Raw genomic sequence first — 144,179 nt, forward strand, 5'->3', positions numbered from 1 at the left:
TACGTAGATGCAGTAGACGGATGCGCACTAAAGAATTCCGGTTGCTATTTTGGAATTGTTTTTCCAAAGATCTACCATGTAAAAAGAATCACTGGAAGCAATAAAAATGCTATTGAAATATTACATAGAAAGAGAGAGAGATTTTCAGAAATAATAGGTGACATATTCAGTGCATTGATACCTTCAGTGGGAGTCATACCAAATTCTCATAGAATCTGTCAATTGTCCACAGTAGTTTATCATCTATCGACTGATACTGCTGAAAGCTTCTTGATGATTAATACAGAAATGGTTGTGATTAGGTCTATGGTTTTGCTAAATCGACTTGTGCTTGATATACTACTAGCTAAAGAGGGCAGAGTCTGTAAAATGTTGAAAGCGCAACATTGCTGCACTTATATTCCAGATAAAAGTGCTAGAATTCAAGGATAATTCAAAAATGCAAGAAGAACTGAAACCACTGGAAGTTGATAATGTATGGGGAAGGCTAACAAAAAGTATATCCTCAGTAGGGAGTTGGTTCTCAAATATAGGGAAAAGTTTCTAAGGACAAGTAGTACTCCCTATAGTAAGTATAGCAATAATAGTGTTAGCAATAATTTTATGGTGTAAGTGTTGTACTAATAAACTAAGAAAGAGAAGATATGAAATAAATGGAAAGCAAATTAGAGAAATTATGAAGAAATCCAGTTGGAAGAAATGAAAGGAAAGTTATATAAGCAAATGAAAGGATTAAAGAACAAAGATGAGAACAGGAGTGGTAAAGGAAGAGAAATCGAAAAATGCTCAAGTTGGCATATGATGACGGATAGGAAATTTTGTGATGGCTTTAAAATGCCATCAGAGAGGTGATTGATGCAGCAAGGACTCATGAAAAAGAGAACTGCTGAATGCAATCCTCTCCGGTAACTGCTAAACCCGTATTAAAACGTGTGTTGTGGAAATAACATGCATTTTCACAACATTTAAGTATAACGTTGAAGCTAGCCTATCTGTCTTACTAAGTAGTAACTTGAGAGTGATGCTAAAACAGCCGCTAACCGGATAGTGAATAGTTTAATTTACTATTCCAACTCCAGTCCCCGTGGATAGTAGGGAAGGTGTTGGATAGTAAATAAAATTATTACCTATCCTAGAGCACCCCCCAGCGCAATTCGTTGTAATGACTTGCGTTAAAAAACCTGCGTTGTAAAGGCACTGCGTTGAGGAAAATGGAATTTTAATGGTCTATGTATCCCCTACGTGTACCCCAACGTGTAGTATATGTGCATGACATCCATGCATTTTCCCTCCATGGCCGAAAATGAAGACGCATTTGCATTTGCGTCCAACGTTAACATGTCAGTTATTCAGTCCTCCATGAAAGCAACGTTAATGTGGCTCTTAGGCCTATGTTGCCATCGTCTTTACATGGTGCACGTTTAAAGATGCACCCGTTTCGTGGCCCAGCCGAGCCTGGCCCTGAATTCAGGCTCCGAGCCTCTTCTGACTCTGAAAGCTGCAGTTTAGGTATGCATCCCCGACCTCTCCCCCACTTCTTTCCAGCCGAGAGGTGCCCGGCCTAGCCCGCCTGCCTGCCAAGACAGTATTTTGCCTACATGTTATCTGTTTAGCTCCACGGATCCACAATCCTAGCTAACGAACAGGATAAACATATCCTGCCTGCAGAAGATAGAGCCCAGTCTTTCTGTCTCCATGCAAGTGATTTACTGAACCAGCTTCCATAGAAGATCCATCGCCCCACGCAATACATAAAGAAATATATGAATACACCAGCCTTTAGTGATGAGCAGCCTTTGCCCTGGCGGCCTTTAAGTCAAGCAACATGTACTCCAAACATAAGATACCAGATACCAGATAATGCCAAAGGTACAGGTCGCTTTGACATCCTAGACTCTCCTACTAGTGCTAGAAGTCAGCGCCCCCCACCTCTCCTCGGTTACACGTCAATGTCACGTCATGACCAGTTTTGCACGCACAAGTAGGCTAAAGGTTCCAGCTGCCCATGCAGGCCCCCTCTATGCACCCACCCACTTATGACACACCTCTGACACATCTAGTGAACACCTCTTTTCACGCCCTGTTACGCCCATGTGCTCTTATCTCTCTCTTGCTCCGCCTGGAGCGATCCGCCTTTTCTTTGATTGAACTCAATGTATGGTTTGACTATATATATTGTACTCTGTGAATAAAACATTAGATATCCCTTCCTGAACCTTAGTGGTGATGGAACCCGATTCTCCCCTGGCTCGAGCCATTGAATTAAAGCCCTTTTGAACTCGGACATATTGATATTTAATGTATAGAAAAATGTTCTGGTAAATATTATTTACGACATTTCTGGCGCCCGAGTAGGGACTAGTCCCCTTCCCCACTCGCCGGTGATGTGGGTCGAGCCCCCTACCCCTTCTACAGTCGTGACGGAGCACAAGTGTACACGACGCGGGATTTCCTGCCTACTCCCTCAGGCCCACGGAGGAGACGGAGACTGCGACCAGGCATCCACACGAGGCGGTGAGGATTGCGGACCATCCCTACCAGAGCCCAAGCAGAGAGAGCAAGGTCCGAGGTATCCCGAGGCCCACCTGATCCAAGGCGCATGCGCAGCATCAGACGTCGTAGCAGTCCAGTCCAGTCGAGTTTCCGAGGCCTTCAGTTCTGCTTCCCGGTGAGTACCGTTATTGGGAACGCATAAAGACGGGTTCATCTATTTGAGCCCGGTAAAGACGGATCTGGGTACACAGTTCCGGTAAAGACGGGTTCACTTTTGTGGATGCGGTAAAGACGTGTCTCCTTACGAGACCGGTATGGCTGTGCTGTTTTTGCAGTGCATAAAGTAAATTAAGTTTTTTTCAAAAAACGTGTATTTCTATGTACTAGTCAGGATGTATCTGTTTTAAAGTTTTAATGTTGTAGTGTGAATGGTTGTTCTCAGTCTATTTTTTTTGTGTATATTGTGTTATCGTTAAAGCTAGTTCCAACATGCCACTGTTTTCGAAATTACATCAGATAGGGACCAGGAAAGGGATACTTGAAGAGGCCATTCCCGTCCCGCCCAGAGATACTCCTGGTCATTTTATGTATCAGAAATACGGGCTAGATGCCATTCTGTTTTTAGACTTGTGGGTGGACTACACTAAAGAGCTGGATGAAAAGTATAGATGGCCTGCCTCAGGAACATTGCATCCTGAATGTATTATGAGAATAGAGGAAGCCCTATGGAAAAAGAAATCAAGACAGTCCCAGAAAAATGCCATTGAATTATGGCGTAAAGAAGCGCATAGGAGAACCGAAAAAGAAATAAATAAAGCAGATAGGGCTAGACAAGCAGGGGAAAAAGCTAGAGAAAAAGAACTAAAAGAAGAAGGCGAACGAGTCAGGGCAGAACAAGTAGACCGAGAAAGAAACGCCCTTATCACAGGCATGTACCCCGTTCTCGCCGAGGGTCTACCTAAGGTGACCCCGGAAGGACCTAGTAATTTGCCACCACCCCTGATCCCGACAAAAGTACGCCAGCATAAACAGACAGAAGCTGAGGCATTTATTTCTTCCTATCTAGCAGAGCCTGCTCCGGATTACGCAGCATCCCCACCTCCTCGTCCCGTTAATAATCCGAACAATCCTTTTTTCCTCCCTCCGCCCGCATCACAAACTCAGCCCACACCGACTCAGCCTACCCAGACGTTGCCTCTTGTGGCACCGACGCTACCTCATCAGACCGTAGGGACAGTTAGAGATGACGCAGGACAAGGGGCAGTGGGAGGGGCAGCGGCACCCCAAACACCGCCACCAACACGATCAGTGCAGGACTTACGGACGCCCCCGCCAATGACATCACCCTATAGGACTATGTCTGTCCCAATATGACAGTGTATATACGATCCCGTACCAGGCACAGGTTCCCTGTTAGTGAACTCAATCCGACTAAGACGAGCTACGGATTATCTATTACCATTACCAGACATGAAAGAACACTTAGACAATATATACCGTTTCATTCGAACGGGGGAAGGACCAGAGAGTATAGAGAACGCCATGAAACATAGAAAGGTAGAGGTCAAAAACATGATTCTACGTTTTTTTATAAATTGTCTGATCAGGGAACAAGACCAGCCAGGAAAAGGAGTAACTAGAGGTATGATTGATTGGAGTGACAACATATCTGCCTGTAAACATGATACAATGGGAAAGACAGACTGCATGTATAGGAAAATACGAAAAGAGATTTTAAAAATCCACCAGAAAGAGGCCGAAGAGAAAGAAGATACAACCTCAGAGGAGGATGACACCAAGAATCCCGATAGAATAGCTTATGTAGGTAGAGCAAGACCATTCGACAGGCCCATATGTCTTGATTACCACAAAAAGGGACCCCTTATAAAAGAACGGTTTTCTCTCGAAAATCTGTTCCAAGCTACTGAGAACGCACTGAAAAAACGAGTAGAGTGTGACAGACCCCACACCACACATGAACAAGAATTGGCCCGGTCAGCAGTTCAATGGGTGTCTAACTCCAATATATATAATGGTGACGTAGTGGCTCAGACCTTTTTGAGTCTCTCTCCAAATGAACAGCGTTTAGCTGGTATTTACATGGTTCAACATCTGATCACGTTGTACAAAAGTCAATATGCTGATCCCGGTCCCTTGTACAAATTACTAGACGACATTCTGTTAGATAGATGGACAAGTGCAGGTACTGAATTAATTAATGTCATTCTGGACCAACAACATAAGTATGTGACTTTTCTGTCCACGAGTATGATTCCTGTCCCACACCACGACAGACAGGGTTTACACATAGACAGACAGAACCCCCTTCGAGAAGTGCATCCCGTAAAAGACAATGATGGTGCACTTCAACGAGTATTTGTTTACACACCCCTAACAAAAATGGAAATATTGGAAATGAAAAAGATGCTGCCCTGTCATGATAAAGACCCAGGGGGATTCCATCGTGAATTAAAGGACCTTCTCCGCATAGGGGATTACACGTACGCTGATATTATTAAGCTACTGAAAGTACTGTTACCTGCTGGTATTTATGAAAAACTTAAAGAAAAAGACTGGGAATTGGGAGAGAAAAAGATTACCTGGGCATTATTGGAAACAGAGGATAAAGGGAGGCTCCCTGGTACAGGTCTTGGGGATCTAGCTAAAGGATTACCTGAACTCCTGATACAGGTCCTGCCGAGATTATTGATTACTAAAAAGGAGGATTGGGATGCTATTTCAGCCTGTAAACAGAAACCAGATGAAGATACTAGTGATTTTTATTCCAGATTCGAGAAATGCTTTTCTATTAATAGTGGCCTTAAGCCAAGTAGTGAATCATACCCACATCTTTTTATAAGCAAATTAGTAGAGAACTCATCACCCCCGATCAAGAATAGAGTACTGAAGGTTGAGAGTACTTGGCAAGCAAACAGCCCTTCCCAAATGTTACAAATGTTACAGTACCACCAGAACAGAATTAGAGAAGAACAGGAACATGAAAAGAGACGTTTGAAAGACACGAAAATGAAAGTACTAGTGGCTCAATCAGTACCAGCAGATGGCCATAAAAAGGGCACGGCACCTGCTAAGGGAAATTGCAATTACTGCAAACAGCCAGGTCACTATGTGAATGAGTGTGCAGTCCTGAAGCATAACATAGCTACAGGCAAGACAAAACCGCGTCCTCCTAGACAGGATAACAACACGCAGAACACCCAACAGCCACAGAATTCGCAACAGACAGTAGCAGTGCCTCAACCGATAGCTGCCACACAACAGGTCACTCAGCAAATGTACCAGTACGCCCAGTCAGACTACCCAGAATACCAGTACTCATGAAATAGCCTAGAGAGGGAGGTTGGCTTGCCCCTTATTGAGATTCCTGTAGATCAAGAGGTTCCCTATGTACATAGTCGTGTATTGGGAAAAGACAGTAAATTTCTGATTGACACGGGGGCAAGCAGGACTACAATCAGTCATGACGAGGTTCCAGGGGCACCCCTCTCAGGCTCACAGAACGTTGCCCTTAGTTTTTCAGGACAGCCTATTGTTAACGAAGTGTCAAAGCCAGTTTCCCTAGAAGTTGGTCCATTGTCCCGTACTACAGACTTGTTACTTACTAAGTCATGCCCAGAGAACTTTCTTGGTATAAAGACATTGAAAGAACTAGGAGCAGTGATTTGTTGTTCTCCGGAAGGAGTGAGATTGTTTTTACGTGATTTTAAAGGACATTATGTGTTGAGAGATTTTGATCCCAGACTCCAGAATGTACCACAGCATTTATGGGCACAAGGTCCGACTGATGTAGGTTGCATGCACATCACGCCACACCGTGTCACTCTCAGACAAGGAGTTGTACTGCCACGAATCCGACAATACAAGTTACCACCTGATGCCGTAGTAGCATTACTGAAAATTGTTGACGAGCTTATTGCACAAGGAGTGGTTGTAGAAACTGACTCCAATGTATGTAATTCGCCTATTATCCCTATTCTTAAACAAACTGACCCAAATGCACCTCCAGTCTACAGATTAGTGATCGACCTTCGAGAATTAAATAAATGCATAATACCACAGTACCCAGTAGTCCCAGACATTTCCTCATTGTTGACCGCAATTGATTCTGAAGCGACGTTCTTCACTGTAATCGATCTCAAGAACGCCTTCTTTAGTGTCCCAATTCATCCGGAGAGCCAGTACTTATTCGGATTCAGTTTAAATGGACGAAGCTTCAAATTTACGAGGGCTCCTCAAGGGTTCACAGAAAGTCCTAGTATTTACAGCCAAGCGTTAAAGAGACAACTTGACAGTATTCACATGCCTACTGACACTGCCCTGCTCCAATACGTTGATGATCTTTTGATCACTGCACGAACAGAAAAAGATTGTGAACGTGCATCACTGACAGTCTTATACTTTCTGGCAGATAAGGGACATAAGGTATCGCCTTCAAAGTTACAATTCTGTGTCCAGCAAGTTGTTTACCTTGGTCACTTGCTGTCCAAGTGGGGGAGACAGCTTACACCAGACCGCATCAAATTAATTGCACACCTTCCACAGCCCAAGACACAAAAGGAGGTACGAGCCTTTATTGGCCTCACTTCTTACTGCAGACAATGGATTCCCCAGTATGAATATCTAGCCAAACCACTCATACAGTTGACAACACAGGAGGCAGCGACTTCGACTGTCCTCCCATGGACTCAGGAACATGCACTTGCATTTGACGAATTGAAAAAAGCTCTATGTCAAGCACCAGTTTTAGCGACTCCCTGTTACAGCAAGCCTATTACACTTTTTGTTACTGAACGTGATGGCACAGCATTATCTGTCCTTACACAAGATCAAGCAGGAAAACACAAGCCTTGTGCTTATTTTTCTAGTACATTGGATCCAGTGGCCCAGGCTCTGCCTGCGTGCCTGAAATCAGTTGCAGCGACAGCACTTGCAATCAGACAAAGCGACTCTATTGTGTTAGGCCATCCCTTGACAGTACAGGTCCCACACTCAGTGGAAGTTCTCTTGAACCGAACACAGACTCAACACCTGACTATAGCCAGACTGACAGGTTATGAACTGACATTATTCCAGCCACACATAGAGATCAGACGATGTAGTACCTTAAATCCTGCTACACTCTTGCCCTCGAGCACAACAGACCTTGTACCACACAACTGTGTGGAACTAGTTAATACCGTCACCAAGCCAAGACAAGACTTGACAGATATTGCACTACCAGACTCAGACCTGACACACTATGTAGACGGTTCAATTATGAGAACAAGCACAGGAGAGTTAGTGGCCGCATATGCAGTGACTAGTGATACTGAAGTCATAGAGACACATCGAATTGACACCCTGTCAGCCCAAGCAGCAGAGCTTATCGCTCTGACACGAGCCAAAAACATGAAAGTAAATATATACACAGATTCACAGTATGCATTCGGAGTCGTACACGACTTTGGAGTCCTCTGGCAAGAGAGAGGTTTTCTGACCTCTCACGGAGCCAAGATTCAGCATGGTCCCCTCATTCAAGCCCTTTAGATGCAATACATTTGCCTACAGCCATAGCCATCATGAAGTGCAAAGCACATACGAAAGTCACCGACATTATTTCCCAGGGTAACGACCTGGCAGATCGAACAGCAAAACTAACAGCTCAGATGCAAACAGATATTCCAACCGACATGACAAAGACTGAAGTACAGCCACTGACGAATTGCATGACAGTTAGGGATCCCTCACAAGATGTACTCGACATACAGACACATGCCACTTCAGACGAAATAAAGAAATGGACTGAACAAGGAGGGGTCCAGACAGACCAGGGTTGGATGACAAAAGGCAAAACTACATGGTTCCTACCAGATTCAATGGTTCCAGTTATCATAAATACAGCACATAGTCCGGCACATTTAGGAGAAAAAGCTATGCTAGACAGCATACAGAATATTTGGCTTAACAAGCATCTGCGTGCAGCAGCAAAACAGAAAGTACGTACCTGTATGATCTGTTGCCAGTTCAATCCAGGCAAAGGTATTCCCGTGGAACAAGGTGGATTTCATCCTCCTGACCACCCTTTCGAAGTCCTCCAGATGGATTATATTCAGATGGACAGATGTCGAGGATACAAGTACATCCTCGTAATTGTATGTGCACTATCCAGATGGACAGAAGCGTACCCAGTCCCAGATTACACTGCTGTAACCACTGCCAGGCAGTTGGTTCGTGAATTCTTCCCGCGATACGGCTTGCCCCATGTCGTATACTCCGACAACGGTCAGCCATTCTCTTCTGAGCTGATGAAGCAAGTATCACTTCTGTTAGGGTACCAATGGAAGTTCCATTGTGTACGACACCCCGAAGCAGCAGGTCTTGTCGAGAGACACAATCAGACTCTCAAGACCAGGTTAGCGAAGGTCTGTGCAGAAAAAGGCATGGATTGGATGGTAGCCTTGCCGGTTGCCCTCTTTTACATGCGAATGGTAGCTCATTCGAGAACAGGATTGTCTCCCTATGAGGTCATTTTTGGGAGACCGCCGAACATGTGGGGTACGCCCATGCCTAAACGTATAACTGATGTCGACAGTAATATGCTGACAGATTACCTGGCTTCCTTGATGTCTGCACTCCTATCTTGTCGTTCACAGGTTGCAGCTGCCTTCCCGGACAACACCCAGGTGAAAACTCATGCAATCGTTCCCGGAGACCTGGTGTTGGTCCGCTATTTCGATCGTTCAAGCCCTCTGGAGCCCCGCTGGCGTGCGCCCAAACTCGTGTTACTAACAACAAGGACGGCCGTGAAGATTGAGGGAAGGAAAGGGTGGCTCCATGCCCACCACGTGAAAAGATTCCATGGATTTGGTCCAATAAAAGACTCTGAGGACTCTGAGAACTGTTCCAAGAACAAGAACATTGACATTAAGCCCCCTTTGCTAGAGAAAACTCCGCAACAGGAGTATAAGTTAAAATTGCTGTCTAGTAAGTCAGACAGTTTAATTGTTTAAGTCCCCCTCGGGTGAAGCGGTTAGACAGGTTCCTGACATGTATAAGACAGTAGACCCAAATAGACAGAGAGATAGACAGAGAGCCAAACAAGTACAATACTGCAAATCCCTACGCAGCAGATGTGTAATAACTCTAATCATATTATTTTTCTTTAGTGTGTCGATTATATGTATAAGCATGACGCTACGTGTTTTCTTTCCTCCTCTTGGTTCACACATACATTCTTCCTTTAATGACACTGTAGAGCACACCTTCAGTGACCTGCTACCCCATGAATTGTCATATCGACTAGCACTGCGAAATAATACTTTTATTCGTATGTTACATCATTCTCACCAGGCCAGCAATGTAACGAACTGCTGGGTATGTGGCCGACTCCCCCCTTATCAGAAAACGAAGGGAGTTCTGCCTCTCTTTCCTTTCCCGTTTTCGCACAATGGTTCGTGCGGAGCATGGTTTGCTTTAATGACATCTCTAGATAGACATTCCGTAGTTAACAAGGATGAATGGATATATGGCAATTTGAATAAAGTAATGAATGAAGCATGTTATCCAGACATAGATGGTTTTCCCCAGAGGAAAGGAACAGATCTAGAAAATGAGGTGTACGAACAAGGAAATGCGTCCCTTAATTTTATGATTTTAAATGTCCAGTCCGAGAAAACAGCAGGTCCACCATTTATATCAGTTCTACCAGTAAAGGGTGAATTATGCGTTAGTAAGCAAGGATCAGTACCTTTAGGACACAGTGATTGTACTACTGTGATCGAGTTCAATGATAAAGGAAAGTCTACTTTCCAAGCTTCCCGTCATTCATATTTTATTTGTGGTCAGACAGCCTATGTACGTCTGCCCTTAGACTGGGGTGGAACGTGTTATATAGCATTTCTATTGCCACCTGTTTTCCTAGCTCCATCCCATTATCATCGAGATTCCAGACTAGTACATGTTAGACATAAGAGAAAAATCGAATCCCCAATTGTCGATCAGACTGAGACAGCTTGGGAGCAATTTACAGATTTCATTAAAGGATATTTCTGGTTCATAGGTCCTATCCAAAACAGTAAATTAATACGTAGATTAACTAGAACTTTGGAAGCAGTAGTGAATGAGACTACTTCTGCTCTAGGTAACCTGACCGAGGAACAGTCTGCTATCAGACTTGTTGTTCTTCAGAACCGCCTTGTTCTTGACGTCATCCTGGCAGATAGGGGTGGAGCTTGTAGAGTCATCGGATCCAGTTGTTGTGTGTTTATTCCTAATAACGCACCATACGTGTATGCAGCAATAACAAGACTCCATAAGATAGCTCACGAGATACACCAGAATCCAGGCACATGGACTTGGTCCGGTTGGCTCTGGAGTGTAATATCAGCATGGGGATGGAAAGTACTGTCATTCCTAGGAATAATACTATTGATCATATTCAGTTGCTGTCTCTGTTTACAATGTGGTCCAGCGATTTGCGGCTTATGCTCCACTGCCTGTATTCCCCGTCCACGTTCACGTCCACGAATGACAAAGGACGAACAAATGATGCTGCATGAGCAAATAGATGGTCTCATGAATATTGATGTTTCCTGAAGGGAACGTAGGGGACAAGGAGGGAATGAGGAAAATGGAATTTTAATGGTCTATGTGTCCCCTACGTGTACCCCAACGTGTAGTATATGTGCATGACATCCATGCATTTTCCCTCCATGGCCGAAAATGAAGACGCATTTGCATTTGCGTCCAACGTTAACATGTCAGTTATTCAGTCCTCCATGAAAGCAACGTTAATGTGGCTCTTAGGCCTATGTTGCCAACGTCTTTACATGGTGCACGATTAAAGATGCACCCGTTTCGTGGCCCAGCCGAGCCAGGCCCTGAATTCAGGCTCCGAGCCTCTTCTGACTCTGAAAGCTGCAGTTTAGGTATGCATCCCCGACCTCTCCCCCACTTCTTTCCAGCCGAGAGGTGCCCGGCCTAGCCCGCCTGCCTGCCAAGACAGTATTTTGCCTACATGTTATCTGTTCAGCTCCACGGATCCACATTCCTAGCTAACGAACAGGATAAACATATCCTGCCTGCAGAAGATAGAGCCCAGTCTTTCTGTCTCCATGCAAGTGATTTACTGAACCAGCTTCCATAGAAGATCCATCGCCCCACGCAATACATAAAGAAATATATGCATACACCAGCCTTTAGTGATGAGCAGGCTTTGCCCTGGCGGCCTTTAAGTCAAGCAACATGTACTCCAAACATAAGGTACCAGATACCAGATAATGCCAAAGGTACAGGTCGCTTTGACATCCTAGACTCTCCTACTAGTGCTAGAAGTCAGCGCCCCCCAGCTCTCCTCGGTTACATGTCAATGTCACGTCATGACCAGTTTTGCGCGCACAAGTAGGCTAAAGGTTCCAGCTGCCCATGCAGGCCCCCTCTATGCACCCACCCACTTATGACACACCTCTGACACATCTAGTGAACACCTCTTTTCACGCCTCTGTTACGCCCATGTGCTCTTATCTCTCTCTTGCTCCGCCTGGAGCGATCCGCCTTTTCTTTGATTGAACTCAATGTATGGTTTGACTATATATATTGTACTCTGTGAATAAAACGTTAGATATCCCTTCCTGAACCTTAGTGGTGATGGAACCCGATTCTCCCCTGGCTCGAGCCATTGAATTAAAGCCCTTTTGAACTCGGACACCACGGACTCTGCCTCTCATTTTATGAGCTATCCATATTGATATTTAATGTATAGAAAAATGTTCTTGTAAATATTATTTACGACAGCGTGGTAAAAGTTGCGTCGTAAAGGATGATTCCCGTTTTTAAATATATTTTAACCTTTTGACCCCACATGGCCAATTGTCACCTTCTGGCTTGAACTGCGCATTCACTTTCCTTCTTGGTCTATTTCATGAGCCCTTTTCTTTATTTTCGTTATGTTGTGGCACAACCTGATTTTCTTTGTTTTCTGAGTCCCTCTCTACCTTTCCTTGTTCAGGACTTGTCGGTGTGGCTTTTTCAGCCTGAACTTGTTCTTCTGTTCCTACGTTTTCCTGTTTGAGTATTCTGTCAAATTGTTCTTTTTCTTCTTCCCAAACTTTTTCTTCTATTCCTAACTGGTCCTGTTCAGGTCTTATTGCACCTTTGTCTTTTGCTGTCTGAACGTGTTCTTCTACACCTGTCTGTCCTTGCTCAGGTCATTCGATTTCTTTACTTGCCTGAGTATGTTCTTCTGTCCCTATCTGGTCCTGCTCAGAATTTTCAGTTTCTTTGTTCAATCCTTCCTAAGCATGGTCTTCTATACCTATCTTGTCCTCACTATTCTCCTGTCTTCTAATATTGCCCTAGTCTGTGTTTTAATGAAGACCTCAGGTATGACAACTATTGGTACCCAGTCCTCCTGACTTGTGCTTGGCTGTTTGTTGTCAAACTCTCTAGAGTCTCTTGCTCCTGGCTTTTCGACTGTACAACCTTCATTAGCTTCAACTGTTTGCGACAGTTGTGGTCTTTCCTCAGCAGGGGCTGGCACCCTTTTTGTATGACTAGCATACACCCAATTTGACAAACCTGTACACTTCACTGCTGTGGTAGTGACCAGTAAGACTTTTCGTGGCTAATCCCACCTCGGTGCTAGGCACATCTGTCTGGTGTGGTTAGTTATCACCACCCAATCTCCAGGACTCTAATCATGAGCTTGATCCAGCTGTCTGGCCACAGCGTCTTCTCCAACCTGGTGAGAGATAGAACGCACTAGGTCAGCCAATCCTTTGCAATAATCTAGTACCAGATCATCGGTTATACTCAACAATCTATGTCCTAGTATAAATGCCTGTCTCATTGCTCCTCCCATGATAATTTCATGGGGACTCAATCCTGTTTTCCTGTGAGGAATACTTCTGAGTCCCATCAGAACAAGAGGCAATCAATCTGGCCAACTCATTGAAGTGAATGTACACATCTTTGCCAATCTCGACTTTATTTTAGCTTGCTTAATCTCCACAACAGTCCCAACAGCACTGGGATGCCTAGCTTCACCTTGGGGGTTCCCAGGAGTGGGCATTTCACAGGGAAAAGCCAGGAAGGGTTCCACAGTGGTATGCGTACAGCGCCAAGACGCCTCAGGGTATAAGTGCTCTATACAAATACAAATTCATTTTATTTCATTGTGCCATTCAATTGTTCCATCACGCCAGATGCCTCTGGATGGTATGCACAGTGCAGTTTTTGTTCAATCTTAAATGCTTCACAGATTATTCAAATGATTTCATTGATAAAGTGAGCTCCTCTGTCTGATTCCAAAGTTACTGGAAAACCTAATCTAGGGATGAGTTCCCTCAGCAATAACTTAGCAACAGTTAATCTGTCATTTCTTCTTGTGGGGTATTACTCCACCCATCGTGAAAACAAACAAACAATAACAAGGACGTACCTCAACCTCCTGCACATTGGTAGTGCTATGCAATCGAACTGTAGCCTCACAAATGGTCCTTCTGCTTTTCCAATTTTTCCCTAACTGATCACTGTCTTTCTTCCTGGGTTTATCTGCTGAAAGGTTAAACATCGCTGGCAAAGACTTTCTGGGACTGCCCTAAATCTGGGATTATACAACAGCCGCAGCCGGTAGTAGGTGTACCTGCAGGGCGGTGACGTGGGGAAGGTGAGGGGCAGGGTGGGGGGTAGTAATGTATGGATTACGGACTTTAACAGGTAGTTAAACATATAAATAAATAAAACAAATTTTGTTGTGTGCACTGCATCACCAAATGCGATGCAGTGCGCGCAACAACATTTGTACACCTACTACCGGCTGTGGCTGTTGTACCAATCTTGTCTGAATAATCAACACATTGTGTCCCTGCCTATATGTGTATCTCCATGGTAAATTTTTGCCATTAGTGAGAGTAAACAATCTGGCATTGCTGGTCTGCCAATATGGTACACCCACATACCATCTGCTTCTCTTCGTTCACAACCCTGTTTTATCCAATTTTCCTTTTCACTTTCTTCAAACTGTTCCTGCAACTGTCTCACCTCCTCCCACATCTCAAAAACTGAAAGTGACATAAGTTGGCAGCTGATTCCACTAGTTTCCATTTCCCTGTATATGGACATATTGGGGCATATTATCAATGCTGGCGATATGCTATTTTCACCGATTTAGCTGCCGTTTTCGGCCGCTAAGCGGCGATAATACTATCGCCCAATTAGCAAGCTGTCGCTAACTGATGTTAGCGACAGCTTTGAGGCGATAGTGAGTAGTTTGGGGCCCGCTTTGTATGTTGGCGATAATTATCGCTAATGACATGCAAAGTGGGCGTTCCCAACCCGTTAGCGACTGAAAGCAGTCACTAACGTCGCTAACGCCTATTAGCAAGGAAGGCTTAGCGATGGCAATATTAGCGCTAAGCGCGAATATCGCCCGCCAAAAACTAACACCTACCCAGACCAGTTCTTAGCCATGTTATCCAATGGGAGGTGGACAACATGGCTAAGAGCATTTAGTCGCTAATGCGTGAATATTGCTGTATTCTCAGCAATATTCACGCTTTCGCCGGAAAAAATTACGCTTTGGAGATAAACTTAGCTAATAGCACGTTATTTCAGCGATAATTTCCGTCGATGCTTAGCGATAAAAAAATCGTTTCTAAGCCTAGTTAGCGATAAATATCGCTAATCGTTGGTAATATGCCCCATTGTTTCTAGCACAAAATTGAGCAACTTGGTCAGCATAACGATTACCAGCTGTCACTTTGTAATTTCTTGACTGGTGAGCAGCACACTTGACCACTGCTAGCTAATTTGGCGATTGTATTGCTTCTAGTAATTCTTTCACAAATGTTCCATTTCTAATAGGGGATCCTAAAGAAGTTATGTATCCCCTTTGTGACTACAATTGGGCAAAATAATGCACAACCCCGTAACCATATTGGCTATCTGTAAATATGGTTACTCTCCAATTTTTCCCAATTTTACATGCTTTAATTAAAGCAATCAATTCGGTTACTTGTGCAGATTTTACTCCAGGTAAATAAGATGATTCTACAACCCCAGTAAATTTGCATACAGTATAGGCTGCACTTAGTCTGCCTTCCTCAAGCCTAAGACAGGAAACAGCCACAAATAATTTGTGTTCTGGTTCTTTCAATGGTTCTTCTTGTATGTCAGGATGTGGTATGGTGCACATGTCTGCAACATCTAAGCAGTCATGTTCTACCTCATCTTTTACTTCTTCACATTTTGGATCTGGTAATAGAGTAGCTGGGTTCATCACCGTACATCTGATTACTGTCACATTTTCTGCTCCTAGAATGATTCTTTCATACTTAGTCATCTTACTAGGGGTAAGATGCTCTGTTCGAGTTCTTGTTAACAAAATCTCTACTGAATATGGAACATTCACCTTCACTGGATGTCCCATCACTATTTACTCACTCTGTTCTATGCTCATACAAGCAGCCGCAACTGCTTTTAAGCAGCCTGTTAATGCTGAAGCCGCAGGATCCAAAGTAGCTGAAAAATAGGCTACTGGACGTCGGCTTACTCCATTTCTTTGTGTTAAGACTGATAGTGCACAACCTTCTCTCTCACAACAGAACAGTGCAAACTCTTTTTAATATTCTGGAATTCCCAGGGCTGGGGCCTCACATAAACAGCTTCACAATTTCACAAAGGCTTCTGCACTTTCATCATCTCAAACTATTGGATCTTTCGCTCATTTCCGTGTCAATTAGATTAAAGGCTTCGCCAGTAAGGAGATCCCAACAATCCACTGTCAACAGTAACCTACCACAGCCATAAACATCCTGAGTCCTCTCTGTGTTTGCATCTGTCTGATGATTCTATTTCTCTCTGTGGTCACTTTCCTCACTCCTCTTTCTATTTGATGTCCCAAATATTTCACTCCTTGTTTGCAAAATTTGTATTTTTATGAAGATACCTTGTATCCTCCGTCAGCCATATGATTTATTAGTGCTATTGAATCGGTGACACAATCATCTCTGCAGTTTGATGCCACAAGCTGGTCTTCAATGACTGCACTAAGACTGAATTTCGGGGCATAACTAACTTTTCTAGACACTTTTTCAAAATCTGATTAAAAATAGATGGACTTTCAGTCTACCCTTGAGGAATACGATTCCATACTAAAATACGATCCTCAAATTTAAAGGCAAAAAGATTCTGACTATCAGGGTGTAAAGGAATCAAGAAAATAACTTGACACAAATCAATTACAGTGAACTAGCCAGCATTTCAAGGTATCTGATACAAAATCACTGCTGGAATTGGCACCACTGTACAACATGGTACTACAATTTTATTGATTTTCCTTAAATCTTGCACTATCCTGTACTTCCCACTAGGCTTTTTAAGACCTATTATAGGCAAGTTACAAGGACTACTTATCATTTCTTTTAGAATGCCTTGCTTAATCATTCGATCAATTTCAAAAGCTACTCCTGCTTTAACTTCTGGACTCATTTTGTATTGTTGGGTGTTCGGATACACTGCACCTTCTTTCACAGCCTCTTTTACTGGGTTTACATTTGTCATTAGATTTCTTTTCCAGTGAAATCCCATACTTCTAGATTTACTGTAGTCTTTAGCTCTTCTGGTAAGTCATTTTCTATCATTAATGAAAACATCTCGTCAACTTCAGTACCTTGCTTAGGTAGCATTAATTTATAGATCATGTCTTTGTTAGGGGTTTGGAAAGCAACACCATCCGGTGTGCAATAAATCGTACAATTCATTTTGCATAAAAGGTCCCTGCCTACAAATTCACTGGACTTGAATCGCATACTACAAACCTATGCATATCTATGAAGGTTCCAATTTGTACCTCAATGGGCTTTGTAATTGGGGTTCTGATCTGCTGATTGGTAACTCCAACCACTTGGATTGAGTCTCCCAAGAGGGGTAGGTTTGGGATGTTTGCTGTTCACACAGTAGAACTGGTAGCACCAGTGTCCAATAGAAAAGTGATGTCATTACCTTCTACTTTTCCATCTACAAATGGACCTGACTGATCTACCCGTAAGGATGCACCAAGTACGCATTCCTCTTCCTCCTCCCTCAGACATCATCATTGCATATAAACATCTTCCTGACGGAGTTGCCTTTTCAAGAGTAATGTTATTTAAAGGATTGCCCTTGTAGGAAAATTGTGCAGTAAAATGCCTGCTTGTCATTGGTAGTGTAATGTTAACACACCATTATGAGCATTTGATAGATAACCAGTTTGGGCCACTTGTATGTATTATGCATCCGTTTTGCAGTTTGGATTTTTAGGAGTTCCTCACGTTCTTATTACCATTAAAACTTGCATCTGTTGGCAAACATGCTTGTCTCCCGAATATTGTTTTCTTTGGAGCAAAGTCAAATATTATGAACGTGCACATCATCATAGAACAGTCGGGCACAGTTTCCGAAGAATTTGCTGCAATCAGGTAGTAATCTGTGAGAAGAAGGGGCAGTTTGCTGCTGTAACAAGTCTTGAGAGGAAACACCTGTGTATGTCTATGTATGGTAACTATGCTATGCTGTGTGGAATATCTTTTTTTTATCCACAGTAAAAGCCTCAATTACTAATGCCTTGGTTTCCAATGCGATAATTGCTGCACTCAATAAACTCTGAGAGTGATTCATCAGGTGTGGTAAATATCATGATTTTTATTGCTTAGAAAATAGGGTGTAAGACATGGATTTTGGTGGCCTCCGCACCAAAATCGGCAAGTCTCACTATTCATAAGACATTTTTTCCCAGTAAATATTTACAAATTTTAATAGCAGGTGAATATTTGCAGCATATTTTTCCATATCTAAGTATCCCTGCAATAGAATCCAGTTTGTCATTCAACTGTCAGCAATCGTGAAAATAACAATTGCTTGTAGCTTCAGCTATATTCTTAATGATGTTGGTACTGAAGTGATATGGCAAGTCACCAGTAATGTTGTTAGGGATTTCATTTCTTATATCATCTGTGTACATAAATGCTGTTGCAGTTAAAAAATGCTAGCATTATCCTTGCAGCCAATGCTTGAAGCAGGAAGGCTGCAATGCCTCTTTACAAAATAAACTTGTCCTTGTAATTGCTACACATAAAAAACAGACCGTAATTCTATTGTCAGAAAAAAAAATCAAAAAGACAAATGCAACCATGCATGAGTGATGATATTAAGTAACTGGTGCCCTCATTGACGACACCAGTGATGTCAACGTTGATGCCTCCTGTGAAGTGTGGGGTCCTGTGCAGTGCGTTAAAAGAGTTACAGTTGCCTTGGGCCCTTAAAATGATCAATTTGAGTGTGGCCGATCTGCCCCTTTTATAGAAGTGTCAACTGGAATTTTTTGTAAGCTTCTTAGCATACACCTGCACAGCGCTTGCACTGTTCTTGTGTCTTTTTGTATTAAATAGATCTTTAAAGGGGCTTACAACCAAAAAAACATATTAATATTCACATAGGTGAAATCTAATGTATTTACCAATGCTTGTCTAACTAGTAGTAACATTTGAAGAGTAGTGAAGAAAGGGGGCAGGGCTTCCGACCAGCTCTCATGAATCCCGCTGTGTCACACTTACTAGCGGTAACAGGAGGTCTTCTTGGCCCTTAAGGACCTGCAGCTTCCAAGAGGACTTCATCTTCCAACCGGTAGTGCACCAGGAGGCGTGTTTGCAGAGTGTAGGAGAAAGGGGGCTTGGCATCCGGAAACCTTTCAGTAATCCCACTGTGGGGTATTTACTGGAGGTAACAAGAGGGCTTGTTGGCCCCCACCAAACCTCAACAGCCAAGGAGACTTCGTCCCCCAACCAGTAGTGCACCAGGAGGATCATCTGAAGACTAATGAATAAAGGGGCAGGGCCGCTGACAGTCTCTCAGCAGTCCCACTGTTCGGGACTTACTGGAGGTAACAGGCAGGTTTCTTGGCCCCCAAGGACCCACAGCATTCAAGAGGACTTCATCCTCCAACAATCAATGCGTCAGGGGGTGCATTAGCAGAGTGGTGGAGAAAGGCGCTTCTGCATACCTCTCAGCAATCCACTGTGAAATATTTACTGGAGGTAACAGGATGTGTTGTTGGCACCCAAGGACCCTCTGGGGCCAAGGGGACTTCATTTCATCGCCAGCAGTGCGCCAGGAGGCATGTTTTCAGAGTAGTGGAGAAAGTGGGCATGACCTCCCAGTCCTCTCAGCAATCCCTCTGTTTGGGAATGACTGGAGGTGACAGAAGGAATTCCTAGACCCCACGGACCCTCAGCATTCAAAGGGACTGCACCCCCCACCAGTTCTCCACCAGGAGGTGTGTTTCCAGAGTCGTGGAGAAAGGGGGCAGGGCCTCCGATGACTTGCCAGTTCTGAATTTTTTTTTAAGGGAGGAGGGCCACAAGGCCGCACTTCCCTGGTCCAATTTGGGCCCTGGAGACCCGATTCCCCCAGGACATTGTCTTTTTTTAATGGGGAAGGGGGCTGGATGCCCCCCTCTTCAGGCCGATTTCAGCCCCGATTTTAGGCCCAGCCTTTTTTGTATTTATTTTGAAAATTATAAGGGGGGCCGGGTCTTTGCAATTCTTCTTTTTTTTTTAAATACTAATGGTGGGCGGCCACGCGGGCTGATTACAGCACCAGGAACCACATCCCCTGGGGTCCAGCCTGAAGTGTGGGTGCCCTGGTCCAACCCAGGGCACCCACAGCCAATGATGGGAACCGCATAGGTAGCCTCAAGGTCACTGCGGTCCCTGCCAGTTACCCACCTCCTGCAGGAGATAATGTTGCTTTTTTACATAGGGAGCTGCTCCTTTTTAGTTCAGCTGCTGTGTTTATTGTTTCGCTGTGATCTTTCAGGCGGGGCCCGAGAAAAAAAGGGGGTCCCAAGACATGTTTTCCCCATGTTATGTCTGTGGGGATTTTTACTTTTTTTAACACGACTACAGACCGATCCGCTGAAAGGAATTACACCAAATGTGGCGGTTGGTTCACAAAGCATGCTTTTTGTGATTTGGTGTAAATCTGTTCAGTAGTTTTAAGAGACAGTTAAGTTAGAAAATATATATACACACACATATATATCAAAAACAGAGAGTTGCTAAGCCAGGTTCCAGGTTTCTAAAAGTTGTTTATTTCACAATTAAATGTGGCAGCATGCATCTCCAATATTGACTCTTGACGCGTTTCGGCCCTGATTACCAATCCTTGATTACTGGTGTAAAGAGTTACCATATGACGTAACCCCTTCTTTAAATACAAAATGTAATGCCCTCAGTAGTCCTTGAATACTCCAATAACCAGTATAGACCATGAGTGAAATACTCAATACTTTGTGCATCTTGCAGTAAATACACACCTTGGTAAAATACCATTCAAACTGCAGTGGCAATGTTGAAACAGGTATAATTGTACCGGAATGTAGCTGCTTGTATTTAAAATGTCAATTGTTGATTTCTTAGCGCAGTTGCCACAATTATTTAACAAAGTTATCTGATCCCAAAAAGACACAGTACATACCCCTCTTCTCTCTCTTGTTCACCCTTTGTGTACAAATATAATGGGAAAATCCTGTTTGTCATACTGCACGCAATCGGGTCATGCTGCCAAGCCCCATAGAGCAACAGCAAGCAATTTCTCCATTCAAAGGGAGCCATGGACCCTGCAGTGCGGCTCAAAAATGACGGGAATGGAGCACCTGTAAAATAATCCAATACAGAGTGCTGTAAAGCCAAGTTCCAGGATTCCAAAAGATGTTTTTTGCCCAATTAAAAATAGCAGCATCCATCTCCAGCATTGAAAACTGATGAGTTTCGGCTCCCATTACCTTTGTATGTTCAGCAGTTATATTTATAGTTACCTGAGCTAACTATACCGTATGCCCTCACAATGCACTGCCTATGACCTCACATATTACATCACTCATGACATGGTCAATGACATCACTCGTGACATCACAAATGATATCACAGATGAATTCATCCACAGAACTATTCACACACCCATTCACAGCCCTACATAACCTCTCATACAGCAACTCATACATCCACACAACCACTCACATCCCATTCACTGACCCATACAAATACTCACACAACCACTCAATGTTTCTTGTTGAGTTATAATGTTTCTGAAATGAACAAGAGGTTCTGACTGAAAACACAATTTTTCAGGTAGAGTCTACAGTTTTGTGACAAATATGTACTCATCTGCATTACTTTGTACTGTGAAATTACTCACTATTCCGTCATTGTGTAAATGTCTGCTGCATAATATATACTACACCTGCATAATAGACCATCCATTTTAGTATTTCTCTGGGCCGCACCTTGTCATTTGTTTCAAAGCATTATTAACTGTGTTATTTTTTTTAAATGTTTTAATCTTCCAAATTTTTACGAATTATTGCGATATATTTGTTCCAGTTCTTCTTACTGAAAATGATGATTACATATGAGAAACTCTCGTAATTCCTGTGGAAAGGGACACACCAGCCAGGGACAGCCATAAGTTTAAGAATATATATAGTTGGGTTAAACATATAATTTCACAATATTGGTCCAGACTAACCTTGTTTTTTAAGAGGTATTTTAGGGTAGCTATATATCATTTCATACTGGATTCCCTCTATCTGCTAAGGATCGCTATTTCATTAAAGTCACTACTGCGACCTGTGAATTAGACATCCGCAATATCAGTATTACTAATCACCCTTCAACTCTTCGTTATTCAAGACAACTGTCAATTAAAAAAAATTGTTGTCAGTACAGACAGTATGCCCAGTCTCAAGCTCATCATCTAGCGTTTATAAGAGCAAAGCTATTCCTCATCTATTGTCATCTGACGGTCTTATTATTTTATTCATATCTCGGAATTTGGTAAAACTAAACAAAATAAATCGTTCCCAATACACCGTCACTATTACCAATCCCAGTCCACTAATCTTGTATAACAACCACACACTACTCATTAGTATGGGAGATAGTGGAGGAATCCCTGCCATAATCATGTACATATATATTTTTACATCGTCTACCTTTTATAACGATCAATATATTGGCAGTGTTGGGGCCAAGACGAATATATACTGTTCCTCTTTTCTTTCTTTATAAGCCCCTAAATTGTGGTTACCATCAAAAAAATATATATGAAGAAAAGCCCATAGTTTTTAAAGGGCAAGCCTTCCTCGTCAACAATCACCGAAATCCGGTGCATAAAGAATATGACAATCAGGTTTACCAGCCGGTTTGCTCTATCCAAGAAACCAAATATTATGTTGGAATCACATTGGCTTATCAAAGAGAGGTCAGCGTATTTTTACGAAGATTTAAAGAATGCCGTTACATAAAGGAGATGCTGAAGGGAACCCGAGTGGTCCCATATGATTTTAAACAATCCCATTGTTCACCTTGTAATTGTGCGTCTTCCTCATACGGCTGTCCTGCAAACTCGTGTTGCTGCATGGCAAAGGAAGGAGTGGAGAAAATACGGAGTTTTTAAACCAGAAAAAAGGCGCCAACGCCAATGTTGCCTACAGCTGGGATCATAGCAATACTTCCTATCCCTGCTGGTCTAGAGGTAGATGATGAACTAACTCTCCTATCTACACTGCGGGCGCCATCTTAGAGTTCTCGTAAATGCCAAAACTCCAAGGGTATCCAAGTTACATACTCTGATTTTCATACTCTATATTGTACAGAATTAGCGACATATCACCGCCAATCTAGTAGGCTAGTTCCTTAAATAAATTTGGACGTGTGAGATATAGATCGATACAAAAGAATACAGATAGTTGCATGTTTTTAGGACAACCTCTAATAAATCTTCTTAGAAAAAACCCACTCTGCACCTGAAGCTGTTGGATCCAAGCGCAATGAACACAACGTTTTAGGTCATGTAACAAAAATTACCCCTAGACTAGGTAACAAGATTATTTAATCTGCACCATTTAGAATAGCTAATTGTAAGTAGCGCTCTGGCTAAAAACCACTATGCGTGAATACAATTTCCTAAATAGTTTTATTAATACTATCACAGTCGATATATATACATACTATGTCTTTATTTTCAGAGAATCTTTAGGCTTGGTGTAAGATCAACGCGGTACAAAAGGGGGTGGTGATGGATGGTGTAAGATCAAAGCGCCATGAACACCGCGTTTTAGAACATGTCATAAAAATTACCTCCGGACTAGGTAACAAGATTATTTCATCTACATCATTTAGAATAGCTTTTTTTAAATAGCGCTCTGGCTAGAAACCACTGTGTGTAAATAAATTTCCTACATAGACTTGTTAATATGGTCACAGTCGATATATACACAAACTATGTCATTTTTTAGAAAAACTTTGGGCTGGATGTGAAGAACATATATTTGGAGTCAAATTGAGATTCATACATGTCCTAATTATTCATGGTTATAATGACAGGGTTTCTTATTTAGTCACATGATATGTCCTCATTTAACCCTTGTTTTCTACTGTCCAGATGGAAAATCCAGAATGTTTCTCGTTTTTTACGAGTTGTTTCATTCAGTTGACCCATTTTAGTTTGTATTTTTTCCAAGATACACCATTTGAGTTCTAGTTCATGATGTTGTTTTTCTAGGAAATGTTTGACCAATGGTGCAGAGATTTTTTTCGTTCTTATTGCAGACTTATGTTCACTAAAACGATGTCGAAACTCGCGACTGGTTTCCCCTATGTAAGCAAAGCCACAGGGGCAAAGGAGTATATATATTATGTTACTACTCCTGCAATTGGTAAGAGACCTGAGTTTTACATTGATATTGTTGTAGCAAAATGATTCTGTGACAACAGCTGCGTCACATGCAGAAGTGTGGCTCACTGGTTAGAGCAGCAGACTCTGAAGCAGAGATCAGGCCTGGGACCAGGGTTCAAGTCCCGACGCGGCAGGGTCTTGGGCTCAATGTTTGCGGACTCGATAATTCTCGCCTCAGCGCCTACTCTAATCATGGGTCCCACGCTTCAACTCTGGGCAATAGCTTGCTTAATCTCCACAACGGCCTCTACAACACTGGGATGCCTGGATTCACCTTGGGGTTGCCCAGGAGGGGCATCTCACAGGGAGAGCCAGGAAGGGTTCCACAGCGTTATACAGCGCCGGGACGCCCCGTTGGGGCAGCTGTGAGCTTTACAAAATACACTACAAAATACAAATACACTAAATGCGTGGCAAGAGCCACACTTATGGTTTCCCAAGATAATTGGAAGACCAGTTAAAGAGGTTGGAGTTTCAGCCAATCTTGGTTTATTCCTAGTGTGAACCAATCGATCCCTCAGATTTCGATTTCTACGATAGGCTTTTAGTGGTTGAGGGAGCTGAATTTCCTGTTCATCAGAGTTGAGAATTCTCCAATTTCTATTGATGATATTTTTAATCTTGAAATTAAGAGAGGAATGATTACTCACACAGGTAACTCTCCCATGGGGTTCTCGTTTGGTTCCCTTCAATAGTGCATCTCTGTTATAATATTTTGCTCTTTTGAAGGCTTGGCGTACCAGGCGATGGGGATACCCACGTTTAACAAGTCTCTTTTTCAAGGCTTCCCCATGAATATGAAAGCCACTCATGTTGGAGCAATTGCGTCGGATGCGAAGAAATTCCCCAAAGGGGATGGAGTCTTTTTTGACAATTGGGGTGAAAACTCCCATATTGTAAAATAGTATTCTTCACTGTCGGCTTCCTACATAGACTGGCCTGAAGGCTGCCACTGCCCCCCTCGATCAGAATATCTAGGAATTCGACCTGGCTGGTACTATAATTCACCGTGAATTTAAGGTTCTGATCACTCATGTTTAGCCAAAGTATGTACTCCTTTAGGTCAGTCTCATTCCCTTTCCAAACAAAAAAAATGTCATCGATAAATCGACGCCATAAAAAACATTTTCAAAAAATGGGGCATCTTCATTAAAAATATTCCTCAGTTCCCATTAACCGATGTACGTATTAGCCACACTGGGGGCACAATATGCCCCCATGCTAGTGCCCTTGATTTGCATAAACAACGAGCCATTGAAATCCAAGAAGTTGTTCAACAGAACAACCTCCAAACATTTCAATATGAATTTATATGGTCTGTTGCAAGGGTATCTTGGTAAAAGCGCTGCCACCCCCTGTAACCCCTGCCACTGAGGGATGTTGGTGTACAATGCCTCAATGTCAAGCGTTACTAAGATCTCTGTATTGGGGTTGAATTTTGTACTCTCTATCTTGGAAATAACGTCTCCAGTGTCTTTAATATATGACGCATACTTTTGGGTCAATGGACACAAAAATGAGTCCACATATTTGGAGAGAGGTTCTGTACTCGAGCCTATCGTGGAGATAATTGGTCGCATGGGGGGATGTTGCTCATTTTTATGGGTTTTAGGAAGCCCATATAATGCAGGTGTTACAGGACATGCTTTATTAAGAAAGATGTTTTCATCTTCACAAATATCACCATCGTTCAAGGCCCTATGTGTAATTTCACTGATAACTGTCTTTAATCTAGTGATCTCTCTTGTATTTGCAGGTCTATAGTGTTCAAGTATAGACAACATCTCCAACATATTTGTATCATGGTCTATTTTATTAAGAATCGTAATACCCCCACCCTTATCGCAGGGTTTAATCACAATATCCGTATTTGTTTCTATTCTTTTTAGAGCCATATTTTCAATTTTAGACAGATTAAATCTTGGTTTGTTAGGACTTTTTAACAAACGGGAAACATCCTTCAATACAGTTTAATCAAAGATGTGAACTTCAGGTCCCACCTTATCTAATGTAAGGGTAAAGGTAGATGCTGGTTTGCATTTAGATAGATTCTCATTTTCTGTTAACTCTAATCTGTCCACAAAATATTTTTTCAATCTAACCTTCCTGAAGAAGGCAAATAAGTCCTCATGTAATTTGAATTTATTCAGTACAGTGCACGGGACAAAAGATAAACCCCGGCTCAAACGGGACAGTTCCTCATCATTGAAAACAACTGATGACAGATTATAGATAGGTAAGACATCTTCTTTACTTACTGCAGTACAGTTAATCCCCTCCTCTACCACCAATATTGCTGGTTCCTGGTCTTGACATACTGCTGTTGAGGTTGAGTGCTCAACTGGTGGTGTCCCCCTCTGTCTTGTTGCCAGTGGACATTGCGTCCTCTGAATTGGCCCCTGGATAAAAAACAACGGCCATGACTATTTTGTGATTGTTGTCTGCCTCTGAAGGGCCTGGAAATATATTGTGTCCTGCCATCGCCATGGAAATTATCACTGTCTGATTCAGAGGAGCCTGTATCAGAAAAGGTAGTGTACTAGCGCCTGTAGCTATTGGCATACATTGAAGTGTGATTAGATTGAATCCCTCCTTGATAGTACAAAGGATTTAAATATGGATATATTTTTTCTCAGGTAAACCATCTGATATCTTTACGCAGCTTTTCTGATTTTTTGTTTGTCAGGTAGGTATCAAAATCTTTCATTTCTGCCTGGATTTTATCCAATTTAGTTTTAGCCTCATCTACCGCATTAGATGATTTAAATTATTCTTTCAAGTCCTGACTCTCTTTACTCAGACTTGTCATTAAATCCCTTGCGTTTTCGATGATTAACATCATCCAGTCCCTCGAGCAGCGGATGGATATGAGTACATTTTTCCGATAGTTTGCTCTTATATGTCCTAGGAACAAAAATTTCTTTACGCAAACCTGGACTGTTGAAAATTTCAGCACCTCTAACTGAATTTTAAGGAAGACAGCTGTCACACACATTGTGAATCAAAAGTAAGTTGTGTCGGTTGTTAACTTAGGAATAGGACTCTAGCATATCACATTGGTTGTTATGTTTGGAGATCCTTCTCTTCTGCCTTAATAGATCTTTAGTTAAGGATAGATATTTATAAAAATGCACCTTTGCAATCTAAGATGACTGTACCATCTATGCCTTTTTAAACTTTTCTTCTTCACGCTTTGTTTCCGACCTATCTGGTGATGGCTTTTGCTTCTGAATGTCTAAACTACTGTTATTATTAAATGAATCAGTTTGTTTACTAGCTAAATCTGGGGTGAAGACCTTTTCACAGTTGTGTGGCTATTGGCCGGCTCAAGTATAAACATGTGTAGTATTTGTTTAAAATGATGTTTTGTATATATGCACAACAATATATTTTTTTTTATTTCAGATCCCCTGGCTTTTGTTGTGTAAGGAATGTTTGTATCTGCATAGGTCCTGAGGAAGGTGGTGGACAACCCACCGAAGCACGGGTCGACCTTGCGTGGAACCAATTTTAACATCCAATGGTTTAAAGTTAGGCAGATTATTTCTGCCACATGAAATCAAGATTTGGCCAGATACTGCATTTGTATGGAGTGTGTGGATGGTTATAATTCAGAATGAATGATAGTGTATGTGTGGAATTGTGTTAATATTGCTGTGTTTTTATAGCCAAGGGGCTATTTACCATAAAATTGTTATTATATTTGTTGGAATATTTATTTTGCACAAAACTATATATTTAAAAAAGATAAAAATATTTTATAAGAAATGAAAAAGACAAACAAAGAATGATGAAATAAAATACCAAAGAAATGCGATACATTAGTTCTGAGGTTATTGTTGTGTGTGAACAAAGTGAAATTTACAAATCATGTTGGTAATTAAAAGTATATAGGTCTTGAGGGAACTTCTTTAGTATTCTGTGCTTTTCTTATTGCAATGTAACAGCTGGAGAGCAGTCCTTTGATGCCATCATTGAAGCTGCAAAGCAACATGTCTATTAAGAGGTGTGAATACACCACAGGATATTTGGTTGAAAGCCCCTATCACCCAATGTGGAATTGGGGGATAGGCGGGTATGCTTGATACAGAATGCCGACCTGCCAGAGGCCCAGAACCCTCAAAGTCCCCGCACCCTCCTCACACAGGGTCATTGAATGTGCAATGCAGACTTCACAATATGACAGTGCCCACCATACCACATTTGTAGGTTTAATCGACTCAGTGCAATTGCAGACATATGTATATTTCAGAATGGTGGTCATAGCATGAACCAACTGTGATTACAACTGACCATTGTCAACCTGCAAACATCTGCATATCATGTGTACATTCATTGAACCATTTGGGCTGTCTATGCTTGGATTGGCTTCTCCTAAGTCTATTGTCACTGGTGAAATATGAGCCTAATGCCATTTTATTCCAGGCTTTATACAAACTGCCTCATATCGGAAATGCTATGTATGCTGTTGTATGTCATGTATACATGATTTGAAATGCTGGTTTGCACTGAGTGGTCACATGGCCTTTTGCATGTGTCTAAGTGCATGTTACTGTGGACAATGTGACGTACCTCCTGATGTGAAGACAGCCTCCCATCTAGAAGCCCTTTCCAGACCTTCAAACCATGGAAGAGAGATGTGATCAGCAAATACAGTCTCAATAAGCAGACCATTAATGATTTGTACCAGCAGTTGGAACCTTTATTACGTCTGTATCAAAACTATCCAACATCTCTGACACCAATAATTAAGGTGATGGCAGTACTCCATTACCTGGCCCTGGATTCCTTCCAGTACACTGTTGCCACATCACGTGGAGTGTCACAACCTATGTTTAGCAAATGACTTTGTGATGTACTGTCAGCATTGATAAGACACATGGACAGCTACATTCAGTTTCCCAAGCGTGAAGAATTGGCCAATGTAAAATCTGACCTTTATGAATTTGGTGAAACCCCCATTTGATAGGAGCTATTGATGGCACACATATTGTCTTAATAACATCACAAACCAATGAACTGGTGTATAGGAACAGAAACCACTTCCACTCAATCAATGTGCAGGTGGTTTGTTTGTAAGATTTGTAGATCTCACATGTCTGTTCCATATTCCCAGGGTCAGCCCATGACTTCTACATACTACAGAACGGCATCATTTCCCATTTGATGACACAACGTCTTCCAGCGAGGGCATGGCTTGGTGATAAATATATATTTGAACTTTTAATTGTGTGTTTTTGTGTATAGATAATGCAAATGTTTGCCTGATCATTGCATGTCAATCTTCCATTTTGGAGACTCATGATATCCCAACTAGTCATGGCTATTGACACCACTGAGGAATCCAATAGCGCCACGGGAAGTCCGATTCAATGAGGTCTATGGGAGAACCATCAGTCAGTGGAGTAGGCTTTTGGCCTCTGGAGTCCATATTTCTCTGTCTGGACAAAAACGGTGGCGCACTCAAATACTCACCCGGGAATGTGTGTCAGATCACCATCGCCTGCTGCATGCACTACAACCTAGAAGTGGAGAAAAAAATCCCTCTCATCGCAGAAGATGGAGACCAGCTTGAGCCACAAATGGAGAATCCTGGAATCGCTAATGATGACAGTGATGAAGAGTAAGGCTGTGACATGCAACAGCAGCTTATCAACAACTTCTTTTCATAACTGTAAGTGTGCAGTGAGATGTCTTTCCTATGTTACAGTGATTGTTGTTGTGTAGCAGTGAGGACTATGTGTATGGATACATTTTAAGCCTGGACATGTGTGTTAATGTTTGTACAAGACTGTTTAAGAAAATAGGTAATATGCATACAGTATTGTTGTAGGTTTGCAAGAGTGACATTTAGCAGCCCTCTGTGTGAAGTAAAAGTGGACAGATACTTGTGAGAAATATGTTTTCCTAGCTAATCTATTTTTTGTCATTATTTTTAGTGAAATTCTCTGTATCCTCATCATTTGGAAAATTTATACTTGTGACATCAGCAGGTGTATGATGCTGTGTCTAAGTCCGAAGTGGACATGGATTGTTCCTGGGAGTGGCCGTCACAGACTTTGAGCCTTCAAATCTGTAACAAAGCCTTCTTGCACAGCAAAGTGATGGAAGTTGCTAGAACTCCTATGGACTTGTTTCCTATCTTGTGGCATTCCTTTTGCAATATGTGTACCATCATGTGCTCCAACACAATGTGGTTGTGGCGACAGGTCATGTTAGTTTTCTTTCAAATTGTCTGTATCCTCCATGTGTGAGAACTGGATGTAGCAGTAGATGTGTCTCATCATTTAATGACACATCCCTAGTGCCACATCACTGACATATGATTGCGACATCCCACTAGATGCCGCAAGACTGAATTGGAAGGGCCTGTACTTACTGAACAGTTGTGCTGCCCTGTTTAGTTTTCTTTTGTCTTGTGATGTTGGATACCTTTGGTGAGGTATTGGATCTGGCTCTAGCTAGTGAAGTGAACACATTTTCTGTTGCCTATTTCAGTTGGCATTGTTGTATGCTTCTCCTCCAACTATGTTAAAAAATATGCACATGACATATGTGGTAACTGACTCAGATATTTCAGTGGGATATCTACTTATGCTGATTGTTTGTAAACATGAACATCTGTTATTAGACCCTTTTGAATAAAGTTAGTGAGATGCAGTACATCTGTATGCCTTTCTTGTGGTGGCATGGTTGAGTGAATCTGTGGCACTTAAGTTACCATTAGCATGTACATGTTGACCTAAGTAGTATACACTTTCATCATTCGGATTACATGCTAATTAAGGCATATATTGCTAGATGTAAATTATACCACATGAGCTGGTATTGTTGAGTTAAGTACATTTATTGCAGTTGCCATGGTGAGAACAAGAAATGACAAATTATGACACATAAAGAGAAAAAAAAATAGAGTGAAGTTGTCAGTGTTGGTGGATGAATTAATTTAGATCAAAGCCATATTGACTCAAGACAAAAATCCAAAATGCTCATTCCATCAGTGGGGGAACATTGCTGATGAAGAGTAGAGCGCCTTGAGACCCTCACGGGTGAGTATACACGCTTTACAAACCCCTGATAGATTGCTTGAATAGTCAAAAAAGTTAAGGGTTAGCATAGAAAGGAGGAAATCAGGGGCACTGCTTCTTACTGTGTCTTGCCATCCGACCCTCCTGGTTTTTTTTTAATGTCCCACCCAACAATGGGTGGTGATTCCATAACTGCAGACTCCAGAGTTTCTGAGTATTCTCAACCTGACAGGCCATCCCTCCCCGCGGATGCCCCAAATGTTGAAGGGAAAGATGCAGTTGTACCACAGGGAGGGGTAGTTTGTGCAAAAGCCTGACAGAGGGTGGTACTAATGTCCCTCAGCACCCCAATGACCTCACACATTTTTTCTCATTATGCCTTTCCATTTGGTGGTTTAGGGAGACGGGCAGTTGTTTAATGTCCAGGCGCTCCTGATATACCTGGCCTAATGCTCCTTGGTACCCCTCATAGGCACCCATGATTCCACTACCCCCACAGGCTTGCACTATTCGTGCCTGCTCACCTGCTCGAGCTGCTCCATCCTCACTGAGTAGGTTTTGGCTCCTCAACTTCGCATTTGACAGTGGTGTGCAGGAGATGTTGTGGCCCATGCTGGATTGTGTGGTTGATGGGGTAGGGGTCAGTTTTGAGTTAGAAGCTGTGGTGGGAGATGTTGTAGTGGATCCAGCAGGACTCACTGGTGCTGTCTGCCCAGCCCAACCTGGTGGGCCAGGTTCCTCCTCCATGTCCAAGTTCGCAGGAGAGTCATCATCGTTGGAGGGCTGAGTCTACGTTGGAGTCTGAAGCTGGGTGGTTTCCTCCATCTGCCTTGATGTGTTACCAGATCGACCTGTTGGTACAGAGATAACAAAGTTAATATATAAGTCTACTATGTACATCTTCAGGACCACAATGAGTTAATGCATGGATGAGAAAACAGATTTAAATGGGAAAATTGGTACCTATACCTATTATGTTAGCATGAATGGGATGAAAATGTTGTTCCATTTTCACAATAAGTAGTATGGACCTGTTCCTTATCTGTACTGACAGGGTTATTTATTTTCTCAATAGGGAATGGAATATCGCTAATTCCAGTGACTTTAACCTGACACAATGTAGATATCACTTCAATATTAGTACATTCAATTTCCAATTTCTACCCAGGACATATTTACACATAATTGAGAATATTTTGTGGTTATTATTCCTGTGTGCTGTGCAGTGTCAATGTATCACCAGGCACATTGAAGTAACAGCCTTACCATAAAGCAATTGTGAGATATGATGTACACACTTGGCATGGTGTCAGTAATGGACTCATTATTTCCTACTCAGGAGTCCATGGTAAATTCAGCCTAAGTAAGCAGACATGTGCCAGGGCATAGCATGGATGGACACTGCTCACTGACACTGCTCGCTAAATGTTACCTTACCCTCCATAGTGAAATAGCTGAGAAGTGATTATTGAGGAACATCATAGGTGCCTGTTGTTGAGAGCCCTGGATAGAATGCCTCATTGTAGATGTGGTCATTGCAAACACTCCTCCCCCCAACGTGTCTCTTGTCTTCCTGCCTGTGAGGGGAAGTTCAGTAAAACATGGTTGACACAAGTGCCTGTAGTTAGGAGTCCAATGCCTGATAATAGATGTGATCAATTCAAACACTCGGCCCTCCACGTTTCTCTTGTCTTCCTTCCTGTGAGGGGAAGTTCTGTTGAAACATTTCTGACAGAGGTGCCTGCATTTTGGAGTTAGGAGTACAAGGCCTGATAGTCGTTGTGGGCAGTGCAAACATCTACCCCACCTTGTTTCTTGTCTACCTGCCTGTGAGGGAAAGTTCAATTGAAGCATGACGGACACAGGTACCTGTAGTTAGCAGTACAAGGACTGATGGTAATTGTGGTCTATTGCAAACATTCCTCCTAGCCCCCCCCCCCCCAACTTGTTTCTTGTCTTTCTGTTTGTGAGTGGAAATTCAGTTTAAACATGGATGACACAGGTGCCTCTTGTTTGGAGTTAGGATACTATGCCTGATGGTAGTTGTGTTCAGTTCAAACACCCCTCCTCTCCTCCCACTTGGCCAATGGTGCTCTGCCTGTGTGGGGAAGTTCAGTTGAAACATAGCTGACCGAGGTGCCTTTAGTTAGGAGTACAAGACCTGATGGTAGTTATGTGCAGTGCAAACACTACTCCTCTCCCCCCACTTGTCTCTTGTCTTCCTGCCTGTGAGGGGAAGTTCAGTTGAAACATGGCTGACACATGTGCCTATAGTTAGGAGTTCAAGGCCTGATAATAGTTGTGGTCAGTTCAACACTCCTACTCCGAACCACTTTGCCATTGGCTCCCTGCCTGTGAGGGTAAGTTCATTTGAAACAGGGTTGACAAGTTAGTATGTAGACACATCAAAGGTGCCTGTTTTTATACGGTGGAGTTTGAGAGACTGATAGTGGGTATAGTCCTTTCCATTTGCCAGATCTGACTACTTGATTAACTGGTTATCATTAACTGGTAAATACTTTCTCTACTTTCTGTATTTATGGGCCATAGTTTAAGATATTTCCACATAATATTATTGCTGGGATGATGGCTTAACGGTTATGCAGGTACACCGTACATTTTCAGATGTGAAATTGTCATTGCTTTTTATTTTTGTCATCTTATGTGCAGGCATACTGATTGTCAGCATTACTTACACATATTATATACTTTGGCTACTGCATATTTTACAAATGGATTAACAAACTTTGGGTATTACTGTAATGTGTACTAAGGTGAAAATGATAATACACATGTTGAGGTGTAACTTCGCAGGCTCCATTTCCTCAGGTATTCCAAACAAACCCTCTGGTGGAAGGATGTAGTGCTCCTTTTCATCCCAGGCAGTGAGTTGTAATGGTGGCTTGGGTGGGGCACTGCAAGCCTTCCTCTGCGGCCAAGTGGTGCCTGCTGGCCAAGGCCTTGACCCTCTTAATAACGTTGTGCAACCTCTTTCTGATATACTCCTTTGTGCTCAGGGTGTTACCTACAACATTCACTTTGTTGACTATCCTGTCCCACATCTGATTCTTCTGAGTGACAGGTGTTTGTTGGACTTGGGTTCCGAAATACTGTTGCTCAACTCTGATGATTTCATCCACCAGCACTAACGATTCGGTGTCCCAAAAACGTGGTTGTTTTGTTTGTGACATTGTGCGATTTAGTGAGTGAGAGTGAGAAATGAAAGGGGTGTACAGGTAACTAATCACAAATTATATGTGCTGTGAATGGTGCTTTGAAAGTGTGTGAATGTGTGTAAAGGATAGCTGCTGTGACACTAAAGAAATGCAGCACAGCCAGTCCGTCTCTGCTGACGGATGGTAGCAAAGGATCATGATCTGGCACGGGGCGTTTTTATAGTTGGAATTGTAGGCGTGTCTACTCTTTAAATTGACAACAGCTGTGTTGTTTTGTCAATGGATGCTATGGTTGATGTTGTGATGCCTAATGTAAGTTGCTAAGAGGCACACTTGTCATGAGGCCTACTGACTGCCATGAAACCGCCAAGATGTAGGAAGTAACATAAAGAGCTCAGCAGTACAACAGATACATTAGCGGAGTCGGGATCAACAGCTTTTCTCACCAACGCGGTCCATGCAAATTTGACTCTGTTCGCCCGGTAGGAGAATAGGCTTGTATACATCATAATACAGTGGGGGGAGAAACTGCGGCGGTTGGATTCTCACCGTGGCAACGTGGCTGGATGGTCAGTCCAACCAACATCATAACGAGGGCCATTGTGAAGCAACTTCTTGCACACCTAGTCTGCGCATCAGACATACTGTTATATATTTTCATAAACCATCTCACTCACCTTTTAATAAATAGATAACATTACTCACACTACCACTCATAGATAATCTCATGTACTTTGAATACTTTTTCAAAATTATGTCATACTATGTTTTAACATTCTCACATACACATATACCTTTTCAATCATTTTTTGTCTCCAAGTTAAATGTAATTCACAAACCCAAAAATTGAGTTTATTGATCAAACATATTTTTTGCTCTTATCAGATAGATTCAATACTCTGAGAAATTTAAAAACGAAGCATAAGAATGGCATAGCACTTCCGTACAAAGCAAGCATTATTGGCAACCTTTTCAACTTTGCATTCTTAGATAGAACAGAAGACAGCAAGTAAAAACGTGTCTTTCAATTTTTATTTTGTAACTCCACTTTTGAATGGTACTATGCGTTAACCCTTTCATGCACTTTTATAAAGAAGCCCATAATGGTATATTTGTGACTTATTCACGATCATAGTGACAAATTTGCAAAAACAAATGGGAGTCCAAAAACATATGTACCTTGCTTGTTTTATCAGTTTAAAAGTACAGTACAGTTTATTTAGCAAGTCATCATTTGGGAATTAAACCCTTTTTATGCAACAATCAGCCTAAACTCCTCTAATTTAAAACAACAGAAAACTCTCTCTTTAACAGCCTTCCTCCAATACACTCTTAGCAGTCTCCATTGCAACCCACTGGAACCAGTAGGTCACAAGTTTCAATTACATTCGAGAAGAACCATACTAGTTACGAAGTGAGCTGCAGCAGGTGTGGTTTACAATACAGAACTGAAAGCATATCCAACTCTGCATTTCCTTTTTTTTCCTTTTACCAGAGCCAACCATGGATCTAGTTATGTATCCTTTAAAGACACTACCTAATGTTATTCACCTGCGTATTCATAGCATCCAATCAAGTATGTTTTTTTAAACCCGAAACACACCTCGGGCCTCATTTATGAAAAGTGACGCATCGCTGCGTGAAAACAGCGATGCATCACTTTTCACTGCGCACTCCATACGACATTCCTGATGCGTCATATTTAATGTATGACTCATCATGTCGCAAGGAGTTACAGATACGTCAGTATTTCTGACGTATCTGTAAGCGCAAAAGTGACGAAACTCCAGCAATGCGTCCTTTCACATGGGGAAAGCCCCATTTCTAAGGGCTTGCGTCAGTCTTACGCCTGCTGTGAGGCAGGCGCAAGATTTTGACGCAACAGCGTCCTAAAAGTGACGCAGTGAAATCTCATAGATTTCACTGCGTCACTATTACGAGGCTTTTTGCGGGGGAACGCCCCCTCTGCATACATTATACCTGATGCAGGTATAATGTGGCGCAGGGGTTTAAAAAGTGACGCATCTCCCTAGATAAGTCACTTTTTAAATATGGCGCAACGAGGCGCATTTTTTACACCACTGGTGCGTCACAAAAAGTGACTCACCGGCGGCGCAAAACTGACGCAGGGCCTTCATAAATAAGGCCCCTCCATTTTAACTACTTTCATTTTCCAAACTGTCTCACTCAGCTCCAGCCTTCCCCTGCCTGCTACTGCTGCTTCACCTCAAAATGGTTATAGTGTGGATTGTGGGCCACAGCTATGTTTTCTGGGCTAAAGAGGCTGCTAGAAAGAGTGGTATTGGCAGGGACTTGGGTTTGGCTAATGTGGACATTACTTGGATTGGTTGTAATACTTTATTCGATGGAAATTCATCATAAAAGTACAGACATACAAATGTATAAAAAGACAATCAATCCAAAGTACTACAATTACATCCCATAAAAACAACAGATAAGAACAGTGTTTAAACAATGTAATAATTATTAAAAGGTTTTTAGTGTTTATACATTGCCCAACAGTCTAGAACGTATTATCCAGGCGCCCCCCAGGTATTTTGCCACCCCACAAATAATGTACATAGAAACAGTATTAGTTGTAATAATACGTAGGGCTGACCTATGGTCTTTTACACCCAACTCCCTGCATACAGGTTTCAGCCATTTAGCTCTAACAGATTTATATGCTGAGCAAGCAAATAAAATGTGGCCAAGGGTTTCCTCAGGACATTGGCAACCTGGACATTTTAATTCAATTTCCCCCTTAGACTTCCATCTTTCCAAAAAAGTTTTAAGGGACAGGGTGCCATATCTTAATTTCAGGAACAGAGATCTGTCACAAGCTACTTGGATAAAGTCCAAGAAGGGTTCCAACTTCATAGACGGTTTGTGAGTAAGGAAGTTCATTGTTAAAGTCCCCAAATTTGAGTTGTTATTAATCTTGGCCTCAACCCAGTCCCAATATAATTTCTTTACAATTTGCTTTGGAGGAGGGACTTATGACACCTAAAAATCCCCCAGGCCTATTGATACTACTAGTTTCTTAAGGTTGTTAAGCCATTTTATTTGATTAGAAACATTTAGGGTTATTAGCTCATCCAAAACTCGGGCATACCCAGCTAGTTCCTCGGTTCTTCTAAGGCGCACCCAAAATAGCAGCGGCCTTAGTTGAATTTTATCCGAAATATATTTTTTGCCCATATCAAAAAATAGAGGTAACAGGGGGGTAGAAGCTGGAAGTGAGACTAAATCTCTGATAAACTTGTTTTCCGCAGTTACCAGTGACTTAGTATTTTCTGCACCCCATAATTCGGCGCCATAGACTGCCGAGGACAATGCCTTCCCTTCATAAACTATCAAGGCAGGAGCTATCGGTCTGCTAGAAGAGAGACGCTGGTTCTTTAATATTGCACCGGACACCCTTTTTACATTTAATACCATTTTGGAGATGTGGGAATCCCAGGTCATACGGTTGGACAATCTCACTCCGAGATAATCAAATTCATTCACAACCTCTAAGGGGGATCCACACCAGGTAAGATGAACCTTCCTGGACTCAAAGGCAATTGTTTTCTGCTTCTATAATAGAATTAGTTTTTTATGCTGGCCCCTAAATTATTATTTTTTTTCTTCTGTAGTACTACGTTATGTACTGAAAAATACAGTTTTTGAATGGTGCCCTTTTTTTAAAGTCACATTGCATTAGGAAATCTGCACTCTGAAGGCATTGTGCATTAGTCATCTCACTTTTTTTTAAATGGTATTATTTGGCGCTACATGGCTGCCTGAATTTTTTTTACATGCTGTATGTTAAATTAATGTTATACCAATTAAAACAAATTAGCTTTTAAAATGTGGAGCATAGCTTGAGTTTTACGTTATTTAATACTATTTGTGCTGTTGCTGTTTTGTTGGATTCTAGATAAAAAAAGATGGGCTAATATCTCAAAATATACCGAAAAAAATCACATTTGTGATCAACAAAATATAAATAAAGTAGCATTTTAAACATATTAGCATCCAGAGCTAAAACATACCTTGTCAATATCTCTCTATTTCCTGCAGTTTACCGGTCTGAGAAAATTAACCCCTGTAGAGCACACTGTAGAATAGATCATCAGTGACTAATACAATCTTAGTTTTACAGTGGTTAGAGTCTTAACATAATATAATAAATGATGGTGGTAATATATCTTCGGATTTAATGCTTATTGATGTAATTTGATTGTAGAGTACAAAAAAACTAAGAATGTTAATGAAGTTTAAAATGCTAGTTTCGGTGATGAAATAATCATCCTTTACATTTACTTATATATGTATTGTGCTTTTGCAGGGTTTTTGCACTTTGTGTCAGGACCTGTTGCAAAAATAAAACTCTGATAAGATATTTTCATCTATTTATTGATTTCATTTATAAAATGTTCATAGTGTTTATTGACTTTCGAAATAAACTGTGGCATCCATTGCGGCTTTAATTAAAACCAGTCATTTGCAATGAAATGCACAATTCAATTACTTTATTGCCAACAGCAGCATTGCAATTTATGCATTAATTATATCATAAGGTTGGTAAGAACATTCCTATATAAACTCCATTTGTGGTAGTGATTTTCGCCTGTCATTGAAAATGCCCTCCTGGGACATTGGCTGTTGGCTGATAACCCTAATGACATTATTATTATATTTTAAGCATGCAGGGTCAGATTTACAAGCCTCTTGTGCCACTTTTGTGTAATTTTTACCATGGGAACAATTACACAAACGTGGCACAAGGGGCTTATAAATCTGCCCTGCAGTTTATTAGAAATGCAGTGATGCACCACCTCTCAAGATGAGTAATTCTTTAACATTACAGATATCTGTTTTTACCTTCTAACACATGATATGTTAGAGATAATATAATATACAGGTATTGAAGGTGAAGATATTTACCTGTCCTTGTAGTCGCTAGACATCTTGTCAATATTGAAGGTGAGATTGCTGGTGTGTCCTAAAAACCAAGGGGCATATGTACAAACTCCTAGCGCCATGGGAATGTCACTTTTTGTGGCCATTCTGTGGTAATGGGGGCTTTACCATATTTATAAGGCAGCCTTAAGCCATTTAACGTGGGTTAACGCTGCCTTATAAATAAGGCTCCTGTGTCACACTATGCTTAGCGTGAAAGGGATGGGCAGTGGGTGTTGCGGTGGGCGTTCCAATGCAACACCAATTGATTTTGACGCTGCTCCCTATTTACAATAACTGCATAAATAGGAAGTAGCGCCAAAATTAAGACCAAGGATAACCTGGTTTTAAGTAGGCGAAATGAGGAGAAATGCCATATTTCTCCTCGTTTTTGCTTTTTCCATGTGTGTTGCCTTGTTCAACACACATGGAAAAAGCAAAATGCTTTTAATTGTTTATGTACAGGAAGGTCCCCCTTCCTGCACATAACTGTTAATGCCTCACTCCGCCACTTCTGTTGTACATATCCCCCAAAGTGTCAGGGCACTTAGTGAGAAAGAAAATGGCTAGCAAATGCTAAGGTCACGTTTCTAGGTGTACTTCTACAGCACAATTGTGAATTCCTTTTTCACATGAGTAAATATACAAGTGCTCTTCCTCAGGAACAAATCTGCATAGCGAATGTAAACCGACATGTCTAAATTTTATTTCTTACATAGGGAAATTATTTGTCCAAGTTGAGAAAACCCTACTATTACACTGCACATTAAATCTGTTGGTGTACTATTCAACTTCCAATTCAGTAAGGGATTTACTAACGTCCCTGTTAGGAGTAAATCTCTGACCATTCCCAATGAGAAACTGAATCTATCACTAAGGCCTTTTTTTTGGCAGGTTTTACGGAACAATCTTTAGCGAAATGTCCGGGCTTTCCACAATATAGGCACAGATTCCCTTTGCGCCTTCTTTCTTTTTATTCATTTGTCAAAGGCCCTTTGACACCTCCGATTTGCATTGGTTCCACTGGGGAAGATTTGTCCTCAGTTTCTTTTTTATCAGTTCTAAAATGTAAATTTCTTATGTCTCCTCTGGGTCTTTCATTCCTATGTTCTCCTAATCTGTGATCTAACTTTACCACTAAATCTTGAAATTCAGCGAAATCATCAGGCAGGTTCACAATAGGAGCTAACGAATGTTTCAGATTGTCTTTTAGGCCCCTATAAAATAAAGAGTTTCTTTTTCTCTCTGGCCACCGTGTCTCAGCTAGGAGCCTGTTAAACGTAGTGACATAGGAGATTAAATCTTTTGAACCTTGCCAAAGATTTAAAAGCTCATTGTCTGATGCCTGGATAAACACGTGTTTGGCAAATAAATTGGACATAGCAGCCTTGTTTCAGGTAATTATTGCTGTTACTGCGCTCTGCGCGCGACAGATAGTGCTTCAGGAAAGATACTTAGTGTGTTGTATTTCAAATTTTAAATTATCCAGTTTTTGCATTTTGGTTTTTTTATTTTTATTCCCCCTGCTTTTAGCCCTGACATCTCCGCATACTTCCACTATAATTGGATGCTCACCGCTTCTTTGGCGGGTCCCCTCCCTCGTATTTCTTAACTTGTGGCCATCTTGGGGGTGAAAACGGGACGCCTGGAGGCGCCATCTCTGGTCGTGGTCTAGTGTCCAGAAGGACTCACGAGACCTTTATTTAAGCTGTGCAGTATTGGCGATCTGCCTTGTTTCAGGTAATTATTGCTGTTACTGAGCTCTGCGCGCGACAGATAGCACTTCAGGAAAGATACTTAGTGTGTTGTATTTCAAATTTTAAATTATCCAGTTTTTGCATTTTCGTTTTTTTATTTTTATTCCCCCTGCTTTTACACTGACATCTCCGCATACTTCCACTATAATTGGATGCTCACCGCTTCTTTGGCGGGTCCCCTCCCACGTATTTCTTAACTTGCGGCCATCTAGGGGGTGAAAACGGGACACCTGGAGGCGCCATCTCTGGTCAAGGTCTAGTGTCCAGAAGGACTCACGAGACCTCTATTTAAGATGGCCCTGCAGACACGCAGCGGTAGTGCGCAGTGGGAGTGCCGGTCGCGCGCCGGAGTTGCGCCTGAGTCTAGCCCGTCTGCGCCCGTCTGTGCCCGTCTGTGCCTGGATGGGCCCGGGGGCCAGACCCTCTGCATCAAATTTGGACCTGTCCCGCCTCCCTACCACCGCCTACACTTACACTGGTGAGGAACTGATGTCGATGAGGCAATCTCTTTGCATTAATTGTACTCTGTGTAATTTACCCACACATAATTTTAAATGTCCGGGCTGCGCCTTTTCTATGGGGAAAATGAGCAAATGCAAGGCTATGAAACGCATTTATAAACGTGGTAGGCTGAGGGGCAGTAAAACTGCAACGACTCACCCTCCACTACAATTCTGGAATATTAATTGCAGGTCCCTTCCCAAGCACAAGCATAATATTTATGATTTTCTTGTTGATAAGAAGCCGGATGCTGTGTTTGTCACTGAGACCTGGCTCCATGAGAGTTCCGGGCCAGATGTTGCAATTGCTATTCCCTATGACTATGTCATGTTGAGGAAGGACAGGAACATCGGTAAAGGGGGAGGTATTGCAATAATTTTTAAATCTATGTATACCGGCAAGCTTGAAGACCTTCCCTTACAAGGATGTGAAGCTGCTCTTTTTAAGCTTGCGATTAACCCCCAATTCACTATGACAGGTCTCTTGGTTTATCGACCCCCTGGTAATGGAAATTCCTTGGGTGTCTTCTCTAGCTGAAACACTAGCCCCTCTGCTCTTAAGGGCAGCTAACTTCACCATTCTTGGTGATTTTTAAATCTTCACCTTGAAGATTCTTCCTGCATTTCCAGTAAACATCTTATTTCTGACCTTGAGGTTTTTATTATTCTGTTGTGTAACTCAGGTCCCACTCACTCTGCTGGTCATTTGCTGGATCCAATCTTTTCTAATCTTCAATTTGACTGTGCACAGAGTGCTCGTCCATTGGAGTGGTCAGATCACTATGCGGTTCACTTCTCCTTACCTCGCAATAAAATCAAGGCCGGGGTCAGAATCGGAAAGGATGGGCATGTACGTCGGTGGGGCAAGCTTGATGTAACAAAGTTTAACCAACACCTATCTGGGACTCTTCCTGATACTGGTTTGCCCGCCACTGAGTTAAATACCGTGGTACTTCAATGGCTAAATAATGCGGTGGATACTCTGCTTCCTTTGACATCCAAGCACTCCGGGTCCGGGAAATTGACCGGAGCAGACATTACCCCTGCTCCCCCTGCATTAGATGAGGCTCAGTGTAAAGCTTTGGCTGAGTTTTTCATTGCTAAGGTTGAACGCATCTATGCCTCGCTAGGTTCTCCTTCTGTGGTGGAGGAATTCCAGACAGAATCTACATTGCCAGTGGAATGCTCCTTCACCACAGTGAAGCTCACGGAATGGCAACTGCTAGATGATGTCTCTTTCCTCTCCTGTTTGAACAGTGTAAGATCGGGCTCTCCTCGTGACTCATTACCTGTTAGAATTCTGAAGCTACTGGATTCTAATTCCCATCAGGTACTTATGAAACTGCTAAATGCTTCTTTAATTGAATCTTATGTACCCCAGGACTGGAAACATGCAATGGTGGTGCCCCGATTAAAGAAGGCAGGTGCGGATGCTTCCAACTTGTCTAATTTTAGACCTATCTCCTTGCTGCCCATTCTATCGAAGATTCTGGAAAGACACATTAACACTCAGTTAAATCATCTTGTGGAGAGTTCGGGATTTCTGCACCCATCCCAGTCCGGCTTTCGAGCTCATCACTCGACCGAGACTGCTCTCTTTGGAGTTACGGAAAGTCTGCGACATGGTATCGATCGTGGGGAAACATCTGCACTCATCCTGTTGGATTTGAGCGACGCGTTCGATACCGTGTCCCACTCATTTCTTTTAAATTCTCTCCGGTCCCTAGGAGTGGCAGGCTCGGCACTAGCCTGGATTGCCTCCTTTCTTAGTGGGCGTACTTTCCAGTTCTTTTCAGCAAGAGCAGCATCTGCCATCTATCCATCGGCGCACGGCGTCCCCAGGGGTCTATACTCAGCCCTCTACTGTTTAACATCTATATCAAACCCCTGGCTACTATCATGGAGGATGCGGGGATGACGCTATTTTCCTATGCCGATGACACCCAAATCGTCTTCTCCCTATGAGGCAAAGACGGGAACAACCCCTCTGCTTTGAAGCTCGGTTTATCTCTTGGAGCCAAGTGGATGCAGAGGAATTGTCTTAAGCTAAACGAGGAGAAGACTGAAGTGGTGATATTGGGCAAGAATAAAGACCTCTGGGGCCCCCAGTATTGGCCTAGTGATATGGGGCCGCTTCCACAACCAGTGGCGGTAGTTCGCAATCTTGGATTCCTTGTGGATGAAAAACTATCCATGAGACAGCAGGGTACAAAGGTGGCCGCCACCTGTTTTGTTACTCTAAGATGGCTCCAGAAAATTTTATGGATGCTGCCCATACCTTCCCAGAGAACTGTTGTCCAGGCGTTGGTCGTTTCCCGCCTGGATTACGGTAATGTTCTCTATCTCGGAGCTGACGTAGCAACAAGCAAAATTCTTCAAGTGGTACAAAATGCGTCTGCCCGTCTCCTCCGTAATGACCCAAGAAGAACTTCTGCTGCCCACGCCTTGCGCGATCTCCACTGGCTCAGAGTTCCGAGTCGCATTAAATTTAAAGCCTTGTGCTATCTAATTAAGATCAGGCAAGGCTCGGCGCCTAAATATTTGCAGAATTTGGTGCAACCCTATAAACCTCACCGTATGCTGAGATCATCCGAGAATGGTGATTTCATCATTCCAAGGTTCAAGCTTGTAAAAATGTGTGGTCGGTCTTTTTCCCACCTGGGCCCTAAGCTCTGGAATGCTTTACCGGTGACTTTAAAGTTGGAGACAAACCTGCTTCATTTCCGGAAGGGACTCAAAACTTTGCATTTTGAGTTTTCTGTCTGATGTACCAGTTCCAACTTTATTACCTGCTTTTCTTTCTCGAGTCTGTGCCTAGCGCCGGGAAACCTACTGTGGGTAGCTGTGCGCGTTATAAGTTTAAATAAATAAATAAATAAATAAAGTCATTTAAATTATGGAGAAGAGGATCATTAACGTCAACCAAGGGCATGGCCCAGTTTGCAGCTACCCCCCCCCTAAATAGGAAATGATGAAGGCTACCTTGGCTGTGTCATTGGTAAAGACCTGAGGCTTGCACATAAAGTTCAATTGGCATTGACTTATAAAGGTAGTATACTTGCTGCTATCTCCAGTAAACCTTTCAGGATTGGCTAAAGGGACAGGATTAGGAGTGACTACAGTGACCTGTACAGGAGACTCAGAAGACTGGTTATTAGGGGAACATGTCTGATATGTAGTGGTGCCAAATTTGGGAGGAACTATGATAGGTTTCCTCTCCCCGGATGTGTCCCTCCATGTGGTGAACCCTACTCTTGTTTTGTCCAATTCCTGTCGAAGAGACTGATTTTCCATTCGCAACTCCTCCATTTACTCAGTCAGTTTGTGTACCAACTGGGTGAGCTGAGGGAAATCCATGGGAAATGAGACAACGGAATCAAGAGGATACAAGGTGTGGCTTCGTCTTCCATTGCGCAATCACGCCAGACGCACCAGTTGTTTCCTTCTTGATGCCGTTAAGTCCCAACTCCCTCTTGAACTAGTAACTCAGCAAGGATTGTGGGTACTCTTGCCAAATAACTTGTCCTCAAGGGAAAGGGGAAGTGGATAGAGAAACAAACAAACAACACTGGTCTTCGTCCAGTCGCAGTTTCTCTTGGAAGTGTTACGGACCGGTTAGTATCTTGATTGCTTGCACGTGATTTTATGAAGTTACACAAAACATACAATGACTTCTGAAACCTGCTTCACAATTGCAGTACTAATAATATGTGCGCAACAAACTGTACCAACCTTTTAAAGACCGGCCCTTGCATACACTTCACTGGGTTTTGAGGTTATCTTCACTCTTGACTACCTCCTTAAAACAATAATACAGAGATTCTCAAATGATGTCTAATAAACGTGATTGAACTTGATTAGTGTGAGTTAGTTGTGAGTTAACTGAAAGAGAACACTAACACTCCATGCACATACCTTGAAACCCAGGTTGAGAGCTGGAAGATGGGGTCTGTAATACAAAATAGAAAAGAAAAAAGGCACCCTGCGCTAGAAGAGTCTAGTGTAATGTACACCTCTAATATAAGTTGGCTTATTTAACACATAAGCAATTTTGTGCTTCTTTCAACTTATTTGGTTCATAAACTAATAGCACACTTAGGTTTGTAACTCACAGGTTTGATTGAACCCCCAACATAGATATCAAACTATATCCCAGACAATGCTCAAAGTTGAATTGTCTTGGGCTTGTTATCAGACTATATCATATAATTATGCACAATACAACTATGAACACTTGCACGAATAGTCTTTTAAAATATAGCTTTTTGTATGTTTAGTTAGTGTTCCGCGTTGCTAGGCAACCGTTAATCTTACTGTCCTTCTTTCTTTTTCAGGGTCCGAGTTCCTGTGGGTGTGGCCAACAAGAATTCCGGAAGGTCGTTGAGATTTCCGCCGATTGTCTGGAGACTCCGAGGAGAAGCGTCCTGGTGCGAAGAAATGGAACTGAAGTACAAGGTGAGGAGCGGGGAAGCGGGAGGTTTGAGGAAGCGAGGCTGAGGAGGATTGAGAGAGGAAGCGGGCAGGGACCGCAGACCAGGCAACAGGATCAAAGGATACGCCGGCAGAAGCTGGGTTGGAGCTCTTGTAGTGAAGAGATGCAAAGAGACAAAGCATCGCCACGACTGCAAGCGCTCCTTTTATGCGTTTGCAGGCTTCAGTTGTGCATTTGCATAACACACACGCGGAGCCCAAACACGTGTTACAGTTCCAGAACATTGCTATGTGGAATCTTAACAACAAGCATTGGCACCAACAAATGCTAGCATCAAGGAAACAGGCATGAACCATTGCTACGTAGAATCTTAATAACAAGCATTGGCACCAACAAATGCTAGCATCAAGGAAACAGGCATGAACCATTAAACCCACACTTGTGTTAAATAAATATTGCGCTGTTAACAGCATGAGCTCGTGTTCCCATAACAAGAAGGATTTGGAGAGGAGTTTGTCCATACCCACAAAAAGGACATTTGTGTAGCCGAATAAACTCACTGAAAACTCAAGTTTTGAAACTGAGGAAATATAAATTTTTGGTCATGTTATGTTCCCTAGCGCGTACCCCACCGACTCCATGTACCAGCTTAAAGTGCATGTAACTTCCCTCCTGTGCCAGCTATGAAGACGCAAATACATTTGCGTCCACCGTTAACATGTCCTCCTTCAGATCCACCATGAATGGATTATATAGTCCGTTCCTAAGTATGCTATGCCACCGTCTTTTTGTAGTACACTTTACGTGTTTTCCTGCTCCAGCAGAGTAGGCCCTGAATTTCTGCCATCGAACCTCTTTTGTGGCTCCTGACTCTGGCAGCCTCTGCCCAGGCTACCTCTGTACCCGTGAACTCTGACTTACTTTCAGCGCGGCCCCTCGCGCTCAGCTCAAGCCTGCTTTCTGCCAAGACTGACTATAACCTTCGAGTTATCTATTCCGCTCCCCGAGAATACATTCCTGCCTACTAGATCCTGTAAACATCCTCTCCAGCTGCAGAGCCAAAGGGCCGACCTGTCTCAATGCAAATAATTCATAGCCTCTGTTGCCATGCTTCCATGGAAGGCCCCGTGCCCTCACGCTTCACATGCAGACACTTAGGCGCTTATACACGCATCCACGGTTAGCATAGAATAGCTTCTGCCCTTGAGACCTTTCCGCCCAGATAGTATAGTTCCTAAACATTAGATATCAGATATGATAGAAGTACAAGTTGATCTGACATGCCAGACTTCTGTCTCTTTCCGTCAGTGTAAATGTCAAGTCCCCTGCATCCCGTCAATCACACGTCATGCAGCTGCGCGCGCATCCAAGCTTCCGATTTCTGCTGACATCGCAACAATTCTGTTAGCACCACCCCTTGGTGCCACCCACTTGCATCACCTATCAGTGACGTTTCTAGCACACACCTCTGGTTCACGCCTAGTTTACGCCTCTTGATTACGTATTAGTACCACATGTATACTGTTATCTTGTCTTCTCTCAGCTGTTACGCCTCTTACATTACTTCTTATGGTATAAATCAAGTATATAAGCTATGTATTGTTAATAAACGGGAGCGCTCTATCCCTTCTGACACCCCTGTGGTGGTCAGAACATGATATCCTGATCAAGACCATTCCTTTTTGAGGAATAAAACCCTTAGAAACTCTAACACCACGGACTCTGTCTTTTTTCATCCGATCTGAGTTATTATTGATTAAGTACTTACCTGCATAGAAATTAAGAGAGTAAATTAATTATTTACGTCAAAACCCCCACTTCCTACCTACTTTCATTCTCTAAGAGGAGATTTCCTCCCACAAAAACACTATTCTATTAATCATTTTTACAAGTGTAAAAACTATTTTATGGATATAAAAGGTGGGATTCTACTCATAGAATACAATCTTTGTATGTAAGTATATTCCTCTACTGCTAACATTTGTAACACAGGACAGGAAATCTTCAGAAGCATCTTTTTTTCTGAAGCACGTTTTACACAACTGAATAGGTTAAACAGATCAGTCTCCTTCTGCAAAAGAGACAGAAAATAAAATTTTACTGATGGAAGATACATGGTACCACCTAGCGCTCAAGTATTATCAATATGTATTGATGCACCTAAGGCCTCTCTTCTAAAACAGGAGCTCATATGATTTCATAATTTTATTTTATCATTTGAAGTCTACAGTCTTTCATTCCCAGGATTCATGGAGGATCCTTGACTCGGCAATGAACAAGAATAGCCAAACCTGTGCACAGTCCCACTTAAATTTGAAAGGAGCTACCTTAGCACACTCACAAAGGACTTTGCACTAGTCTTTGGTCATCCTAGGCATCCTGTGAACAGGGCAGAGTAGAAGGAAGTTCCCAAACCATCTGAGTAGACACCAGATACTACAGAATAAGGACTTCCTTCCTGACAGAGAACTACCATGCTGCTTGAATTGTGTCCTACATTCTGAGAAGAAAGACTGGGCCTGCTCCTTTTATGCAAGGCAAAGTGACTCCAAGGGTCAGCTTGTTTACCTCCTGTTCTGAGCTACAGGGACACAACCATTCAATATGCATCCCTGAGACTGCAACCTAACCTGCTGCAACCAGGCCCAGAGGCTTTAGGATTAGAGTGCATTCCTATGAAGAAAAAGGGGAAATCCGAAGGTTTTGGCCATTAGCAAACGGACCTGTTTGCACAGAGATCTCACCCCCAGTGGTGGCTACCAATGCAAAGCTCCGGCTGACCCAACTTTTTGCAATACAGTGAGAGCTAATGACATCCACCAACACGAGATCTGCGTTTCGTGCTACAGCATCGACATCCTACATGACTGACAATGAAATGAAAAGATTCAGCATAGACCCTCTGCGATGCCCAACAGGACCTTCATGCAACTCCTGGCCTTGTCTTTGTGCTACAGCCATGACCATCCACAATGCTTTCCCTGCTCCTCACAGCCTCGTCCATGGTTAACTGGACTCTCTGCACTGGACAATAAGAAGGTACATTTTTCAGCGAGACTAACCTAGTCACTTTGTCCTCCTTGTGCTAAATTGCAGTCAGCTTGAACTTGTCACTTTCCCCCGTTCGAGCATGACCGGATGACTGTGAGTGGTGCTTTGGACTTCTGGGAGCTAATCTTAACTAAATATTTTAAAGTTCATATCTCCAGTTTTACTGAATGGATTTTTTTCAATTTGGTCTCATTGAATTTATTACATTTTTCTCAATTTTGTTTCAAAGTCATTGTAGGAATTTTCTTGAGTTGTGCTTTCACTTTATTACTGCTTGACTGCTACTTTAATACTTTACACATCGCCTTAAGTGTTAAGCCTGAATGCTTTTGTGCCACGCTACAAGGGGGTTAAGCACATGTTACTTTAGTGACTTTTGTGGTTTACCCTGACAGGTATTGTGGTTTTTGCTTCAGAAGTGGTTATACCCCCTCAACCCAAAAAACTATTTCTATCAAAGAAGATTTTAAATTACAATTCATTTGAGTACAAATATGACCTTTCTACTTGCTGCCAATCAAATGTTAGTACTTAATAAGTGTAATAATGTTACCCAATGTTAGCCATTGGGAGAGGTAGGTCTTATAGTAGAGAAAAATAAATATAGGAATTTTCACTACATGGACATGTAAAACCTAAAAAGCTTTTCAATACCATGCACCCTGCCCATTGGGCTCTCCAGGCCCTACCTGAGTGGTGGCTTATATGTTTTAAAAACAAAGGTTTAGCCCTGGCTGAATGTTTATTTTGCCAGCCCGAATTTACAGTTTAAAACTGCCCCATAGGCTGCAATGGCATGCCTGAGGCATGTTTTAAAGTGCTACTTCAGTGCGTGGTCCAATGAGTGTTGCAGGTCCACTAACAGCACTTAATTTACAGCTCCTGGGTACATGTAGTACCATACACCAGGGACCTGTAAGTAAATTAAATTTGCCAATCAGGTGTGGGCCAATGTTACTATGTTTTAGGGAGAGCACAAGCAATTTAGCACTGGTTAGCAGTGATAAAGTGCAGCGAGTCCAGGTGCCAACAAAAATGAATTTGCAGAAAACGAGAGGGGTGAAGGCTGAAAGCTTAGGGAATTTCAGGTCTAGCACATAGGAAGTGTGTTTTTGTATTACTAAGTACCTTGGTGGCATTTGATGGTTATGTGCAAAACATCAAATAAAGAAGTTGATTCACCTAGGCTCCTTTATGGAACGTTTTTTACTTATCCAACAAGCGGGGTATAAAAAAAGGGAGGTCACAAAAGTATGATTTCTCATGTTAATTTCAATGGGAAAATTAGTTCCCCAAATCAGAAATAATGGCTGAAAGGAATTATACCATATTTGCCATGTTAGAATTTACTCACTACGTCTGCTTTTCTGATGTGGTGTATAATTAATTCAGTCGCTTTTGAGAAATTATCATTTAAATATCGTCTCGAGTAGGGCCTGAAGGGGTTAAAAAGTTGGGTATATTGGGACTGTTGATGTCTAGATATGCTCTGACTAGGCAATTTAAAAGGTACTAGTCTATCCTGGTTGGCTAGCCACAACGCAAGCATGCTCCCATCACCCTGACAACAAATTACGCAATCTGAAAAGTGGACAGGTTGAGAACACCCTGTCCTCCAGAAGTATGTGGGGGGTCCCAACTTGGACAACGTGGTGTGGCTACCCATCAGATGTAAACCTGCTGTGGCAGTCATTATAGGACTCTGGGACATGGTCACCCAAAATAACCTGTGATCACCCTCTGATAGTTTGACACAGAGCAGTCAGGCTTAATTTAAGAGGCAATCTGTAACATATTTGTGCAACACTTAAATTACTGTCACTCAATGGAAACATCAAAAAAAGACCCACACATATTTAGAAGAACAGAGAATATTTACTGATTAAAATAAGACCAAAATGACAAAAATCCAAGTCACTAGCAGTCAAAAGGTTACTTGCGTTCATGAGAGACCAATGCAAATTCAAATTTCAGGCTCACCGTGATGGACGGCAGGCCTGTAAAAGGACCCAGTCAGCTCCTGTTGAAGAAATACCTTGGAAGGAGCTTTTGTCAATGTTGAGAGCCTACTGCATATTTATTGACCTTCTCAAAGGGAGGACTGCATCATCGTAAAGCTCCCCTGAAGGGAATGCAATGTGTAGTCATTAAGATGCACAGACTGTGGATCTGATGTCATCGAGAAGCGGCTCTGTCATAGGGCGATACCACAGAACTCCTAACACAGTCAAGGAGATTCTTTTGTTGTTTCATAAATCAGCTGCAGAGCCCACTTCTGAGGCCCATGACTGGAGGGGCACCTCAGACAGGTGTAGAACTTACAGATGGCAGAGCCCAGCATCATTAGCAGGATTTTAGAATGTGTTTTGTGTCCCTGAGACTTCAGGCAACAGGAGGCCCGCCAGCAAGCCCTTGGAGTCACTTGTCCTCAGCAGGGCAGAGATCAGAAGGCAGTAGGCCAGCTCAGGAAAGCAGAGATGCCATTCCTCAGAACAGTCAGTCCAGGCAGAGTGGCAATCCTTACAGCACAGCAGGCTTTACTCCAGCAGAGTTCTTCCCAGGTCCAGGGAAAGGGCAGAACCTATGCACAGTCCCACTTACATTGGAAAGGAGCTGCCTTAGCACCCCCACAAATGACTTTGCACTAGTCTTTTGTCACCTCAGGCAACCTGGGACCAGGGCTGACAGGAAGTAATTTCCCAAACCATCTGAGTACACTCCAAATACTACAGAAGAAGGACTTCCTTGCTGACAGAGGACTACAATGCTACTTGAGTTGTGACCTACATTCTGAGAAGGAAGACTGGACCTGCTGCCTTCATCCAAGGCAGAGTGACTCCCAGGGTCAGCTTGTGGATCTCCTGTTCTGAGCTACAGGGACACAACCCTTCCATAGGCATCCCTGTGACTGCAACCTAACCTGCTGGTACCAGGTCCAGAGGCTTTAGGATTACAGTGCATTCCTATGAAGAAAAAGGAAAAGGAATTATACCATATTTGACATGCCAGAGCTTTACTCAGAAAGTGTTCTTTTCTGATGTGGTGTACAATTAATTCAGTCGTTTTTGAGAAATTATCATTTAAATATGGCCTCGAGCAGGGCATGAAGGGGTTTAAAAGTTAGGTATATCTGGACTGTTGATGTCCAGATATGATCTGACTAAGAAATTTAAAAGGTATTAGTCAATCCTGGTGGGCTGGCCACAATGCACAAATGCTTCCATCACCCTGACAATAAATGACGCAATCAGAAAAGGGTGAGGTTGAGAACACCCTGTCCTCCGGACGCATGTGGGGGGGGTCCCAACTTGGACAACATGTTGTGGCTAGCCATCAGATGGACAACATGTTGTGGCACTCATTATAGGACTCTGGGAGATAGTCCTCATTCAAATGAATTGTAGTAAATACCGAGTTTTGATGGTCACTGTTAGAAATGAGGTCTCTAGTTAGCAAAGGTTTGCACCTTGTCCAAGTAGGGAGCACCACTCTAGTTAGGGTAAGTCAGATACACACCCAAAATAACCTGTGGTCATCATCTGATGGTTTGGCACAGAGCAGTCAGGCTTAACTTAAGAGGCAATGTGTAATATATTTGTGCAACACTTAAATTACAGTAACTCAATAAAAACATCGCAAAAAGACCCCACACATTTTTAGAAAAAGAGAGAATATTTACTGACCAAAATGACAAAAATCCTATAAGTAAAAGTCGAGATATGAATTTACGAAGACTCAATCTGATAACAGTGCTTAGAACTTACTAGCAGTCAAAAGGTTACTGGAGGTCATGAGGGACCAATGCAAATTTAAAGTTCAGACTGACTGTGATGGACGGCAGCCCCGCTACAAGACCCACTCCTTGGATGGAGCCTTTGTCAATGTCGAGAGCCTACTGCATTGTTATTGAGATGCTCAAAGTGAGGCCCGCATTATCGTCAACCCCCTCTGAAGGGAATGCAATGTGTAGTCATAGAGACGCGCAGAATGTGGTTCCGATGTCATCAAGCTGCAGTTGTGTCCAAGGGTCATGCCATGGAACTTCTAACGCAGTCGAGGAGATGCATTGGTTTTTTCAGAAATCAGCTGCAGAAAACACTTCTGAGGCCTAGGACTGGAGGGGGCACCTCAGGCAAGTGTAGAACTTACAGATGGCAGCAGCATGCATCAGCAGAAATGCATAAAGGTTTTTGTACCCCTGAGACTTCAGACAACAGGAGGCAAGCCAGCAGTCACTTGTCCTCAGCAGGGCAGAGATCAGAAGGCAGCAGGTCAGCTCAGCAAAGCAGAGAAGCCATTCCTCAGAACAGTCAGTCCAGGCAGAGTGGCAATCCTTACAGCACAGCAGGCTTTACTCCAGCAGAGTTCTTCCCAGGTCCAGTGGTATACTCTAAGCATGGGCGAATTTTGCGAATTTGCGATCCTCGAATTTGTGGATTTGCGAATTCGCGATCTGCAAAATTCGCGAATTTGTGGATTTTTTTATTTTTGCGTGTTCGCGGGTTTATTGCGGGGCGTTTTGCGTGTTCGCGGGTGTTCGTGGGGCACTTTGCGTGTTCGCAGGTTTTTTTTTTTGCCTGTTTGATCACTGCCACCCTCTCGTTTTTTATGCCCTTCTGCCCTCTGTACCACTCGTTTCTGTGCCCTTCTGCCCTCTGCCCCACTCATTTTTTGTCCCCTTCTGCCCTCTGTCCCACTTTTGTGCCCTTCTGCCCTCAGCCTCACTTAGAATGGCGCCGGCAAGCTGCCAGCACCATCCTAAAATAGCTACAAAGAGCTTCAACAGGAAGCACTAATAGATAAAGTAAAGCAGGTGCTCGAGTTGAAGGTCAAATTAAGTTACACAATCATTAATCACCCCAAGTTTGGGGTGATTAATGATTGTGTAACTGAATTTGGGCTTCAACTCGAGCACCTGCTTTACTTTATCTATTAGAGCTTTCTGTTGAAGCTGACATTTGTAACTATTTTAGAATAGCTCTGGCAGCTTGCCGGCGCCATTCTAAAAGAGTTACAAAAGTCAGCTTGAACTTTTGACCCAATCCGTTCCGCTCGCGGATTTTGTGGGAAATTCGCGAATCTCGCAGATTGCGAATTTACTGAAAATCCGCAAAATCCGCGAGCGGAATTGATTTTCCGCCCATGCTTAGTATACTCATTTGGTATGGTCAGAGCCCCAGTACGTATTCCCACAAGTGCCTTTAATATTGGGGGTGAATTCAAAGGAACTTTCTGAAGTTCACAAGTATCACTTTCAACCCAGCCCTGTCTGCCAGGCTATCTGTAGGTGGTGATCAGCCCTTTGTGTGAGGACAAGACACAGCCTAATCAGATGTAAGTGTGAGCTCCCCTTCATGCCCAAGAAGATTATCAGAATGCAGATTAATCCTTTGTTAAACCCAGCCCTTCCTGTATTGGTGGCAGCCTACCGGGAAAATGTAGCTTTCACCCAATGCTGACGTGTATTTGAGTCATGCTTCGGGCACACAGAGCAAAGTAAGGAGCAGAGAAATTTCCACTTCCTAAAGTGGCATTTCAAACAATGGTAATGTCAAATCTAACTTTACCACTAAAGATAATTTATCGCCACCATTCCAAAGATATGAAAAATGATGTACCTACTCCTTTCTGATCAGGATTTACAGCTTAAAAGTGGTTTAAGGTGTTGATATTGAGCAAGTTGATGTTAATTTGAATAACAATACCTTCATGTATAAAAATGAAATTGCATTTCTATTAATGAATTCGCCCACAGCAAACTCCATGTCAACCCCGACTCAGAAATACGTAGTTGGGCAGACTCTGAAACCAGGCCTGATGTCACTGATTCACAGGTCACAGGTGGAGTGGTACATAGCTGACAGATAAATGCATGAACAGAAAATCCCGTATCAATCCCACAGACTGGTGCAGCAAAATCACAATGGTCCAGGGAGGTTGGCCCCAATAAAGCACATATGGCTGGAAGGGTATGCATGCTTCCAAAACACCATAAAGTCAGATGGCACATAAAGTTAGGAACATATAGCCAATCAGGATGCAGCACAAACAGTACACACATTGATCATATGTCCCCCATGCCAGAAATCTGGACATGTTATTTACTTGCCTCATTATGTCCACACAAATGGTGAGGCCCACATGGATTCCCTATCAGATACATTAATTTAAGCCTCCCAAGACAGGGGTTCACATTCCTTACCAAAAAAGGATTGCTGGAACTGTTTATGTCATTCAATGAATTATATTATGGAAACCCCTTTCCTTTCGATTGTAAGTTGAGACAGTCCTCAGACTCTATGGGCCCGATTTAGAAAGGTAAACTGGGAAGAAAGTCTAACTTTATGACTTTCAGTATTCACAAAGGGCATTTACGAGTAGTAAAGTTAGACCTTTGTAACAAAGAAACTTAAGTTTTGGTCTTAAGTTTAACTGAAACCAGGACTTTTTAGTCTCAGTTAAACTTAAGACCAAAACTTAAGTTTAACTGAGACAAAGGTCTAACTTTACTACTCATAAATGCCCTTTGTGAATACCGAAAGTCGTTAGGTTAGACTTTCTCTCAGTTTAGCTTTGTTAATCGGGTCCTATGCCTGTAAATCTTCTCCCTTCCACACTGTTTCATTAAATGAACTGTTCTGGCTTTGCCAAACGCCTCGTGTCACTTGTTTTTTCAAGGTATTTCATGCTCAAGTAACAAACAAATTCACAGTGATAGCCTATGAGAGGAGGAGACCTCACAGTATTGGAAAACAACCTTATCGGTTTGTCACTACCAGAGCATGTAAAACTTAAAAGCACATGTCTTATGTTTTAGTTACACTTCACCCTGTTCATAGGGCTACCTAGGGCCAATCTTAGGGCTGACCTATGTGTAATAAATGGGGACGTTTAAGACTTGGCAAGGGGTTTCAAATGCCATGTCACAGTGGCAGTAAACTGCCCGCAGAGACCCTGCAATGGCATTCCTGAGACAGGTTTGAAAGGCTACTTGTGTGGGGTTTGCAACCAGTGCTGCAGGCTCACTAGTAGCAATTAGATTAGAGGCCCTAGGTATATGATATACCACTTTTCAAGGTATTTATATCTAAACCAAATATGCCAATTAGGTATACACTAATGACACTATGTTTAGGGGAGAAGCACATGCACTTTAGCACTAGTCAGCAGTGGTATAAGGCCAAAAACATATACAGTAATAGTGGAGGTAAGAAGGCAAAACATTGTGGGAAGACCACCATTAGAATGGCAGGTCTAACACATATCCCCTCTAGCTGAAACTGGGAAAAGCTACTCAACTTCTATGTAATTCTCCTCAATAAGGCAGAAAGACCTAGACAGACCATCAGCATTGGCGTGGTCTACTACTGGTCTGTGTTCCATCCTGAAGTCCATACCCTGTAGGGAATTGGACCACCTCAACAATTTTGGAGCTCACCCCTCATTTGCATGACCCACCTGAGGGGCCTGTGATCAATCTGAATAAGAAACTCAGTGCCAAACAGGTACGGCCTCAACTTCTTCAGTGTCCGGACCACAGCAAAAGCTTTTATTTCTATTACACTCCACCTCTGTTCTGTGGGGAGTGACCTCCTTGAGATGAAGGCTAAAGGTTGGTCCTGGCCCTCTTCATTGAGCTGTGGTAGTACTGCCCCAATGCCAGGTTCTGAAGCCTCTGTCTGAAAGATACACTCAAGTCAGGGGACCTGAGCACAGGAGCTGCGCCCATGACTTGGTTCAGGAGCCAAATGTTTTTGGCATGCCTCTGTCCAAATCACATTTCTGGGTTGCATCTTTCAAATCAGCTCAGTCAAGGGTGCAACAATGTTACCATATCGCTTGACAAACCTCCTATAGTTCCCAGTGAGGCCCAGTTTGGGTTTTGGAGAGATGCCAGGTAATGATCATTTCTATCTTGGCCTGAAGGGTTTCACCATCCACCTGCACACCATTTGACCCAAGTAACCCACAGTCCCCTGCACTATCTGTCATTTACTGACCTTGATAGTCAGCCCTGCCTGTTGCATGGCCTGAAGCACTTCCCGAAGGTAAAAGAGATGGTCCTCCCAGCTGCTACGGAAGACAGATATGTCATCCAGGTATACAGCTGAGAAGGCCTCCAACACAGCACGGACCTGGTTCACCAGCCTCTGCAAGGTGGCAAGAGTGTTCATTAACTCTAAGGGCATCACCCTAAAATCATAGCAGCCCTCTGGAGTGGAGAAGGATGACCTCTCCTTTGCTCCCTCCAGTACAGATAAAAGATAAAAAGTACTTAAGAACTGGGCATCCCTTAACCTGTCAATGAGCCCATTCACTCGGGAGGATAGGATGAACATCAGTCTTTGTCACAGAGTTAGCCCTATAAAATCCACCCAAAATCTCAGTTCAGGTGTGGAGTCCAGTGGAGCAGTTTTTGGTACTAGAACCACAGGATTGGACCAGTGGCTCCTAGTTAGTTCAGTAAACAATGCATTATTGCATGTGCCATCATCAATCATTTTTCTTTGGGGTTCTTGTGATTTCCTTTAACCCTTTTGCTGCTGAGCCTCCGAGTGCGACACCTTTTTTTTGTGGCTATTTGGGGTAGTTCACAATTAGGTCCCCATAAAAAAATCCACAGAAGTTGTCCATGCCATATTTGCATAATTTTGTTCTCCGGGAGGACTCATAAATTTGCCAAAATACATCTAAATGTTGGGGTTTTTGGGGGGAAAATGGGAAAAAGTACTGCAAAAGAAAGAGTCTGATTTTTTCATGGAAATGGTATGAAGAAAGGAGTTGTGGTGCTAAAATCACCATCTTCCCAGATTTCAGGAACAGGTAGACTTTTGTCAGAAATCCAAAACTTTCATCACAGTTGTGGCATTTTACTGAGACAGCCTATTCTTTCTATTTTTTGTGCTTTTAACCTCCTTCTAGTTGGTGGTGGAAATGGGTATGAAACCAATAATGGATCCCGGATAGCAATACATTTCTAAAAAGTAGACAACATTCTGAATTCAGCAAAGGGTTATTTGAGTAGATCCTTCAAGGTTTTCTGAAATTAAGCTGAAAAACACAGCCGTTTATGCCTAGATTTCACTTGAAACTTCTACGAACTATTGTAGATTTTGGAAAGCAATATAACATTATGTCTGCGGGCCCCTTCTGGTTGTGGGGATACATAGGGCTTGTGGGTTCACCAAGAGATCCAATAATTGAGCTGCACCTTGCAATGTTTTTTCATTGTTTACCGAGTATACAGCAATTTATTTGGTCAAATATAATGATTGAAATATAGGAGTTAAGGAAACCTATGTATTTATAAAAATAGGAACAAGATATGGAGTTTAGAAGCAGTGGTTATTTGTGTATCTCAGAATTTGTGGGTACTCATACTAGTATGTGAATTAGAGGGCATTTTTCAAAATAACTTTTTTTTATACAATGTCTTACATTTAGAAAGCAGAAATGCATAGAAAGACAAATGGTACCAACACTTGTTCTACTATTCTATGTTCCCCTAAGTCTCCCAATTAAAATGGTGCCCCACTTGTGTGGGTATCCCTAGTGTCCACGACAAGAAACAGCCCAAAGTGCAACATGGACACATCACATTTTTCCACTGAAAAAATACCTTTTTTTTTGCGACATGCCTAGCTGTGGAATTTGGGACCAAGCTCAACTGGCGCCTAGGGAAACCTAGCAAACCTGTGAAGTTATGAAAACTAGACACCCAGGGGAATCCAGGATGGGGTGACTTGTGTGGCTCTCACCAGGTTCTGTTACCCAGAATGTCTTACAAACCTTAAACTTTGTCTAACAAATCACATTTTCCTCACATTTCTGTGATGGAAAGTTCTGAAATTTGTGGGGATGTGTGGATAGTCACAGTGCCCACAACAGAAAAGGGCTCAAAGCATATTGTGGAGAAATCAAAATTGGCTATGCCAAAATGACCTGGTTTTGCAAGAGGGTGACCTGTGTTTTTGGTCCTGGGCTCAGCAGCCATCTAAGGAAACCTACAAAACCCAGATATTTCTGAAAACTAAACACCTGGGATAGTCCAAGGAGGTTCAGCTTGTGTGGGTTCCCCAACATGTTCTTACCCAGAATCCCCTGCAAACCTGAAATTTAGCTAAAAAAATCAAATTTCCTCACATTTTTGTGTGGGAAAGTTGTGGACTCACCGCACCAGCACAGATTTCCTACCATTCAGTGGTCCCCCAGGTCTCCAGATGCTACCTCACTTGTTTAGTAAGCATCCGAAATGCATTTCGGAGACATCAAAATTATCAATCACAGAACAACCTGGTTTTACAAGGGTGTCACCTGAATGTTTGGTCCTGGGCTTGGGGGCCATCTTGGAAAACCTACCACACCCACTCATTTCTGAAAACTACACACCCGGAGGAGTCCATAGAGGTATGGCTTGCATGGATCGCCCATGGTTTTCTTACCCAGAATCAATTGCATATCTTAAATTTACCTAAATAAATCACATTTTCATCACATTTCTGTGTCGAAAAGTTGTGGGATCAACATGCTGGCACACACTTTGCCTATTTTTGGGTGGGGTGGGAACATTACAATGCCCATTCAGCGCAACCCCTAAATTTACATTAAAGAAATCCCCCATGCCTAGTGCTTTCCAGCCTCTCTGGGGGCATATCAGGGGGTAATGGCCCCATCGCCCCACAGAGGCAGCAGAAAGACTGCATTTACCCCAAAACATTAGGGGGGGTTTCAAAACCCTTGCCCAAGGGCCCTCTCCCCCTCCCTAATGTCAATTGATGGATTCCTGATTGGGGATCGCCCTCATGTTGTGATTCTCAAACAGGGATCCACTAGGGAAATATACCATTGGAAAGGGGAGATACTCCCCTTTCCAATGATACCTCTCACATCTATCTACGTGCTCTGGTGGCTGAGATAGCCCCACAAGCTCCGAAACAGTGAGACTGAAATGAGCCAATCGACTCATTTCAGTTCCACTTTCAATGTAATGATGTCAGAGCGCCATGTGAGCGATCATCATTACATTGAAAGAAAAAAAATGCCTCGGAGGTTGGGGAAGCTCTTTCCTAGCTCCGGACAGAGGGATTTCTGAGAGGTGTTCAGAGGACGTAATGGTTACATCCTTGGCACACCAGCCCACAACTGAGGATGTAACTGTTATGTCCCCGGCATACAAAGGGTTAAAGGTGTGTTCTCTACACTCCATTTACCCAATTTCTGTGAGGCACCAGAAGGGGGCCCCAATCGGGGTATTTATTTTAGATGGGTTATGTTAAAGATTGAGAGCACATCCCAACTGAAAGGTTCTTAGGCTTACCACCTCTCCATACCCAGCTGGGAGTTAAACTGGTGAAGAATTTTTACGGGATGATCTCATGATTATTAGGATGGTAGCAATTTTAGCTAGGGTTCCAAGGACGTCAACCCCCCTCCATCCTACTGTGTGCATGGGGATGCTATTGTTCCGGGCTGCATCTTTTGACCAACATATGCGTGAGATGATGTGTAATGAGGGGGGTGCCAATGTACCATGAGTTAATGTGTGTACCCCTCTAGTCCCTGGAATGTAGCATGCACATTGACCATCCCTCATGGTGCCAGGTGTCTTGACTATGCCCCTTTTCTAGAGACTTCTTCTTAGACAAGTTTGGGCTTTTTTGTTGGCATGTTGGGCACTTTCTTAGAACTCAAAAGATCTACTATTTCATTTACCATTAAAACAATGGAAGTGGTAGGAAAGCTGTTCCATGGCCTCTGTGTACCACTGCTGATGTCATGGTGCGAGATAGGGCTTACTGCTTTCTCCAGCTGATATATGTAAGGCCTGGTGTGTTGAATGACTCCTAGGCCTGATACAGAGGTGAGCACATTCTGCATTCTACTCTCACTTAGAGCTGTGGTGGATTTTGTGCACCCCCTCTCCCTCGGACCACGGTTCCTAGATGTGGCAGGGGCTTCTATCTTGCGTCACGCTTCTGTCATTATTTTGGAGGGGCATCACCCACTGAACAATTTGTAGATAAGTGGAAATTTTGAGAGAAAGGAAGGAAAGACATTGCTGCATGGCGAATCCTGGGTATAAGGTCAAGAACTCATTGAAATTTTCCTAATGGAGGTGATTGACTGGGATAGTTGGTTATTCTGGCGGATCTCCCCTCCTGACAGACTCTGTGCCATGGGGCACTTTGCAGCCTGTCGGATCTTGTGCAGTGGAGGTCTTGGTGTCTTCACTATCCCAAGGGTATGGCTTCAAAATTGATTTGGATGTAGGCTTCTGGTTTTTGGGGGCACTGTTGGGGCTACAAATCATGGAAAATCTCTATTCCCGGGCTGGATGCCCAAGAATGGGTACCTTTTGACTTGGTCATTAGAACTTGTCCTAATTGGATTTGGCTACGGGGACCTGAGTGCCAGCTTTTAAGGACTGGACGGGGAGCTGCCCTGCCCCCTCATCAGATTCTCCTCCCCCCTGGGGTGTGGCCAGCTGATCCAACCTGGGGGATCAGCAGCAGAGTGGGGCTTAGGCTTCAGAAGGCACCCTGAAATGACAAATTCTAGTGGGGATACATGATCTACAAAGCACATACAGCAGCCCTGAATTCCTGAATGCAATCAATGGCTTGAATTCCTAATATTGTCTCATTGGTCCTTCTTTCTGATTTTTGGTACAGCAAATTTCGAGGTGTTGGTGAAATGGGCAGTATGCATTGGAGGTTTTGACTTACTGCACATTTGTGTTCTATGTTTGTGTAAAGGCATTACTTTCCCCGGGCAGTTACCCCCCCCCTGCAGTGATTGTGGCTCCAGCCCCTGTTGTGCTGGGTTTCCTGTTTGTTGTTGGTGTTGCCATGTGTTTGTTCAACTACCTCATCTCTGTTGTGGTGGTGCGGTGGCTGACTGTTCTCCTTGGAGCTGATTGTAGGGTGCATTTGTGTCTCCATGGGCTTGGTTTTGTGGATGGAGGCTTTGTGGGGACTGGCCCTGGCTCATCGACCTTTGTTCGTGGTACGTTTTTAGCCAGCCTCTCTCTGCCATAAGGCCTATTCTGTGGCAATAGTCACCTTCTTTAAGGTCTGGTTGCTGCCAACTACCCTGGCCTCTGCCATTATAGTTATGTTGAAATCCTCTGAGGTTTTGCGGTGGAGCCCCCTTCAAGACGGGTGCCATTTGCATGCTTGCAGCCAATGCCACCACCACGAGGGCGGACTTTTTCAATTCGTGTTGGACCAATTTAGCAGTGTCTTTCTGGGCTTGCTCCTGTTTTTTCTATTCTACTTGTGTTTCTTTTTATAACAGTGCAATATGTGGGCCTGTAACTATTGCCACAGTTTTGTATCTAACCCCACTACCCTGTTCAAACTGCTTTGTATCTCAGTGGGCTGCGCCTTTTTTGAGGATATTATAAAAAAAATGTGACTTGCAAGCCTGTAGCAGTCCATGGCTGTCCTGTCTCTTGTCCAGATTGTTCTCTCATCCTATCCAGAAAATCAGTTATGGTTTCCCCAGGTTTCATAGTCTTTACCATTAACTCTCCTACATCAGTGCGGTTCAGGAACATACCCCTCAGGGCCATCCATATTTGGTGTCGATAAGAATTGAACGCAGCCCCATCATGCTTAGTGTTTGTCATTTTGATTGCTGGGATTCCAGCTCGGGCGAATTCCACGTCAGTCTGCTCTCTGATAAGACTGCTTAGCAGAATTTTGACATTGCCTATTACTTTGTTTATTTCCTCAGCGTTCTTCTCAAAACATGAGATACAGTTCCCCGCTCCATCCAGCAATGGTGGAAATGTGTTCCTGAGCCCTTGGTTATCCATATGAGCCCACGGAACAGAGATGGTCCCTGACTTGCCCTTCTGTAGTAGCGGGTATATTTTTATAGGTTGTACTGGTTTCTTCCTGACGTACCACTCCCATTTTCTTAGGCAATCATGCATGTAGGAGAATTTCTACTTGGGATCTCCCCACTCTGTGCCAGATGCAGTCTTTCACTAGGACCATGTCCTCAGGTTTGAATGACCCCTCATCCGGCCAAAGTCTATTGTACCGGTTAATTTCTCTTTGTCCAGAGGGCTAGCAGGTGACAGACTGGCCTCATGAATATCACAACTTCCTTTTGGGCCTTTACCTCTCGTGGGGTCGGCCTATCTGTACCGGGTGTTCAGGAGGAGCAGCAGACATCTTTATTGCTGCACCCCTCGGGCACACGCCAGGGTGCCATCTTGTTTCTCTTACTCCTTGGTTTGGTCTGTACCAAGCCACCTTTGTGTCTTTTTTTCCTGCCCAGCCCCTCTTCTGCGTTGATAATCCAGCATCCCCACTCCTACAGAGTTTGCCTCCCGGTCACCACATAGGCACAGCTCAGTATACCAAATACTACTACTTAATGAACTCCATCCACTTAGGAGCATTCTCTGACCCATGCCCCCATCGACTCTTCAACTTTGGAAGCGATGAGATCAGCCACCAGCTCAGCACCATCCTCAACGTTTCTGTCACCACAACCACCTTCCCTGAAGCGTTATACACTCAGAGGTCAGAAAACTCCTCAAGAAACCCTCCACAGACCCCAGCAATCTCCAGAACTCCTGCCCCATCTCACTACTCCTGTTTCCCGTTGAAGTCCTGGAGAAAGCCTTTAATCTCCAACTCACCGAACAATTGGAATGAAACAACCTTTTGGACCCCTGGACCCTTCCCAATCAGGATTCAGAGCCAACCAGAGCTCCTTGATTGCTGCAACAGATGACATACGCACTCTACTCGACAGAGGGTTAGCAACCACCCTGATCTTTCTCGACCTCCCCACAGCTGTGGACACCTTCTCCCAACACACTCATCAAACGTCTACCCCAGATCGGAATCAGAGAGGACGCTCTCAGATGAATGTCATTATTCTTCACTGGGTACACCCAGGGGATCCGCCTCCCTCTGTTCACCTCATAACCCAAGCACACCATCTGCAATGTCCCTCAAGGTTCGTCCCTTAGTCCAACACTCTTTAAAATCTACATTACACCACTAGCAGGCATCGTCAGAACCCACAACATTAGCATCATCTTCTATGCCAACAACACCCAGATCTTCCTCTCGCTCCCAGCGGACCCCACCATGAAGTGTAACTTCCAGAACTACATGAAGTACTTCTCAGCCTGGATGAAGTATAACTGCCTGAAGCTCAACATGGTAAAAAAACGAAATTTTAATTAGCGGCAGCCAATCTGCCCTCTGGCAGCCTCGCGCCTATTGGCCATTGGAACTTGGACCCACTCCAAAAGATCATGCCTGCAACCTAGCCATCAATCTGAACAGCAAACTTCACATGAAACAACAGGTCAACGCTGTCCCCTCAGCCTGCTTCCACACTATCCGCATGCTCCGCAGAATCTTCAAATAGCTCCTCATCAGCACCAGAAAAACAGTGATGAAAGTCCTCTACACAAGCCGTTTGGACTAAAATAATGCACTCGACACTGGCACCACCAGCGAACTCATGATAAGACTTTAAACAATACAGAATGCAGCAGCCAGAATGATCATCAACTAGCTCAAAAGGACTTATATCACCCAGCACCTGAGAGACCTTAACTGGCTCCTCATCAAGGAAAGATGTATTTTCAAACTCCTGACTCATGCCTACTAAGCCCTTCATGACCCCGGTCCGGCATACATGCACTGCCGCTCGAACTTCCACCAACCTTCCAGAAACCTCCGCTCAACCCACCTCATCTTCGAACAGACACCGCACATCCACTGCCACTGAGAACACTCCTACCAGCTTGCGGCCATACCCCAGAACACTCTCCCCCTACATCTCCAAACATCACACTTGCTGACAGACTTCAGGAGGAAGATGGAAACCTAGCTCTTACACTGAAACCCGCAGAATGCCCTCACTGGTAACAAGCTGTGCTTTACAGGTACTTTATGATTGATTGATTGATAATCTGGTGAGGCTTGGATCCCAGCCAAAATCCTTCCATACTGTTCTACTTCTGACTCCTCTTCGGTCAGTCCTCTGTACCTAACCCCACCCTCCTTAGGTGGATGGCGTACTGCTCTGCTGTCTTGCTGTGCTTCTATGGTGCTCTCATTCCCACTCTCCTTAGTTTGTGCCGTTCCTCTAAATCCCATCTAGGTTGCCTCCTTTGCTCTGAACTATACATTGTTCTTTTTGGTCGGAATATGATCTCTGTTGTTTTTTCAGCAACCTGTGCAAACCCTGCAGCTCCACCCTCATCATTGTATCCTGGAGGTCTGGGAACCTTTTTTCTCATCCCTGCTTGTTGTATTACTTTCCAGACCGCAATGAATCTCCCTGCTAAAGTGTGTTTTCTTGAACTGGTGGGAGTGCATGTTCTTCATGCCACTGGGGTTTGATGCGCTGAACGCGATGAACAGGGGGTTCAAACTCTGGAAAACCTGTGCACTTGACTGGGGCAGCACTGGGATCACCTTGGCCTCTGAGCCTGTTAGACTCATGCCTGGACCTAACAGGTCATTGTCCTGTAGGGAACCTTTCAGCTCTTTCAACTGGCTGGTAAATGTATCCTAATGTAGGGAGAGCAGGAATCGGGGGGAGCACCTCCATACCTGCATATGGCAGGGAAGGTGCGAAACCCTTGCTCATTGTTGGTGGTATGGGTTTATTGGTCTGGACTCCCCCAAAATGGCCCACAGCTCTAATAGTGCCTCTCTCTTGTCCTTCTTCTGTCCTGTGTATTTGCTCCGTATGTTTGATCTCAGATGTTCAATTGTGTTAGTGTCAAATATTCCCCCCTTTGGCGACGGAAATGCGTGTGCCTTAGTGTGTGTGTGTCATTCGTGGTAAAATTAGTTACTTTTTTCAGCCTATGTGGGGAACCTGGTTTGCATGTGTTTTAGTGACGATTCCATGGTGAGTAAGGTACTTTTTAGAGGAAAAGTGTGCCCTAGCTTCTCTTTTTTCTTTTGCTCGAAATTGTGGGAAAAATATTTACATATACACAGGGGTTTACTGGTTCTAACTATTTACTATGAGCTCAGTACTATCTACAGATGCATCAACATGGACATTTCACAAACATAAACAACAATGTATAGGAAGGGTCACAACCTAGAAGAAAGTGCAATTGTTAATCAAAAACTTCATGAAATTTGGCATAAAATAAAGACTTTGAGAAATAGCAGCACCTTCATTTAGCACATTGAATCATCGACACATTACAACACTTAGGACAAAACAAAGTTGCATTAATGACCAGCACCACAACATCAACTATAGCTTGCATCAATTTCAATACCCATAATAAGAAAAAGCTGAGAGAAAAAAATGATCACTTTGTCAAAATTACCTTAGCCCACTCCTGGCACATGCTACCTTGTGACCAGGCAAAGACCTGTACAGAAACAGGTCTAAGTGAGCATGAAAGTCTGTCAATATTGGCTCTGGGACAAAGGAAATGACAATTGTTTCACATTTCATCCTGTATCACACCCAGGGATCCTGCGTACCATCTGTGTAAAGCGCTGTGGTCTAAGCGAACAACACCTCAGAAATCTTTCAGATACCAACAGGGTCAAAAAACCAGTAGCACTGAGAATAGCCTTTAATACTATGAAATTAGATTGAGGCGACAAAGCATACCATCTGTGTCATACCCAGCAGTCCAAGAAATGAGGCCTCAACCCTGTATGATTTATATCAGTGGAAGGAGCTCAGGTTACATTTTTGCGCTTCTTTCTAGTTTGCCGTACTCCAAGTGTAGGGACTAAGAATTTGATGTGGTCCCTTACCCACTGACGGAGACTTCAGGGCAGAACTCTACTCCATGCATTCAGCAGGACTTTCAGTCAATTGCGATGTCTGCCCACCTTGTTGAGCACACGTGAATCGTTCTGGGCGGGGTCCCCTTCCTTCAGCTGCAGTCAGGTCCAAGGTACCAATCACTCCTATCTGGCTTGCCAGAATGTTGCTAAAATCTGAATTTACCTTGAGAAAACAAAAGACAAGAGGCGTTTGGCAAAACAGGAACAGATGGTTTAATTAAACACTTCGGCCAGGAGCATAGTTACAGAAGCGGGTCGGACGACTTTCTCACAGTACAATCAATCTGAACAAGGTTTTATAATTTTTTTGGGGCATCATTAAGGGTTTCTGTCAATCCTTTTTTGGTAAAATAATGCAGGCCTTGTCTTTGGAGTCGTAAATAAGGCACCTTATAACAAATGCAGGTGGGCCTCGACCTTGCGTAGACCCAATTGGGGCCAGTTGGTAATGTGCTCAGATGCCCTGCATAAGGTGAGCATGATCACTGCATATAATGTGTTTGCTGTGTCATGAATGGCTGTGTGTTCCTAACTCCATGTGGCATCTACCTTTATGGTGTTTTTGGGAATGCATGCACCCTTCCGGCCATGAGTATTTTATTGATCTGAGTCCCCCTGGATCATTGTGATGTCACTGTGTTTATCCGAGGGAGTGTCCTCAGTTTCCTGTTCATGCATTTGTATGCCAGCTACCTGCCACCCCACCTGTGACCTGTCAATCAATAATCTCAGGCCCGGTCTCAGAGCTTGCCTGACCACATATTTCTGAGTCAAGGTTGATGGAGAGTTCATGACGGATGCATTTGATAATTGAGAAGCTATTTTGTACTTATATATGAATGTAGCATTATAAACATTGGCATTGATTGCCACTCACACAGGTCTTCAGTGCCTTAACAACAGAGTCCAAGAAATCCACCCATTTCCTTTTAGATTGTTTGTGACAAGCCTGAACCATTGCCTGTACTTCTCAGATGTCAAACCAAATTTTCTGACAAAAATGCTCTTCATGGCAGTGTAGTTGGTCGCTCACCCACCTCTAATGTAAAAAGTGTATCTCTCCCCACTGTGTGCATGTACCCCCAAAGACCATGCCCCCAGAACTCCTCTGGGATCGTGTGTGCTTTAAAAGCCGCTTTATGTGCTGTCATCTCCCCATTGTAACAGGGCACCATATCTTTCGCAAAATGAAATCTGGACTCATGTGAGTAACCTGCAGGCATGCTGTCAACATTGCTGTTGTTGGACCCCACTTATAAGGCCCCGATGTACAGCACCCTGAGGTTAAGCTCATGGGTATGTTTCCTTTACTACAGAGCCTGCCTCTTCTCCTCTAAAGCCTGCTCTTTCTCACATTGCATCTTGGCCAGCTCTAGTTTTGGTTTTAGTCTCCCCCCTCCTGTCCTCCATTTCCTTTGGGGTTAGGTTCCTGCGTGAGGCAAGGCTTCCTGCCTTGGTGAGCCCAACCACTCTTGGAAAGTTGTTGGCCTCCTGGCCTGCAGGCAGTCCCAGAACCTTCTGACCTAGTTCCTCATCCAGATCAAGAATCTCACAGCTTTCCCCTTGGACCACAGGTACTGCACCCTTTCCTCCATGTAGACCCTCACCGCCTTATGCAACTCCACCTTTCTGGTGAAGCCCTTTGTAGAAACCTGCAACTCCTGGCAGAAAACCTTGAGCTTTGCCACTTTGTAACTCTCTAGTTTGGTACAGATGCAGATGCAGGTGTAGCTGTTGGCTCACCAGTGAGAGACACGATTGTAGGGAAAAGGAAACATGCCAATCAGGAACACTAGAAAAATTAAACATGCCACTCAGGGAGAATAGAAAAATAAAAAAATGCCCATTAGCAAAGGACAGTACAAGTATTGCACAAACACAACCCTATCTTCACCACTGATCACCCATGTTAGAAATGGGGTCTTTAGTTTGAAGAGGTTTGCACCATGTCCAAGTAGGGACCACCACTCTAGTCAGGGTGCATGCAATTGGTCATCATCGAGCCACGCAGAAACGTTGCCATCAAGTCACACAGACTGTGGATACGATCTCATCGAGGAACCACTGCATCAGCGTTGTAGGGCGATGCAGCGGAATTTCTTATGCAGTCGAGGAGATGTTTAGCGTTTTGCAGAAATCAGCCTTAGAACCCACTTCTGAGGGCCAAGACTGGATGGGGCACCTAAGGCAAGGGTAGAACTCACAGATGGCAGACTTCAGCAGCACCAGGAGGATTTCACAAAGTCTTTTGTGTCCCTGAGACTTAAGAAAACAGGAGCCAAGCCAGCAAGTACTGGGGCTCCCAACAAAGACAGTAATGTTCTGGACCTGTGAAGAAATCTATCAGGAGTAAAGACTGCTGTGCGACAAGGTTTGCCACTCTGCTTGACTGCCACTCTGGAAGAACTGCTTTTCTGCTTTGCTTTTCTGCCCTGCTGCCTGCTGATCTCTGCCATGCTGAAGACAATGAATGGAGTCATCTCACTTGAACCCAGGGAGACTCCACATGGCTTTCTGGTTTACCCCCTGTTCTAAAGTCTCAAGGGCATCAAAGACTTCCTTCAACTCTGCAACAGCACCTGGGTCCTGCCCTACCAAGTCGTGCCAAGTGGTGCCAAGCCAGTCATGGACCCTTGAAAATTGATTTCTGCTGTCAAGAACTATCAAAATTGATGCAGTGATGCCTTTGCACCGATTGAAACTGACGCATTGCCCTTTGACTCTGAAGCAGGAGCTGATCAATGACATTGCTTAGATGGATTGTACGGCTCAAAGGGGATGGACAGTCAGCCTGAAGATGAGAGAGTGCCTGCATCGTAAAAGGGTTCATCGACGAAGCCTTCATCCCCTGCTTGGATCGGAACTGATGTATCGAGTCTTCAACGTTGACTCTTGCTCCATCCAAAGTACTTTTTTAGCAGGACCGGCATGAGTGTAGTAGTCAGACGACCCTCTATCATAGTCGGCCTGTACTTTGGATTCACCCTGGTCCAGCTCAACTTCAAGTAACCCATACGTGCCATTTGCTTCTAAGCACTATCTTTTGATTTATTCTTTAGACATTCATAACTCTGGTTCTACTTATTGGATTTTTGCCATTGTGGTCTTGTTAACTCATAAAAATATAATGTAAGTTATTGAACCCTGTGTGGTGTATTTTTGTGGTGTTTTACGATGTTAGTGTGTATTTAGCTTACTGCAACTGGAGTAGTGGTTCCTGCTTGCACAGGGTGCATACTCTGACCACCAGAAATCCCAGTTCTAACATTGGTGACAGCTGAGGTGATTTCCAGGGCAGGGAGCAGTGTCTCCTCCAAGAAACTGTCACCAGAGGACCTGGCAGGCAAGAGGGAGGACATGAAATTAAAGCTGGAGCTTATTAAATTGGAGCAGGCTTAAGAAGAAAGGGGACTGGCCATGGAGGTGAGGCAACAGAACCATGAGTTCAACCTAAAAGAGCTGGATGTTAGAGCCATACAAGTGGGGGGCAGCAACAGCAATGGTGGCTGCATATCTACAGTGTCCACTGGTGAGTCCAGAGTCAGGATACCCAAGCATTCGGTGCCCAGTTTTGTGGTGGTGGATAACATAGACAAATGGTTTGCAGCCTATGAAGTGGCTGTAAGAGTACACAAGGCTCCAGAGGAGTTCTGGGTTTATGGTTTATGGAGGTTAATGCCCACAGTGGGAAGGGACACACTCCCTACACCAGAGGTAGAGGACCAGACATGGTACACCGCTATGAAGGCCATCCTAGCCAGTAAAGTTAGACTGACCCCTAAGAGGTACACACTCAGATTCAGAGGCAGCTGCAAGATCTCATCACAGACATGGGTGGATCTAATGGAGTATGCCAACAAGGCACTGAAGGGCTGGGTGAGGTGCAGTAAGGATGATGATTATTCAGGGCTGTACAACTTAATTTTAAAGGAGCACACCAGTCTAAAGCTTACTCGCTCAGATGTGATTCACATATATTCTAGGGAGGACTCTCCCGTGGTTATGGTTACTGCACGGTGCCTTTGGTGACACAATTTAGACCTGCATTAATTGCTATATTGGCCATTGTGTGTGACATTCTTGAGATTTTGGGACAGATTCAGAAAGGACCTCTGACTTGAATAGCCCAGATGAAGTCGTTGGGGTACTCCCCCAAATGTTGAAACACATGTTGGCTAAAGCATAAAGAAGCTGAAGTAACTGAAAATAAGTCTACAGTCAAGAAAATAAGTCTTCTTTGTTTCTGAGTGAATATATGCCAAGTAGGCACTAAAAGGCTGGTTGAGGGACAGCAAGGTAAATGATTATTCAGGGCTGTTTAATTTAAATTTAAAAGAGCACATGCTTGATATTTGTCTTCCTGAGCTGCACCAACAACTGGTTGATCGCGGGATGCTTGCTGAGGAGGCACACATCTGGGTCAGCACTGGAGTATGCAAGAACACATCTGGGGGGACTCCCAAAAGGGTGGTCAAGGTTCCCACCTGAAATAGGAGGTAGGAAATAAAAAGACAAAGTTCTCTAAAGGCCCCCATAACTCATAGGGGAAAGGGCCTGGTTCCTATTCCCAATCTGGCCACCAGAAGAAAAACTACCTTGACAAAAGGCAGCAGCACAAGCACAAATGCTATGAATGCTATGAGTATGGACACTAACAGAGGATCCCAGGTGTCCAAAAAAACACCACCGCGCACTGGAGGAAAGACTCCAGGTTGGCTAGTGTAGTGCTGGGGGAGAAGTTTGCCCCTGTTAATTGGGGTGTTGGGAGTTTAGTGGGTTACCCTAGTGTCCCTGGGTGACAGTCGGATGGGGCCTAAGATCTATGTGCCCTCAAATACTGTTCAGTATAAGCAATGGGTCACCATAAATGGGTATGGTATTGAGGCTATGAGGGATACAGATTCCAGCATGACTATGGTAAGGAGTCAGCTGTTTTACCAGAGCTGGCAATTCCCAATGCATTCTACCAGGCCGTGGTGGTTGACAACAGAGAATGTCACTATCCTGTGGCCCTTGTTCCATTTGAGTGAGGGGGTTCAGGTCTTCTGAAGGTTCCTGTGAGCCCTGCCATGCCTGTAGGCTGTTTGATTGGTAATGACCTTCAGCACATTACCTGGAAGTAAGTAGATCTTAAGGCTCATGTGGAAAAGTTGGGGTTATCTGACTGGATCTGTGCTATGACAAAGTCCATTGCTACCCATGATTGGAGTCAAAAAGGGCTGGAACCTTGATCAATTGCCCCACCAGCTGCTAAGAAGGGGAGAGGCACAGGGCCTGGAAACCCAGCACCTGAATTTACTCCCAGTGAGATGGATGAGACACGTGTCCTGGCCGCCCCGGAGTCCATTGAGGACGGCATTGTTTCCCTTGGTAAACTACTTACACTTGAAGTAGCCCTTGACCCAGTCCTGTTTGCTGCTCCCCCTGGCCACCACATTAGCACTGTGAACAAAGGCCACCTTCTTGGCCCTAGCCCTCGAGGCCCCTCCAAGGTTCGGTCCTGCCTGTTGTTGACATTGCTCATCCTCAGGAGTACTCACTTAGCCCTTATTTTCCCACTTTCATACTGTAATTCTTCCATGACACTGTATTATTGTTTAATTGATTGTTCTGTTGCCACTACTGTTGCATATCTTTTTCTCATTTTGCTAACTGCTGTTGTCTGTGTTTTGCTTCCTCGCTCCCACACCTTGCTGGATTTCTGCCCTCCCGCCTCCCAAACAGCACTGCCTCCTCCCAGGACTTCTTATGGAGGCCGCAGTGTGACCTCCATCGAGTAGCCCTTGACCCCAGTCCTGTGTGCCACTCCCCCGCTGTCACATTAGAACTGTAAACTGAGGTCCTTTCCTTAGCCCCTGCCCTTGAGGCCCCTCCATGTTTCGGACCTGCTGCTCATCAGCTTCACTTGCTTAGCCCTGATTTTGCCATTATCGTTACTGTAATTCTTCTGTGTCACTGTATTATTGCATATTTGAATTTTTTTTGTGCCACTCTGTTTAATTTACTGTTCTGTTGCAATTTCTGCTGTATATTTTGTTTCTCCTTTCACTCGCCACTGTTGTCTGTTTTTCCTTCCTCGCTCTTACACGCTTCTAGTTTCCCACTCTCCACCTCCCAACCAGTGACTCCCACATCCGAGGACTACTTATAGAGTCCCCAGAGCCCTTGACCAAAGTCCTGGATGCCGCTCTCCCTGGACACATTATAAGGGCTGTGAACTGAGGCCCTCTCCTCAGACCAAACTCTCGAGGCCCCTCCAAGGTTTGGTCCCACGTGCGGCTGCCTGCCGCTGATCATCAGCGGCACTCGATTAGCCCTTATTTTGCCACATTGTTTATTGCAATTCTTCTGTGCCACTGTATTATTATTTAATTTACTTTTTTCCTCTGCCACTGTATTATTGTTTAACTTACTGTTCTGCTGCCACTGTATTTTGTTTCTTGTTTCTCTCACCACCATTTTCTGTTTTCATGGGGATCCACAACAGAAAAAGTGATATAAAATTACCTCTTGTTTAGAAGTAATGGGTTATTAATGTATCTATCACATCACTTGGTATGATCAAGGTCTACATGTTTCAGCACTCCTGCGCCCATAACGGGTCAGTGGCCTTCGTCAGAAGCACTAACTATTTGGGGGAATACCTTAGTTTTATATGTGTCAGGCTAAACACTGTCCCCTTAATTCTGTAGAGTACAGGTCAATGTTTTGCTCCCGGTATGCTGAGCACACTGCTCTCTGCTGAAATGTTCTCCATAAGGGCCAAAAGAAAAGAATGTCAAGATCCCATTTATATGAGCTTTAACTCAAATAACCTTGTAGTCAAGGTCTAGAGAGGAGACACTACAGGAGAAGATCCTGCTGGAATGAGTGTTGAAATAGGAAAATCACTTAAAGGGACCTAATTTATGAGAGATTAAACAATACATTTCTCCTGACAACTATAGGGCAGAATTACGAAATACAAGAGAGGAAGAAGGAAAATACAAAAGTTAATGTCAATCCGTGGAGAAGTATTTATGAATTTGTAGGTTAGCTTATTCATTTAGTTTGAATCCTAAACAACTAATTGGAGCTTAAATGTATAATTTTATCACTAGTACTAATAATATCAATAATGAAATACATTGTAATATGGAAAAAACTGGGCTATTATGCATGTAATTCCAAGTGCTTTTGTGTTATGCTCCAATACATGGCATTTTAGAAGGAAAATAGTTTGATGTGCAATATGCACTAGAAAATAACATCATGAAAATTCAATTTCTATTGCAACACGCACACACACACATTCGATATATGTCAATTATTTTTTTGTTGGAAACAGCGGTGGCTTAAAATACACATAGAGTACAGGTTGTTGTAAGCAGCTGGAATAGTACGTAGCAAGAATATGATGGCACATAATCCTATTTGGGAGTACGTTATGTTGTGTAAATTATGCTATCTGGTTAGCACAGCAGTACAATGGCTTTATGGTAAATAATTAGCAAAATGTTTGCGAATAACCACATTTGTCTGAGTTTCTGGTAGTTCAACTCCTTTTACTGGTAACTGTGCACTGGCGTAACGAAAATTGAGGGGGCCCCCTCCGGGCCCAATTAGGAGCTCTCCGGACAGAGTGCAGTGCCAAGGGGGCCCCTGGAGCTTCGGGTCCCCCGCACCGCTTGGGCTTCGTGGGCCTGTGTTACGCCCCTGTAACTGTGCCGCACAAAAAGATCTTCTCACAATCAAAATGAGGCCTTTCTGGCAGAATATTAAGTGTGATTCAAATTTCTTTACAAGGGCAAATTCATGTTTTATTACTCACATCTGGAAATAAATTATGCCATTTGTGGACCTAAAGTAGGTGCACAAATAGCTTTATAAATCAGACCTTGCATTACAGACTCAAATGTAAGGGAATTATGAAAAATTGGGTTACTGGTTGAGGGGGAGAACCCTACTCATGCAGGTGCCATGATCCTTGTTAGAGTGAAGTGACAAACACTAAATTAACCTGTGCTCGACCCACTGGTCAGTCTTAACTTAGAGGCATTGTGTAATGTATTTATGCAGCACTTAAAGCAGTACTAAAGTGGAAATTCCAAACAAGAACAATCCTACACCAGATAAAAAAATAGAGTAAATTTTAATAAACAAAACAGAATCAAAATACCAACAATCCAATCAGGAGAATCGGAGTCAGGCAGTTTGAAAGATTTCATTGAAAATAGTGGCAAAAAGCACAAAGAACCAAATGTGGTTATCTGGTCACACTAGACTGTGACAAGGTCACAAGATCAGGCCAGTTACAGAGACTCACATAAGCCCGCTGAACACAGTACCTTAATACTGGTTGCAAAGTGATGTGGAGTTCCACGCCGAGGACGTGTCACACAGCAGAGGCGATGCAAGACCAGGGTAAGGTGATGTGTTGCCCAGCAGCAATTTCAGGGAGCTGTTAAATGTGAGACGATGTTCTTGTGTGGAGATGCATCATTCAGCAGCGGTTCCAGCAGGCTGCCGTAAAGCTATGCATTCATTGTGTCAGTAAAGTCTGCTCAGCAGAGGTGATGCATCGGTTCCAAAGGCAAAGCATCAAGCACCAAAGGCCATGCTTCGGTTCTGCGGGAGATGTACCGTGCTTCAGAGGAGATGTGTTGGCTCTTCTGAAACCACAAATGGGCTGGCAGAGCACCTTCAGGCCCAGGACTGGGATGGCACCACTTGGGAGGACAGGACTCACAGCTGTCAGAGTCTAGTTGCTGGGTTCAAGGTTGTTGCAAGCCTGTTATGTCCCAGAGGTTACTGATCAGGGGGTCCCCCAACTGGGCTTTGGAGTCACTCTGGCATCCTGGATTTAGGGATGAAGATCCAGTCCTTCTCCCCCAGGCAATGAGGGCAGCAGGACAATAGGTCAGCACAGCAGGGCAGCATTCTTTCAGAGCAGCAGTCCAGTAGAGTGGCAGTTCTTTCAGCAGCACAGCAGTCCTTACTTCAGAGTCCACAGATCCAGAAGTGTAATTTAGAGTTTGGTCTAAGAGTCCAATATTAATGCATGATGCCCACTTTGAAATGCAGGAAGCTGCTAGAGGTTTCCACCCCCTGAGATGTCAGAAATCCCCTTACTCCCTGTCCTGGCCACAGCTTGTCTTAGGTCAGAAAAGACCAGTGACAAACACGTTGCCAAAGTGCTCAGGCAAAGTCTGTGTGATGTGCAAGTGTAGTAGGTGATAGCTCCTCCCCTCATTAACTCAGAGTGGCCCAAACTGCCAACACCTTATTTCCCTTGCATTGCTTCCAGATAGGGATACAAAAACTAGCCAACAGCTATACCTATTCATGTGACCCAGGATCAGGCTGCAGGCACCAAACGGTTAGGACAAGAAAATGTGAATTTTATAAAACTGCAATTTTCCGAATCTTGAAAAAAATGTGACTTTACTATTAAAGAGGGCTTTTAATTACAAATATTTAGTCACCAAACTCGAGCAGTCAACTTATCCCAATTGGAAGCTACAGCTTATTAAATGTAATTAGGTAACACCAATGTTATCCTATGGGAGAGGCAGGCCTTGCAGCAGAGAAAAACACAATTACAATGTTTTAACTACCAGGGTGTAATGAAGTATGAAATCACCAGACATGTATACTTCAGGATTGAGATTTATTGGTCACAGCTGTAGCAGTCCCAAGTAACTGTGAAACATAGAACTCACAATAACAGGAATCACATGAAACGTTCTAGATTCCAATGACAGGGAGTAATGATGTAATGCAGCCAGATCACCACAACATCTCCCTTCTTTACACAAAGATAAGTAACTTAAACAGAAATAAATATTTGGATAAATAAACAATATAACAATGAAATATTTACATAGCATGAAAACCTAAAATCAGTGGAAATGAAATGAACTTAGGTAAGAAACTTAAGTAAAGACATCAATCACAAAACCTTAAGGGTCTGACAATATTTCGTCTACCGGTTCTACGTTCAGATAACAGATAGGAGTTACACTTTGATTCAGCAAGCTGAATATCAGGAGAAGACACTGCAGGAGGAACAGAAACACTAGAATCATGGGAAGAAGCAGCATGATCATACGAAAGAAAATCATGAGAATGCACCTTGACCACTCTTCCCTTATTCCACCATTCATTCCTACTGGTTCTCAATGCATTCTTTGTCACCACCTCAATTCTGACGGAGGTTTAAATTTTGACATCCCTTTAGGAACATGATTAGGATCATTAATGCAGACCCAGTCACCTACCTTAAGTTTGTTTTCCACAGGTTTTACCCTGTGAATAGTATCATAATGATCTTTTATTTTATTTTGAAATTCTTCCACCTTGGGTCTCACAACTTTATCCATGTTTAGCAAATGATCATTTTTATGTTGAAATTCTCTCAACCAAGCAGGACATAATCTTGAGGCAGGTGGCCACCCTCGCAAAACCTCGAAAGGTGAAATACCAGATACCACATTTGGACAGCATCTATGAGTCCACAACATTTCTTCCACAGATTTACAAATATCAAACTTGTTTTGGATCCCCCATTGAATACACTCGACTAATGTACAATTCATTTTTTCTACAAGGCCATTGGCCTGAGGGTGATAAAGAGCCACACACTTTTGTTTGATCGCATTATTGTCAAGAAATCTTCTCATCTCTTTAGACACAAACTGGACCCCATTATCCGAAACAATCTCTTTAGGAAAGCCTTCTCTTATAAATGAGTTGTTCAAAAACTTAATGACACTGAGTGTATTAGGTTCTTCTACAAACTTAACCTCCCACCATTTGCCGTAATATTCAACAACAACAATGGCGAACTTCAATTTCCTTGGAAGTGTGCCAAAAGGGCCAATAAATTCTATAGCTAACTTCGGCCATCCAGTACTTCAACAGGCTGTAAAGGAACAGCTTCAGTTTTTAAACCTTTGTTACTTGTTGCACAAACTACACAACTACGTACACTGGCAACAATAGCAGAATCCATTCTGGGCCACCAATAACTTTCCCTGATTTTCCTCTTAGTTATAGTTTGACCCAAATGTCCTTCATGGCCATGCCTGATAATTCTCTCTCCCAAAGTAACAGGTGGAATGAATTTGTCTCCACGAACCAACATCCCCTTTCCTTCAATAGACAACTCGTCAGCAATCTTGAAATAAGGTTGCAAATTTTGAGGAAGTGCTTTTTCTTTTGGCCAACCAGAAACAACATATTCTCTTACATTTTCCAATTCCAAATCTTTTAAGGATTCATAAAACCACTTCTGTTTGCTGATCGTAGTGTTATGACCAATATCAACACTTGCAATCAAACATTCTTCATAATTTTCATCTCCATTATCATGAAAATCTGTACCACTTATGGGTGAACGAGATAAATAATCATCCCTTATATTCTTACCACCAGGTATGTACTCAATGGTGAAATTATATTGCAATAATTTTGAACTCAATCGTGCAATTCTTGGAGTATGATCTTTTATAGTGATTCCACTCAAAATGGTGACTAAAGGTTTGTGATCCGTCTTAAGCACAAACTTTCTCCCCCAAATGAAACACTTTAATCTCTCAACTGCCCAAGAACACCTCAAAAGTTCCTTTTCAATAACTGAAAACATTTTCTCATTAGGTCTTAAGGACCTCGAAGCAAACCCAATGGTTGCTTCATTTTTTCCTTTCTTTTGAGCAATAGTGGCACCTAGACCATCATTACTTGCATCTACGGTAATAATGCACTCCTGGGATGAATCAAAAGGTGCAAGAACACCAGCTGAAATAATTTCTTTTTTTTAAAACATCAAACACTTCCTGACAATTTATTTCCCAGAACAAATTTTTTGTCTTTCTTGAGCAATTCTTTGAAAGTTACTGTTTTTGCAGAAATTCTTTTGATAAACTGTGAATAAAATTCACAAAGTCCTAAAAATGAGGCCACATTCTCTTTAGTTTTAGGTATGGGAGCCTTAGATATAGCATCAATCAAACCTGGCCTAGGTTCAACCCCTTGTTTTGATATCAGATGACCCAGATACTATACTGAGTCCTTTGCAAATTCGCATTTTTCACGGTTTGCAACCACGCCAAATATTAGCAATCTCTCTAAAATAATAAGCATACATTGGTCATGAATGGATTGATTCTCCCCTGCAACTAAGATGTCATCCTGATAGGTTACTACCCCATCGACTCCTTCCAATACATTCTCCAAAACACGTTGGAAAACGGATGCCGCTGATGACAGTCCAAAAGGCATCCGTTTAAATTGAAAATAGCCCATGGGAGATTCAAATGCCGTGAGGTGTCTTGAAGATTTGTCAAGTACGACTTGGTGATATGCAGATGCTAGGTCGATTTTTGAAAAGACACTAGCACCTGAAAATGTACTGATAATGTCATCAATCCTAGATAATGGATGTGCATCGACCCAAATTACTTTGTTCAAACTCCTCAGGTCAACACACACTCTTAATTTACCATTTATTTTCCTTGCGATAACTAATGGACTTAACCATAAAGACAATTCGATGGGTTCTATCACTCCATCGTCACACATTTTCTTAAGGATGTCCGCTAAATCTTGGCGTACACTGAAAGGTACATTCCTCAACTTGTGTTTAATTGGTGTGACATTATCTTGTACTTTAATTTTATGTTTAAATCCTTTTATCTTCCCTAACTTGTCTTCAAAAACTTTAGGTTACTTTTGAAACCATTTACTGGCATTGTCATGTTTCCCAACAGTATTGCTGTTCTCATGCTTGTCAACAGTAACCTTACTTTCTTGATCATCAGTTACTAAGGACACCTGTACTTTTCTCCCACATCTGAGTGTCATGCCAAACAGGCCTTGATGATACCAACCAAGTATATTTAACCTTCTTTTTTTTGCAACATAGACCTTCCCAAAAATTGTACGTCCCTTAAATTTCAGTTCACACTCAAAATATCCGGACAACTCAATCTTTCTTCCATCATTTGTAACCGGATTTCTATCTGGAGGGAGAAGGCTACGTTTACCCCACACTTTATCAAAGAGTTAATCAGTTATCATTGTCATTCTGGCACCAGAATCCATGAGTAGTCTCAAATTTTTCCCATCAGTTTCTATAAACTCATACGGATCTACACAGTCAGATTTATCATCTTGAACCACAACAATCATGTCTCTAATGCCTCGGGAACAAGACTGCTCTTCTTCTGAGCTGTCATGTAATGCAGCCAGATCACCACACAGGGCTTGTAAAACATCAATGTACATTTCCATCTTTTAATACATTGCACCCTGCCTTCTGGGCAGCTCAGGGCCTACCCTAAGGGTGACTTATATGCATTGAAAAGCAAGGTGTAGTTCTGGCAATGGGTTTATTATGCCACGTTGAAATGGTAGTCTAAAACTGCACACACAGCCTGCAATGGCAGGCCTGAGAAAGATTTAAAGGCTACTTAAGTGGGTGACACAATGAGTGCTGCAGGCCCACTATTAGCATTTTCTTTACCAGCCCTGGGTACATATAGTACCCCTTTACTAATAACATACAAATAAATTAAATGTGCCAATTGGGTGCACGCCAATTCTATTGTGTTTCGTGTTTAAAGGAGAGAACACATGCACTTAGCACTGGTTAGCTGCGGTAAAATGTGCAGAGTCCTAAAAATGCAACAAAAATGGGTTCAGAAACCAGGAGGGTGAAGATAAAAGGTTTGGGGATAACTGCAGAAAAAGCCAACTCCAAAAAGAGTCATGTAAAGGTGCCGGAACATAATGAAGCTGATACTTTAAGAAGACTAGGTGCTTCATTTAGACTTTGGTAAATGGGTTTATTCATCAGAAATGTGACCACTATCCTGTCCGTTATTATAAGTGCTTCATATCCTATGGCACTTTAAGAAGACAGACAGAATTTCAGTAACGTTTGTGATTCTGTAGCCAGTCAGCCAACATCTAAATAAGGCCCTTAACTCCAAACATCTGTATCAAACCATTCAAAAACATTTTAAGCAAAGTGAAATCTATGGCAAACCACTATTGTAGGCTAATGACTTCTTCCTTTCTTATTTAATTGCATTTAGTTTTCAACATCGATACCCTAGGGATGTGGGAGGCAGCCACGTAAAAGGTGCTGTATTCCGCAGGGTGATAAACCTCATTAGTTGAGCGTGTAGGTGTGCAGATAAATGATCAATTTCAATAAAGTCAAATGTTAGTCCATGAGTGCCCGATCCATGTCAAATCCTTCTGCATAACTTCTTACTATGTAATGTATTCCTATGTAGATTAACTGCCTGAGAAAGTTATTCCAATGAAATATCCTCAGAAATCCGACATCAACGTTGGACAAAGAGTACAATCATTTACAGGTATGTATTTATTATGTACAAAAAGACAGCAGGCCTTGCAAATAGCAATAATAAATTCATTTTTTTATGTTAAACAAGTCAGCCTTTTGAGATAAAGTCAGCAATGAGAGTGTTACATTGTTGTGTTACCTAAGACTGTGTCCTGCTGGATAGGGGTTTGGCATACATTAACAACTCAGCAAAGCATATGCTCTTCTTTCTTGTTCTGAGGGGAAGTATGTGTCACCTGAAAGGGCCCACCTTCCAAGATAACGTAGAAATAAAGCTGGACCTCAGTGCAATGAGAGGACCATTAATCTTTTAATACAATAAAAAGATTCCTTTCATGAAGGAATCTTTGAAATGAAGTTTGCCCTTAATGCAAACAGATTCAAAGTATTTCAAAACATTTCAAGAGGAAGCACATTAAAATTAATTCTGAATCACAGTCCCTGAGAAGCTGGGCGTTTTCAATCCTCAAATACAGCAGGGACATAAACTTTCACTAGGGACAATGTAGATATGGTTTATGACATTCTTGAAATGATAGGACATATGCTCTTAATTATGTGCACATATTGCAACAGCATATAGAAATGAGTTATGACCCCTGCTATGTATAAAGGATCATCATTTCTAGTTATAAAATTCAAAGATATTGAGGCCTTTAAAAATATTATACTTATAATTTGTTTTTTTTCCTTGCCCCAACAATATGATCTTTTGTGTCTATTAAAAACAAACAGGGATCTTAAGAATTTTAATAAAAGAGAACTTGAAAATAGAGACTGATTCAACTGTGAAGATAAGATATGGAACTGTTATTTCTATGGTGCATGAATGTCAGAACCTTTAATGAGAGAGGACTTAGAGTCTATTCCATAACAACCTTTTACAGATGTGAAAGTACTCTGCAATGTAGTTTAACATTGTGTATTGATAGTTTCCATCACAATAATGCGTGTATATCAAGATAGTTCGTCTGAGTGAAAAAAGCAATTGATCTTGGCCTGTCTTTATTGACATTATATGTCATTTCTAGATGTCCTGACCGTTCATAAGACATCATCTACAAATTGAGTTGCTACTCCATGCATGGTAGTCCTTTCACTCACTAACGCTAATTCCCAACTGCTCCGGTATTGTACTGCTAATACTGCACTAGATAAATACTAATACTGCATCAGTTTTAGAGATTAGAGTGATAATTCTACAAGCCACTTTGTATATTGTGAGGAATTGAGTTGTTGATTGGAGGTCGTGAAACCCTACTGAAGTAACAGCCAATCCTTGTCAGGGTAAACCACAAAAATTCACTCAACTAACCTGTGCTTAACGCTCCGTTAGCTAGGCACAAAAGAATTCAGGCCTAGCTAAGAAGCAATATGTAACATATTTATGCATCACTTAAACAACAATAAAGTGAACACACAGCACAAGAAAAATCCCACACCAATTTAGAAAAGTAGAGTATTTTTTAACAAAGTATTTAACACCAAAACAACAACAATCCAATCAGTAGACCTATAGTTCTGAATTCCTAAAGGTTAAGGAAAAAAATAGCACCTAAAATATCAAAGCGCTAATCACAGACATCTAGGGGCATATTTATGAGTCCCTTGCGCCGTAAGCATGTCTCTTTTTTTGATGCGCTGGTGGCTCAGTGTGGTGCTGCATATTTACAAGGCCGCGTAAAGCCATCCTGCGTAATTTACTTGTACTTATAAAACGAAGAATGACGAATGTCTCAATACAATCCCTAGTGTTTTTATGAACCTCACTGTACAAATACTTTAGCCCTCTGAGATCTTTGACGGTGATATTGGTACTTCTAGAGTGAAACACGATGCTTAGAGTTATCAAAGGTGTCTCAAGAGGAATGTTTTTGCTTTATAAGCCTTTATGAAATCAGGTTTGATGGCATGTTATACTTTATTTGTGAAAAAAATGCACTGAGTGAGAGTCTGGAATTTTTCTGGTGAAAGGAATATCAAATCAATGGCATTCTAGATATAAATATTTGAAAGTGGGTGAAAGATGTGGAAAACCTTACAGAAATAGTGAAGAATAACTGTTGCAATTTCTTGATTAGGAAGTAACTTTACATATTTTGATTAATTTGGTTTTTTCTTTCTTTTTTGTTGATTGTATTGTTTACAATAAAAAAAGAAGAAGACCAGACAGGCAGAACGTAAGATATATGAAAGTGCCTACTAAACAAGGACACAAGTCGAGCTGTGAGCCAAATTACACTTGCAACATTTGAATATTCGGGCATGTTTTGACACAACAACATAAAAAGGGCCTCGGTTAGCCACAATCCTGTTAACCATAAAAGAAAGGATTGGCAATGAGAGCAGGATGAAATAAAAACATACACCACATCCACAAAGAGATCAGGGAGAGAGGTTAACAGAGGGGGGAGAATTGGGTCGTGGAGCCACTCCAGGCAGCAGTTATTGTGGACAAAACAGAGAAAATGTGGCTTGGCAGAGCAAAGTCCAGCATATCATATAGGTTACAAGAAGCATGCTTGTGGATTTGCTCATATGATTTCATTAAGATGTAGCTTAGGGAGTGGGGGAGGTCGGGACCATGCTGTGCAGTGTTGCAGCCTGTGAGGAGGAGGCAGTGGAGTCCTCTTGTAAAGTAAACAGGTGAGTGCTGTAGGTATGCCAAATATCCTTGGGACGGGAAGTGGGGTCTTGAAGTGCCGAATAAATCTCTGTTTACATGTCACAGCACGCCATGCTGCAAAACCATGCGTCCTTCATAGGATGATGCTGAGCCCCCCAAAGTATTGCAATTTCCCTTTTGGCTAACAGCATTGCGATCACTATGAACCTACGGTAGCAGGGGGATATTTGAGACGATGCCCAGTAGGTTCAGCTTTGGGGAAGGCTTGAGAGTTCTGGAAGTCATGGACAACAGCTCCCGGAACACCAAGGTGTAGAACGTGGATATGATTGGGCATGTCCAAGTCATATGGGCGAAGTCTGCACCGGGCATCTGGCATTTAGGACATTGAGATGTTTTGGTGGCGTCATATCTAGCCATTTCAACGGGTGTAATGTAGCATCTCTGAACAAATGTAAATTGCAATAGTTTATGGTAATGATTGTGAGAGACCCTCTTAATCTGCTCATGACAAAATGCCCATTCTTTGGTGGTGAGAGGATATCCCAGGTCCTCCTCCCAACGGTGTTGCGCCCCTGTGTCGCACACCTGCCTGAGTGATAAACAAGCACGGTACAATTTAGTGACCAGGTGTGAGCCATCATGATCTGCTATCAAATTGTGAGGGGGTGAATTCATCCAGGGGGAGGGGAAAGGTCGGGAGAATGGCCCACAGGGTGGCCAACACCCTTGTCATGATAAATCTAACCATATTGGACATATCGGTGTGCGCTGCAAGATAAGTGAGTGTTGCAATGTGCCCATTAGAGAAGAGGTCCCCAAACATGTGTAGATGCATTTTTCATAGGGTTCCCTGAACCAACTTCTCAGTCAAAGCCGGTAACCATGGATTCTGAGGTATGGGCAATTTAGGAGTGTATAGAAATCCAGAGCCTAGAAGCAGACCTAATTTCTGCCAGGCCCAGCACGCAGTGGACAGTGTTAGTATGTCGTATGGAAATATTGCATCTAGAGGGGTGGGGTCAGCCAGGTCATGTTCGGGTTTACTGTAAGGTATATGTGCATCGGGGTGGAACCAATGGCATGTAAACTGGGCCTGTGCAACCAAATAGTATAGATATAGATCAGGGACAGCAAAAACACCCTGTTCATTAGGCAGTGTAAGTGTATCCCGGGCGACTTGCGCCCTTCAACAAGCCCAGAGCAGGTGAAGCAGTTGACTGAGCAGCTGAAAAAAAAAATCCTATGTTTACGAATAAGTAAAGAAAGTGAGGGAGAATGTTCATTTTGATAAGAGCTATGCGACCGGCCATAGACAGTGGCAGATGAATCTAGTGCTCTATCTGCATGGTTAGTTTGTCCATCGCAGGGCCATAGTTTAAACAAATTACCTGCTCTTTGTTTCTGTGTAATGAGATGCCTAGGTATTTGGTGGTGTCAGCTGCCCAGCAAATAATAATAACAAATGGAAGCTCGGACTTGTCCCAGTTGCTGTGTAAGCCTGACATGTCCCCAATTCATCCATTTTCATCCATAAGCGGTTGCAGGTTCTCTTCAGGGTTTTTGATAAAAAGCATTTTGTCATCTGGGTACATGGATACAAGCAGTGAACCAGGGCGAAACCGGAGTCCACAGTGCATGTGCTTCTCCTACAGGTGTCTAACTAAGGGGTCCATGACCACTATAAAAAGTAGCATCGATAGCGGGCAGCCCTGCCGGATTATTTTGGCTTTTTGGTAAAGTAAAATGGGAAACAGAAGTTGTCAAGAAGAAAACTACTATGTGAGAGGACAAAAAAAATTCTTGTTCAGTTTTTGAAAAAAAGGAAATAATGACTCTGGTGAGGGTCAGAAGAAAAGTATTAGTTGGAAAGGTGATTCTGCTTGTATTGCATAGTGGACCATTTGTCATCTTGGAAAGCGTTTCCTGTGTAGGATTACTTTCTCTGAGGATATAATTATCTTCTTACATAAACAGCAAAATAAGAGCTTTGTTAACTCAAGCAGGATTATTGTTGTGTTGAGCAGTAACTATCTGACCAGGCTGAGTGTATTCAGATTCTAACAATGTGGAAGGACCTGAAGAGCTTTCTAGTTCTTCATTATGAGCTAACACTGCCTGAGCTATCCCATGTGAGCTCTTTTTACAAACCATGACTTTGCAGATGTACTACTTTGCTGAGACTGATTTGCCACCTTGCCCGCTATGAATTAGGAGGAAGCTCAAGACACTTTGGCAGGCTAAGGTGGATAAAAGGCATGAAAAGAAAGTCTATGCACCTCAAAATCATTACACAAATAAACCAAAAAGGGGGAGACGTTAGCATCTTCTGATGAGTATCAGAAGAAAAGCCATATAGTATTTTCTTGCTTGTTTTGTCTTCTATTAGTTGTTTATATAGTTTGTTAATATAGTTGTAGTTTTGTATTGTTGTTAAATTGTTTTGTTGTAATAAACATGTTTAAAGTTTCTTTTTATTTCTTTGCTTAATACATATTATACATTTTAATGTTATTATAGTATTTCAAATGTTCACTCAAACAGGCAGTTCCATCTTCAAGGACTGTAAATATGGTGCTGCATGTATACATATCTCTGTGGTACTAGGCATATCTTTTATCTTACACAGTCTTGGTAATGGAGAAGCCTATTATTTTGTTATGCAGCTATGCTGGCTTGTCATTCTGCAGGGAGGTGTTACTGGAGGGATAAGTCCTTGTCCACACTGTAGTTTAGGGACCTCTGATAGGAAAGAAAGGCCTTGGCACAGAAGGCAGTGCATCCTCATACTCTAATACACACACCTGTCAGATGTTGTGCACCCAGTATTATGTATTAGTGTCACCATTCGGAGGTGTCTGAAAGAGAGGTGAGGATGTGCCCACAATCACATATGGACACCAGTTGTGCAAGACAAAGTTTTCTACAGAGAGGATACTCCATTGTGTACTGTTCTGTGGACATTAATCTTTATGAAGCGAGGTATGTGCAGAGAGAACAGTTTCTAGCCACAAACTATTTTGCTCATATGTTACTCTGGGGAGGTGTGTCAGCTGACAGTGTACTGTGTTTCCATACCATAGTCTGGAGAGTTGTTGTGCAAGACTGGCTTCTCAGAACAGTGATAATCTAATCCTTACACTTTACTTGTACATCTATCATCCTGGGAAGAGCTGTGACCAGAGAGGTAAGTCCTTTTTCGCACGTTCATTTGCACACCGATCTTCCAAGACACAGGTCACAGGAATCGGTCCAGTTTCACCCCATACTGTACTATGCAGACTTATAATGCAAGTGTGATCTGTCAGCAAACAGGGCAGTTCCTCCCCTTAGCCTCCTGTGCATACCTGTCATCATGGGAAGAGGTTTAGCAGAGAGATACATTTTTCTTAAACCCTACTACAGACACATGCCACCCTGGTATGATGTGTTAGCAGACAAGTCACTCCCTTCCCAGTCACCACTGCATATCCCTGTTGGTCTAGGGAGAGGTGTGTGCGGAGAGGCCACTCCTTGCCAACACAGTACTGCACATCCATATTTTTCTGGAGGTAGGTGTTAGTGAAAAGGAACATTTTCCCTACACACAACTGTAGAAGTCTATCATTGACATGTCTGTTAGGAAAGAATCTGATGCTTCTCAAGAATAGTTAAGAATGGACCCACCTCCAGGCACCACTGTGTTCCTATATGAAACTAACACAGGACCCATGAGATGCAAGGTGAGGGGAAGAGGAGGGTGAAGGACTGCTCAGAAGGAGTGCTAAAGGGACAAATGTAAGAAAAATTAGCATAATATGTGTATATCTCAAATTAAAAAATCATCAATGATGTATATACTTGTGATATCAATGGAATCTTCAATAAATGCTTTAAAAGTCTTTCCTTCCAAAGGGAAATAGTCTTTCCAGAAAGAAAAAGATCCTTATATATATCTTCGGGAAACGTAGATTGCGGAAAGCCTTAATATGATTGTTCTTTTACCCCAATTTTCCTCTCAAAGGAAAATCCTTCTCGCTATGGATATCTCTTTTGATAATTTCTCACTTCAGCGTGTGAATTAATTGTGTCTTTAAAACTCCAAACAACTGTGCTTTTTCTCAACACATGATGCTTTAATAACAATGATATAGTTCACATGGCTTGTGCTTTCCTCAGCGCTTCTTAGGTAACGTCATTGATATTTTCTTATGCCAATAAGACTGAATTGCTCAGAATGATCGCTTTATGTAATAATTAAATCATTTAATTTCCTGGAGCTTTATAACTAGCAAGTCTTATTTTTCTTGAAAAAGTTAATTGTTGTTGTGAAGTCTTATCAACCATTTGAATCTGAAAGCAATTAACAGAGTTCTCTGAAGAACATGATCAAATCCACATACTTCAAACCCCTTGGTAAACACAGTGAATCTTATTTTGTCTCAGAAGAGTAAATCTTAAAAGAAAAAGTATTTTAACTTTTGGAAACAGAATGCAGATAACACCACAAGCTACTAAACAAGCTGAATGCACTTTCTTTGGGTTTCTTGATACCAATGAGAGTCTTATGATCTCTAACGGTTTAAATGCTTGTACAACATTTTTTTAACTCACCCCTTGACCGGGTTGATCTAGGCAAACTGTGGGAAAAAACTGTACTCCTGGAGAACTTCCTAACAGTTGCTAAAGACAATAACTGCATTACATCAGGGGACTTGGATCTGTATCAAGACCAGCCAAATGACTGTAACAGCTAAGGTACCAACTAATAATGGCCTGAAACAAGGATGTGTCCTTGCCCCTTTACTTTGTCTATAGAGCCGACCTGGGAATAGTTTATTAACACCAAGGCTGGGGAAAATACGGCTCCAAATCCTTCAGTACGCTGATGACATTGTAATAATGTTTCATACACGGACAGGCCTACAGAAATCCCTAAACACCCTATACAGGTATAATCAAAAGAACAGCCCATTTGTGGTTGGAAGAAAACAACACAATAGCGCCTAGGTGAACTGCAACTCAAAACATGCACAAGCTACAACTATTTGGGCATCAGGCTATCAGAAGGGGCAAAATCAACAGTCCATCTGAAACATCTAAGAAGTAAGAGGGCCAGCATTATTTACAGTCTGAGATGTCTAAACCAGCGTCTTCACAGTCCAACTGCAGAAACTATTCTGAAAGTTCTAACAGCTAAACTCATTCCATCTTTTAACTATGGTCACCTGGTTTTTCCTGAGCTCCTCATGAACCTCCAAATTTCTGCCTACAAGAAGGTTATGGCTCTTCCATGACAGGCCAGGAGAGCCAGAGTAAGGCTGGTGCTGGGAATCACTGGTCCGGATATCACTTGCTCAGGGGATACATTAAAATACTATATTAGCACGTTGCATGCACCTCCATCTTTACAGAAAGTGCAATTTAAAACAATCTTTGAAGAGGTAGGCTCTCCTTGGCAGGTCCTGTTGGCAGCAGCTATAAGTCTACTCTAAATAAAAGCTCAAAATGTGCACAATCAGGATATCCCAGTTACAGCCTGGAAAAAGACAGTGAACACACAGGTCAAGAGAATATCCTTTGAAAGGGACTGGAAAGCCTACACCATCAAACCAACCTCTTCACACTGGATGCCTCTTTTATCCCGGGAAAACCGCAGGACTACTTTGAGCAAGCTCTGTCAGCTTCGGCCCGTAAAAGAATCACTTATATAAGACTTCTAGCACTACCCACCTTGGACTTTAATCCATTTGGGCCAGGCAAGACAATTTAGTCACCTGTCGCCTCGGCAGTTACTATTGAGAATCTTGACTCCATTTGTTGTGTTGCTGCCCAAAGTTAGCCAGTGAGCTGCACCACCTGGTACCTCCAATTTGCAGGTCTCACGGCCTTGGTCGATGCAGAGAAGCGTCAGACTTATGCTTCTCTGCAAACCATGGCCTGACTAGGGAAATTCATTGATGCACTTCGGACCGCACTGAAACAATATTAAAGACACAAGAAGTTCTCAGTCGGCCATCCAACAAGAATGATTAGGATTAAACATCTCCCAAAAGTTCGACGCACCAGCACTTTAGTTCCAGGGTGGATAATAGTTTTTAAGGTTTTATTTCATGCTTAGCTTTTTAGCAAACCTGTGAGTTTTAACCTCTTCACTTTTCACATTTATAGTAAGCTGTAATGATAACATATTGTAACGATTTTAATTAATTGAAGAATAAAGTAGATAAAAAAACAAAAAACAACAACTTTTGAAACTGAAAAGCAGTTAGGCAGTGTTCACAGCCAAGGGAGACAAATGCATTCCTGCCATTCTTAAACTGAAACCTGAAATGGATATTTCTAAGATGTAACTTTGATTTTCTGAAAACTAACTCACTTCCACGGCACTGTTTACAGCACCTCACAAAGATAAAACAGAGGATCATGGTAGTCATAGACCTGTAAAATGAAGGTTTGTTTTTTCTTTGTTATTTTGCCTTGTCAATGAGGATACACATGAAATGGTAATCTCATTCCAGAGTGTGGCAGTCATTCTGGGGAGAGCTGTGACTAGACAGTCAAATCCATCCTACAACCTTACATATATGTTTTTTTCCCTGGGGGAGGTCTTAGTGGAGAGGCCAATACTTACTATGGAATACTGAGGGCTTATTTGTGAGGTCAATAGCTATTTCACCGACTATGCCCACTTCTGACTCTGAGAAAAATTGAGTGGAGAGGCAGTGTCTCTTTACACCCTATTCTAAACACCGATTACCTTCATGCAAGATCACACTGGAGAGGCCAGTCCCCATAGTCTATTATACACAGTTGTTAGGCTGTGGAGAGGTCTCGTTGAGATCCCTGTGTCTCCTTAAACCCTACTGTGTTTACTTTCTCCCAATACCCTGATAATGGGAACTATGAGGCATAAGTACTGTAAAAAAGTAAAGGGTAAATTCTTCAAGTAAAAAAAGCTTATGATCTAGCTCAACTTTTGTTAGATTGTAAAAAGAGTAGTGATTGAACTTGTTCTAATAATAATATATGTACTTAAAGTAAATAAATTAGTATCAATCTGTACTATGTACCAATGTTAGTCTCATGCGGATAAAACATGTGTTTTGTTTTCATAGATCTAAGTGATTTGTTTTTCTCCACAATTACATAATGGATTGCATTCCAATAACTAAATCATAAAACTTGAAGTGTTAAACAAACAACTAAAGCATCTTCCAAAATCAAAAAGAAGAAAAATTGGCTTAGAAAAAAAAATACTGCCTATTGGGGCACTACCTTTTGGACATGTTTTTCTTAGGCAGACCTGCTTGTCTCTAAAGAAAAAAGTATCTGCTTACCAGTTAGAAATGGGGGTGTCTGGTTGGTAATGGTTTGCACATTTGTCCAAGTGGGGACCCTTCTTCCTAATCAGGATAAGGGAGTTACACTACTAAATAACCCTTGCTTACCCCCTTTGGTAGCTTGGCACTTGCAGTCAGGCTTATCTTAGAGGCAGTGTGTAAGTCATTTGCCCATAACCAGCAGGAATACAGTGTAAGCACTACAAAAGGACACCACACCAGTTTAGAAAAATATCCAATATTTTTATATACTTAAGACAAGACCAAAAATGATTTAAAAAATCCACAATATAGTACTTAGAAATCTTCAGTTATAAAAATAAACTTGAGAAACAGTTCATTGAAGTTGATTGCTCCCTCTGTGGCTATCAAGGCGTTGTGAACAAAAAAATCCAAATAGTTCTGGCTGACCGCGGCATCGCGGGCCAGCTATTGTGTTGGGGGGACCCCAAAACAGTACCTTTAGAAATGCAGGGCGTCGGCGACCTCTTGTTGAGCTTCCAAAAGGATGGCTTCCGCAGCCGTCGTTTCCAGATATCGGCGCAGGAGTAGTCGGGCCCTTGAAGTCACATGTGTTGCAGATCGAACTCCATGCAGTTGAAGTCAGGAGCGCTGGCGTCTGAGGTTCCGTGACAGTTATAAGTGGTGTTTTTGACTCGTTCGAATATGGACGAGTTTGGTATCTATGAACCGCAAATGACGAGTTTAGTGGGTGTACGCGTTTTCGCTACACTGGCCTGAACCGTTCGTCTCATTCGTGGGTTTCTTCATCTGAACCCACGGGTTCCATTTTAGATACGGCATCCATTTTGTTTCTTGCCCTCAAGTAGCCAGCGAACCGACACTGTCAGCTTCGTGACCCTGGGATTCCCAAGAACTTGCGGAAGACACGTGTTCCTTTGAGGGTGTCTTTATGACGAGGGGGATGATACTGCAAAGGCAGTTGGCTCCGCTCAGGGCTCGTCTTGCCGTGCCGGTCTATTGTTTCAGCCGTGCATGCATTAGGCATGAGTCCTTTGATCCTGCAATCGCGCTTCCGATATTGCCCCCTACACTCCTTTACCAATCTGTTGTCTGTTTTCTGTCTTCCTTGCACCTGTTTCTGCCTCTTCCCTTAACTCGTTTACAGCCGGAATGGAATGTACTAATGGTGAGATGATATGCTTTTACAGTTGGGAACCGGCGATGTTACTGTAACTATGTTCCGGGCCTCTGAATACATGAAAGCGACCTGTTTGAAGTTTACTGTGGGAACAGAGTTGTAACCTTTTGTTCGTCATGTTGTTCTATGACTAAGATGTGTATAAAAGGAGCGATCCACATTTGCAATTTGAAGCAGTCTCCTAGAACCTACATGCGTTGTACTTCTTGTGACTACTGTGTTCCCTGCGGTAAATAAACCTCGATCTTTGACGCCGAAGGAAGTGTCCTGTGTCTCTGTCATTTGTACGCCGGAACAGGTAACCCACGAAGGTTTCAGGTGTTGTCCCCTGGCACCGCTGGGCCTTAGAATAGCCCAGTCCTTCAGTTGGCGCCCAACGTCGGGCGACATCAGCGGTACCGGTCCAAAGCCCGACGATCGTGAGGAACTTCGTGTGAAATCTCCGAGGGAAGGTGCACCCCGCTTCATCGATCCCGTTGTCGAAACTTTTGCCGCGAAGATCCCCGCCTCCTGACGGCTGTGACGGACTGATGCCCTGACTGTCGACCTGTTTTGGCGCCTGGCGTAGTCTTTGGTACAGCAAGACGATTGACGGGCCTTCCTGGTGACGCCATTGATTCTTTCAGTTAAGTATTTGTTGGTCGCTCCCAGAGTCCTTGGTTGTTGTTGGTGCTTGGTTGTTTTGCATGGTTCCATTGCATTTGTGGTTCTTAGTACTTGGTTCTTAGTTGTTTAATTTGACGATTGCAATTGCCAAAGACCAAGGGTCTTGTATTTTTGCAAGGATATCGCAAATCGATAACCCTTGACGTTTGTGAAACTCGGTTAGTGTGCAAGATGCCTGGCCGTAGTACTTTGTTTAGCTGCTTTAAAGGTTGTGGTGCGGATTCCCGATTGGAGGACTCATGTCCGATACCTCCAGTTGGAACTCCGGTCTATGAGTTATACAGTCGACATGGAGCGGGTCCCATTGCATATAATGATTGCTGGGTCCGCTACACAAAAGATGACGGTGTCCTTAGTTGGCCACCTCATGGTAGTTTCGAAACAGCAATCTTGGATAATCTCGAAGCAAAATTGTTCAAAAAGAAGTCTAGGCCGGCCATGTTTGATTCCTTTCGGTTATGGAGCAAAGAGTCCAAGCAGAAAGAAATCAAACAACTTAAGAAAAATAAGAGAGAAGGTATCGTTACGACGATGAGAAATGCAGAGCAGTTTCAGCGAGACAAAGAAGAGAATTATTTATTTATCGATTTGCTCTCCTGCTGAACTGCTTGGAGAGCGTGAGGGAATGGATGACCAACTCCTCCCTCAAACTGAATGGAGGAAAGACTGAACTTATGCTCCAGGGTCCAGCCTCACCACTATCTTTTTCTTCCTTGTGGCCCGCTGGCCTAGGGGCACCTCCTACCCCCAAGGACAGTGTCAAGAGCTTGGGAGTCTGGTTAGACCACAAACTCTCCTTCTCCACTCAGGCCACCAAGTTGTCTGCCACCTGTTTTGGACTATTAAGAACGCTGAGGAAGGTCCTGCCACTTCTACCTCTGGATGCCAAGAAGGTGGCGGTACAAGGCCTCATCCAGTCCCGTTTGGACTCAAACAACGCCCTATACCTAGGGGCGCCTGAGATGACTCTCCGAAAGCTACAGGTGGTACAAAACTGCGCAGCACGTACCATACTCCAAATCCCACGGTCTCAGTCCATCAGACAGGGACTGAAAAGCCTACATTGGCTGCCTGTGAGACAGAGAGTGGCATTCAAGGCTCTGTGCATCACACATCGGGCCTTCTGGAAGACCGGATCAGCAATCAACGCCAGCCTTGTCACCCCCTACCACCCTAATAGGAACCTCCGGTCTACCGGTGCTTTTCTGGCAGCAGTACCCAGAGTAAAGAGAGCCAGGTCCGGGGGCAGGATGTTCTCGCTGAACGCCGCCAAGCTTTGGAATGCCCTCCCCCTTGCTCTTCGATCCACACCCGACCTGCTGTCATTCCGCAGGAAACTGAAAACTATACTATTTATGAAGCCCCTTTAGTTCCTCGTGTGCTCTGCCACGTCACTGTCTATACTCAGCGCTTGGACGCCCCTGGGCAGCAACTGCGCTTAACAAATCGATAAATAAATAAAGAAAAGGAAGTTTTTGATAGACTACAACGTATGGCGGTGAATAAGTGTTATCCCGTTTTACCGTCGAGTACTGATAAGAAGGGAGAGGAAGCAGTAGAGGACCCTTTGTTGTCCTACCTACTGAAGTCACCACCTCCATATGCACAGGATACTACGGCTCCTGTGGTTCCTCCTGTTCCTCAACCTGTCGTCCCGGCAGCTGCTCCTCCGCCTGTTGCTGGTCCTGTTCTTGTGAATCCTCTTGTTCCTATTCCTTTACCTGCTCCTGTTCAATTTGATGTCCCCGCTACTTCTGCCCTTGCGGCTACCCCTACTGCTCCTGCTGCTCCTGTATTTAGTCCTCATGTTATTGCCCCTGTACTTTTCTCCTCTTCTCCGTCTGTTCGAAGACGCATTCCTAATGCTGTTGCTAATCTTTACTCTCCTTTTGGACCACTTCTTGGGTCCGATGTTTCTGATGTTCCCCAACGACGAAGTCAGCTACCTGGTGGTAGGGAACGCGACACGTTAAGTGGGATGGCGCGTAATTGGATTAGGTATCCCCTTAAAAATACCCCGCGCATAATTTTTGAGACCTTCTCTCAATTCAATGAGCCCACACAGAGATTTGTGTTTGAGGAAATGTCCAAATGTTTACGTGAAGCGATAGCAAATGATGAGGTAAACGATGTACCGCTCGACGTAACTGAACTTCAGCTTCAGTTTTCGAGTGGTATGATTGTGGGTAGTAATGTTCGGCGTGCTGTAGAACATCTTCTATCCTTTCGTCCCACTGTAATACCTCGAGCATTGTTTAAAGATGATACTGAGGAATGGATGGCAACGCCTGGTCAGTATCCCATGCGAGAAGTCCCCCCAGTGTGGATGCCAGGTGATCCTGCTGCTAATCCTGCTATTCCGCCACACTTCCAGAGAGGGTGGATACACCTCCCATGGAAACGATCTGAAGTGTTGCAGGTGAACCAAACCTTGCCTGATCCACGGAAAAATCCGGCAGGTTATTATAAAGAGTTATCCCAACTTGTGGATGCTACTGTTATGAACCTTGCCGATATTGATATGCTGTTTGGCAACGTAGTGCCTCAACCGGTTTGGGCGAAAATTCGCCAAGAAGATCACGCAGCTGAGTTAGGTGGTGATTGGGCTGCACTTACAGCGGCTGATGCATTGCAGGTTGGTGGGGCTAAGCCCGAGCAGTTAATTGCGGCTTTGCCTCAAAGAATTATTACGCTAATGAAGACACTTATGCCAGCAATGAAAGTCAATTGGGATAAACTGTCTGCGTGTAAACAAAAGAAGGACGAGAGTGTCTCCGATTTCTTTACGAGATTTGAGGAGGCATTCATCGATCACAGTGGTCAGGATATGAGCACCGAGGGAGGTCAGAGGTTGTTTGTAGATAAATTTGTGTCGAATTTGTTGCCTGACCTTAGCAACAAATTGAAAAATTCAGAGAGTTCGTTGGCTGTTTCTACCTCTGCCCAGATATTGGCCACGGCTCAATATTATGAAAATAGGGAGAAGGAGGAAAATGATCGTGCGGATAAGAAAGCAAAGGATCTCAAAACAAAAGTTCTGTTACAGCAAGCGTATCCTCCGCACTCAAATCAAAATGATTCTCAGCAACGGAATAGATCGCAGTCACAATCTGCTAGGTCACAGTCGCGAAATGACTCTTCCACGCAGAGATCTATGCTCGGGTATAATCAATGTGCGTACTGTAGAGGTGAGGGTCATTTGAAGTTTGATTGCCCGGTTTTGCGCGACCAAAATAGTGGTGGTTCAGCTAGAGGAGGTCGTAGTGGTCCTCAGCAGGCTTCGCGAGGTAGAGGTCGTGGTGTTACTCAAAATCAAAATGAGAGTTCTAATAATTCGTCTGATTCCAATAATTGCTTTGATCAGCGTGGTTCATCGTCAGGTAGATCTGCACAGTATCATGTGGATGATTATTACATCGAGCATGATATTGATGACGGTAATTACTAGGACAGCCACAGACAGAGAGAGGGAGTAGTATCAGTTCCGGTTGATCAGAGAGGGCCTTACGTCGCAGTTGCTACATCGGGCGTAGTTGAGCCTTTTCTGTTGGACACTGGTGCAGCGAAAAGTTCCATCATGCATTCGAAACTTCCTGGCGCACCTTTGTCTGGCTTAACGAATGTTTCCTTTGGATTCTCTGGCGCCCCCGTTAGCAATCCGGTCTCTAGCCCTTTGCCCATTACAATTGGGCCTCGTGAGCTGGAAGCTCCCTTGATTTTGACTACTGGTTGTGGTGAAAATCTTTTGGGCCTGGATTTGCTGAAACGGTTATATGCGACTTTGTACTGTTCTCCTGCAGGAGTAAAGCTTACTTTGGGTCATAGAGTGATCTCTCCTATGTATTTGTCATCTGATAAGCTCCCACCGGAATTGAGTTCTCTTCCTGCATCTTTGTGGGCAACGGGTCCCAATGACGTGGGCCTGCTTGACATCTCTCCTTATGTTGTTCAGCTGAAATCGAATGTGCGGTTGCCACGTATTCCCCAATATCGTATCTCCCTTGATGGAAAACGAGCGTTGTTAGCGATCATCTATGATTTGATCGAGAAAGATGTTATCGAGGAAACTCGGGGAAACGTGTGTAATAGTCCTGTGTTACCTATCTTGAAACGCACTGATCCATCTAAGCCTCCTGTTTACCGTTTCGTTATTGATTTACGGGAGGTGAACAAAATTGTGATTCCTCAATTTCCTGTGGTGCCCGACATTACGGCTTTACTGACTCTGATTCCAGCATCCGCTTCTTGGTTCTCAGTGATTGATCTAAAGAATGCTTTCTTTAGCATTCCGATTGCTGAGGAAAGTAGAGATCTATTCGGCTTCTCATTAGGAGGTCGCAGCTTTAGGTTTAAAAGTGCTCCTCAGGGCTACTGTGAGAGTCCATCGATATACAGTCAAGCCCTGAAGAGTCAACTTGATGCGTTTGTGTTACCGGTTGGTGCGGCCTTGATCCAGTATGTTGATGACTTGCTGGTGGCTGCTGACACACAAGAGGTCTGTAAAAATGCTACGGTGTCGCTGTTGCAGCATCTATGTGACTTACACCACAAGGTGTCACCTTCTAAGCTGCAATATTGTTGTCAAGAAGTAACCTATTTAGGTCACTTATTGTCAAAGGAGGGAAGAAGGTTGACCCCAGAGAGAATTGCGGCGATCGCTCGAATGACTGTGACAACAACTCAGAGAGATGTGCGTGCCTTTTTAGGTATCACCTCATACTGCAGGCAATGGATTCCAAATTTTTCATTGCTAGCAAAACCATTGGTAGCCCTCACGTGCAAGGATGTTCCAACTCCTTTGCCGTGGACCGAAGAGTGTCAGAAAAGTTTTTCTGAATTGCTGATGCATTGTGTTTGGCTCCTGTGTTAGGTACCCCTGACTACAGCAAGCCGTTTACACTATACGTTCACGAGAGAGAGGGTTGTGCGTTGAGTGTCTTAACGCAGCAATTTGGCGGTAAGCAGCGTCCATGTGCATATTTTTCCTCAACCTTGGACCCAGTAGCTAGAGCGTTGCCGAGTTGTCTAAGAGCGACAGCGGCAGCTGCGGTGTCCATCCGGCAATCTGCAGGATTGGTCATGGATAATATGCTTACGGTGATGGTTCCGCATGCAGTTGACACTCTCTTGAATCGTACAAAAACTCAACACTTGACAAGCGCATGGTTGTCCGGTTACGAGTTGACGCTTTTGGCAAGTCATATACAGATCAAGCGCTGTAATGTGCTAAACCCTGCGACATTGTTGCCGATTAATATGGAATCAGATGATGTACCACCACATGATTGTTATTTGCGAACTGAGGAAGAAACGAAGGGTCGTGTTGACCTAAAAAACACTCCATTGGCAGATCCCGATGGTACCTTGTATGTAGATGGATCGTGTTTTAAGTTGCCGAATGGTGATGTGACGACTGCGTATGCTGTGGTAACGTCGAGTACGATTGTGGAAACTGCGAGATTGAATCAGAATTCCGCGCAAGCGGCAGAGTTGATTGCGTTGACGAGAGCATGTGTTTTGTCTAAGGGAAAGCAAGTGAATGTGTTTACTGACAGTCAGTATGCATTTGGTGTTGCACATAGCTTTGGACGATTGTGGAGAGAAAGGGGATTTATGACATCGCATGGTACTAAGATCCAACACGGACAGCTTGTGAATGATCTTTTGGACGCACTTACATTGCCTAAGCAGGTGGCAATTATTAAATGCAGCGCGCACCGAAAGGTGACCGATGAAGTTGGTCGTGGTAATGCGTTTGCGGATGAGATTGCTAAAGGGACAGCTAAAAACCTTGCAACCCGAATGTACGTTACGAGTTCAGTAAGGTGGCCGGCGGAGACTGGTATGTGTGAGGACACTGTTGAGAGTGTAAAAGCGATTCAGAATGAGGCCACCAAAACAGAAAAGACTAAGTGGAAAGAAAGCACAGGAAAGTTAGATGTGCATGGATGTTGGATTGATTTGTCGGAAAATCAGAGATGGATGTTGCCGGATGCATATGTGCTAGCCATTGTGACTATGGCTCACGGCTTGTCACATATTAGCGCGAAAGGTATATGCAAGCTGCTGTCCCCTGTATGGAAGAATGATGGTATCGCTAAGTGTGCTGAGAGAGTGGTTAAGAATTGTATGGTATGTGTGATGTACAATCCTGGCAAGGGCACTCCTACCCCACCTGGCCATTTTGCTCCTCCTACATGTCCCTTTGAGGTTATTCAACTGGACTTCATCCATATGGAGAGATGTAATAATCTGAAGTACGTTTTAGTTGTGGTATGCGCATTCTCCAGATGGATCGAAGCCTATCCTCTCAAAGATAATACTGCCCTGTCCACAGCGAAAGTCCTACTGAATGAATACTTTCCTCGGTATGGAATGCCACGGATTGTATGGTCAGATAACGGAAGTGAGTTTGTGGGGAGTGTGATGAAGAGTGTGTGTAAGGGCCTTGGAATTAGACAAAAATTCCACAGCGCCAACCATCCCCAGTCAGCAGGTTTAGTGGAAGGGTATACTGGCACTCTAAAACTGAAACTTGCTAAGATTCAAGCTACGACTGGTTTATCATGGCCTGATGCCTTGCCTCTGGCTCTCTTGTCGACCAGGGCGACTGTACATTCTCGAGTAGGGCTTAGCCCATATGAGATTGTGTTCGGCCGTCCTGCGAATGTTTGGAGGGTCCCTAGGCCTAGGTCCTTTGATAGTCTTGAGTACCCAATGTTAATTGATTATCTTCATGATCTGACTGCTAAACTGAGGTTAATTCATCAACAGGTTTTTGAAGCACTGCCGGCACAGACAGAGGGTCCTGGACATCGGCTTCAACCGGGTGACTGTGTTGTCACCTGTAATTTTGGAAGGAAGCGTAACTTGGAGCTGAGATTTGTGGGCACTTACCAGGTCCTTCTCGCCACGAGAACTGCAGTTCGTTTGGAGGGTCGCAAAAACTGGGTGCATGCCACCCACACGAAGAAGGTGCCTATACCTTTGCCGGCAGATTCGTGGGTGAGGACTGGATTTTCAGCAACGGAGAATGAGACCCTGACTAAATTTGTGCCGTTCAGTGACGCTCAACTTGTAGGTGATACTTCCTTGCAGTCAGACACATCTGTTGATTCTGTGCCTTTGGGAAACTCGAGACTTGAACTATCATCTGACCGACAGGACTCTGTTCCGCAATCTGAACAATTATTCGAGGAGCAGACTCGTCCTGGAAGAAGCAGATATTTCCTTCGTTCTCATAACAAAGACTAATAAAATACCTTTTGGTTTCTTTTCCCCTCTTTTGAAATTCACGTTACCCCTTATTGTCATTTTGAACATTATGAACACTTGTAGCCTCTATTAATTTTTGAGTTCTTTTCCACATGTGTTTTTCCACAGCTAGGAGATTTTGTATTTAAGAAAACCCTTCATCCGGGTTGACTGTAGGGCCTTGCGGGTACTTCCTTCTGTTTAGCAGGTTCCTGACACTAGGTCGGTACTTTTGTCGATTCCTAGGAACTCCTGGGAATTGATAATAGCTACTCAGAACGAAGTGCGTCAAGAACGTTGCAGACAGTTTTTAGAGGATGGAGTTCTCAAAGTTGTCGGAAGTGGAGAAAGCTCTAGCGCAAAGATCTAAATTGCATAGGGTTGTACGAACGAAATGCTTTCTGTTTCAGGTGTTCCTGTTGTTTCTGACTGTTTCTATGCTATTGGTGGGTGGAGTGTATTTTGGAATACAGTCGTTATTACCTTCTGCTTCACCTACTTCTTCTTCTGAACCGAAATCTATTCCTACTGTTTCTCCACATTCCTTTCATCCTCTACCCCAACACGAACAGGTTAGACGTGCGGAATTCATGAACAACTCCTTTGTCCAGCTCCTTCATCAACATCAGTTGGTGATGAATACTACTAACTGTTGGGTGTGTGGGTTAATGCCACATACCATAGATAGGGGTATTCCGTATTTGGTTCTTCCTTATAGTTCCCAGGGTTCAGCTCGAGCATTCCAAACTATGTTTCGTAGCGCACTAGATTCCTACCCCCATCGAGAGCCACGCACTCCAGACCTTGGTCCCGGCCCGCATCATAAGCCTTTGGCAAGAGCAATTGCTGATCTAGATAGGGATATTTTCGATGCATCGCTTATCCCAGAGGAAGAGGTGCGAGCATACAGGGATCTGAGTGAGGCTGAGTATAGCATGTCAGTGGGTGATAGACAGCTTAAAAGCTCGTCTCCGATCTGGATCGTACCCCACCTCGGTAATTTCTGCTTACAAGGACGTGGTCGAAATCCCCGAGCTCAGCTTGGGGAGAGTGCTTGCACTGAAACGTACGTTTTGCCAACGCTCTCTTCCCCTGTTTTCCTGACTGCCAAGGGTACATACTTCGTATGTTACGATCGCGCATATACATGGTTGCCCCGTCACTTCTCGGGCACCTGTTATATTGCGAATCTGTTGCCGCCGACCTTTACAGTTGGATCGGATTATCACAAGACCAGAGTTGTGAGAGGCGTTATTAGCAAAGAGGATACTGCCGGTCAGGAAGCAGGAGACTTCTTTAAGGGTTTCCTGCCGTTTTGGGGACCTATGGTCAATAGTAGGAACCTGAGACAACTGACCCGTGTGGTAGAGTCGACTGCTAATATCACTGCAAGTGCCCTTGGTAATCTGACAGCAGAGCTTCAGGCAGATAGGCTTATGACGTTACAAAATCGTATGGTTTTAGACGTTGTCCTTGCAGATAGAGGTGGTGTATGTAAGGTGATCCATTCGAGTTGCTGCATTTTCATCCCTGATAACGCTCCAACTGTCTATCAAGCCATCTCGAAGTTGCATAAGATCTCCGAGTCCATACACGTGGACGTAGGTGATTGGACGCTACTAGGATGGTTTTGGGGCCTGATGTCGACGTGGGGTTGGAAGATTTTGATGATCATTGGGGTTGTTGTAGCATTTCTGTTCACGTGTTGTCTTTGTGTACAGTGTGGTCCTGCCTTATGTGGCCTCTGTGCTACGACGTGTATAAGACGGCCATCTGTTACCAAGGAAGCATTGATGGATAGAATAATGTTGCAGCAGCATCTGAATGATCTGATGAATATTGAGATCGATTCTGATATCGACTAGTGCTTGCCTACATGAGGGCAAAAGGAGCGTCTGAGGTTCCGTGACAATTATAAGTGGTGTTTTTGACTCGTTCGAATATGGACGAGTTTGGTATCTATGAACCGCATATGACGAGTTTAGTGGGTGTACGCGTTTTCGCTACACTGGCCTGAACCGTTTGTCTCATTCGTGGGTTTCTTCATCTGAACCCACGGGTTCCATTTTAGATACGGCATCCATTTTGTTTCTTGCCCTCAAGTAGCCAGCGAACGGACACTGTCCGCTTCGTGACCCTGGGATTCCCAAGAACTTGCGGAAGACACGTGTTCCTTTGAGGGTGTCTTTATGACGAGGGGGATGATACTGCAAAGGCAGATGGCTCCGCTCAGGGCTCGTCTTGCCGTGCCGGTCTATTGTTTCAGCCGTGCATGCATTAGGCATGAGTCCTTTGATCCTGCAATCGCGCTTCCGATATTGCCCCCTACACTCCTTTACCAATCTGTTGTCTGTTTTCTGTCTTCCTTGCACCTGTTTCTGCCTCTTCCCTTAACTCGTTTACAGCCGGAATGGAATGTACTAATGGTGAGATGATGTGCTTTTACAGTTGGGAACCGGCGATGTTACTGTAACTATGTTCCGGGCCTCTGAATACATGAAAGCGACCTGTTTGAAGTTTACTGTGGGAACAGAGTTGTAACCTTTTGTTCGTCATGTTGTTCTATGACTAAGATGTGTATAAAAGGAGCGATCCACATTTGCAATTTGAAGCAGTCTCTTAGAACCTACATGTGTTGTACTTCTTGTGACTACTGTGTTCCCTGCAGTAAATAAACCTCGATCTTTGACGCCGAAGGAAGTGTCCCGTGTCTCTGTCATTTGTACGCCGGAACAGGTAACCTATGAAGGTTTCAGGTGTTGTCCCGTGGCACCGCTGGGCCTTAGAATAGCCCAGTCCTTCACGTCGGCAGGCGTCGGGTGCTGCGGTGCGAAGTACAGCGATGCAGCATGCAATGGCCTCAGGTCGCGGTGCAAGCAGCGGCTCAGTGGCAGCGTCAGATGGTGTCGTCGGCGAAACCAGGGTAGCGGTGCGAAGTGATGCGTTGCTTATCAAGGTGCTTATCACGGTGATGGCAGGTCATGGTGCAAGCAGCTGCATCATCATTGCTGAAGCGCTGTTGTCGGCTGACATATTGGAGTCGATGGTGCCGGTATCAGTAGGCTAAGGCTGTGGTGTGGGATGAGGGCGATGCGTCGTTTAAATTTAGGAACCACGGTGCAGGCAGTGGCGTTGATTTTGGCATGGTGCTGCGTCTTCGGGGATAACAAGGTGGCGGCATGAATCGAGGTGATGCAGAGTGCGGTGCCCACAGGTCGCGGGGCAAGCAGCGGCTCTGTGGCGGTGATGGAGCAAGGATTAGAGGAAACGAAACTTGCTCGAATCAACCTCTCATTAACAGATAATAACAAAAAGAAACAATAGATAAAAGAAAATTAACACACATGCAACATCCATACATGGGGAAAAGGTTTTATGCTTTCTTAAGTAACGGAGAATAATCTGCTGCATAACTGAAATCTCGCTTGAAACCGAAAATCGTCTTGGGCATGTGCGTATTAGTATCATGCACGTAACCATGTGATAAACCTATGTAAGAAGGAAACTCTCACGCATGCTTAAGGAGTCATTAACCGTAGGTCTTGAGGCACCGGATGCCTGGTATATGCTTGCCTGAGTTCAGAAGAAGCTGTCACTGCTAATTCTTTTGCCTAACAAAGAAGAAAATAACATGTGATAGAGTAGAGACGGGTTGTGAACAGTGATAATAACATATTTGAGGAAATAACATCTGTTTATGATTCTTTTATTAATAGTGTGCATTTGGACCTGATGTGCTAAGCCAAAAGAAAAGATGGCGGTTGAGACGTAATACAAGTCGAGTCTGCGCACTGAAAGTTTGGAGTGAACTATTGACCAGATCATTGACCATTTGCCAAGAACCAAAGATGAGACGCCTGAGAATGTTTCTTAACTGAAGAATTACATACATTTGTATCTAATCTGTCATATGAACGTGTGAAAAAGAAACTTTTCCTGAAATATGAATAAATTAAATGGGAAGGGTTAACTAAACAAAGGATTAGTTAAGAAATGAAGAATGATAGCATGAGGTGATGACAACTCCGCTGCCCTTGACCAATTGCAGTCCAGGATTCCTGAATTCTTGCAACTTTGAGGGTGGGATATGCAGAAGCAAAGGGTATAACTAGAGTAATTTAAGAAAAGAGTAGTGAGATTTTTACGGGTTTGGAGTTTGATGCAGATGTCGATGCAAAATGAGGAGGGGGCGAAAACTGCTGCTGGAGAAGAACAGACTGGGAAGATTCAATAATGAAGGACAGCCTGCATAGATTTAAGGATTGCGGAAGAATATCAACAAGGGAGAGAGTATGAGAGAGGGATGCGCTCTGGTGTGTCAGTCTCTGGAGAAGTGGAGTAAGCACAATCCTATCCTGCCCTTACTCTATAGTCTTTGTCTCAGTTCTTTTGGCCAGGGGCTGGATTTCTTTTTTCATCACTCGGTAATCATATTTCTGTCTTAAATGTGCATGACTTTTGCAAATGTATGATATATTATGTCTTTTGTCTCTCCATCTATCCACTCCTAGCTCATTGAATTGTTGGATATATCTATGAATTGAATGTATTTGATAAATGAGGTTTTCTCTTCCATGAAAGTTGATGGAGTTTGCACTGTGAATCTGTATAAATGAGCGTTCATTTTGAATGAGTTATTAGATAAAACAAATCCACTGAATCTTACCCAGAATCTGAGATTATTTTATTAAAGGCTATAAGTTAAACTAGTTATAATTGTAAATATCACTATCAACTACTCGACTAATGGTCCATTGACCAAAGGAAGAGTGTTGATCTGTGAAGATTAGTTAGAGATTGACTAATCAAGATCAAAGAAATAAAACTTGATCCCCAGTGGAACATCCGGAAAACTTGAATGTGCTCATGGGCCCAGTGTGAAATTATTGTTAACCGTGAAATGTATTCCCCTGACCTTCCGCTGGATCAGTGACATCAGCAGGTGTCGTCGGTGAGACCAGAGTTGCGATGCAGCGGTGCCCTCTGCGGTGCCTTCAGGACACAGAGTCAGCAGCGGTGTCGTAGAAGTGGTTGGGTTGCTTTTTCTTCTGTTGCAGCACAAAACACACAGGTGTAAGCTGCTGAGGGCAGAAGAACTTGGAGTCTTTGCTGTTACTGAGACTTCTTGAAGAGGGGACAAGCTCTACCTAAAGCCCTTGATGAAACTTACAAGAATAAACTGCAGAAAGTCCAGTTCAGTCCTTTCACTACCCAAGAAAGAAGCAGCCACTGTAGGCTCACACAGCAAAGCACACAGCAAAGTGGTAGTTCCTCCTCACAGCTTCTCAAGCTGTTCTTCTTGGCAGTCTTCTGGGTCTATAAGAGTTCTAAAGTTCAGGGGTTTGGGCCCTACTTTTTAATACCCATAGTCCTTTGTCCTCTCAGGCAGAGAGTATCTATACCCAGCCAGAAACAGCTCTGCCCTCTCTGGTGTGGCTTCCTGGCAGGAGGTAGAGACGGCATTGTCAGAGGCAGACTATGCCTATTCAGGTGAAAGGAAATCTCCTCTCCCTACTTTAAATGCAGCCGAGGTCTATTCATCCGTTTCCTGACCCACCTAGACTATATGGAGGCACAGCTCCTTCCCAGCCCCTTCATCCAAAACCCAGGCAGTCAATCCACAACACCAGCAGAGGCCTACTGGATGGCTGAGCAAGAAAATACCTACTTTATAAAAGTGTTATTTGCAACCACAGAATGTAAAAATCACCTTCACTAAAAGATGCATCTTTAGATTCTGAGTTTAGGCATATCAAACTGGACCCTGCCCACAGGGGCACCTTGGGCCTACCTTAGGGGTGACTGGCATGCACAAAAAGGGAAGGTTAGGGCCTGGCAAGTGGGTACACTTGCCAAGTCAACATGGCAGTTCCAGACTGCACACAGGCTATGCAATGGCAGGCCAGAGTTACATTTACAGGCCGTTTGCATGGGTGGCACAATCCAGTGCTGCAGCCCACTAACAGCATTTGATTTACAGGTCCTGGCACGCTCCATGCACTTTACTAGGGACTGACAGGTAAATCAAATATGCCATTCATGGAAACTCCAATCCATAACACTGTTTACAACAGGAGCACTAGCTCTTTACTACTGATCAGCAATGAGAAAAGTGCGCAGACACACTAAGCCAGCAAAAACAGAGTCAAAACCGGAAGGTCAGAGATAAACAACTCCGTGTAAACACGCCAAATGATGCTGAGTCTAACACATATCCCCTCCATCTGAAAGTAGAGAACTACCCAACCTCCTGTGAGTTCTCTTCACTAAGGCGGAAGAACCTGGACAGACCATCTGCATTGGCGTGTTCTATGACTCGACCGTGTTCCACCGTAAAGTCTATTCCCTGTAGGGAGATGGACCACCTCAGCAGTTTTGGATTCTCACCCCTCATTTGCATCAACCATCTGAGGGTCCTGTGGTCTGTCTGAACTTGGAAGTGAGTCCCGAACAGGTAGGGCCTCAGCTTCTTCAGTGCCTATTCCACAGTGAAAGATTTCCTTTCTAAGGCATCCACCTCTGTTCCCTGGGCAGTAGTCTCCTGCTAAGGAACACTACAGGCTGGTCTAGGCCCTCTACGTTCATTTGTGAGCGAACCACTCCCACACCATGCTCGGAAGCGTCAGTCTGCACAACAAATTTCTTGGAGAAGTCAGGTGCCTTGAGCACGGGCGCCGTGCACATGGCAGTCTTCAGGGAATCAAAAGCCTTCTGGCAGAACTCAGTACAGATCACCTTCTTGGGCTGCTTCCTGGAAGCCAGCTCTGTTAATGGGGCAACAATCGTGCCATAACCCTTAACAAACCTCCTGTAGTAACCGGTGAGACCTAATAAGGCTCTCACCCCTGTCTGGTTCTTGTGGGGTTCCCAAGGCAGAATGGTGTCAATCTTTGGTTGTGGGGCACCACCTGGCCGCTTCCTACCTGGTGTCCCATGTACACCACAGCCCCCTTCCCCATCTGGCATTTACTGCCCTTGATTGTGAGGCCTGCCCTCTGCAGAGCCCTCAAAACTTCCCTGAGGTGCTGCAAATGTTCTTCCCAGCTGGAACTGATCACTGCAATGTCATCCAGGTAGGTGGCACTGAAATCCTCCAGTCCAGCCAACACCTGGTTGACTAACCTTTGAAAGGTGGCAGGGGCATTCTTCAACCCAAAAGGCATCATCTGGAACTGCTAATGTCCTTCTGGGGTTGAGTATGTCAACCTTTCCTTGGCCCCATCGGTTAAGGCAATCATGCAGTACCTAGATGTTAAATCAAATATGCTGAGGAACTTGCAGCTCCCAACAGATCAATGAGCTCATCAGCTCTGGGGATGGGGTGCGCATCAGTCCTGCTGACACCATTGAGCCCACGGTAGTCCACACAAAACTGTAGTTCTGGAGTGGCACCGGGTGCACCAGCCTTTGGGACCAAGATCCCTGGGCTGGCCCAAGGACTGTTGGAGGGCTCGATCACCCCTAACTCTAACATCTTAGAGATCTCCTCTTTGATGCTGGCTCTGCCCCAGTCAGTCAACCTGTAAATCTTGTGGTTTAGAGGAGGGCTGTCACCGGTGTCCATGTCATGATATACCAGTGAGTAACACCTGGGGTCAGAGACAACAGTGGGGCAAAGTGTCCCAACAACTGGTGACAGTTACTCTGCTGCACTGGGGTCAGTGTAGGGGAGAGAATCACACCTTCCACTGACCCATCCTAGACCTTGGTGGGCAGGAGGTCAGGGAGAGGTTTACTCTCCTCTTCACCCCATCTACTGTTGCCAAGAGGATTCTCACTTTGGACCTCTCGAAGTTGGGTTTGAGGCAGTTCACATGCAGAACCCTAAAGGGTTCTTTGGAGCCCACAAATCCACCAGTTATATAACATCACTTTTGCGCTCCACCATCTCAAACGGACCTGTCAAATTGTCCTTCAAGGCACATGATTCCACTGGGGCCATGACCCACACTTTTTGCCCAGGTTGAAATTCCACCAGAATGGCATTCTGGTCATACCACTTCTTAAATTAATCCTGGCAGGCTTCAAGTTTTACCCTGAGCGAGTTTCCTGAAGCGGGGAGTTTGGTTTCTGAAGGCCAGCATGTAACTAAACACATCCTGGGGAGTTTTCCAGGGATCTGCCTCCCAGCCAAACTCAGAGGTCCTCTCATAGGGTGACCAAAGAGAAGCTCAAAGGGACTGAAGCTAAGAGACTTCTATGGCACCTCCCTGTACACAAAGAGAAGGCATGTCAAGAGTATGTTCCACTTATGCCTCATGGGTTCTGTTAGACCCTTGATCATGCCCTTCAAGGTCTGGTTGAATCTTTCCACTAGACCTTTACCTTGTGGGTGGTTAGGAGTGGTGAACTTATAGGTTACACCACACCCCTTCCACAGGGATGTCATATACTTGGATATGAAATTGGTCCCCCTGCCAGAAACCACCTCCCTGGAGAACCCCACATTGGAAAATATCAACATTAACGCCCGGCCATCCACTGGTGCCGTCCTTGTCCTGAGAGGGATTGCCTCCGGGTACCAGGTGGCATGGTCTACCAAGACCAAGATGTATCTGTTGCTATGGCTGTCGGGTTCCAGTGGCCCCACAATGTCCATCCCTACCCTTTCAAAGGGTGTCCCAACAACTGGAAAAGGTTGGAGAGGAGCTTTGACCTTCCTTCAAATCTTACCACACGCCTGGCAAGTTTGGCAAGACCTACAATGTCCATCCGACTGCCTTCACATTTGGGGCCAGAAGAAGTGGGTGACAAGCCTGTCAAAGGTCTTGTCCTGCCCCAAATGTCCTGCAAAAGGCACATCATGATTCAGACCCAGTAGGAAGGTCTTGAAGTGCTGGAGTACCACCAGCACATGGGCTGACCCAGACTCAGCAGCCTCAGGCTCACTATACAGGGGACCATTCTCCCAGTAGATCCAATGTGATCCAGACTGATCACTAAGCCTGGGCAGTGAACTCCGCTCCACTCGTGGAGTTTGCGGAGCTTCCCACACTCCATGTTACGTAGAGCTCGCGGAGTTCTGATTTTTTTCCTCGCTCCTGTTCCCCAACGTCAAGTTGGCGAGCGAGAGCGAGGAAAATAAACCTCCCGGCGAGATTTTTCCTTGTTCGTAGTCGTCAACATCAAGTTGGCGAGTGTGAGCGTGGAAAATAAACATCCCGGCGAGATTTCTCAACGTGGGGTGGTCAGGTTTATCATCGCGTATGCTCGTGACCGTTCCCAATGAGAAACTGCTTGTTCACGGTGAGAAAGCAGCAGCTTGAGTAAAAATCTACTTAGGCGGCAGAAAAGAGAAAAAAGGTGCTGTTTGCAATGATTGCACAGTGCGGACAAGCATCCGCACTGTGTAATCACCACGAACAGCATTTTTCTATGGTACTCTGGCGCTTGCGGAGCTCCACGTAGTGCGACAGAGTTTTTCCTGCACTTCGAGTAGCTCAACGTAGTGCAACTCCGCGAATTCTGCCCAGGGTTACTGATCACCAGCTGCCTGGTCTGCAGCCTGCTGCCCCAGACTCTCCAGAGAAGGGAACTCTTTCTGCTCCCTGCAGAATTCTTCCCTGGTGGGATCCTCTTCTTGCTGCCAATGGGTCAGCTCAGAGATGTCCCCCAGTTCAGCTTCTTGTTCCCCAGTAGGCACCAGGGTGTCCCCCTCAAGGTCCGCCTCCTTCCGGTCCATGGGAACTTCAGGGGCCGGTTCCCACGAGCCCTGCCCTTTCTCTTGGCAGGGACCTTGGCCACTATTTCAGGCTCCAAGTCCTCCTGATCACCCTTTGTGGCCGCCATTGACCGAGTAGACACGCATGCCCACTGTGGCAACCCAAGCATCTCCAATTGAGACCTTAGCTCAACATCCTTCCACAAGCACTGCTACAGGTCGTTACCTAGCAGACAATCTAGGTGACCCCCCCATTTAAAGGGAATCTGTGCCACCATACAATGGCGCTCTGAGTTGTCCACAGCAACTACTTGGTGGAATGCCCCTGTGACAACCTGCTCTCCAGAGACCAGGTGACGACAGACTGAGGTCACAATGGCTCCGCTGAAAGCCTCTATCCTTTTCCCATTGATGGTCACCCAGGTGCTGTATTTCTTTGTGTTAGGGGGCACCTGGTTTCCTGGGACCATTTCACGGTCCCCTAGTGAGACGAGGGTATTTTCTGCGGGATCTTCACCATCCTGTAGGCACCGCTTATCCCCAAGCTCTACATTAGCCAACACTTTGGACTGCCCACCGGTGGGTGGCTGTGCCCTCTTGGGACACTTGGGCCCCCCTTTTAAGTGACCCACCAGATCACATTCAAAACACTTGTGGGGGCTGGTCACTGCAGGCTTTCTCAAAGAGAACCCTTGTTTCTTATCTCCTGGGGATGGGAACCTTTGCCCTGGGTGTTAGTTTGGGGCCCTTTAGAGAACTCCTGTGCTTTACCCTTGTCTCCCCTCCTTTCTGCTGGGGAACCTGCCCACTTTTGGATATGTCTCCCCCAAACACTTTCTTGTGGACCCTGTTACTCATCCAGCGGGTCGCCTTCATAGCACGCCTTCCTGAGGTCCTTCAGCTTACTATCAACCAAGTGCTAGCGCAGAGCTGCAAAACATAAACTAGACAAGGGCTCCCATGCAATCAAATTGTAAAGCCCTTTAAAATCTGTTACATTACTGCCCTTCACCAAGCCATCCAGAGACCTGCAGAAGGAATCCACACATACCAACCATGTGTTGGAATCAGACCTGTCAATGGACCTAAACTGACCCCTGTACTTTTGAGGAGTGAGTCCATACCTGGAGAGCGTCTTTCATTTCAGCATAGGTGAGGTTCTGCTCATTACCCAAAGCTATCAGAGTATCCCTAGCTTCTTCGGGGAAGAGCAGCCACAACTCTGCCCCCCAATTCCTTTCAGGAATCCCATTCCTATGAATAGATGCCTCATACCCCTGGAACCACCTTTGTATGTCATCACACTTCTTGTACTCCTTGCCTACATTCTTGGGGATGTGCACAATTCTATCTGACTGCCCTGATGAATTGTTGTCACCATCTGAGCTGGGCCTACTCCTTAGCTCCAGCTCCTTAAGACTTTGCTCATGATCTAAGATCATATTCCTTTCCTCCATGGCAATCCTTTTGTCTTCCCGCTCAATTTCCATTCTGAGTTTTTCCAACTTAAACTTCCTCGCCTTCCCGCCTGTCCTCCAGCGCCAGGCTACTGCAGACTGGCCTGGAGGGTCCTCCCACTCCCAAAACCACATCCACCCTAGGAATAGGCTCCTCCGCCTCTCCACTGAGCTCTCCAGACTGCTCGCTGGCAAGTCTAGCTGCTACTCAGCCCTCAGCACCTTTTGTAGCTCCTCCTTCCTGGTGAGGCCTCTGACTTGGACTTTTAGGTGTTTGCAAATAACCTTCAATTCTTTCATGTTGTAGGATTCTAACCGATCCTCCTCAAAGGCCAAGTCCAAAGATGCAGCAGATGATGCTCTTGATTCAGGCATGATGAAGTAGCAAGTTCAAGTTCTCAGAAATCTGGCAAGATCAAAAATAGGCCCAAAAGAAAGAGAACCAGAATGTGGTACGTAATGGTCTCCGATATGGTAGTAGTGCCCACCAATCACTGCAAGTCAAGTGCAAATGCAAGTCCTATCCTCACCACTGACAAACAACGTTAAAAATGGGGGTCTCTATTTGGCAATGGTTTCCACCTTTGTCCAAGTAGGGACCCTTCTTACTAGTCAGAATAAGGGAGTTACACTCCTAAAATAACCGCCGCTCACACCCTTGATAGCTTGGCAGAAGCAGTCAGGCTTATCTTAGAGGCAGTGTGTAAAGCATTTGCATATAACCAACAGTAATACAGTGTAAGCAGTACAAAAGGACACCATACCAGTTTAGAAAAATATCCAGTATTTTCATATACTTAAGACAAGACCAGAAACAATAAAAATCCATGATACAGTACTTAGAAATCTTCAGGTATCAAAATAACCTTGAAAAACGTTCCTTGAAGTTGATAGCTCCCTCTGGGGCTATGATGGTGCTGTGAACAAACAGTTCTGGCTAACCGCGGCATCGCGGGCCATCTGCAGTGTAGGGGGACCTTCAAAACAGTCCCTTTAGGAATGCAGGGAATCGGCAACCTCTCATTGAGCTTCCGAAAGCACAATGTCCACAGAAGTCGGTTCCAGAGGTCGGTGCAGGAGTCATCAGGCCGTTGAAGTCACAAGCGTTGCAGATCGAACTCCTCACAGTTGAAGTCCAGAGTGCAGGTGTTGGCAGGCATCAAGTGCTGCAGTGCTAAGTGCAGTGATGCAGCGTGTGATGCCCTCAGGTCGCTTTGTGAGCAGTGGCTCAGTGGCGGAGTCACCTGGCGGTGTCTGTGAGACCAGAGTCGCGGTGCGATGCACGCCGCGGTGCTGGCTGGTCACGGTACAAGCAGCGGCATCGTATTTGCTGAAGCGCTGTTATCAGCCGACAAACTGGAGTCAATGGGCCAAGGCTGCAGTGTCAGATGAGGGCGGTGCGTCATGTAACTTTATGAGCGGTGCCCTCGAACCACAGTACAGGCAGCGGCGTTGATTTTGGCATGTAGCGTCGTCATCAGGGAAACCAAGGTGGTGTTGTGAAGCGAGGTGATGCAGGGTGTGGTGCCCACAGGTCGCGGTGCGAGCAGCAGCTCAGTCGTGGCATCATTGGTGAGACCAGGGTTTCGGTGCCATGTTGGGGCAGTGCCCTCTGCGATGCCTTCAGGACACGGAGTCGGCAGTGACATCGTAGATGGTGTTGGGTTGCTTTTTCATCTTTTGTAGCACAAAACACACAGTCGCCAGTGCTGGGGGCAGAAGAACTTGAAGTCTTTGCAGTTCCTGAGCCTTCTTGAACAGGGGGCAAGCTCTACCTCAAGCCCTTGGAGACACTCACAAGATTGAATTGCAGAAAGTTCAATCCAGTCCTTTCACTTCCCGAGACAGAAGCAGCCACTGCAAGTCTACACAGCAAAGCACACAGCAAAGTGCTAGTTCCTCCTCACAGCTTCTCCAGCTCTTCTTCTTGGCACTCTTTTTGGTCCAAAATAGTTCTTAACCTCTTCGCCGCTAATGACAAGGGTAACTCGTCATGGACTTTATATTGATTTCAATGGAAATTAAATACAAACTAAAATAATGCCTTAGCAGCCAAGTGGTTAAGTTCAGGGGTTTGTGCCCCACTTTTTATAGCCCACAATCCTTTATTCTCTCAGGCAGAGAGTGTCTGTGCCCAGCCAGAACCAGTTCTGCCCTCTCTTGTGTGGCTACCCGGCAGGAGGTGGGGACGGCATTACCAGAGGCAGATCAGGCCAATGCAGGTGAAAGGAAATCTCCTCCCCTACTCTAAATGCAGCCCAGGTCTATTCAGCCCTTTCCTGATCCACCTAGACTATCTGGAGCCAATGCTCCTCCAAGCCCCTGTAATCCAAAACCCAGTCAATCTACAACCCCAGCAGAGACCTAATGGATGACTGAGCAAGAAAATACCTACTTTCTAAAAGTGGTATTTTCAACCACAGAATGTAAAAATCATATTCACTAAAAGATGCATCTTTAGTTTCTGAGTTCAGGCATACTAAACTTTATTTTTCTACCTAGTTCCCAGTGACAATTATGTTTATAAGATGTTATAAACAAACTCCCCATTCTTTCCTATGGGAGCAGGTAGCCTCGGAATAGTGAAAAACAAAATTGGCAGTAATTCACTATCAGGACAAGCCACACACACCAGGACATATCCTACCAATCACATACACTGCACCCTGCCCACAGGTGTACCTTGGGCTTACCTTAGGGGTGACTGACATGTAAGAAATTGGAAGGTTAGGGCCAACCAAGTCGACATGGCAGTCCCAGACTGCACACAGGCTCTGCATTGGTAGGCCAGAGTTACATTTATAGGCCGTTTTTGTGGGTGGCACAATCCAGTGCTGCATCCCACTAACAGCATTTGAATTACAGGCCCTGGCACTCTCAGTGCACTTTACTAGGGATTGACAGGTAAATCAAATATTGCAATCATTGGATTACCAATCCAAAACACAGTTTACAACAGGAGCACTTGCACTTCACAACTGATTAGCAGTGAGAAAAGTGCTCAGACACTAAGCCAGCAACAACAGAGTCAAAACTGGGAGGCCAGAAAGCAAAAACTCAGAGGAAACATGCCAAAAGATGCAGCGTCTAACATCACCTAAGCAGCAAATAGCGCTTTAGTTAAAAAAGCAGGGTTATTGTCTGCTTGTGCACTTATAACCTGCACAGGCACCATATATCCTGGACCAAATGATGTTGAATCCCCTATAGAATTGCCTTGCTCTGAAGCAGGAGCCAACTCTGCCCATACTAGCCTTTGCAGATGCGTTGACCTCGGGTGTCTCCATATCATTGTGGTACTCATGCTATAATATTTATTTCTGCTCTCCCGGCTGAACTTTTGTTGAAAAGTTTACAGGTAATGTACTTTGCAGAAGCCTTCTTGGCACCAGGCCTCATTTCAAAGGGTTGCCACACCAAGGATTGCTTGGGTGGCTGAGATGGTTGAGCTGGTTAAGAAGTCCATTGCTGTTAATTTGAATCTGTTGAAGACATCTTTGTGAAGAGAGACACACAGGAAGGAGAGCAAGCTAAATATGTCAATAATTAGCAGGAGGAAACAAAGCATTGTAACCGGGATTATAGGAATGGGAAAAAGATAAACAATTCAATCATAGTAACTAGATTGTGTAATTACATGATTATAAGAAAATGCATAGAGTGATACTCCTACCAAATCCTACCTACATTATCAAGAGCAGAGTGAGAGTACCCTCTGCCAGATTTCTTGTGAGAACCAAACTCCCCACTCCTGTTTCTGATGTATCAGGAAACCAGCCTGGAGATTAGAATTAGCAGGGCTGCATCTCAGTCACAGCATCCAGGATAATCCATAGAAGTGCTCCTCTGGTGCATAAAGCACAGAGGTGGTTTATACAATAAAAGCATTGTTTTAATCACACTGTCTCAGAGGTACAGTGCTGATGTCTTTGTTTGTCTTTGCAACTTAGAGTTGTCTCCAGCGGGACAACTAAAAATACGCATTGTGCTCAATGTTCCTAGCTTTGGACGGAGTGTACTAGGCACCTTGATAAGGTGCTTGCTGAGAAATGTGCCTCCTGCAGAACCATTTCTAAGTATGCTATTGTGTACATGGAAAGCATGTAGAAAGGTACCATTTAGTAAATATGTCAAACTTAAACATGTAATAAAAAATAGCAGTTTGTGTTCAGGCCCTGTTGAACCTTATAACACCCACTCCTAGACCAGAGGGAGATTTTCTCATCAAACTAAACTTAAAAGCCAGTCTAAAAAATCAAACTTAAGAATATACATATCTAGTTAATATAAAATTAATATAAAGGCACTTTAATGTTAAAAGCAAATAAAAGCTAAAATGCATTTAAAAATGCTAATTAATAATAAGTTAATAAACAAATGTAAAGCAATTTGAAATAAAAACATGCTCCTGAATTAAAATATTGGAGGCTCCCGAAATGTTTATACGTTCCGAGAGTTAATGGGATCTAGAACATAATCAGGTGCTGCAGACACAATTTCTACAGTAGCCCGGACGGCAAGTTCCAAAGAACAAACATGGTCATATCCAGCCCAATCAGCAGCCACTGATGGTGTGCCAGCCAGTAGTATACCTGCAAAGAAGAGGCCATGATCCATAAATCCAGGAGCCGAAGCACCCAAGATAGGCTCAAATTATGCCTCCCGTAGCAAAGGTAGTCTCATTGGACACCACTGAAGATGAATCCTTAACAGATGCACCTGCACATCCATATCCACAGATTGAACCAATTGCATTCTAAGATGCGAATCCGGTGCACAACAGGTAGTGGAACACAGACTGTATAAAGTGTAACTATATAAGTCGGAAGGACAAATACCAGTTGTCATTCAATTTTTGTAGTGAAGACACTTCAAAGTACTGTTCAGGACACAACTGGATATGTGGCAGGTCATCCCCATTTGGCCTCGAGGTGGAACATCGCAGCTTCTTGTCAATCGCACCATGACTTTGGACTGTGTAGTGTGGGGCAAGGACTTGCCTCATGATGCTGATGCCCTACGTTACTTTTCATTACATAGAAAGGGCTCACCCAACAGTACTGGTACCTGGGTATGTATGTGTTACAGGAAGGGTGGTCCCAGTTTCAATTTATTATAGAAACAAACAATCATTTATGCTTAATTAATAATGAATAACTATAATACAGTGGTTTTGAGAGGAATGTTATTTAATCACACCCTCTTCAAGGTAATGTTCTTACAAATCATCCTTCAAATATATACAATGTCCCCAGAGGACAGGGAGAGGGGCTGGGTAAAGTGATTGTGAGCGTTGGGGGGTTTTCCAAAAGAATTTTCAAAGATCCAATGAGGTCATAGAGGTGTATCATTTGACATCACATACGCAATTTGTTAGCTGTACCACATTGGAAAACAATACAGATCCTAGGCCATATATCAGAACACAGTGTTAGTAGTCTGTTGTTCATGGATAGGTGTAGGTGATATAGTCGACGTTTTGACCCTTTTGAGATGTAGGTTTAGTTGCCACATTACTACAGGGTCTTCATCAGGACTGGGGTTGGTGATGTGAGTTTTAAAATTGGGCACCTAGGGTTAATGAAAAAAAATAAACTAAGAGAAAAATCACCTATTGTCTCATAGGCGTAAAACTGGGGTAATATTTACCAAACACCACCCAAATTCGGTGGCGTAGAATCAAAGAGGACTGGTGGGCTCCTAGTACATACGCAGAGCATGGTCGCACCTGAAAAAATAACATGCGTCCATGATTGGCATATCAATGATTGCCAACTGTACGGATATAAACATAAAACTCAAGGTTTAACTCAAATTGGCACTTAGATAAGGAAAAATCACATATTTATTCCAATCTGATGGTTACCATCCTCAAGCTCGCCACTCGAAAACACCACCAACTGATCCACGCCACCAAGAAAACTGCATTCAAGGAACGACTGGACAACAACGCCCACAACAGCAAGGAACTCTTCAACATCGTCAAAGAGCTCTCCAACCCCAGAGCCGGAAACAACGACATCACCCCATCGCAAGACCTCTACAACTCGCTTGCGTCGTTCTTCCACAGCAAGATCGCAGACATACATAATAGCTTCAGCACACAGCCGATGCACCCTACGACCACACCAGCACCCCCCACCACCACCCTCCGAGCCTGGACCCCGATCAACACCGAAGACACCATACGCACGATGAACTCCATCCACTCCGAATCACCAACCGACCCCTGCCCTCACCACGTCTTCAACAAGGCCGACTACGTCATCGCTCCCCACCTACGGGACATCATCAACACCTCCTTCGACACCGCAACCTTCCCAGAGAGCTGGAAGCATGCCGAACTCAGCACCCTACTGAAGAAACCATCAGCGGACCCCACCGACCTCAAAAACTACCGCCCCATCTCGCTCCTCCCGTTTCCGGCCAAAGTCATCGAGAAGACTGTCAACAGACAGCTGGCCGCCTTCCTCGAGACGAATAGATCACTCGACCACTCGCAGTCCGGCTTCCGGGCCAACCACAGTACCGAGACCGCCCTCATCGCAGCCACCGACGACATCCAAACCCTGCTCGACAACGGGGAAACAGCGGCCCTCATCCTCTTGGACCTCTCCGCGGCGTTCGACACGGTCTGCCAGCGCACCCTAGTGCAGTGCCTCAACAACATCGGAATCCAGGAGAAGGCACTGGAATGGATCATCTCCTTCCTCCCCGGAAGGACACAGAGTGTCCGCCTCCCCCCGTTCAGATCAGAAGCCACCAAAGTCATCTGCGGCATACCACAAGGATCTTCACTCAGCCCCACGCTGTTCAACATCTACATGAGCCCCCTTGCTTCCATCGCACGCCAACACAACTTCAACATCATCTCCTACGCCGACGACACCCAGCTGATCCTCTCCCTCACCAACGACCCCGCCACCGCCAGAACCAACCTACACGAAGGGATGAAAGACGTAGCCGAGTGGATGATGAACAGCCGCCTGAAACTGAACACGTCGTCGCCCTCCACCTGGGACGACTCCTGGTGGCCCCCTGCCCTGGGCAGCGCACCCAAACCAACAGACCACGCACGCAACCTGGGCTTCATCCTGGACTCCTCCCTCTCCATGACCAGACAAGTCAATGCCGTCTCCTCGTCATGTCCTACGCATGCTACTTAAGATCTTCCGGTGGATCCCCACCAAAACCAGGAAGACGGTCACCCAGGCCCTCGTCACCAGCCGACTGGACTACGGCAACTCCCTCTTCGCCGGAACCACCGCAAAACTCCAGAAAAGACTCCAGCGCATTCAGAACGCCTCAGCACGACTCATCCTGGACATCCCCCGACACAGCCACATCTCCGCACACCTGAGGAACCTGCACTGGCTCCCCGTCAACAAGAGAATCAGGTTCCGACTCCTCACCCACGCACACAAAGCTCTCCACAACCAAGGCCCAAGATACCTCAAAGACCGCCTGAACTTCTACACTCCCACCCGCCGGCTTTGATCGACCAGCCACGCCCTCGTCGCCGTCCCCCGCATCCGAACAGCCACAACGGGAGGAAGATCCTTCTCCTACCTGGCCGCCAAGACGTGGAACTCCCTCCCCACCCACCTCCGCCTGACCCAAGACCACCTCACCTTCAGGAAGCAACTCAAGACCTGGCTGTTCGAGCAGTAGCGGACCCCCCTACCCCAAGCGCCTTGAGACCCTCCGGGTGAGTAGCGCGCTATACAAATGCTTGATTGATTGATTGATTGATTGATTGATTACAATTAGCACCAGGAGAAAGTGGCCTCGTTAATTTAGAAAGTCGGCCGTGGTTGGAGCAAATCCAATTTGAAGCATCAGTGCAAAAACAATACAACAGTCGCGGTATACTGTAAAGATCCTTACTGTTAACACACCACAAAACTAGATCAACACAGCAACGTAAAATACCTCCGTTAACCAGTAGTGTTTCCTCACTATTAGAGGGTGGAATCTACGGAGGAATAAAATGACAAATTGGAGCTCCCGTGTCATGCGGGTTAAAAATAGGAAAGGTAATTGACAAACATTGGCGGTACAACTCACCAATCCACTGTGATTTTGAAACCATTTGCGCAGCCCGTGCCTTAGTCTATAAAAATCAGAAATTAAAAAGCTCGGTCAGAATGAGCATTCTCATATGACAAACATATGGATCACAATCTATTTCATTTCCCCCATCAATAGCTGCTCGGATTTCCTTACCGCGGGTGCCGAGGCTCTCGCTAGAATGACTCGTTAAGCCTGGGGTCTTCGATCTGTGGGCCTTAGTGGCGTCGGGCTGATTGAGGGTGCTCACGGCGGAGGACTAATTCACACCGAGGGGTGAAAAACAGCAAAATCTCATTAACAAGTAAAAGGTCTTTTAAAGACCTGTGAAGTACTCAGGTGCGGCTTTCTGTGTGTCCCCGAAGGTGTTTCAGCCCAGCTTACATACACAAGTGGGGGGGAGAGCTGGGGGGCAGGGGAGGGTGGCTGGGGGAGGAGGCTGTAGCCCTTTGAGTTCCATGGACGTTGCGCGCCTGGGGAGCTGTGGGTCCCGCCTGTAAAGCACAAAGCACGAACCCTCATACCTGGTGCCTGTGTGGGAGAAATGTGCCTGAGAGTCTGTTCTTCAGGTGAGATGTTGTTACAGCCTGTCCGCCCGCCCCCAGCAGGGAGGCACAGAGATGCCCTCCCATGAGAGAGGAAGAAGAAGGAAGAAGACGCAGAGTGATACTGACCCCCCCCCGCTCTCCCCCATGTGAGAGGCACAGAAAAGGTGGGTGGATGAATGGATGAAAGGGTGGATGGATGAAGGATGGATATATGGATGGATAAAAGGTTGCATGGATGAATGATGGATGGATGGATGTGTGAAAAGGTGGGTGGATGAATGATGGGTGAATGGATGGATGAAAGGGTGGATGGATGAAGGATGGATGTATGGATGGATAAAAGGTCGCGTGGATCATGATGGATGGATGTGTGAAAAGGTGGGTGGATGAATGATGGGTGAATGGATGGATGAAAGGGTGGATGGATGAAGGATGAATGTATGGATGTAAGGATGAAAGGGTGGATGGATGTATGGATGGATAAAAGGTTGCATGGATGAATGATGAATGGATGGATGTGTGAAAAGGTGGGTGGATGAAAGATGGGTGAATGGATGGATGAAAGGGTGGATAGATGAAGGATGTATGTATGGATGGAAGGAAGGAAGGATGAAACGGTAGATGGATGAAGGATGGATGTATGGATGGATTAAAGGTTGCATGGATCATGATGGATGGATGTGTGAAAGGTGGGTGGATGAATGATGGGTGAATGGATGGATGAAAGGGTGGATGGATGAAGGATGAATGTATGGATGTAAGGATGAAAGGGTGGGTGGATGTATGGATGGATAAAAGGTTGCATGGATGAATGATGGATGGATGGATGTGTGAAAAGTTGGTTGGATGAATGATGGATGAATGGATGGATGAACGGGTGGATGGATCATGATGGATGGATGTGTGAAAGGTGGGTGGATGAATGATGGGTGAATGGATGGATGAAAGGGTGGATGGATGAAGGATGAATGTATGGATGTAAGGATGAAAGGGTGGATGGATGTATGGATGGAAGGATGAAAGGGTGGATGGGTGAAGGATGGATGTATGGATGGATAAAAGGTTGCATGGACGAATGATGGATGGATGTGTGAAAAGATGGGTGGATGAATGATGGATGGAAGGATGGATGGGTAAAGGATGTATGTATGGATGCAAGGATGAAAGGGTGGATGGATAAAGGATGGATGTATGGATGGAAGGATGAAAGGGTGGATGAATGAAGGATGGATGGATGTGTGAAAGTGTGGGTGGATGAATGATGGATAGATAGATGGATGTGATGAGGTCTAACAAGCGCATTTATGGTTGTCGATAGTTGTTGATGATGGGGAGTACCAATTTCTAGAAACTTTTGTTGGAAGGGGGTCCTTAATCCTAAAAAGGTTTTACAAGGGGGACTCGGCATCAAAAAGTTTGAAGACCTCTGCGTTAAGCGGAGAGCTGACAGCTATGTGACGTTATTTAAAAGGGGCGTACACATGTCTCGGCGGCGGCCGCAGACGCTAGATGCTAACATGAAACCGGAGCGGTTTCGGTGAATACAGTAAAAAGACTTAACATTGAAGTGTGACGGGGCATCAATCACTTCCTACCAGCAAAAAAAAATAATTTGTAACATGTCATAGTCCTATGGTATCGTAAGAGTGATGTATGTCTGCAAATGAATAGTTTGGTGTTGGGGATGTCTCACAATCGTGTGACTGAGGGCAAGATCGATTATCCAGGATATTGTGATGGGTGTTAGTACATGAATATTACACAATATATAACCATTGCGCTACCCGTTACATGGTAACAACTAATCCTCATATTAACAACAAGGTGACATAAGGAATCAGAAAACTAATCATGAGTGCATCACACATTGCAGATTATATCACGCTTAGGAGAAAACTCAAAAGTAAACAAATAAATTATTCTGAATGCAGGTAGTGGTCTTGACGCTTTTTATCTGCAGTGGAGAGAAGAAACGTTGCAAAGACAGTAGTATATGAATGCTGGATAAATGGATGTTCAGGTCCGCATGAATCATATACAGACATGCGAGCTGGGCATAGTTGGCATCATGTTCGTTTAGCCCATTTGTAATCGAATCCAAACGATTAATCCATATACTTTTCCTGATGTTTAAAATGGACCCAATGTTTCCACCCCCTGAGCCTAAAACCACCTTCTCCAATACAACCCACTTGAAATCACATGGTTTGTGGTTTGCTTCCTTGAAATGGTCCACTAGTGGGGCCCCTATACCTCAGATCTCTACTGCAGCGTTGTAAAATCCTAGCTTTCACTTTCTGTTGGGTTTGTCCCACGTAAATGAGCCCACAGGGACATGTGATGCAGTAAATCACATTGCTTGTGTTACAATTAGTGAATGATTTAGGCTCAACTGTATATTGTTTGTGGGTAAATTGTTTCATTTGAGAGGTTAATTCACAAGCTTTACAGTTTCCCCATCTGAAATGTCCTACTGTTGCAGGTAAGTTCCACAAGGACTATAGGGTGGGTTGTGGAGGCGTCTCCAGGTAGGATGAAACTACATTTCATACAGCTCCTTTGGATTGCTGGCGCCACAGCTGTGGAATACTCTGCCGCTGACACTTCGCGGAGCTACTAATTTACTTGCTTTCAGAAAGGGCCTTAAAACCTGGCTGTTTGCCCTCTAGGCTGTTTTTCTTTTGTTTTGCTCTTTATTTAGTTGTTTTATTACTGTGTTGTGTTATTCTGCTGTAGGTCTCATTATCAAAGCGCCGGTACACTCTTTTTGAGTAGCCATGCGCTATATAAGAATAAATATAACATAACATACATGGTCCCTGATGTTTTTGGCCTTATTGAACGAGTGCATGGGGATTGAATGTTGTTCAATTTCCTCCGCTACTAGACCCCAATGTTTGTTCACAATTTTGCGAATAGTAACACTCTGTGTACAGAAGGTGGTGGCACAGATCATCCGTTGGGTATTTTCATTGTTTCGGTCTTGTGTGGTAAGTAGAGTTTCACGGGGGCTAAACCATGCCCTCTTCTGGGCTCTTTTGAGAAGTCGTTTATGGTAGCCTCTTTCAAGAAGTCTTCCGTGTAGATGATCAGATTCCTTTGAATAATCCTCTTTTTTTGGTGCAGTTTCTGTGTATGCGCAGGAATTGTCCACAGGCAGGTTATCCCTTATGCCCCGGGGATGGTGGCTATTGTAGAGTAGTAGCGAAATTCTTTCAGCTGGTTTTCCGGTATAGCGTCGTAGATAGATGCCTGTTTTCTTCATAGATAGAGATGTCAAGAAAGTCCACTTGGTGGTTACTTGACTGTAGTGTAAATTGAATGTCTTTACTCTGCGCATTAAGCCAGACATGAAAACGATCTAATTCTGCTTTTATGCCTGCCCACAGCATAAGCACATCATCGATATAGCGTCGCCACCAGGTGACATGGTCCCAGTAGGGATTGTGAGTATTGAGGATGCACTTCTGTTCATAGTCATCCATGTAAATGATGGCTAGATCAGGTGCGAAGCCGGCCCCCATCGCCACACCTTTCGCCTGCAGGTAAAAGCATCCTTAGAAGAAAAATAATACATTTTAACTGGTACCAACCCTCCTGTAACACTAAGGTACTTTTCAGCAGATTGGCCGGAACTTGTGACCTGGACTCAGTAATGACAATATTTCCACTGTTGGTGCTTTATGCTTCTAAGTACCTAATTTCTTGATACCTTTAAAGCTTTAAAACTTTAAAGTGTTTTAAAGTGTTTTACCTTTATAACTGCTTAATGTGCTGCATAAATACTTTGCACATTGCCTCTAGGTTAAGCCTGACTGTTTTAGTGCCAAGCTACCAGAGAACTGAGCCCTAAGTTAGATTTGGGGTTCGGTTGTGTTTCGCCTTGACTACAATTGTGATAGCTGCTTGAGTAGGGTTTCTTCCGCCTCAATCAGTAACCCAATTTTCTACATTTAGTTAGAGCAAAGTTGTGCTCCTGGCTCACATATATTTTTGTTGCATGTGTCAGTGGTGAAAATATACACTGAGCCCACACATGACACATACGTTTTCATGTCAAAGGGGCACTTTAGGCACCATTTACAATAGGATGGTAATGATGTTAAATAGGCCAAATATGGAGCTCCAATATACAGTGTATGATTTATAGAGACAGAAAGACACGTTACTACTGCTTAGCATTCTTACTATACACAGAGTTCTAAAGACAGATATGGAAAAATGAAAGGACTTTGACAAAAATGAGTTTATTCCTTACACTCTGAATAGCAGCTCTTCACTCCTTGTAGAAGATTGTGTGCTATGCCTTGCTATCAGTAAACGTCTTCGGTTCATTCTGTGAAAGCTGTCAGGCGTTTGTACTATGGACACCAACACTAAACCTGTGCCACCAACCCTTGAGCCTGAGTGCAAGTACTTAATTGTAACAACGTAATGAGGATTGGGGTGTATTATATGGTATGGCTGTGCAATCTTGCCGTGTAATACACTCACAAACTGTCTTAGGTCTAGTCAGGGTCGTTTTTAAAACCTTTAACTCAAACCTGGATAGCTGGAGCCTTGAGCAGCAAGGCTTGTTCAAAGGAAGTAGTGTAAAGCATTTAAAAGTACCAACAACGGAATAAGAAAATCACAGACTATAAAAGAAATCCAACACCAATTTATATTTTGAGAGCTCAAGATGTGCAGAAAAATCAAATCATAACTTTTTAATCACAAAGCACAAACAAGCAATGGCAACTGTAAAGTTTAGAAACTTTTGAAAAGTTTGTATGAGGTGTGTTAAGTTATGCTACTTGAGATTTCATGAAGTGGTGATGTTAATGGGATTGTGATGTCATGGCATCTGGAATGTTATGATTTCAATGTTGGGAAGTTAACTGGGACAGAGAAGATTGCTGGCAGATGATAAGCTGTGTAGATCTACATCTCTACAATAAACTCAACTGAAACTTCTCAAGTATCCAGAATGTATTGAGTTTACAACATCATTTTGGCGATGAGGACTCTACACAGCTGAACCCACGTTCATCTACATTCAAGATTCAAGGTTTTCTAAACCTTTGAGATTCCTTATTGCAACAACACATCTTTATACTTCGATCTCCTAGGAGACATATGGCAATCAAAACCAGCTACTAGTGAATTTTTCTGCTTCTGTCATCCGCTATCTTCAACAAGCAGTGTGGGACCCTGTTTCGAACCCGTGGTACCGTGCCGGGAGCCCGTCATTCTTCATTTGGGGAGACTATTATGTCCAGTGGGTCATTGTCCTGATTTGTGACGCGGCACAAGAGCACACATCCAACCAGCTATTTAGGAGTATCAAAGGTGTTGCTGAGCCACATCCAGGATAGAAACGATCATTAGTTATACCATAGAGACAAGATTCCTGTACCTATCAGTATTGATTTTGAAACCAGGCATTTTGTAGCAACGTCACCCAGTACATGATTTAGATTTTCTGTTACCTGCTACGGTACCCGCCTCGTACCACGTCTACCCTTTGTACTTCACTAGTCATTTACTATTCCAAATCAACATCACAGACCTAGCCCTGACGAAGTTACAACACGTAACGAAACGCGTTGGCTGTGTATGTCCTTTTTGGTATAAATACCTAAATAAAGAAAAGAAAACTCAAGATTACAAGTTCCTGCATAATTCCTTTGAGTGCGCCTTCCATTCTGTCTTTATATCTGGGACTTGACAAGATAAGTTTTTTTTTAAACATATATTTTGTCATTATCTTTACACTTTTTTTCTATTATCTTCCTTGGAGAGACTGTTTGGCTGTTCGGAATCTGTTTTGTGACTTCGTTTTTAAAAATATCCAGTCTGTTGGGTTAACGCAAGCATGGCACTTAGCATGGCACTAAAGTGACTCTCACTTCTTTCACTAGGAACATTTGGGGATTTTTTTTAAAGTTCAATTGCTGTCGAGTCTTATCCTCAAGCACAGGATTTTTTTCTGACATTAATACAATTCGTCTAACCTTACTTTTGATGTGTTATTTTTTAAAAACGTCTCCTACCTGACTGTTTCACTTCACGCACCTCTTTCCTCACGCACTCTGTACACCTCGTCCTTCGAGCACTCTTGTCATCCCCGTATTGCGTCGTACCGCGAGACTTAAAAAAACAATAATCTCGCGCATGCGCAAACGGTACGTTTATTTAGCCAACCAAATCGTTGCCAACCACACGTCTCCCTCGACGCTGCCAACCATTTGATGTGTTTTGCCAACCACCATGTCATAGTGGATTTCATGCAGAGCACCGTGTCTACATCATAAAGGAGGAAAGAAGGTGGACTTCTGGAAGAATCTTTATTTTTCCATTGGTTCTTTTGGAACACAGTGTATTTTTCTCACAAAGGTTTGGTGTTTACATTCTTAAATTTTTGGTGATCTCACAAAGGATTCTGTCTTTTACTTTTCAATCTATTTCTTCAATTGTAATATTATCCCACAGAAGGTTCTGCTTTGAATTTCTCACCCAAAACTTATCTCACGTCAACTGGGTCATTATATGTGATTTAAGTATATATTTTCTCCCTTTCCTCTTCTCAACAAACAGTTCATTGGCAAATTACTTGTACAAATTACAGTGATTGACACACTACAGTGATTCGCACACTAACTCTCGACGAACAAATTTTCTGGAACGATTTTTCAGCTAATTACCAGGTTCCTGTTTTCTTTACCTTTTGTGATGTGTACATGGTATTATATTGTGCAGGCAATGTCTTCTATGCAATCTATTAATACTCCTCCCTCTTTCCTTGAGACTCCAGATGAGCCTCCAGTGAAGTGGGACATCTGGTTCAATGCCTTTGAAACATATCTAGGTGCCATTTGTGCTTTAAGGTATCGTCCGGAAAGAAAGAAATGTCTGTTGTTACACTCCCTGGGGTTTGAAGGGAGATCGATCTTTAAGCACTTACCAGATCTACATGATGGAGGTGAAGTTTTAGATGAATATCAATGCACTGTGGCTAAACTTAAAACACGTTTCAATAAACAACCCAATTTTGTTGTATTGAGGCACACGTTTTTCAAGAGAAAGCAATCCGATAGTGAAGACGTAGATTATTACATCCCTGTTCTCAGGAAGCTTGCTTCTGTGTGTCTGTTTGAAAATTTCACTGAACAGCTGATTCGTGATCAGTTTGTTGGAAATTGTAAAGATAAACATATCAGACAGAAGTTACTATCTATGGACAATCCTCCTCTTGAAGAAACTATCAAGGTAGCCAAAAGCATTGAAACATCAAACATATCCCTCAAGGAGCTGGAAGATAAACCAGCTGATACTACTAATTATGTAGGCCCATCTAGAAGGTCTAAAACTCAATTCATCAAGAAAGGTATGACTTACTCCTCAAAAAATAAGTCTGATAATTCGATACCTAGTAATGTTTGTTTGCGTTGTGGTAGTTCTCCTCATGCGAAGGGATCCAAATGTCCTGCATTGAATGTCACATGCAATTATTGCAAAAAGACGGGTCACTTCGCTGCTGTCTGTCTAAAAAAGAAATTTCAGAAGAAATCTGTGGCCTGTGTGTTAGAGTCTGATGACTATGATTCTGAAGATTAAATTGTTCCTGTGGTCCTGGACCACATTGATTCCAATGGGTCCTCCATTCCACTCACTGGAGATCCCTCAACATGCGTTGATCCTGTTATCCAACATAGAGTTGGTGATAGAAAAGTCAATTTATTAGTAGACTCTGGAGCTAGTATCACCATGATAACCCAAAAACTTTTCCATGAAACGTGGGGGAAGAGAGTACTTTTTCCTCCTGGTCGATCACCAGTCTCTTATGAAGGACGGAAAATTGATTTACTGGGTTTTATTGCGGATTTCCTTGTATTCAAGGGTAGGAAAATCAGGGGTAAAATGTATGTAGCTGCCAAAGGCCTTAACATTTTAGGTTGGTTTCAGCAAGGGTTATTTGGCATGCAATTGAGACCAGGGACAAAGGAACAGGTTATGTTAATCACATGTAAAGAAGCAAACACCAGAATGATCAATGAGTTTCCTACTGTTTTCAGTAATGAATTGGGAAAGATCTCAGGTTTCAAGCACAAAATCATTGTTAAGAAGGGTGCAACTCCGATCAAACACAAGCTCAGGAGTGTCCGGTTCAGTGTCAGGGAGGACCTTAATAAAGAACTTTCCTCTCTATGTGAAAAGGGAGTCATTGAACCTACGGATTCTTCCCTTTGGTTATCTCCCTAAGTAGTTGCTCGCAAACGGGATGGAAAGTTAAGGGTGTGTGTGGATCTCAGGTCTCTCAACAAGGAGATCTGGGTTGACTCACACCCATTGCCCAAAATAACTGATTTGTTCTCATGTATCAAAGGTGCCAAAGTTTTTTCCAAACTAGATTTGGCTAGCGCCTACCATAAAATAGAACTTCATCCTGAATCATGCTCTTTGACCGCTTTTGTTTCTCCCCTTGGTACTTTTCATTACAAAAGGATGCCTTTCGGTTTAGCCTCCACGGCATCAGTTTTTCAGAGGGTTATGCAGAATATGTTGAGGGGTGTGGAGGGAGTTCTTGTGTTTCAGGATGACGTTCTTATTTATGCCAAAAATAATGAGATCCATGACGACACTATCAGGAGAGTTCTAGAAATCTTCAAGAAAAATTATGTGATGAAATCGAGTATCTGGGTCATCTTTTGTCTAAAGATGGAATCAAGCCCAGGCAAGGTCTCATTGATGCCATAATGAATGCTCCTGTACCAAATGATAAAACAGGAGTTAAGTCTTTATTGGAGTTGTTGGAATACTATTCTAGATTTGTTTGCAACTATGCGTCCATGGTTAGACCCATCAGCAATCTCCTTAAAAGTTCCACGAAGTTTAGTTGGTCTTCAGATTGTGATCGTGCTTTTAGTGAAATCAAAAATGCTCTGAAAGAGAGTGATGCTCTGACACCTTTTGATCCGGAATTACCTTGTTCGATTACGGTATATGCAAGTAAAAATGGTTTAGGTGCTATTCTTACGCAAAAGTCAAGTGATCAAGAGTATACTGTTGCTTTTGCGTCCAGAGTTTTAAGAGGTGCAGAAGAACATTATTCCGTAATCGAAAAGGAATTGTTAGCTTGTCTGTGGGCCATTGACAAGTTTCGTCCATATGTTTGGGGAAGACATTTTAATCTAGTCACAGATCACAAACCCCTTGTGTCAATATTATCCTCTGGTCCCAGCAAATGTTGTACTCCAAGAATCACCAGAATGGTTAGCAAATTGTTACAGTATCAGTTTGAAATTGCACACATTGCTGGGGGGAAGAATGTCAGAGCTGACTTTCTGTCACCCTTTCCTCAATTTTCTGATCTTGGTGAAGGCACAGGTTTTCAAGAGTTGTGTGATGAGGATGATGAAGACTGTTTTGTAGCATCCGTTGATATTCCCATTTTGGCTGTTGGGTCAGAAGATGATTGGAGATTGGCTTTTTCGGAGGACAAGGTTCTTCAAGATGTGTGCATGTTTGTGAAGAATGGATAGCCGAATGAAAAAGCTCTTTCCTCTGAGCTCCAGCCTTTTTGGAAGGTGGAGTCCGAGATTTCTTTAGAAGATGGTTTGCTAATGAGGTGTGACAAGTTGATCCCTCCACATTCTCTTAGGTCTGTCATTGTCAGGGAATCTCATGATGGACATCCGGGTATTTCTCTTACTATACGACGTGTTCGAGAAAATTAACGGTGGCCAAGTATGGACAATGAGATCAAGACTACTGTTGAGAATTGTCTGTTGTGTTGTTCTTCTGAAAAAACGCTCAAAGTCATTACGCCTCCTTTATCTCCTGTTGGATGTCCGGCCGGCCCATAGATTAAAGTAGGTGTTGACATAATGGGTCCTTATGAAGCCTTACCCCAGAACAAGAGATTTGTAATTGTTTTGATAGATTATGCTTCCAAGTGGCCGGAGGTCAAAGTTGTTAGAGAGGCAGGTTGTGCCAGTGTTATAACATTTTTGAAGGAGGTGTTTTTGAGGGAAGGCTTTACCCAATTTCTTGTTTCAGACAATGGAAGTCAGTTTGTGAGCCATGAATTCCAAGGTTTTCTTAAATCTAGTGGTATTACACATCTCAAGAGTTCTCTATACTATCCACAGGCAAATGGCCTGGTGGAAAGAATGAACAGAGTTGTGGGTGAGTGTATCAAATGGGCTGTCAAGGGGAAGCATGATGTGTTGTCTTCACTAATGGTGGAGCGAGGTGGTGAAACCAAAATTTTGTACACCCCTCTCGAAATCAATGTTCCATAACGTTAATATTTTACTAATAGTGTGATATGATGAATTAATCAACCATAGCCTAAAGATGCATACACGCACATATGGGAATATTATTTTGCTTGCATGGTGCAATAAAACTTGCTAATATATGTTGTTAATGTGATGTGAACTAATGCACAGCTTAATTATAAACAAACGCAATTTAAATGTGCTTATTTTACATGTTTTTATGCAAGAAAGTCATTGGATATGTAAGTATAAAGGGCATTTTTGTGGCTTATTCGCTAGGTAACAACTAATAGGGAAATCTTAGTATGGTGGGAGGTTAACAGAAGGGTTTCATTACCATAATTAACATGAATTTGAGTTTGTTTCTATGATAGTTCCAAAATGTGGCCTGTGAGCCCCAGTATGAAAATGGCCACTCTGATTCACTGCGAGCGAGTATTGGTCTGCGCATGTGCATCCCAAGCCTGCAAGCGCGAGTGAGCTGACTGTGCTTGGATGGGAGGTTCAAGGACGCCTTGCCCCGGAACCTAGGATGAGTTCCAAGCATGGACGATGTAATGCTCAAAGCCTGAGAACTTTTCCCTATGTTTTAAGTGAAGGAAGTGCCTAGGCCACAGACTGTCCTAAACAAAGCTCCTTTATTTTTCTGCTGATTCATCGTGAAAAACATGCTGTAATGATGAGGAAGTGCTCATCTACTCCAAATTTGTCCAATCAGAACTCGAATTGGTGATGTTAGTTAATTTTTAGGTAGATTAAGCTAGGAAAATAGTGTATAAAAACCCCTGATTTTGCTTAGAGGGGGTCGCTCTTTTCGATTTCCTCTGGAGATGCTGCTGGACTAAACATCGATTTCTGGATGTAAGATTTTGTTTTTCTGACTAATTATTTTCTTTGCAGGACTGTTAGGATAAGATGAGGGTGTTAACTAGGGATATTAGGAGAGAGTGAATTGGAACTATCTGTTCTTTGCTAAACTTTACTGAACTTTTAAATAAATGTCTATTTCTGAGCTTTTAAATAAATGATAATTTTGAAATAAAGTTAAAGATTCTTACTGAATAAAGAATTAATTAATGCTTAAATGTCGGACATGCTAAAAATTAGCTTTGAATAAAAATGAGATAAATGGAGAAGTAAAAGCTGGTCTTTGGTTTTTCCTACGCCTAGTTTTCGTTCTAGCAGATCCATTGCCATTATGGTGGTGTGTCTGAATGAAATGGTGTTTTAAAATGAAACCATGGTAAATTGCTTAACATTGCAGGTGTAAATAAAATAGCTAAATAGGTTTAGACACTCCGCCAAATGTTATAGTAGGACTCCCAGTTCGTTTGCCAAATCTGTGAAGCCAAATTAAATGAACAGAGTAAGTGTGCAGTGTAATGGACCCCACTGTTGAATGAATGTGTGTTTCTGAGGATTCGGGAAATGGCCAGGGTGATTTCGAAGATATTTTTGGAGTCCCGCTGTAGCACTAGAAAGTATGTTGTGGTTTTACAGAACCACTCCCCATTCAACCACAAAGTTCTGTCCTTTTGAAGTTTTGAGAGGGAGGAAAGCCAATACCAGTTTTTGTCCTGGATGGATGAACAAATGGTTTGACTCATTGGTCGATGTTGAAGCTATTATGGATAGTGTCAAATCTAATGTGCAACAAGGGGTGGTGAGGGACAGAGTCTCTGAATTAAACAGAATACTCTCACCCAGTCAAGAGATCAGGGCTAGATCCAACACCGTTTTTTAGCTCACTGCACCATCCCAGTTTCAGAACCTGGCTGTATGCAAATTAGTCTGTTCCTGTCCCAGTGCATGATGGGAACAGGGCAAACCAAACTACAAAAGCCAATTCTTACACTAGGAAGGAAACAAGCTACCGGGGACCGGTTTCTGGCATTTCAGCCTCTTCGGCCCGGCTTGCTTGAATCCTGATGGTGCAATGAGCAAGGGACTCACATCTGAGTATACCCTTCCACGCTTAGGGTGGACAAAAATATTTACAACAAGGGGTGGTGAGGGACAGAGTCTCTGAATTAAACAGAATACTCTCACCCAGTCAAGAGATCAGGGCTAGATCCAACACCGTTTTTTAGCTCACTGCACCATCCCAGTTTCAGAACCTGGCTGTATGCAAATTAGTCTGTTCCTGTCCCAGTGCATGATGGGAACAGGGCAAACCAAACTACAAAAGCCAATTCTTACACTAGGAAGGAAACAAGCTACCGGGGACCGGTTTCTGGCATTTCAGCCTCTTCGGCCCGGCTTGCTTGAATCCTGATGGTGCAATGAGCAAGGGACTCACATCTGAGTATACCCTTCCACGCTTAGGGTGGACAAAAATATTTACAACAAGGGGTGGTGAGGGACAGAGTCTCTGAATTAAACAGAATACTCTCACCCAGTCAAGAGATCAGGGCTAGATCCAACACCGTTTTTTAGCTCACTGCACCATCCCAGTTTCAGAACCTGGCTGTATGCAAATTAGTCTGTTCCTGTCCCAGTGCATGATGGGAACAGGGCAAACCAAACTACAAAAGCCAATTCTTACACTAGGAAGGAAACAAGCTACCGGGGACCGGTTTCTGGCATTTCAGCCTCTTCGGCCCGGCTTGCTTGAATCCTGATGGTGCAATGAGCAAGGGACTCACATCTGAGTATACCCTTCCACGCTTAGGGTGGACAAAAATATTTACAACAAGGGGTGGTGAGGGACAGAGTCTCTGAATTAAACAGAATACTCTCACCCAGTCAAGAGATCAGGGCTAGATCCAACACCGTTTTTTAGCTCACTGCACCATCCCAGTTTCAGAACCTGGCTGTATGCAAATTAGTCTGTTCCTGTCCCAGTGCATGATGGGAACAGGGCAAACCAAACTACAAAAGCCAATTCTTACACTAGGAAGGAAACAAGCTACCGGGGACCGGTTTCTGGCATTTCAGCCTCTTCGGCCCGGCTTGCTTGAATCCTGATGGTGCAATGAGCAAGGGACTCACATCTGAGTATACCCTTCCACGCTTAGGGTGGACAAAAATATTTACAACAAGGGGTGGTGAGGGACAGAGTCTCTGAATTAAACAGAATACTCTCACCCAGTCAAGAGATCAGGGCTAGATCCAACACCGTTTTTTAGCTCACTGCACCATCCCAGTTTCAGAACCTGGCTGTATGCAAATTAGTCTGTTCCTGTCCCAGTGCATGATGGGAACAGGGCAAACCAAACTACAAAAGCCAATTCTTACACTAGGAAGGAAACAAGCTACCGGGGACCGGTTTCTGGCATTTCAGCCTCTTCGGCCCGGCTTGTTTGAATCCTGATGGTGCAATGAGCAAGGGACTCACATCTGAGTATACCCTTCCACGCTTAGGGTGGACAAAAATATTTACAACAAGGGGTGGTGAGGGACAGAGTCTCTGAATTAAACAGAATACTCTCACCCAGTCAAGAGATCAGGGCTAGATCCAACACCGTTTTTTAGCTCACTGCACCATCCCAGTTTCAGAACCTGGCTGTATGCAAATTAGTCTGTTCCTGTCCCAGTGCATGATGGGAACAGGGCAAACCAAACTACAAAAGCCAATTCTTACACTAGGAAGGAAACAAGCTACCGGGGGCCGGTTTCTGGCATTTCAGCCTCTTCGGCCCGGCTTGCTTGAATCCTGATGGTGCAATGAGCAAGGGACTCACATCTGAGTATACCCTTCCACGCTTAGGGTGGACAAAAATATTTTGCACTGGGCCAGGGACAGACTGATTTGCATATAGCCAGATTCTGAGCTGGGATGGGGCAGTGAGATAAATAACGGTGATGGATCAAGCCCTGATCTTTGGACTGGGTAAGAGTGGTCTGCTCAATTCAGACACTCTGTTCATCACCACCCCCTTTTGTAAATCGATTTTGGCCACTATAGGTGTGGCAGGGTATACTCAGACATGAGTCCCTTTCTCACTGCTCCATCAGGATTCAAGCAAGCCGGGCCGAAGAGGCTGAAATGCCAGAAACCGGTCCCCGGTAGCTTGTCTCCTTTCTGGTAAAGAATTGGCTTGGTAGTTTAGTCTGCCCTGTTCCCATGATGCACTGGGCCAGGGACAGACTGATTTGCATATAGCCAGATTCTGAGCTGGGATGGGGCAGTGAGATAAATAACGGTGATGGATCAAGCCCTGATCTTTGGACTGGGTAAGAGTGGTCTGCTCAATTCAGACACTCTGTTCATCACCACCCCCTTTTGTAAATCGATTTTGGCCACTATAGGTGTGGCAGGGTATACTCAGACATGAGTCCCTTTCTCACTGCTCCAGCAGGATTCAAGCAAGCCGGGCCGAAGAGGCTGAAATGCCAGAAACCGGTCCCCGGTAGCTTGTCTCCTTTCTGGTAAAGAATTGGCTTGGTAGTTTAGTCTGCCCTGTTCCCATGATGCACTGGGCCAGAGACAGACTGATTTGCATATAGCCAGATTCTGAGCTGGGATGGGGCAGTGAGATAAATAACGGTGATGGATCAAGCCCTGATCTTTGGACTGGGTAAGAGTGGTCTGCTCAATTCAGACACTCTGTTCATCACCACCCCCTTTTGTAAATCGATTTTGGCCACTATAGGTGTGGCAGGGTATACTCAGACATGAGTCCCTTTCTCACTGCTCCATCAGGATTCAAGCAAGCCGGGCCGAAGAGGCTGAAATGCCAGAAACCGGTCCCCGGTAGCTTGTCTCCTTTCTGGTAAAGAATTGGCTTGGTAGTTTAGTCTGCCCTGTTCCCATGATGCACTGGGCCAGGGACAGACTGATTTGCATATAGCCAGATTCTGAGCTGGGATGGGGCAGTGAGATAAATAACGGTGATGGATCAAGCCCTGATCTTTGGACTGGGTAAGAGTGGTCTGCTCAATTCAGACACTCTGTTCATCACCACCCCCTTTTGTAAATCGATTTTGGCCACTATAGGTGTGGCAGGGTATACTCAGACATGAGTCCCTTTCTCACTGCTCCATCAGGATTCAAGCAAGCCGGGCCGAAGAGGCTGAAATGCCAGAAACCGGTCCCCGGTAGCTTGTCTCCTTTCTGGTAAAGAATTGGCTTGGTAGTTTAGTCTGCCCTGTTCCCATGATGCACTGGGCCAGGGACAGACTGATTTGCATATAGCCAGATTCTGAGCTGGGATGGGGCAGTGAGATAAATAACGGTGATGGATCAAGCCCTGATCTTTGGACTGGGTAAGAGTGGTCTGCTCAATTCAGACACTCTGTTCATCACCACCCCCTTTTGTAAATCGATTTTGGCCACTATAGGTGTGGCAGGGTATACTCAGACATGAGTCCCTTTCTCACTGCTCCATCAGGATTCAAGCAAGCCGGGCCGAAGAGGTTGAAATGCCAGAAACCGGTCCCCGGTAGCTTGTCTCCTTTCTGGTAAAGAATTGGCTTGGTAGTTTAGTCTGCCCTGTTCCCATGATGCACTGGGCCAGGGACAGACTGATTTGCATATAGCCAGATTCTGAGCTGGGATGGGGCAGTGAGATAAATAACGGTGATGGATCAAGCCCTGATCTTTGGACTGGGTAAGAGTGGTCTGCTCAATTCAGACACTCTGTTCATCACCACCCCCTTTTGTAAATCGATTTTGGCCACTATAGGTGTGGCAGGGTATACTCAGACATGAGTCCCTTTCTCACTGCTCCATCAGGATTCAAGCAAGCCGGGCCGAAGAGGCTGAAATGCCAGAAACCGGTCCCCGGTAGCTTGTCTCCTTTCTGGTAAAGAATTGGCTTGGTAGTTTAGTCTGCCCTGTTCCCATGATGCACTGGGCCAGGGACAGACTGATTTGCATATAGCCAGATTCTGAGCTGGGATGGGGCAGTGAGATAAATAACGGTGATGGATCAAGCCCTGATCTTTGGACTGGGTAAGAGTGGTCTGCTCAATTCAGACACTCTGTTCATCACCACCCCCTTTTGTAAATCGATTTTGGCCACTATAGGTGTGGCAGGGTATACTCAGACATGAGTCCCTTTCTCACTGCTCCATCAGGATTCAAGCAAGCCGGGCCGAAGAGGCTGAAATGCCAGAAACCGGTCCCCGGTAGCTTGTCTCCTTTCTGGTAAAGAATTGGCTTGGTAGTTTAGTCTGCCCTGTTCCCATGATGCACTGGGCCAGGGACAGACTGATTTGCATATAGCCAGATTCTGAGCTGGGATGGGGCAGTGAGATAAATAACGGTGATGGATCAAGCCCTGATCTTTGCACTGGGTAAGAGTGGTCTGCTCAATTCAGACACTCTGTTCATCACCACCCCCTTTTGTAAATCGATTTTGGCCACTATAGGTGTGGCAGGGTATACTCAGACATGAGTCCCTTTCTCACTGCTCCAGCAGGATTCAAGCAAGCCGGGCCGAAGAGGCTGAAATGCCAGAAACCGGTCCCCGGTAGCTTGTCTCCTTTCTGGTAAAGAATTGGCTTGGTAGTTTAGTCTGCCCTGTTCCCATGATGCACTGGGCCAGAGACAGACTGATTTGCATATAGCCAGATTCTGAGCTGGGATGGGGCAGTGAGATAAATAACGGTGATGGATCAAGCCCTGATCTTTGGACTGGGTAAGAGTGGTCTGCTCAATTCAGACACTCTGTTCATCACCACCCCCTTTTGTAAATCGATTTTGGCCACTATAGGTGTGGCAGGGTATACTCAGACATGAGTCCCTTTCTCACTGCTCCATCAGGATTCAAGCAAGCCGGGCCGAAGAGGCTGAAATGCCAGAAACCGGTCCCCGGTAGCTTGTCTCCTTTCTGGTAAAGAATTGGCTTGGTAGTTTAGTCTGCCCTGTTCCCATGATGCACTGGGCCAGGGACAGACTGATTTGCATATAGCCAGATTCTGAGCTGGGATGGGGCAGTGAGATAAATAACGGTGATGGATCAAGCCCTGATCTTTGGACTGGGTAAGAGTGGTCTGCTCAATTCAGACACTCTGTTCATCACCACCCCCTTTTGTAAATCGATTTTGGCCACTATAGGTGTGGCAGGGTATACTCAGACATGAGTCCCTTTCTCACTGCTCCATCAGGATTCAAGCAAGCCGGGCCGAAGAGGCTGAAATGCCAGAAACCGGTCCCCGGTAGCTTGTCTCCTTTCTGGTAAAGAATTGGCTTGGTAGTTTAGTCTGCCCTGTTCCCATGATGCACTGGGCCAGGGACAGACTGATTTGCATATAGCCAGATTCTGAGCTGGGATGGGGCAGTGAGATAAATAACGGTGATGGATCAAGCCCTGATCTTTGGACTGGGTAAGAGTGGTCTGCTCAATTCAGACACTCTGTTCATCACCACCCCCTTTTGTAAATCGATTTTGGCCACTATAGGTGTGGCAGGGTATACTCAGACATGAGTCCCTTTCTCACTGCTCCATCAGGATTCAAGCAAGCCGGGCCGAAGAGGTTGAAATGCCAGAAACCGGTCCCCGGTAGCTTGTCTCCTTTCTGGTAAAGAATTGGCTTGGTAGTTTAGTCTGCCCTGTTCCCATGATGCACTGGGCCAGGGACAGACTGATTTGCATATAGCCAGATTCTGAGCTGGGATGGGGCAGTGAGATAAATAACGGTGATGGATCAAGCCCTGATCTTTGGACTGGGTAAGAGTGGTCTGCTCAATTCAGACACTCTGTTCATCACCACCCCCTTTTGTAAATCGATTTTGGCCACTATAGGTGTGGCAGGGTATACTCAGACATGAGTCCCTTTCTCACTGCTCCATCAGGATTCAAGCAAGCCGGGCCGAAGAGGCTGAAATGCCAGAAACCGGTCCCCGGTAGCTTGTCTCCTTTCTGGTAAAGAATTGGCTTGGTAGTTTAGTCTGCCCTGTTCCCATGATGCACTGGGCCAGGGACAGACTGATTTGCATATAGCCAGATTCTGAGCTGGGATGGGGCAGTGAGATAAATAACGGTGATGGATCAAGCCCTGATCTTTGGACTGGGTAAGAGTGGTCTGCTCAATTCAGACACTCTGTTCATCACCACCCCCTTTTGTAAATCGATTTTGGCCACTATAGGTGTGGCAGGGTATACTCAGACATGAGTCCCTTTCTCACTGCTCCATCAGGATTCAAGCAAGCCGGGCCGAAGAGGCTGAAATGCCAGAAACCGGTCCCCGGTAGCTTGTCTCCTTTCTGGTAAAGAATTGGCTTGGTAGTTTAGTCTGCCCTGTTCCCATGATGCACTGGGCCAGGGACAGACTGATTTGCATATAGCCAGATTCTGAGCTGGGATGGGGCAGTGAGATAAATAACGGTGATGGATCAAGCCCTGATCTTTGCACTGGGTAAGAGTGGTCTGCTCAATTCAGACACTCTGTTCATCACCACCCCCTTTTGTAAATCTAATGTGCATCACATGCAGGAGAAAGAAAAAGAGTGGTTTGATAGGAAGAGAAATGTCAAGGTGGTACCATTGTGTGTTGGTGACTTTGTAAGGATCAAAAAACCTGTGTATGACGAGAAAGGAAAGGTAGGTTTAGTGATTCTGTCAAGGTATTAAAAATTGGTAACAAATCTGTCCAAGTAGTAGGAGGTAATTGGTGGAACGTGTCAAAGATTGTTGAAGCTAAATCTAGCTCTGGGTGTTTTCCCATTAGCAATGATTCTAAGAGACTGGACAGTAGTGATACTGACCAATCAACCTCTCTTATACAGAAGAGGAGAAGCTCAAGAGTTACTGATGTTCCTCGTAGATTTTGTGATTAATCTTATCTGTTGTACATTAATTCATGTTTTATATTTTTTCTGAATTATTTGTTTATCTTTTTATTGTTTAAGAAAAGGAGGTATGTTATATTCTAGGCATACTGTACTAAGTTATGTTAAAAGCTCAATGTATGTTAAGTTATGCTACTTGAGATTTCATGAAGTGTTGATGTTAATGGGATTGTGATGTCATGGCATCTGGAATGTTATGATTTCAATATTGGGAAGTTAACTGGAACAGAGAAGATTGCTGGCAGATGATAAGCTGTGTAGATCTACATCTCTACAATAAACTCAACTGAAACTTCTCAAGTATCCAGAATTTATTGAGTTTACAACAATATGAAAGTATTTTTCCTGCTTACTAATTCACTGCTTCCTTCCTTGGGGCCCCATTGATCTTACTTAGTGGAGACTTATTTATATTGTTCAGGGAAATGGGGCCATTGCCATTGATTTGAATGGCAAAGTCGAACTCGTAGTATTAAAACTGCTCGTCCAGGCTGCAGTGGCAGGAGGGAGCCATTTTGTTTTTTGTCACAACCAGGGTGGCATAATCAGTGCTGGGTAAACTTGTTACATGCCCTGGGTATCCTTGGAATCATATACACGGAAGTAAGTCAGCTCATGCCGTATTGAGATAGCCCATTTGACAAACACTTTGAAATAGGTTAGAATATTGGCACTGAGGTCTGGTCAGCAGACGTCCGTGGAATCTCTGCGTCGATAAACCAGTAGCACCAGTCCAAAACTTTGGGGGTGATCAGGCAAAAAAGAAGCATTCCTTTACAAAAATACTATACCTAAAGACACTGGCAGAAAGGGGAAATAAGGGGAGGAAAACACGGGCTGGCCCTGAGGACTTTGAAGGGCACCACCACTTTCTCTGTAATCTTTCTCCACTTGTAGTGATACACAGTATGTATTTGATATGGTAGGGAAGGTGTCACCCACAACATGAGTATCCTCCCATTACATACTCAGAGGAGATGATGAGGTGAGATTGTTAGTTCTTTGTAAGTAGGTTTGGAAGCTGCACATTACAGGAGTTTATTTGCAGAAAGGTAAACAGGTAAACACTAAGGGAACAACAAAACAATAACAGTACATACAAAGGGAGGGGGTAGTGTGAACTGGTACAAGACAACCACATAACTGTACTGTTACCAGGAAAAGAGTACTCGGTGGCACAGTGATATCTAGTGTCCTTACCCTGAAAAGACTGCACTTTGCCATCCTGTATTGGGGAAGGGTATGTACTCCAGGTTAGCCACAGGTATTATGATGGAATGAGAAGGCTGCTAACCCTCTGCATGCACTTTTCAATGTATTTTGTAATGCATTATAGGTTCCAATATTCTCCATGTCTTTTTCATATATTGTATTCATCTGGGTGACACAATGTTTATCCAATGATGAAGACAGTGAGACTGCATTTAAACCTTAACTGTACCCCCTACTCCAGAATGACCCCAGGCTTCACAGGGAAGAGTTGATAGAAATTTCTGACCAGCAATGGAACATTCACAAATGATGCAGGTTCCAGAGAATGGTCAGCTGGTTCATGATCCTTCCAGTTAATCAGATACTGCAGCTCACCTGGCACATACTTGAATCAGTAATTGCTTTCACTTCAACCTTTGGATCTTGGATGTGGTGCAAGGAAAGTGGTCATAATGGAACCTTGGGTATGGCTTTTAAAAAGGATATATAAAATCAGGATGAATGTGCCAAAGGGAGGGTACTTATAGCTGTTCAGTTACTGGATTAATTACCTTGGAGATGGGAAAAGGACCTTCAAAACATGGTTTGAACTTCGCACGATATCCACAGAATAAGAGGAACCATGTGGATAAACATGCAGAACTTCTTTGTTTATAAGAAGCGACAAGCATGTGTTACACATCTGCAAACTTATTGTAAATTGGCTTGGCTTTTTGGAGGTCTTTCCCATTCTCTCTATGGGAGGTAGCTCAATGGTCACAATCAAAGTCCACTCCCTGAACCAAGCAGTGTGCTTAGGTTAATACCTGTTACTGCAATAAGAAAACTGAATGTGAACTGATTGTAGTAACATTAGAACTGATCTCTTACCAAGCAAATCAACAAAGCAGAAATATGTCTACTTTTGTTAGATAAGGTTAGAACACTGCTTGTGCACAGTAAAAATGACAATGTGAGGTTTTTACTGTCACAACATTTAAAGTTAATAAAACTCATGCCCATCTCTTTAATATAATCCACCCTACCTTTAGAGCCAAATAGCCCTAACTCATGGGAGACTTATAAATATTAAAAAGGAACGTTTAGTCTTTGCCATTGGCTTAAATGGCAAACCCATGTTTGCAGTTTTGGACTGCTCAGTCAGCTGCAATGCAGCTGGGAGTCATGCTTTTCCTTGTTACACTTGTAGTGGCACAATGAGTCCTGTAGTGCATGAAGATCACTTGGCTTATAGGCACTGGGTACCTCCGGTACCACATACCAGGGAGTACGTTAACTAGGGATGAAAGTAACTCATGAAACTCTGCACAGCGTAATCATGCTGAAACAACCCAGACATTTTGCAAGATTATGCCGAATTGTTTAATTACCTTACATAAAACAAACACCCTGCTGCATACAGCTGAAGCCCACCGAACCTGGCCTGCATCCAGGCTCTGGTTCAAGAACCCCACGTGAAGTCAAGCCCATGTCATGCATGGCCTTCTGGCATGCGCAGCATGTAGTTGGTCTGGCAGGTCCTGAAAGTCACCCAGACAGGTTTCCTGACTTTCTCAAAGAGTTACAACCAGAGGTGGGTGGAACTCACAGAGTTTCATTCCGCAGAATTCCACAGAATTACAGAAAAACTCAGTGAGATTCCACGGAATTCCACTAATGCGTGCAAAATATGCAGCTTGCGCTGCAACTTAGTGCCATAAGAGCGAGCAGCACTGAACATCAGCGTGAACAGCACCATGCAATGCGAAGAGTGTGAGGACATTCAAGAATATTTTGCTGCCACTTTATTAGAATATCTACTTGAGCGACAGCAAATCTACTCCAAAGGCAGCTCTTTGACTGCTTATGAATGTCAGGGACCCCCCGCATTAGGAATCCATACTAGGGGAAGGCATATCTCACTTGCTCTTGCCAGTTTGCATATTCTGGAGCCTTGTGGGAAACAAATTCTGACATGGGGCGAATGGGAGAATTTAGACAAAATTTATTGTTAAAGAGCAATGCGAAATGGCCTAAATTCCACCAATTCCATTGGTGAATTGGGATTTATTGCCCAGCCCTAGACACAACACCTTACATTAAAAGTTAATTTATTAGCTTAATAAGAGGGTATATCTATATACATAAACCAAATCTATCAACTTTCTCTCAAAAACACCATGGGGCAGATTTATGAGGCCCTTGCGCCACGTTTACGCCGCTGTTGCGTCACGCAAGGCGGCGTAAACGTGGCGCATCCCTACGAACGATTTACAACGTGACGCATCTAGGCAGATGCGTCACGTTGTAAAGCCCTGCGCCGCTTGTGGGCGTTCCGGGGCAGGTGCGCCTCGCAAAAGTGGCTGAGTGAAATCTATGAGATTTCACTCAGTCACTTTTAAGCCAATGCTGCGTCAAAAGCCTGCGCCTGCTTGAAGCAGGCGTAGGTCTTGACGCAGCATTGTTAAAATGGGGCACCCCCGAGCCTTGCTGGAGCTGCGTCGCGCTTGCGACGCAACTCCAGCAATGCGACACATTTCCGGCACAGATGCGTCACGCATCTGTGCCGTTTTTGCACCATGGTGCGCCGCATTATAAATGCGGCGCACTATGGCTGGCGGAGCTGTGGCGCACTGTGGCGCATGTTAACTGGCGCATCCCTGGGGATGCGCCAGTTAACATAAATCTGCCCGTAAGCCTTTTATCAAATGTATATTTCAAATATGTACACAGTGCAATGTTTAATAAGCGGATAATATAGAAATGTTTAATAAAAATGTTAATAACTCTGGTTATGGTTAGGTGAGCTCTTATGCCCAATATGTACTGCTCCAGGCACCACTAAAAACATATTGCTGGGATTTCCTGACAAAAATATATAATAGTACAAATATTCTCAACCTGACATTACAGACCTCCAATCAATCAATCAGGGATTTTTAAAGCGCGCTACTCACCTGTGAGGGTCTCAAGGCGCTGGTGGGGTGGGGGTTCAAGCAGCTCCGGGAGCATCCAAAAAGCCAGGTCTAGAGATTGAATAGGTGCAGAGTCGGGCTTCGTCTGATGCAGAGGGGGAATTCCTTCCACATCTTGGCAGTGATGTAGGAGTAGGATCGGTCATCCACTATTGTCCTGTGGATGCAGAGAACCGTGGCAAGAGCTAGGTTGGCAGAGCGGAGGTTTCTCCTGGGGGCATGGAAGGAGATGCATTCGTTCTGGTGTTGTGGAGAGCTTTGTAGCATGGGTGAACAGTTTGAGGGTTATTCTTTTATTGATAGGGAGCCAGTGGAGGTCACGTAGGAGTTGGGTGATATGGTCATGTCGTGGGAAGCCGAGAAGGAGTCTGGCTGTTAAGTTCGTGATGTTCTAGAGTTTGCCTAGCAGTGTTTTGTTGATTCCAGCATAGAGCGCTTTTCCATAGTCCACTTTGCTTATGATGAGTACATGGGTGTCTTCCTGGAGTCAGGGGGAATCCACCTGAAGGTCATGCAGAGTATGCAGAGGGTGTTGAAGCCTGTAGAGGACCCGGCATAGATCTGGTGGTTCATGGTGAGTGAAGAGTCGAGTATGTTGCCGAGGTTTCGAACGTGGTCCTTAGAGGTGGGTGGGCTTCCGAGGGTAGAATGCCACCAGGTGTTATCCCATGTGAAGGGGGTGGAACTGAGAATGAGGACTGTTTTCTCTGAGTTGAGCTTCAGGCAGCTGCTGCTCATCAAGGATGAGATGTCCTTAATCCCTTCTTGGAAGCTGTACCTGGTGATGTCGGTTTCCTTGGTGAGGAAGACGATGAGTTGGATGTCATCGGCATATGATACTGTGTTGAGTCTGTGTTTTCTGATGATGGTTGTGAAGGCGTCCATGTACACATTGAAAAAGCATGGAGCTGAGGGTGGATCCTT

Source organism: Lissotriton vulgaris, chromosome 6 (genome assembly GCF_964263255.1).
Source record: "Lissotriton vulgaris chromosome 6, aLisVul1.2, whole genome shotgun sequence".
NCBI classification, from domain to species: Eukaryota; Metazoa; Chordata; class Amphibia; order Caudata; family Salamandridae; genus Lissotriton; species Lissotriton vulgaris.